We start from the raw sequence: 113100 nt of genomic DNA, 5'->3' as shown, positions 1-113100 counted from the left end.
ACTGCCAATTATGAGCTGTGTGACCTAGGGCAATTCATAAGTGTTGTGATCAGCTTCTGTGGCCTTATCAATAAAATCAGCAGTCTTGATTGGGGTCATTGTGAATGCACTTTTAAAACGTCACCTTTATTACTAGGCCTAACACATTTTTGTCCCTAATCCACTGATGGTTCTTAGGATATCGATAGTGAGCCTGATCATTCAGGGCTTTGGCCTACGCAGGACTCAGGCCCATCTCCGCTCCCAGGTGGGAAGGAGCCAGGCAGCAGCCTTGTGTGGTCCTTGGACTCACACCCGACTTCGAGTGGTTGATGTGTGTTTCTGCAATCATTATATCCTTTGGCCCCAGATCTCAGAAGGGCTCAGTTTTGGGGGAAAACCTTGTAAAATAAAAAAAAAAAAATCTTTCTGCTTGCCAAACAACACTTTGAGAGCTTCAGAGGGTGTGAACCCTGAGACTTCCTTTCTTCTGCTCCTTGTCTGAACTGCAAAGGGCAGCTCGGAATCCCAAGAGGCTGTTCCGGATCACACAGCCTGTGCCCTCCTAACAGGCTTCCTGTGTCCCTGCCAGCACACCGTCTCCTAAGCACTAAGATGCCCAGGCCCATCATTCCTGCAGGATTCTCACCTGCACAAGTAGAACTGACAAGCTGCCTAAAAGCATTTGATAAAGCACAAGAGAACATTTTTTAAAAATTACATCTTTGAAAATAGGCACTCCCAGACAGCGCTGGTGGAGACGTGCATTGGTGCAGCCTTGCTGGCAGGCCATTTGGCAAAGTGCATTAAAGGCATTAAAAATGCATATGCCATTTGAGCCAGGAATTCCATTTCTAGGAACTTACCCTCAGGAAGTAGTCTAAAATATGCCCAAAGATTGAGATGCCAGGGAATTCATTATAGCCTTGTTTAGAATGAAGAAAAAACTGGGAACTACCTAAAAGGGGAGAGCAACTTCAATAAATAAATGTGATCATACACTGGAATCCCAGGCTGCCATAACAAACTACGTTCCCAAAATATTGTAAGGAGGAAGGAAGGAAGGAAGTAAAAGAAAGAAAAAGCAAAACAAAAGACAAACAAAACAGTATGTACAAAAAAATCCTATTTTTATAAAACCATGTGAACAACATATTTCTAAAGGTAGTGGTGGGATTGTATGTGAATCTTACTGTCTTCCTTTTGCTCAGTACTTCCTAATTTTTCTGTAGGAAACATGAATTCATTCAATTTTTCAAGAAACATTTGAGTAACCACTAGGCATCCAGCCCTGTGCTAAGTAGGTACTAAGAGATAAAATTCCTGTTCACCAGAACTTTTCTGTCTATTGCTGCTTGTGCAATTTTTTAAAATTATTTTTTCTATTGGACTATTTAAGTATTTTTTTAGTCTACAGTCCAGGCGGTGATTTATATCAGAGACTTTCCAATAGTCTTAGTTCATAAACCACCTTAGTGGTGCCGAAAAAAACCTGGATTGCCGGGCTCTTTCTCTCACACCCCAGTCCTGCTTGCCATGGCAAATCAAGCAAAATCTTTGGCAGCGCAGCAGGGAAAGCCTGACCCACTTTTAGAGAGGGCTATGCTTTTGTTAAATATCAAAAGGCAATTACGGATTTATGCTGGAAGCGGAAGGATACCGGTGAGGAGTGGATGGAGCGGTTGGATGAACTGTCAAGGGTGGCTATTGCACACGCCCTGCTGACAAGTTTGGGTGGCTTTCAGAAGTTCACTAAGCTCTTGGGTGAAAAATGAGAACAGTGATGTCTGTCCTGCCTATGTGGCCACTTGTGTGCAATAAGGAAAAATACATCTGTCCTGCCTACCTGCACGGGGAGTCTGTACAGCTCACACTGACCCTCTTAAGAGCCCACCTTCTCCCCAGCTGGGCCTCGGCAGCCGTGTTGTATCGCATGGCCTTGACTCCTTGGCCACGGCTGATGGAGCAGTTGTGGACACCAGCCTCCTGCAGGGCCAACCGGATTTTCTCTCCTGGGATCTTAGAACGGGCACCAGGAGACTCAGGTTCAGTCTGAGCTGGTTTTTTGAAGCTAAGAAATGAAAAACCTCAGGTGCTGGGCTTGGCTATCTTTGGTAGAGGAGTCTGGATTACAGAAGAATAAAGCAGCTTACGGAGGGAGGCAGAAACAAACAGTCTTGATGGATTTCCACCTCCCGGAGCCGGGCCTGACCGGGGACTGGGCTGCATTCCTACCTGCACGTCTGGGAGAATGCCCGTATATTCTAATCATATAGTCCCCAGTTTTGCTCAAGCTAGCTTAAATGGTCTCTGTTTCCATAACTAAATAGTTCTAATACTCTTGCTCACAAAGCTTCTGTAAGAATCCAATGACTCTATTTTATATGAGACATTTGAAAACAGCTTTAAAAAGGAAGTTCCCTGACTTTACAGTTAGAGTAGGATCTCAGGGTCTGACTGGTTTTTTATCCCGAAATTCAAACAATTCTGTTAATTTCAACTCCACCCTCACTCCACATTCAAAAGTACATATTACATCCAATTCCCCGGGCTTTCTGGGGATCTGTGGCACAAAATAACTTGATACTTGCATTTTGTATTGATTACAATGAGTAATGCTGGCTGCTGTAACAAACCAACCCCCTGTTCTCAATGACTGGAGGGGAAAAAAAAAGTTTATGTCTAGCTCATGTCAAAGTCCAAAGGTGTTGGCAGGTGTTGGCAGGGAGGCTCTGCTCAACCCAGGCTTCTTCTACCAAGACCTCAGAGTCCTCACTGGGTCCTCTCCACACAACCTGCACATAAAGGAAGAACAATTGAGAACACAGAGATCTCCAGAGAAGTTTCTATGGGACTGGGCCTTAAAGTGGCATATCTCATTTCTGCCCGGTTCCATTATTCAGAGCTTAGTCACATGGCCCCACCTAACTGTGAGAGAGGCTGGAAACATTGTCTACCTACATGTCCAGAAGGAGAAGGGAAGGAGCTTTAGTGAACATGGAAAAGTCCTTGGCTCCATTTTCCAGCCCTAGTTCCCCCACTCTTGTCTTTAGTTGTCTCTGGCCTGCTGTCACGTAGCCAATAATACAGGAATTGACAAGCAATGGCCAAATCTAGCCCATGGCCTGTTTTTGTAAAAAAAAAAAAAAAAAAAAAAAAGTTTTAATTGCAACTCAGCCACACCTATTTGTTTACTTACTGTCTATGGCTGCTTTCATGCTATAATAAAATGGCTTGGTTGAATAGTTTTGACAGAGACCATGTAGCCTGCAAAGCCTAAACTATTCACTCTCTGGACCTTTACAGAAAAAATTTGCCAACTCCTGCAAAAATGCATCAGCTCTCCAAATTCCAAAAGTGCACGATCTCTCTTGTGTCTTTTCCTCTCCTGTTTTTCTCCCTTGTGAGTCACCTGCTGCACTGGGTAAACCTCCAGGTGAGACAGCCTCTAGGAAGGGTTCCCTGTGCTACGGAAGAACTTGCATGCTCAGTTATTCCTGAGGTTCATTGGGGTATTTTGGTCATTTTTGTAACATTGCTGAAATTTTTCATGTTTTAAAGTTTAAGTGTACTCTTTCTGACTTTAATTCTTTTCTCTTATTCAACCTCCAAATGATGGTCTCACATTCACCTGGAAGTGCTATGTATGTTTGCAACCAATGGAACAGAAAGCAAACAATGTTAGTGTGGTCAACTGAAGAATAAAAAACAGAGGAAGAGCAAAGCTCAGCAAGAGATAAGAAATGTTACACAAGTCTCACAACCTACAACCCTAACTCTACCCCTCTAATAGCTTGTTACTAAAAAAAGACTAACTGAAAAATACAATTTATTTCATAAATTGTGCTATCTTTGTAAATTCAGGGAGTATATGTAACTTAAATCCTTTTAAATTAACAATGACTATATGTTGCTTCACTGTCCTGTATTTTACATATAATGTTATAAACTTTGCTGTATGATCAAGGCTTCCTGGATTCTTTTTTAAATAAAGATTTTGAGAATTCTAAAGAACCTACATCCTCTCTCAGATGGCCTCTTCTCGCCCGGGGTTCCTATTATTCACAGCAACACCATCCAACTCCCAGCGGCTCTGCCAAGCCCTTCTGTGGTGTTTTGAAGCACATAGGTTTGGTTTCAAAGAGAACCGCTGCCTCCCCACCCCTCCCAGTGCTCAGAAAATGAGTTTCCAACCTGAGGGGTTGCTGGCTTTGGCCAGGGCCCTCACCCTGCTGGCAGAGGTGCCCGAAGGGAGCCGGAGGAGGCACTTTGCTCTGGGCCCACGGAGTCGAGATGGTGAGAGGCTGGGGATGGGGCTGGGAGATTTGCAGGCTCTTGTTCTGAGCCCCACCTGAAAGAGCAGTTCAAGTTCCCAAGCATGTAAGGACTTTTTTCTTTCGGCTTTCCAAGCCTTTTTCACTAATCTCCCTTTTCCATGGATCACTGAGCCCATCCGAGACCAGAGCCTGCAGTTGTTCCTGCTGAGATCAGTGAGCAGAGATACCACCCACTCCTCTGCCCCCCACTTTGAAAGGTCCTGCTAGAATGTAAGTTCTGTGAAGGTAGGGATCTTCCTCACTGATGGACCCTAGAACAGTCCCTGGTACTTCCCAAGTGATCGATAAATAACTGTTGAATGAATGGCTCTCAGATGATTTACCTGTAGGCACTTGGGAATGCCTCTGTGTCTGCTCACTGGTGTTCCTTTAGAATTATGGCATTTTTGTTACTCAGACAAAAAGTTTTTATTTTGGTAGAATTTACACACAGAGAAATGCATGCGTATTCCCTAGCATAATTTGATGAACTTTGACAAATGTATGACCTATGCAAGCAGTACTCCAACCAAGACGTGTAACATTTTCACCACCCTAGAAAAAACCAATGCCTTTTATCAGTCAACTTGGAGTCTTAACCTCACTTTATTTATTCCCCTTTAGAGTTCTTATTTCATTTTACTCTATTATAAGAATTCATGTCTTACCACCTTCCAAGGTATATGATCAGTGGGGTTGGGTGTCCCAGGCCCTGTCACGGCCTCTCCAGAAGCAGGCAACCAAATAAACGTTGAGGTGCACACACCTGGCTGATCTGAAGGGAAAGCCCGTGTTCAGAGTTGCACTGGGGGCACACGACCTGTTGTCGAGGGCAGTGCTGGCTATTGATGCACAAAGAGAAGCTCCTGGGTGGAGAAGTAGAAGCTTCCTAAGTGAAGAGAGACAGGGTTCAAGAAGGGCCAGACAATCACAATTGATTGTCCCTGTGAAGGACACAGAGACATCACAGTTCTGCTGGCAGGTCAGATCTACTGTTCTCTCAAACAAAAGGATTCCTTTCCCAATCATTCAATGAGTGGTTAGCATGTTTCATCTCCTCACTAAAACCCACACCCCAGGTTTATAAGTTAGCACAATGCCTTGCACCCAGTAGATGTCTGACAAATGATTCGTGAATAGAATTTATTGAACCACTATCTTATCTCACAGTAAAGCTGTACTTGAGCCAATTAACTATGACTCAAAGGACTCTGCAGGAAATGAGCTCAATTCTAGAACCAGCCAATACCATCGTGGATAAGAACACAGGCTCTGAAGCCAGGTTGAGTGGGTTCAAATTCCAGCACCACTGCTAGCTTTACAACTCTGTGCATGTTATTGAACCTCTCTATTCGTCAGTGTCCTCGTCTGTAAAGCTTCATGTGAGGATTAATCAAGATGCGGCACCCAAAGGCCTTAGCACATGTCTAGCATATACGAGTGCTCAGTGAGGTCAGGTATCATTATTAACAACTCTTAGAGTAGGATGAGCCTTACAAGGACACACTCAGCTGCAAGAGCTCAGCAAAAAGTACCTAATTCATTCTGGGTCCAAATTACAGTATTGGTAAGATGTGGCCTTGGCAGGTCATTCACAGTCCTAGCAGACTTGGAGACTCTAATAGGAGGCAGTGGAACATCCCCAGGAGCAGGGACAGAAAACTTTGGACTTCAGAGGCAGTGGAGATTGAAGGATAATGTGAGGATGGAAATTAAAACTGGATAACTTGTCTCAGAAACGAGAAGGCAGACATTCTGCCTTCAAACTTCATACATTCGATTTCTTCCCCCCCAAATGTTATTGGGCTACTACATATCAGGTATATGCTCGACACTGGGTGCACAACACATCACACGTTTGTCATGAGGAAAAGATGGTTGCAATTAATAAAGAATATTGAAAATACAAATAGAGGAAAAAGAATCTGTGATACATGTCCATGTTAGCAGGCCCTGCTTCAACATGGTTCCCGGCTCTATAAATTGGATGGATGCTGAATGAAACTGCGAGTCGGTCAGCACAGTGAGAGCTGGGGTCTGGAAATCTGGACAATCCCCATGTCCCTAGATCAGAGCAAAGCAGGGAGGGAGAAAGGCACCTCTTGGATGAGAAGCTGGTTCCAAGTTTTTTTCCTTTTTCAGGCCACTTCCTCAACATCATGATTATTAATTATCCATCTCTGCAGTCCCTATGAGAAGGACCTCCTCCAGGGGAAAAGCACTTGACCTTTAAAAAATGTAGTCTTTAAAGGTTTAGCCCTATGGCTTTTCCCTCCGTGGTGTTCTAAAAATGCTTCCCTTGGCCATTCGGCTATGACCCACATGCCACAGAGTAGCATTTCAGGGAAATTACTTTTCTCCATCTCTGAAACGAGGCCTATGCATCGTCTAGTCTCTGCCATGGTTTCTCTTGTTCAGCTGATGAGAACTGTGTCTTGCTCTCCTGTTCGACCATCTTGGTGGAGGAATCAGAGTTATATCTGCAAATCAAGCCTCTCTACTCGCTCACGTGTTTCCCTATAGTGTAGCACAAGACACCAAGGCTGGGGTTTCCCGCTTCTTGGTATGGAGGCCCAGGACACTCTCTCTGGGCCCTAAAATTTCTATCTCCTCCACTGGGATGGGCAGCCTTCCTCAATAAACAAGGGCTGTCGCAGCTCCTGTGTAAGCAGGTGGCACTGCGCCCTCCCTGGCATGCTCAGCCTTTGGTTAGCACAGAAGCAATTTGACTTGGAGAGTGAAGAAGGGATTCCTTCCCAGGGGACTTGTTTAGCTGGCAGCTAAAGTCTGGTTAGAAATTTACCTGTTGGCACAGAAAGAAAAGGACAGAGTAATTCAGTGAAAGCTGTACAATCAGCCCTCGCTGAGTGAAGGCCTGATGTTGGAGTCATCACACCCCACCAGCAAAAACAAGGGGGCCTATTACCAGATGAAAATGGTGACCTGCCTGCCAGGAGGCAGCGTGTCACAGTGGTATAAACACGCTCTGCTTGCGACCCAGTGCTGCCACTTCCCAGGTGAGTCGTCCTGAGCAAGTTGCGCCAACTGCCCAAGCCTCAGTCTTCTTATATGTAGAATAGACTAATAAAACCAGCCTCGTAGGGTTTGGGGGAATAATTATATGAGATCAAACATGCAAAGTGGTCTGCCAAATGCTTGACACACAGTAGGCCCTCACTCTTTTTTTTTTTTTTGACACAGAGTCTCACTCTGTTGCCCAGGCTAGAGTGCCGTGGCATCAGCCTAGCTCACAGCAACCTCAAACTCCTGAGCTCAAGCGATCCTCCTGTCTCAGCCTCCCGAGTAGCTGGGACTACAGGCATGCACCACCATGCCCAGCTAATTTTTTCTATGTATATTTTTAGCTGTTCATATAATTTCTTTCTATTTTTAGTAGAGGTGGGGTCTCGCTCTTGCTCAGGCTGGTCTCGAACTCCTGAGCTCAAACGACCCGCCCACCTCGGCCTCCCAGAGTGCTAGGATTACAGGCGTGAGCCACCGCACCCGGCCGGCCCTCACTCTTGACAGTTTCTTAACATACTTGCCTTCCCTGTGCCTTTTCCTTTCCTGTTGGCTCTAGTGAAAGATGGAGAACGGGAAGAAATAAAAGGTATGAAGGAAAAAAGGGTCATCCAGGCAAGGAGAAAACAAGGCTAGAAGGAACAGTCTGAGAAGGAAAGCTTAGAACATTCAGGAAACCAGAACAATGATGGTATTTTGTGTTCTAGTAGGTTCCATGGTGGATATCTGTGTGCTTTTTCTGTCTGCTCAATTTCCTTTCTCCCTGTATTAGTTTTCTGCTGCTGTATAACAAATTAGCAAAGGTTAGCAGCTTAAAGCAACACACATTTATCATCTCACAGTTTCTGTGGGTTAGGACTCACGCAGCTCAGGGTCTTGCACAAGACTGCAGTCAAAGTGTCGGCCAGAGGTGGCCTCATGACAAGGCTTGGAGGGGGAAGGATCCACTTCCAAGCTCACGCAGTGCTGGCTGGCAGTACTCCGTTCCTTGCGGGCTGTTGGATTGAGAGCCTCAGAGAACCCTCAGGTCCTTGCCATATGGGTCTTTCCAGAGGGCAACTTACAACATGGGAGCTGGCTGCATGGGGGGGGGGGGGCAGGGAGAGAGTGAGAGGGAGAGAGAGCACGAGGTGGGGGTGGAGAGAGAAAGAGAGATCGCAGACTTTTATAAAATAATCTCCAAAGTGATATCCCACCACTTTCCCCATATTCTATTCATTAGAAGTGAGTCATTAGGCTCATCCCACACTCCAAGGGAGAGTACAGGAAGGCCTGCTAACAGGAGATGGTGATATTGGTAGCCGTATGACCCAGGCTTGGCCAGTCAGAGCCTTTCCCTGGGATTTGAACACACTAAAACAAGGAGAGAGAAGGTCTCTCTTTCATCTGAAATCACTAACATGAAATGATGTGAGCCTGGGGTTTCCTGTGGCCGTATCTTCTACCAACCATATAAAGGAATTCCAAGTACACCAGGAACATTCGAGGCTATCACATTCCAGAGCAGAGACAAAAGATTTGAGATTAAAGAGAGAGCACAAATAAACGGGTGACATTTACTTGAATCCCAGAGGCTACTTCCATCCCCCAAAGTTAATATAGTTCCCTTTTTCACTTGAGATAGTTTAAATTGGGTTTTGTCACTTGCAGCAAAAAGAATCTTGATTAATTCAGCCACTTCTACATCTGTAAAATCAAGGAGCAGAACTAAATGATTTCCGTGTATTTTTTTCATATTCCAAGTTCTATGATTCTGACTTAAAATGTATGATTTTTTACTAAGAAATGAATTTTTCAAATGTGGAGAAAGAGCAGGAGGAACAGCCTGAAATAAGAGGAGTGCAGAAGAGGGAGAATCTTATCTGTAGACTAGAATAAAACCAGCCTCCTAAGGTTTTGGAGAAACATAATAATTATGTGAGATCAAATATGGAAAGTGGATTTCAAAGTGTTTGACACATAGTAAGTCCTCCTTATTGACAGTTTCTTAACACATTTTCCTTCCCTGTGCTCAGAACTATAAGAATACCCCTAAAAAGGATTCATGTCCCTAATGACAGTTGGAGCCATGATAACACAGCAGTTAAGGGCATGGGCGTTAGAGGCTGCAGCGCTGGATTCAATGCTCACCATTATAATAACAACTGATGTTTATTGAGTGTTTACTATGTACCTGGAGATATCTCAGGACGAAGCTTCTTCACTTATTAGCTGTGTGACCTTAAGGAAGTGACTTAACTTCCACAAGCCTCTGCTTCCTCATCTGTAAAACAGGGGGTAATAACCGTTTCCCTCTCACGGGGCTGTTGTGAACATGAATGAATCAAAGCACTAAAGCACCAAGCACAGTATCTGGCACAGGCTGTTCTTAAAACGTTCTTCCTTTTACACCCAGCTCAAATACCAACCATCCCACAACCTTCCCCAATTGCACTCCACCTCCTCGGTCCCCCCACAGCACGTTCCCCCTGCCTGCTGGCTTCCTAGCCCTGTGGCTCTGTAGTTCATTTACCCACTCACGTTCTTCACCTCTGGCTCACCGTACCATTTGGGTTCCTGGAGCCTAGATCAATGTCAAACACACAGTCGGATCTCAACATATTCAAGTGGATTGAGTAAAGAATAATTATCAGTCTCTCAAGAAGAGCAGTGTGATCAGTACATGCCACACCTTTCAACTTCACCGCCTCATTGAGCATGAAGGATTTTTGTCAAGCGAAACTCTGATGTGCGATCGTAAAGCTGCTCCTCAAATGAAACCACCAATTGCTCAAGCTAAAAGTAACAATTCCTCGCAACTAGCAGGCCAGCCCGTCCACAACCAGCTGTGGGGCCCGTGTTAACGGGTGCGGTGCTGCTGGTTTGGAAGCTGACCAACGAGACAGTAAACACGAAGGTTGCCTTGGTGCATAAACACAAAACCAGCTCCTCCTCGCCACATCCCGAGACACTCCAGTCACAGCATCGGGGACACCACAAGTGGCTACTTGTCGGCTCCTGTCAAGTGCAGAGGCAAGAGCCTGCCATCTCCAAAACGCAGATATATTGAGGACAAAATCATAGTCCTGGCAGTTTTTATAAGAAGCTAACTAGTATGTGCACCCAGAAAGAGATATTTTTCTAAGCTAAGACAAGGGTCTGTATAATAACAGGAACCATCCCCCACTTCTGAGACCACATTCTTTTCACCAGCTAGAGGCTGGGTAGGGCTAAAGGAGAAAATGTGTTGGAAGTACCCACCCCACTGACTCCAGAAAGGACTGCTAGGGGACAGTCTGCTGTGTTCCACAAGGCCGACCACGTGGCACCTCACGGATGTAAATCTTAGTCCAGGAAGCAGTGCAAAGCGCTTTGAAGCGTAGAAGGAGAATGGGGAAGGAAATGAGATGGATCCCTGGCGGGCAGCATGAAGTGTTCAAAGTAGATAGTGGAATAAAAGGTTAAAATACAATTTATATTCCCTTGTGTTGATTGGAATTCAATTCCGGGGCACAGTAGGACCTACAGGATCACAGTGGTGGTGCCTAGATGACTAGAATTCAAAAATACTCTCTTACTCTCAGTTCCTCTTCCCCATCTGTTTGTTTCTATTTATTGACTCATTCATTTATTCATATCCATTCATTTATTCATACCTGGCTTTGTTCCAGAAAGCAGTGCAGCCTTGTACTCTGCAGGCACTGGGGAGCTATCAATGGTTTTTAAACAGGGGAAATCTATGATCAAATATAATCTTTAGATCACCTGGAATCAGTGTTGAGGATGGAATTAGAGAAGACAGAGGCTGCCAGCCATCCAGAGGAGTCCTGACAAGACACCACAGAGGAGAGAGGGTAGAGATTATGTAAGAGGTAGAGTGATCAGGATTTCTTAGCTGGGTGAATGTGGATGGTAGAGAAAGAGTGAAAAATAACCAGAAAGGTACTCGTTTAGATGATTTTGTGAATCACGACTCTACTAAAGCAGATTGACAATATAGGAAGGGGGCTAGTTTGGAGAAGGGGTGATAAGAAGCCTGAGGATCTGTTTAGTGAAGAGTGCCATATAATGACACTAACATTGCAATTATGTGTCAAGTTATCAGTGTAGGCAATGGAAGATGTCACTATTGAGGGTTTCTCCTGTGGTTCACTGTGGGCTGATCTCCAGCTGCATCACTGGAAGTTGTCTTATTTCCTGATCATGCATCCTGGCATGCTCACTGTGGTCACCAAAGGAACTTTGATCGAGTGTGAGAACAGAACAGTACAAGTCCAGGGCCAGCCTTAAAGACCTAGCCAGAAGACCTCTCCTACCCATAGTGGGACCTGTGTGGTACCACTTACACTTCCAAATATTCGGAGGTTGGACAGAAATCTGTTGGTGGTGGAACACTGAGGATACAGCTACTGGGGAGAATGTCCTCAGCCTCTGCCTTGAGTACCTGTGTCCAAATCTGGCTTCACAGCTTGAGGGGTGAAGCCAGGAGAGGAATTCTCCTTTCCAATCAGCCTAATCTCTCTTCCCTCTCTCCCTCCCTCCCAAACACCTTCTGTCTATCTCAGAGCCCCTGCTGCTCCTTCCATACCCCTAGAATGCCTGCCTTCCTTCTCTACCCTGGGCAAGACTATTAGCCAGGCAGCCTCCATGGATGGGAGAGTTATCTTTAGGAGCAGGCTACTCTATCTGTCTTTGATTGCTTCACAAATAGAAGGCTTAATTTAGCTTGGGAATGTTTTGTGCCTTGTCTATTTATTCTCACCCTAATTTTTTAAAAGGTTTAAGGCATCTTGCAGTATAAAAGGATTTTTTTCTTTTTTTGATAAGAGGGGAAGGGCTGGGCATGACTTCCTTGGGGCTAAGAGCCCAAGGTGCAAAGGTAGAGGCTCCCCCTGCTGGCCGGCTTTTGCTCCTCCAGCCTGCGGCCCGTCTGATGCTTTAGCCTTTGTGAAGTCTTGTCGTTTCATAGGGAGAGAACGTTTTTAATAGCAAGTGTTGCTCAGCTTCACAAGATACTCTTGCTTTCAGAAACAATGGTCATGTGCCTGTCAGACTGACCATGCGTAAACTCATGCCGTCGCTCCATCACTTTCTGCTCTTCTCTTTCGCTAGCTCTCGCACAGATTATCTACTCAGGTTCTTGACTTGTTTGCTTGCAGAACATGACTGACTCTGAGCCAGGCACTTTGCTAGCACTGGGAACACCAAGGCGAAGGAGGCACCGTCGCTGCCTTTGGGAGACAAGCATAAGCGAGGCTGCCCTCTTTCAGGCGTTTCTCAACATGGGATCCCCAGAATAGCAGGCAGCATCACCTAGGAACCTGTGAGAGCAGCAGATTCTCAGAGTTGAAAACTCTGAGTGGGGCCCAGCAGCCGGTGCTTTAGCAAACCCTAGAGTCTGAGAGCCCCTGGTCCAGAGAGGGTGGGGTGGCCACCTCTGGGAGCCCTACTTGACAGCTCGGCTTGGTGAGACTTGGCTTCTCATGCCTCACATCAGCCACAAAGCCACAGCATCGCAGAGGTACCTGCTATATACCCCTTCCTTTACAAATGACAATACTGAGGTGCAAGAATACATGGTTTGTCCAGGGCAAATCTGTCAGGGAATTTTCCCCAAGCCTCCTGATTTGCAGGAGAAGAAAGGGAGGCCAGTACCAGGGACCCACCCAGGGTTCCTCAGACCTGCCTGCTCTGGTCTTCAGGGATCTGCACGGCCTCTGGTGTGGGTCTGCCTCTCCCAGGCCTATGGCTGGGTCACTGCGAAGCTCTGGGCCCATGATGCAGGCTGTCACCATCCCTGGTCTTCCTCTCCTCGGGGGTGATGTTGCATTCAGCTCTCTCCTCCTTGATCACACTGGTCCTCACTCAGACATGGAACATGAAGGGCCAGCTGTGAAAGGAGCACAACAGGGTTTGGTTTTTTAAAATCAGTCTCAAGCATCAAAAAATACTTGTCAATCACAGAATGATAGGTAGTCACTAGAAAGACAGGGAACATTCGATGATGGAAGCACATCCCCCTCAGCCCGGTCATATGGCCCAGATGTCTTTTCAGATAAGTGTCAGGGTCTTTCTAGCAGGCTGGAATTCAAGCAATGTTCTGTCTTCCATCCCCACAATATTTACAAGTGCTGACTTTTTTAGAAGGGAGGTGGGAGGAGGAAAAAAGGAGAAAAGAATAGCATCTTTATTAATATTATTATTTTTGTGACCATGATCAGGGGAATGGGTCCCAAAAGGGAGATTTCATTTTAAAGATGCAGCTTTCTCTCAAATAGCAGAAAAATGATGGACTCACAGTGGCAGCCCTGTCAGTCCCTCTAGTACCCCACACTAGAGATCAGGGCTGACTCGGCCACAGAAGGCCTTTCTGCACCTCTCCACTTTTTATGGTCTTTGCAGCTGGCCCAATGCTCCGTTGTTTGAAAATATCACTACACACACCATTCCATCCCTTACCAGGTTGCGGGGCTGGGGAGCACAAAGGAAAAACTATACTTTCTCACCAAATGTGGAGGAGTCCTATTTCCAGGAGGCTTTGATCAAATGCTGCATCTGGATGTATTGAGGACGCACTGGTGGGAACACACCATAACAGAAGGACAATCCTCTCACACTTGCCCTCTGGAGAGGTGGGTTTGGGCCAGCCTGTTCCATTCAGAGGTGTTTCAGCAGGTATCGGTAGCATGGCTGGATTTGGGGACTGGAATTAAGAGGAGAGGATCTTGCAGCTGGTTTGGGAAGGGGAGCTCGGGTACAAAAGGAGTGCTCATCTCTCTCTCTCTCTCTCTCTCTCTCACCACACACACACACACACACACACACACACTCAGAGCTACTTATGTTTTGTTTTCTGCATATCCCACCTCCTCCTTCCAAGAAAGTGACCAGCCCTTCTACTTCTTGGCCTCAAGAGGGGTGGAAAGCTATTAATAGTATTTCCAGGAGATAAATTCTTTTCCTGGTCTAAATGAAAGTTTAATCGCATTCAGGATATTATATTAGATATCCCAGAAGTAGGGGGTGTTTGGGGAAAGGATGGGGGTTGAGCTAAAGGAGGAGGAAGATTCATGGCTTCAGTGAGGATAAGGACACACACACACACACACACACACACACACACTGTGCTCTCCCAGTGCCCCAGGGGTGCTGCAGGGCCTCTGGGAGGAATGGCCATGGTGTGTGCCTGTGGGAGCCGGATCTAAGCAAGGGGGCACCCAGTTCACACCAAGATAGTGGAGTGGCGAAAAGAAATCAGATGGCCTGGGTTTGCACCAAACTCTGCTACTTGCTGGCTGTGTGACATGGGACATTTACTTCCTTTTATTGTCTCAGTTTCCTTATCTGTAAAATGAAGATTATTTATTTATTCTACAAATATTCATTGAACTATATACCAGGTACTATTCTAAGGATTAGGAGACAGAGGTAAACAAAATAAAAATTCTACCCTTAAAGAGGTCACATGCCAGTAGGGGGAGGCAGAGAGAAAGCACTATTATTAATAAGTAAATCACACAGCATAGTATGTTGGAAAATGGTAAGGGCTATGGGAACACAAGTGGGGCAGGGAAACGGGGGTTGTGGGGATGAGGCACGGACACAGGAGGTCAAGGCAGATCCCATTGGGAAGGTAATGTCTGAGCAGAAACTTGCAGGAGATGAGGAAGAACCATGAGTTATCTGGGAAAAGAATGTTCTAGATCAAAGAGTAGTTGCCTCCTACAAAACTACTATGTAAAGCACTACTAAGTCCCTGAGACTTTAGTAACATTCCATAAATATTAACTGTTGTTGCTATTTTCATACCCAAGTGTGGCCCAAGAGCTCTCACATAGACGAGAAAACCGGGAGTGTCCACGGTAACCAGCAAGCCCTACCCTGGGGGGACCCCTCCAAATGTTGGCTCTGAACAGAATCCCCAGGACCCTTGTTTGACTCTGGGGTGAGGGGAAGACTCTCTAATAGTGACTGAGATGAATTCTCTCCAGTCCTGTGAACTGGGCACTCAGAGTCACACTCTTATTATAATTTAAAGAAAATAAAGTAAGGTAGCTTTCTGAGTTGGGTTGATACAGTAAGATTCCCACCCGTGCCCAGGAAAAATGGAAGGAGGCAGAGAAGGGAAGACATGATCAGGTCCTATATTGAAAGACCTGAAAATGTCTTGATGCTGTAGATTGGTATGACTTTAGTGAGGCATGGAAAAAGAGGGGGGGAAGACAAATGGGGGATCAAAAAGGAGTTGGGGTCAAAGAGAAGAAAAATGCATCAACAAGGAGTATGTTGGAGGATATATTTGGAGTTACTAGAAGTGAAATAGACATGGCTCTGCCAACAGGGGCAGGTTCTGAGTACGTGGCAAGAACAACCACCCCATAAGGAGGTGGGAGCAGTAGACACCATAGATCAGGGGAGTTGGTGGGGTTGGGGATAGAGAGTGCCGTGTGGCTCCAAGGAACCAAGTTCATCTACAGTCAAAAATGTTTAGGTTCCATAGACCAGGGTAAATGTGTTAGAATCCCAAAGTGTTATAATCCCATACATTAATGCTCATTTAATCTGATCCCCTCCTTTTCTAAGTGAGGAAACTGAGACTCAGAAACATAAAACAGCTTGCCGAGAGTCACAATCTACTGGTCAGGACTCCTTCATTCACAGTGACAGAAACTCAACTCAAACCAACGTAATAAGCAAAAGGGAAGGTACTTTGGCTCACATAACTGTAAAGACCAATACTGGTCCACAAGTTGAGATGGAGACAAAAATTTGGGTGTGAACAAACCCAGGACTTACAGCAGAGGCAAGATGAAAAGTAGGCTGCTGTCACAGTATTCTGTGAGGACACAGGCAGGCATGAGGCTCCCTGGCATTTACAAGACTTTTCTTAAAGTCCATTGTGGTCCCTTTCCCAAAACAAAATAAGCCAAACATTGACTTTGTGGAAGGCAGGAAACTGTTTGCAATTCTAAATGGTACTTTTCTCCAAGGACTGCTCAATAAGGGTATAATTGTAAACTGACAGTCCCTGAATTGAATCAAATCTCCAGATGTGTCTGCCCCTCAGGGTGGGATGTTTTTAAAATTCACTCACTTAATAAATATTTGTTGAGCACTTACTATGTGCCAGGTACTACTTGGCATATACCAGTGAACAAAACTGGGGAGGGGGAATGCTCACTCTCATATATTTTGAGTATAATGGTAGGAAATGGGCAGGTCCATCAATAAGTTTTTTTAATCTATTATTCTAGAAGATGATAAATGGTATGGAGAAAAAGGAGAACAGGGAAGGAGGAGAGAGTACAAGGTAGGAGGGACGAGGTGTTGCAATTTTAAAGAGGGTGGTCTGGAAAGGACTGGCTGAGAGGGTGACACTTGGGAAATACCTGAAGAGAAGAAGGAGAGAGGCTTTCAGCGTCTAGGGGAAGAGCATTCCAGGCAGAAGGCACAACAAGAGCAGAAACATACCCACGGTGTTTGGGAAACAACAGGAAAGGCTGATTTTTATTTTTGTTTTGTTTTGCTAGTCAATATTAGCTGCCAACATTTAAAAATTGGGAATTTCACACCAAAAGCTAGATTTCCAGCTCTTCTTAAAAAAAAATTCAGTTAAGATCTGACAATGCTGACTACAAATTGTTTCATAAAATAATGAACTAGATCTGAGAAGCAGCTCTTCTCCCATAATGAGGCGTTCATCTCCAATTTAACACAAATTAACAATTTAATCCCCAGGATTTTCTCTTAGACTCACGCCCAGCTACATCATTTATTTCAGCTGCTGCTCGAGCCCCTGCAGGCAGTTAAGCCCTGTAGCCTACGTGGGCTAGACTAGGCTAGGCTATGGGCAGAAGTAAACCCCAGCGGCTCAGTGGCGTAATTTAACAGCAGATCTAGCTCTTGTTCACACAAACTCCGACAGGGGTGGGGCAATTCTTCCAGGCGTCTGTCCATGCAGTGACTCTATACTGTGGCTCTGACATTTCAACTTGTGGACTTCAGAGTCACCTTAGAAGAAGTGAGAACATGGAGGGGTCACACGGGCCTGTGAATAAATACTTCCCCTTGGAAGTGATACACATCACTTCTGTTTACATTTTAGTGGCTACAGCTAGTCACACGGCTTCGCGTGAGTGCAAGAGAGCTGGGAAGTATAATCTTCCCATGTGGCCAGAGAAGAACACCAGGATATAGGTAAGAAGTATTAGTCTCTTCCCTACACCTGTTTAAAACTGTGTTTAAAAACTATGTAGCTAGTCTCAGCGAGAGCCACCTGGTTTTATCTGTATGATATGATATCACTGAGAAATTTTCCAGAGAACAGCTTCCCAGCCAGGTGGCTGATGTATCTAAGCAATCTTCAGTAATTATATACATGACACAGAGGTTAAATGAGTGAGCTCTAGAGTAAGACAGCCTCTATTTAAATTATGGCTCTACCACTGCTAACAGTATGAGTTGGGCCAAGATTTTTAACCTCTCTAACCTTGTTTCCTGATCTTTAATTTGAAGATAATGAGAATCCTACCACACAGGATTAATGTGAAGATTAAAAGAGATTATACATAAAAAGTGCTTTGTAGAGTTCTTAGTAAATCCTTGATAAGTATCCATCATCTTTAATAAATATTAGAGTTTTACGTTTTTAAACTTTATGTTATGAAATACCATACTGACAAGTTGCAAATATAGTGCAAAGAATTCCCGTATACTCTTACCAAATTCCCTAAATATTAATACTTTATCACACTTGCTTTATTATTCTCTCTTTTTATACATATTATTTTTGCCTAAGATATTATTTGAGAATAAATTACAGACCCAACACCTCTTTAACTCTAAATATTTCAGTGTGTATTTTCTAAAAACAAGGACATTCTCTTATATAACCATAGTACAATTGCCAAAATCAAGAAACTGACTGAAATAATAGTATCATCTAATCTACAAACCTTATTCAGATTTTGCTAATTGCCCATTAATGTCTTTCTGTGGTCCAGGATCCCATTTAGAATAGTATGTCACATTTAGTTGTCATATTTCTTTAGTCTGCTTTAATTTAAAACAGTTCCTCTTTTTTTGTCTTTCATGACCTCGACATTTTCATGTATGAGAGTACAAGCTAGTTGTTCTGTAGAATGTTCCTTGGTTTGGGTTTGTCTAATGTTTCGTCATTCAAGTTATACATTTTTGTCAAGAATATTCCAGAAGCAGGCTGGGTGCAGTGGCTCACACCTGTGATCTTAGCACTCTGGGAGGCCGAGGCGGGAGGATTGCTTGAGCTCAGGAGTTTGAGACCAGCCTGAGCAAGATAGAGACCCTGTCTCTACTAAAAATATAAAAATCAGCCAGGCGTTATGGTGCGCACCTGTAGTCCCAGCTACTTGGGAGGCTGAGGCAGGAGGATGGCTTGAGCCCAGGAGTTGGAGGTTGCTGCGAACTAGGCTGATGCCATGGCACTCTACCTGGGACAACAGAGTTTAAAAAAAAAAAAAAGAAGAATATTCCAGAATCAATGTAGGCTTCTCAGTGCTTCATGTCAAGAGGCTCATGATGCCTCTTTCTCCCCTTAATGCTAATGTTCCTTTTGATCCCTTGGTTAAGGTAATATCTGCCAGATTTCTCCATTGAAAATTACTATTTTTACCTTTTTAATAAGTGTCTTACTGGGAGATGCTTTGAGATTGTATAAATATCCTGTTTCTGATCATACTTTTGCCCATCAATTTTAGCTTTTATTGATGATTCTTGCCTGAAGCAATTATTGCTGTGGTGGTGGCCAAATGGTAATTTTCTAATGCCATCATCCCGTCTTGTCCTCATTAGTTAGCATTACATATTAATGCATCTTGAGCCCTCAAAAGAATAGGCTGTCTGGTACGGGACTAGGAGACTTGCCCTTAAATTAAAGGTCCTGGAGGCTGAACAATGAAAGAATGTGGCAACATCACGGGACCTATGGAATGAGCACTATCGTTTCTATAGGAACTGATGATGTCATTTCTTTTCTTTTTTTTTTTTTTTTTTGAGACAGAGTCTGACTTTGTTGCCTGGGCTAGAGTGAGTGCCATGGCGTCAGCCTAGCTCACAGCAACCTCAAACTCCTGGGCTCAAGCGATCCTACTGCCTCAGCCTCCCGAGTAGCTGGGACTACAGGCACGTGCCACCATGCCCAGCTAATTTTTTCTATATATATTTTAGTTGTCCATATAATTTCTTTCTATTTTTAGTAGAGACGGGGTCTCGCTCTTGCTCAGGCTGGTCTCGAACTCCTGACCTTGAGCGATCTGCCCGCCTCGGCCTCCCAGAGTGCTAGGATTACAGGCGTGAGCCACCGCGCCCGGCCTGATGTCATTTCTAACATGCATGAATGTGGCCATTATCACCACTTACAGCTTTCTGACTTGGTGGATTAGGGTGAAGCAGTCTGATGCAGGCTTGCACACCTTTCAAAATTACCCCAAATAAACTGTGCCTCCTAGAACCTAGTAGACTCTTGGTCACGCTAAACAAGCAGGCAGCTTCACCAAGCTTTCAGAAAGCATGAAATCAAGGGTAGATTGACTGAGAGAAGAGGAATCAGTCTGAATGGGAACCTGGGGATGTTTTGACTTTTACAGCACCTGCAATACACAAGCCAGTGAGAGAAAAGGGCCGGAGAGGGAGGAACAGTGTGGTGTCACGAAAACCATGGTAAGAATCTGAAGAAAGAGAGAGCATCCAACATTACCTTCCACTCCTGGGTATAGTCTTGGATCTGGAATAACTTGAGTTCTTTAGATTAGAAAATTTGGGGTTAGCATTACCAATACGTCTAAGTCCATAAAGTAGGAGAAACCTCCCTGTGGGGTCTGGGTGTGTGTCTAACTCCTTTTCTCAAAACAAAAACCACTTGGCTATTCGTCTTCCTGGGCAGTGCTACCGCAAACCCACCAGAGTTTGTAGGACCCGCTGGCCTGGTTCTGGCAGCAGAGCTCGAGAGCCAACTCTATCCCTTTTGTTCTGTTCCACAAAAAAGAACAGAGCCCAAGGCCCTGGAGTGTTTGACTCAATTTTCCCTCTTCAGCGGCTGCTTGCAAAAACTTCTCTTCCCTTCTGGAGTCCGTTTACCTCCTTTCATTCCCTTGTCTCACTGTCCCTCTTTTCTAAGCATGACCAGAGATCAGCAGGATGAGGTCTTTGGATTCGGTGTTTAAGCAGTTCATTGATAACTTTTGAGAGGCTATCGATTTTTGTTGTTTTTGTTTTTAATTTTTTTTTTTAAGAGATGAGGTCCCACTATGTTGCCTAGGATGGAGCACAGTGGCTGTTCACAGGCATGAACATTGCTCACAGCCTCAAACTCCTGGGCTCACGTGATCCTCCCACCTCAGCCTCCTGAGCAGCTGGGACTACAGGTGTGCACCTTTGTGCTTGGATTGGGAAACCAGTTTTAATAAAAAGTATGATGGTTCCAGATTGCAAGGGGTTGAGAAGTATAAAGTAGATAAGGAAAGTGGAGAAATTGATAGTAGCCTATACTTTCCAGAAATATGTTTGTAAAGGGAAGAAGAAAGGTTAACAATCTGATAGGGAAGCAGGGTCTTGCATGGCACAGGCTTTTGCAGTCAAGATGCTAAGGTGTGTTTTCAAGGAGCTAGAGAACAATACCCTGAACATGCCAGAAAGAAGAAGGTAATCAATGGTAGATGGAGATGGAGATGGAGATTTGTTGGTAAAGTTAAGAACCCTAAATAAGGTTAGCTTTGGGAAGAAAGACAGGATGTGACTCCTCTGGAAATAGAAAAAAGGAAGGAAAAAGCAAGGATGGAGGATGATCCAGACAAAATTGAGACAGTGGAGAGGAGAGCTGAGGCCTTGACCTTCTCAGTAAATTAGGTGTGGCGTCATCCGTGGGGCCTGGACTAGGTAAGAACTTCTTCAAGAAGAATGAAAAGGGTTTGGAGCAGCCACTTTGAAGAATTCAGTAGAAAGTCAAGAGGAATAAAAGTGCTGCTCTGACAACAACAAAAAGAACCTTATAAATCTGAAAAGCAAGTATGCCTAGATAATGCATCGGGTACAGACTGATTTGCTCCAGAAGTCTTTACAGGTCTCTGCTGACTGTAATGTTTGTGAGAACATCTATCTGAATGTCTAAGTCTGATAGAAATCTCTGGAAGACCAACTAATGGCTGGGATAACTATTAGCATGCACTTTTTAATGCTTAAAGAAATGAAATTTTCCACTCACAGCAAGCTGTTAAAATCCTAATTATCCCCTTGGAGCCTGGCCCTCTCAACTGCAGAAACTAGCTCTTTATAAAGGAAGGAAATCATACATACATACAAGTACCCATCCATACAGACCATGAATAAAATAAATTGATTCTTCATTTCCCCAGACAGTAAGATACTCCTTATCAAGCCACTCCTTGATGCATTGACTTTCTGGTAATCCCATCATTGATTGTACTCAACAGAGGAAGCTTTCTGCCCATTCCAGTGATAACAGCAGCTGGTTTTGGTTGGAAGATGCATTTATGTGAACTATGTAGAACATTTACTCATAATCCCACTTTTCATACCACACTGTGGCCAATTATGAATGAAATGTCAGTTTCTTTCCTCCTGGGTTTTTGTGGAGAGACGTAGAAAATGATTTCCTGGGGAAATGAAAGCTGAAAGCCCTGACAAGGAAGGAGATGGTTCTTTAGAGAGGGGTAGGGAAAAGTTGTCAGGGGAAGAGATGTAAGGGACTGATGTCAGAAGCAAGGTACCAATGTTGCTGACACCTTCTTCTAGCTCCTAAAGGGCTGCGAAGCAGTTAGGAGAGTTGCCCTCACTTGGTCGTGAGAACAAAGACTAATGCATCCTGGGAAGCCCCAGGTCAAACAGAGGCCCCCTGGTAGGTTGCTCGAAGGGGAACCCTAGAACAGAGTGAAGGTTGGAGGAAGTTTGGGAAGCAGAGCCACGCTTTGACTGAAAGGTGAGCAGCAATAGAAGAAAGGGAATAAAAACCTTTCTTCTCAGTCATCCCTGCATAGAAGATAAAATTCATAAAATTGAGAGACTCAAATATATTTCACAAAAATTTAGAATTTGTAGCATTTTGTTATTTGGGGGCTGATGTTAGATTGCAGACAGATGTGTAGTTTAATACATACACATCAGATTACATATTACATATTGCTGTTTGCAAAATGTGCTTTGTAGGAAACAACCATCTCCAAAGAAGTGATGAAGGATTCTGTGATGAAAAGAAAGTAACCACAATGCTAAATGCTTTAGAAAAAGTTAGGCTTGAGGACCAAGTCATAATCATCTTTGGAAGTTACCCTGGATGCCACAGGTGTGCATTATGAATTCACCAATAGTAACTAGGAGGAGAAGGAACTGGCAAGGCTGTGAGGATGGGGAAGCTATGGAGACATAGTTATAGAAAGTTGAGTACAAAGGCTATAGGGCTCGATGAATAGAATGGAGCTAACCTGGGGGATAAAGGTAAACAATTAGGTTGAAGCACAACCAGACAGGTAATATGTTATGTTCTTCCTCAAGGTTGGCTTGTCTTTAATTGTGCTGTTTATCTCCTAAGAACACTTGAGTAGTTGCAAAGCAAACTTTTGAACTGAGAACAGAAGTCTTAAGCACAGTCCACTAACAGCCTCCCTATTCCTTGGTATGGAACTAAAGACCCTCCACAAATTGGTCAGCCTGCCTTCCCAAACTAAGGCATAGGAGAGCCAGTATTTAAAGCATTAGGTTTGGAAAAGATGAGTTAATATTGGGCCTCTCTGACCCCACGTTGGTAATTGAGAGATATTACCAGTTGCCTAGTAAGGAGTGGAGTGGCAGGAAGTACAAAGCATGCCTGTCCATCCAGGCACTGTCTCATCTCCTCAGCTGCCCTCTCCACTTCCTGCCTCCTTCACTCCCACCTCATTTCCAAGTAATGCAGCTGCTCTCTGAAGGTGCCCCCTGACTGGCCATAGTTATCACCACAGTCTAAATCAGGCTTGGTTACTCTTTGACATGCTCCAAACTTACTACCCTCCTTTCCTTCCACTTTCTACTCCCACTCCAGACAAATTCATGAAGAAATCATGGCATTATTTGTTATAGCAAAACACAGTAGAGATACCTTACCATTAACCAATATGGGAATTGGTTAAAAAAAAAATTATGGTCGATTGACCACATTAAGGAATGCTTTGCAGCTATTAAAAGAAAGTGAAAAGCACTGTGTGTTAATTTTGTTTTTTTTTTAAGGTAATTTGCCCAAAACTATGTCTGCAGTGAGATGATTCCATTTTTGTAAAATAAATAAAGCAAAACAAAAATTACGCAGATGTTTTGAGCCACACCCACCCTCTAAGGTATGCCTGAGGATCAACGGGTGGTCTGGCTTCGCTAAGGTCCGAGACTCTTGCCTTGCTGGGTTGGGTTGAATATACACCCTGAGCAGATCTAGAGGTGGAGGTGGAGAAGAACCAGAGCCAGTTCTGGTGCAGGGAGGCTGGAAGGAGGCAGGCTTAGGAGAAGGAAAGAGGAGGAGAAAAGAAACAGCGAGAGACACAAAGAGAGCAGATGCCACAGGGAGAGGAACTCCTTGGGGGATGTCCTACCGGCTACCCTGAAAGTCATTGCAGTGTTGTGATGTGATCATGATTTCTACAGCCAGTTTCTCCACTTGGGATATATATATTTTTTGTAGTACACTGTGGAAGAAACAAAACTTCTTTTTGAGTTGTAGGTTTATAAAGTGTCAAAAGAACTTTTATTTATTTATTTTTAAGTCACTGCTAAAGGAAGATCTCAAACACCAGAGATCATAATGTATGGTCTTAAAGAAGAAAACTCAGGGAAAGATGGGAAAGGCAAAGAAAAAATGCTTTGAATTTAATGTGTATAAATCTCCACGTGACTAATAACAGGTAGTTTGTGAACTGTTACCATCTGTTACATTTGTCTTATTACCTTGCATGACTGTCCAAGCTTTTATGTCTAGACAGATGTAGCAGGTTAACATTTCACATGGATAAGGCCCTGTAGAAAAACCATTTGACAACAGTGGTACCCTTATCCCTTTATAATTAATGACAAAAGAGAAATCTCTACCTTGATGGGTATTAGTGTACAGACAAATTTATTCTAATTTGAGACCTTTACCACCATCCCAATAGTCAACTAACAAAAGTTTTTGGTTTAGTTCATTAAGTTCTCGCTTCAGCTTCCTTATCAGCAAAAAGCAGAGCACTTACAACATAAGGTTGAATAAACAACATATTTTAGATCCAAGTGATTTGTTTCATAGATTCTATTTAATATAAACGGATTCCCTTCTTAAGGGAAAATATACTTCTGGAGTCTTTTGTTGTTGTCGTTTCTAATTGAAATACAGTCCTTTCCATATTTTCCAAAATGTTTATAATAAGTGTATTTTACTTTATAACCACAAAAATTATTTTAGAAAATAATAGAGAACAACAAAAAGAAACTGCTTTTTAAAAGCGTCGGTCCATATCCTGATTTCCCACTGCTGTGTCTTCCCAAAGAAGAATCAGGGGTCTCCTCAAGCAAGGAAGCTGGTTTTAATGGTAGGTCTCTGTCGGTGACTGGGTCTGCCTGGAGGGACCGATGACAGTGGTTGATATCCCTGGAAGAGGCCATGTCCTCTCAGTAGTTTCCACCACTTGTGGGAAAAAGTAGTCCAATCAGAGCTTTGCTGGCCTCTACCTGCCTCTAGCTCCTACACTTCTAACTGAGGCCACAGCCCAGGTCATTTCGTCACCAGGCCTCTGTTTCCACAGAAGACAGAAGGTAAAACATCCAAAAAGGCTGTTTCAGTCAGGATCCAGCGAGACCAACGGGGAGATTTACTCAAGAGAACCAGCTACCACGATGTGGGAAGAGCGGAGAGGCCAAGCAGGGCTCAGTGATGCAGCGCAGGGGTCAGTGGCTGTTGCAAGCCATCACCTCCCCTAGTCTGGAGGGACAGAAGTATTACCAGGGCCCAGAAGCCAGGGCTGCCTGGGGAGAGCTGGCTCCACAGACAGAGGGTCTTTCTCACCAGAGGGGGTGTGGAGGAAGCACAGTCCCTGTCGGAGAGGCCACGTGAAGCGGAGAAAAGGGGGTGGGGGAGAAATACCCAGGCTTCTCCCTTCCGCCCCCCACCTCTCACCTGTGCCTCCATTCACCTAAGCTATCCAGAAGCCACTTGCCAAAGGAGCCTGAGAAGTGAGCGAGAGACCATCGAGGCTCCATGAGCTGACAGTTTCACTCTGTCCCTTCTTCTGCACTCCTTGTTTAGCCCACTCACTGCTGCCTCCCACTGGAATCCTGCAGCATCCATGTGACTGGTCGCCCCGCCTGCACGCAGCGTCCACACCTGTTAAAACTCCTGGAAAGCTCTTGAGGCTCTTCAGGTGCGATCAAGCCGGCTCCATCGTCCTCTGGGTCTGACCCTGCCCCGACTCCACCACGCCTCTTCCGACAGCCGGTTCCAATCCCAGGCTCCTGCCTGCTAAACCTTCTTAATGTTGTTTTCTTTGAGAAAAATTTCAAAAATGCACAAAGGCACAGAGAGTAATATAACGAACACCCATGGACCCACCACCAAGTCTGGATATATAAAACTGTAAGCACAGCTGAAGCCTCCTTCGTAACCTTTCCAGGGTTACACTCCCCTGTTTGATCCACAGCCAATGAAAACCATCTTCCTGAATTTTTTTATCCTTTCCAGGTATGTCTTCATGCTTTTATTACATATGTAAGTATCCCTAAATGATAAACGATATTATAGGTTTTAAGACATATATATATATATATATATATATGTATCCTTTGGCTACTTTTTCACTCAACATTACATTTAAGAGATATGTACCTGTTTATACATGGAGCCCTATGTAATTCATTCATTTTAACTGTTCCATACTATATAGCTATACTATAATTTATTCCCCTGGACAATGACATAAGTTGTTTCCAAATTTTTGCTATTGCAATGTTGCATCAATGTTCATATTCTTGTCTCATTATGCTCACACACAAGGGTTGCTCTGGAATGTGCTTCTAAGGTAGAGCTGCAGCTAGTTCGTGGGTTATGTGCTATTTGATTTATTGGATACTGCCAAATTGCTCTCCAGAATGGATGTACCAATTTACATTCCCACCAGCAGGAAAACGAGAATTCCTCTTGCTCCACATTTTACCAACATTCAGTGCTATAAATTTGTTGTGTTTTATTATATCTTCAATTTGCCAAACTAAGAGGTGTTAAAATTATGTCTTACTATGCTTTTCATATTTTTTTCCTGATTACCAGTAAAGTTAGAAATTTTTTTATGTTCATTGGCCATTTGAGTCTTCTGTGAATTACCTGTTAATATTTTTCATTCATGCAATATTGGGATATTTACCTTTTTCCTATTTATTTGTAGGAATTCTTTATATCCTATTCTGGATATTAATACTATTTTATACATTGCAAATGTCTTCTTTTGGTTTTGGTATATATTTATACTTTTAAAATATGGTGTCTTTTAAATTATGGAGATCTTAAGCTTTAAATTTTAATGTAGTCAAATTTATCAATCATTTCTCTTGTGGTTTCTGCTTTTTATATTTTATTTAAGAAATACTTCCTTATCATGAGGTGACAAAATAGTCTATATTTTTCCTAAAAGTTTAAAATTTTTGCTTTTCACTTACAGGCTTTTAATCAATCTGCAATTTATCTCTCATCTATTATGAAATATGGTTCTAATTTTATATCCGAATGGAAAATTCAAATAATCATTTTTGCCAGCACCATTTATCCCACTGTTCATTCTTTCACCACTGGTCTGCAATGACAGTTCTGTTATACATCAAATTTCTGTATTTGTGCAGATCTGTTTCTAGGCTCTCTAGTCTATTCCACTGGTTCACTTGTGTATGCCTGAGATAATACATATTGTTTTTAAAATTATAGCTTTATATTAAGACTTGATATCTTATAGGGTGCATTATCTCATCTTGTTTTTCAAATTTTTACTTTTTCATGGCCCATTGCTCTTCCAAAGAAATTTTAAAATCAGCTAGTTAAATTTAATATCAAAAAATCTGTTTGAGGCCGGGCCTGAGCAAGAGCAAGACCCCGTCTCTACTAAAATTAGAAAGAAATTATCTGGCCAACTAAAAAAATATATATATAGAAAAAAAACAAAATTAGCCGGGCATGGTGGCGCATGCCTGTAGTCCCAGCTACTCGGGAGGCTGAGGCAGGAGGATCACTTGAGCCCAGGAGTTTGAGGTTGCTGTGAGCTAGGCTGACACCACGGCACTCACTCTAGACTGGGGAACAGAGAGAGACTCTGTCTCAAAAAAAAAAAAAAAAAGAAATCTGTTTGCATTGTTATTGGAAATTCATAAAATTTGTAGATTTATTCATGGAAAATTGACATCTTTACCATACTGAGTTTTCCTTCCTTCCTTTCTTTCATTTATTGAGATTGACTTTAATACATTTCAATGAAGATTTATAATATCCTTTGGCTGGGTGTGGTGGCTCACACCTGTAATCCTAGCACTCTGGGAGGCTGAGGCAGGAGAATTGCTTGAGGCCAGGAGTTCAAGACCAACCTCAGCAAGAGCAAGGCTTATCTCATAAAAATAGAAAAATTAGCTGGGCATAGTGGCACGTGCCTGTAGTCCCAGTTACTTGGGAGACTGAAGCTCGAGAATCACTCGAGCCCAGGAGTTTGAGTTGCAGCAAACTATGATGACATCACTGCACTCCAGCCTGGGAGACAGAGCAAGAATCTGTCTCAAAAAAAAAAAAGAGAGATTTATAATTTTCTTCCATGGGATCTCACCATCTTTTGTTAGATTTATTTCTACAAATATTTATATTTTTGCTATTATTTTAAATGACATACATATTTAAATTATAATCTTCTCACTGTTGCTTATGTATAATAATGCAGACTCTTGCATATTAATTGTATATCTGGACAACTTGTTGAGCTCCAATCATTTGTCTGTATTTTGAGTTTCTATATGGCCATTCACATTGCTTTTGACTATATTTTCTTTCTTTCCAATCTTTATGTGTGTTTTTTATTTATTACCTTACAATGCTATATAAGATCCCCAATGTAATGCAAAATGAATCAGTGATAGCAAACATCTTTGTCTTATTCCTGATTTTAAAGTGAATGCTTCTAAAATGTTACCAATACACTTAATATTTGCTGTAGGTTTTTGTGATACCCTAATTTCATATTCTTCTTCCTCCAAGATGGGCTCAACATTCTTATTCCTTTTCCTATGGACACCTGGGAATGACCAAGCTCCAGTAATCTGACCATGCTGACCACGCTTACGAAAGACTGACTAGAGTATCAGTTAGTTACTTTATAACAAGAAGGATAAATATCAAGTAGACCAGATACTAGTGTTTTCTGGTCAGCACATTCTGTCTATAGACAAACCTTTCTGTGAAAACCAAATTGTCATCAGAAGGTATCTTGCTGTGTGGGAAGGGTTAGCTGAAGTGTCATTAAGCTGGGAAAGTTTGATGCTTCCTTCTCCAGTATAAAAAAAAAAAAAAAAAAAGGCCAGTTCAATCACATGGTTAAGACCACATTTTTCTCCCCCACAGACAAGGAATACTGTTTCCTTCTCCTAGTCTTTTTCATTTCATTTGCTCAATCCTGAGTGGCATATCACGCAATGTGGTATATTTGTATCTTTACAACCTATTCTGACTCTTCTGAGGATAGCTTCATGTATTTCTGCTTTAATCTATAGTGTTTTGACTCTATAGTTTGACACTTAGAAGGCAATTTATATCACCGAATTTTAAGAACTTGAAGTACAGATCATCTGCAATGTTCACACCCTTTGATCTTGAAATTCCGATTTTAGGAAAAGGTGGCACAAGTCCACAAAGGTGCACGAGTAAAAATGCTGCAGTGCTATTTGTAATACCAAATATTAAAACATAGGGCAGGTGGCCTAGCACTTTGGAAAGCCAAGGCAGGAGGATCACTTGAGGCCAGAAGTTTGAGACCAGCCTGGGCAACATAGCAAGAATTTGTCTCTACAAAAATTAAATAATAATAATTTTAAAAATTAAAAGATAAATATACCTAAACAGAAGAGACTGGTTAAACTAATTAGTTATTTCTACTCAATGGAATATAAAACAGCCACTACAGTGGCTAGAATAGGTATTTTTATATGCTTACATGGAAAAAGGTACCTAACATCTTTCCAATAGGAAAAAAAAGCATCATTAAATATTTATACTTTTATCCTACTTTTATTATTAACATTGTGTATATTTGTATAGGCAAAAATATCTATAAATACACACACGCTACTAATATTGGTAGTTGCTGAGGAGGGGGAATTGTGCAGTTGGGGTAGGAGACACTTTCTCTTTTTCTGTATTGTTTTCCATTATAATATATTATCTTCATGGCCCCACCCACACAGCTCCCACCCACAGCCTGGAGGGAACCACCCCCATAGTCCAAACGCTCTGCCAAGGACCCATTAGCAGCAAGCCACCATTGTACCTGGACCTGGGTGGAGCAAACACCCACAGACCTGGCACCCATGACCACTGACTAGATAGACTTGCTCAGCTGCCATGGCTAACACCCTGGGGAGATCCTGGCAGAGCAATCTCCCATAATTCCAGCCTCTGTGGAATTCCAGGCTCACCCAGCCCCCCACGCAAGCTTCCAACAGCAGCCTAGGGAACAACCCACCATGATCCTCATGAAGATCATCCAGCACCAGCTTGGACTGTGATAATCAAGGGAACAGGACAACACAAAACAGCTTCATTACAGGCTCTCAGTGCATTGTCCCTCTCTTCCCAGGTCAATCTCTCAGAGTAGGTCACAAAAGCACCATCTTGGGACCTCTCCTTCTCACTAAGTAGGAGAATTCCCAGGAAAGGAGAACAGTTGTGCTACAAGCCTATCTGCCCTGAGCTGAGAAAAGACGTTTCAGATGAGAAGAAACCAGCAAAAGAATTCTGGCAATATGAAAACAAACTAGTTTGGCACCTCCAAAAGGATCATAGTAGATCTAGAGCAGCAAACTCCAACCAGAAGGAAATTGCTAATATGTCAGAAATGGAATTCAGAATGCGGATGGCAAATAAGGTGAATGAGATTGAAGAGAAAGTTGAAAACCAACACAAAGAAGCCAAAAAGATATTTTAGGACATTAACAAAAAAATGAAAAAGTCACTAAAGAGATAGACAACGTAAGAAAAGATGTAACAGAATTTAAAGAAATGAATCATTTACAGAATTTCAAAATGCAGCAGAAAGTTTCAACAACAGGATAGAACAAGCAGAAGAAAGAATCTCAGAGGTTGAAAACAAGGCTTTCAAACTAATCCAGTCAGTCAAAGATGCAGCAAAACACAATAAAGAAGAATGAATAATCTCTCAGAGAAATATGGGACTGTATGAAGCAAGCCTATATATGAATTATAGGTATCCCTGAGGCAGAAGAAGAAAAAGCAAAAAGCATGGAAAATCTGTTTTTGGGAATTATTGAGGAAAACTTCCCTGGTATCACCAGAGATTCAGATATCCAGATATAAATGGTCATCGAAGATCAGGAAGAGTCATAGAAAATAGGATGACATCTCCAAGACACATAGTCATCCACTTGGCCAAAATCAAAATGAAGGAGAAAATGCTGCAAGCTGCAATCTGCAAGATGAAAGCAACAACTAACCTACAGAGGAAAACTCATCGGGCTAGCAGCAGACTTCTCAGAGGAGACCATACAAGCCAGAGGGGTTGGGGCCTCATTTTTAGTGTCCTTAAACAGAACAACAGCCAGCCAAGAATTTTGCATCCTGAAAAACTAAATTTCATAAATGATGGAGATATAAAGACTTGTTCAGACAAGCAAACACTAATAATTTGTCACCACTAGACCTGCCCTACAGGAAATGCCCAAAAGTGCGTTATACATGGAACAGGAAAACAGATACCCACCAGTGTAAAAACACCCACAAGAATTTATGATGAAGACCCCAAAGGCAATTACAGTAACTTAAATAAATAAATGGGACTTAATTAAACTGAAAATTTTCTGCACAGCAAAGGAAATAATCAACAGAGTAAATCTACAGAATGAGAGAAAACATTCACAAACTATGTATCTGATAAAGGGCCAATATCCAGGATCTACAAAGAACTCAAATCAGCAAGAAAAAAACAGACAATGCCATTAAAAAGTGGGTAAAAGACATGAACAGAATTTTTTCAAAAGAAGATAGACAAATGGCCAAAAAACATCTGAAAAAATGCTCAACATCACTAATCATCAGGAGAATGCAAATTAAAACCACAGTGAGATACCACCTTACCCCTGTCAGAATGGCTACTATTAAAAAGTCAAAAAGCAATAGATGCTGATGTGGATGCAGAGAAAAAGGAACACGTATACACTGTAGATTGGACTACAAAGTAGTACAACCTCTATGGAAAACAGTACGGAGATTCCTCAAAGAGCTAAAAGTAGACTTATCGTTCAATCCAGCAATCCCACTACTGGGTATCTACCCAAAGAAATAGAAGTCATCTTATCAAAAAGACACCTGCACTCGAGTATTTATCGCAGGACAATTCACAATTGCAAAGATGTGAAATCAACCTAAGTACCCATCAATTCATGAGTAGATAAAGAAAATGTGATACACATACACACACACACACACACACACACACCCCATGGACTACTACTCAGCCACAAAAAGGAATGAAATAATGCAGCAACTTGGACGTAACTAGAGACAATTATCCTAAGCAAAGCATCTCAGGAATGGAAAAATGAACACCACATGTTCTCACTAATAATTGGGAGCTAAATCATGGACACACATGGATTATACAAGAAGATGTAAAGGACATTGGAAACCAAGAAGTGGGGAGGGTGGGAGGAGGGTTAGGGATAAAACTTACTTATCAGATTTATAATGAACACTATTATGATGACAGGCACACTAAAAGCTCCATAAGCATTGTACAAGGTATCCATGTAACAAAAACATCTATACCCCCTTATTATTTGGAACTATTCAAATTGTGTAGGATGTACACATTTATGTGGAAGGTAACACAGAGTGAAAACTGCTGATGCTTTTGAGACATGCGTGCTCATTCATTCAATAAGCATTTGAGCATCATATGTGTATAATACTGATGGAAAGATAAAAGCACCACGATAGTCTCATAAAAGCTCCCAGGGGCTAGGAAACACGAACCTCAGTACTTTAGTGTATGGATTTTACAGGTTCTCTTTTATACCCAAGCATGAGCCAAGTTTCAACCCTGCCTCGCCCATTCCAGGAACTGCTTTGTGAACCACAGAGAGGAAGGGCCTTGCAACACCTGGAACACTGATCCACTTGAACCTGTGCTTAGGAGTCCTGAGATGGACACAGTATTGGAGGTATGCCATCCTCTCTTTTCAAGATTTGCCTATCACAAATTCCATGCAGCTGATCTAGCCAAAAGAGAATGGGTCTATCTATCGTCCAGTGAGGATTCAACACCATGCAATAACCACCATCACAGCAGCAACAGGTAACATTTGCTGGTACTTATTAAGTCCCAAGCCCTGTGTTCAATGCTTTATTTGCAGTAGCTCACCTATACCTCATACAGATCCATGAAGTACAGACAATTTTTTAAAATAATTGTTTTACTGAAGTACAGAACATACAGAAAAGTGCATGAAACACACGCATGTACCTTTGCATGTACCTGACACTAGGTAGCAAACTCTTGGAGGCCAGGGAGTATCTTACTCATCTTTATATCCCACAGCACCTTGGACCGAGTCTTGACGTACCAGTTAATGTTTGTTAAGTGGTAAAATTGTAAGTTAACAGCCAAAAGAAAATAAATGGCCCCTTGTATTAATAGTTCTCAACTTTTGGTACATGTCATTATCACCTGTGGAACTCTGAATGACAAAGCTGACAATGCTTCAGTTCTGGAGATCCTGATGCAGTGAGTGAATCCTGATTCTATAACTGGATTTTTGATCAGACAAATATTTTCACTCACCTTTAACCCCATGGTCTTCTCAAATGAGAACGTTTTCCATGACTTCACTAAATCATAGGCTAAAAGCACCATTATGTGTATCTATCATCACCTTACCCCTAAAATGAGTTTTCTTATACAACTCTTCCTTCCAAAGAGTTAGACTAAAGTATTCTAGGGAATATCATCTTAATGGATTTTTAAAACCCACACTTTCAACATTTTTACATCAAAAAGAATAAAAGTAATCATTGGAATAACAGTGAAAAATTTTCTGGCAGTGCATAAAAGGGGAACAGTTACTAGGCTGAGAAGAAATTCATTAAGATTATGGATATCAGTAAAATCCAAAGAATTTACAATGGTATCTTATAAATGCAGCATTCTAAAATTTTGCTCTATTTTTATTGTCAGTAGGACCTTACTGATGTTGTATTATGACAAGAATGTAAATTGTGGAAAAAAAAAAAAAACCCTTCAAAATGATGCCTATGTAGCTGTTATAAGCATACTAAGGGCCTGGAGTGGTGGCTCACGTCTGTAATTTCAGCACATGGGGAGTCTGAGATGGGAGAATCATTTGCTTGAGTCCAGGAGTTCAAGACCAGCCTAGGAAACATAGTAAGAGCCCGTTTCTACAAAAAAAATTAGCCAGGCATGGTAGTGCATGCCTATAGTTCTAGCTACTAGGGAGGCTGAGGTGGGAGGATTGCTTGAGACCAGGAATTTGAGGTTACAGTGAGCTGTGATCACACCACAGTACTCCAGCCTGGGCAACAGAGCAAGACCCTGTCTCTAAATAAATAATAAATTTCACATCATTAATTTCATTTATTCAATTATTCATTCTTCCGGCAAACCTTAAATGAGCACTATATGAGGCAGTAGATATACGGAGATGAAAAGTACAGTTCTTTCCTTGAAAGTTATCAGTTCAGTGAGATAGGTGGTTTAGGAAATTAGAAGTTACAATGGATATGACAAGGGCAATATTAAAGATACACACAAGGCACTGCAGAGGCTTAGAAGAGGAGCAAAAACTTTGGGGGTGGCGAGTGGGGAGATGTTAGCGAAGGCCCCCAGGAAGAGTAACTCTTGAGCTTTGAATTTTACCTTAAGGAAAAAATAGGAGGCAGCTAGTTTAAGAGGGGCACCCCCATCAGAGGTCTTAGTCACAAGAAACAGAAATCAATGTTGGCTGATTAAGCAGAAAAGAAATTATTAAAATGATGTTAGGTAGCTCACAGAATTTCCTAGATCATGTAAGGACCAGTCTCAGAGTCCACACAGCTAGAAAATCTGCCAAATCATACCACATATCTGGTCTAGTGAGGATATTGCTGAAGGTGGTATTACACTTACCACTGGCCCTGGACATTAAATAGCAACCAGTTCCTGCTGTCTCAGAAGTTCAGTTTTGCTGAGACTGCTAACATCACCATCAGAGAAAAGTTCTCTGTGGTTCTTGCTTCTACATGTCATTAGCTCCTAAAGCAAATTCTAGGTCCCCCATCTCACAATGCAAAGAATGGCAAAAAAAAAAAATTGCAGCTATCCATCTGATTGGCCTAGGCTAGGTCACATGCCTACATCTAGCTACAAAGGAAACTAGGAAAGTAGGTATCTAACTGTTTTCATGATCTATTGCTACATAACAAACCACCTTAGTGGCTTAAAACATCAACAACCATTATTATATCCCAGTATTCTGTATGTTGACTGGGCTCAACTGGACAGTTCTTCTGCTCTAAGTGGTATCTACTGGATCTAAAATCCACCTGAAGGCTCAACTACCTTGGCTGTCCAAGATGGCTCACTCACATGGCAGGCTGTTGGCTGGGAGTTCAGCCAGAGCAGGTCAGTTCTCCTTCATGGGGTCTCTTCATACAGATTGGGCTTCCACAGCATGGTGCTCTGAGGGTAGTTGTACACTTTACATAGTGTCTCCCTTCCAAGAGGGAGCATTCCAAGCAACAAAGTCAAAGCTTCAGATCTCTTAATGCTCAGCCTAGGAAGTTACTCAGCACCACTTCCACCCATTCTATTGGTCAAACCAAGCCACACACTAGCACACACTCAAGAAGAAAGATAAGCTCTATCTTGCAATGCAAGAAATGGCAAAAAAATTTGCAGCTATCTTTAATTCCCCACACTGGCATTTTTAGCTTTTATACGTAGAGAAAGGCTTCTACAGTACAGTATAGTACTCATAAGTTGATGATTTTCTGAAACATAGGAAAGAGGTTTAGATACTGAGCTGTCACACACGTACAAAAATGTCCACTGTAAGAAGCAGGAAAAAGAGCATTCCAAGTAGAAGGAACAGTACTGGAAAGTCACAGAGAGAGCTTAAGCCAATACTGCCACTTAAATAGTACACTACTCATGATAATATAATTCCTGCTGTTCTCTCGCTAACACTGCATTAGAACTGCTTCTTGTTGAACAGCGTTGTAGTTCTACTGTATTTGTGCACATTAGAGGGTTTAAACTAATTACAATTGATTCAGAAGTTGTAGTACTTGCTTGTTTTCTCCTTTTTACATCTTTAAAACCGTTTTTAAGATCATTGTTTATGAGATCTGCTCCAGGATCAGAAATGTGTATTTGACAATGACTGCCTAGGGAATGCAGCAATTTGAAAATAAATAAATCCAGACCTCATCTATACACTCAGGCATTTTAAAATATTGAATGGTCTTTTATTTTTCATTATAAAAACATTCAAGGTAGCAGAAAAGTGGAAAGAATAGAACAGTAAACACCAGTATATCCATCATCTACATTTGATTTAATAATTGCTGGCATTTTGCTATATTTTCTTTATGTATATGGGTTTTTTTTTCATGAACTATTTTAAAATGTTACAGACTTCATGACATTTCAGCCATCTACAAAAACTAAGGACATTATCATACATATCCATAATTTCATTATTATATCTAAAAATTAACAATAATTCCTCAAGAGTATTTAATGCCAGTCCATATTCAGATTGCCACAATATCCCCAAAATGGCTTTTATAAATGGTTTATTCAGGCCAAACGCAGTGGCTCACGCCTGTAATCTTAGCACTCTGGGAGGCCGAAGTGGGAGGATTGCTTGAGCTCAGGAGTTTGAGACTAGCTCATGCAAGAGTGAGACCTTATCTCTACCAAAAAGAAAGAAAAAAAAGAGAAAAAAAAACCAAAACCCAGCCGGAGTTGCAGTGCCACCTGTAGTTCTAGCCACCCAGGAGGCTGAGGCAGAAGGATTGCTTAGAGCCCAGGAGTTGGAGGTTTCAGTGAGCTACAGTGACACCACTGCACTCTACCCAGGGCAACAGAGTGAGACTCTGTCTCAATGCAAAAACAAAACAAAACAAGGCAACTGAATACCCCTCCTCACAACCCCCTACCCCTTAAAAAAATTAAAAAAAAAAAATAAACAAATGGTTTATTCAAATGAGAATCCTATCAAGAACTATGCATTGCACTTGATTGCTGTTTCTCTTAAATCTCTTTTAATCTAGAATATCACTTTTGAAGAGACCAAGTTATCTGTTTTGTGAAGTAATTCAGATACTAGGTTTGTATGATTGCTTCCTCATAGTGCCATTTAACTTTTTTCCTCCAGTATTTCCTGTAAACTGAAAGCTAAATTTAAAGGCTTATTGAGATTCAGGTTCAATATATTTGGCAAGAATACTGTGTACTTCTGTGATCTGTGTACTTCGCATTGTATCACATCAGCAGGCTCATTGTGATCAATTGTCTTTGTCTTTTAGTTGGGGTGGATGAGGGTTAAGCAAAAACAATATCTACCAGGCTGGATGAGGCAAAATAGTCTTAGGGTCTCAAAGGGACTAAAGGTGTGAAGAGAAGTGATAACCAGCCCCCTGGGGCTGCTGTCTGCCTCTGAGCCCATAGCATTGGGCTGCTGTCCCTCACCCAAGAGGCATTAATACCTTGACGGTATTAATGAAGGGCAGCCACCCACTCTGATTCTGGCCAGGGTCTGAGAACAAGACTCCCCTCTACCCCAGAGAGGAGGAAACACCCAGCATAGCCCCTGCACAGGCCTCTCCTGCCCAGTTCTAGGTTCCTAAAAGGGAAAACAGTACAGTACAGCAACATTTATTTCATGGGACCTATAGAGCTATAAGAACTTAGGGTCTAGTGTACTCCATGTGGGCTCAGAGGCCAGAGCACCAGCATTACTGTCTGTGTCAGCTCTAACATACCAGTAGAGGCTGAAAATGGCAGCAGGGGGTGTGACACTGACAATCCCTGGAAAGCACTACTGACATGTTGGGCTGGATAATTCTTTGTTGTGGGTGCTGCCTGTGCATTGTAAGATGTTTAGAGGCATCTTTAGCCTCTACCACCACCCCAGTTGTGACAACCAAAAGTGTCTCCAGACATTGCCAAATGTTGCCAGGTTGGCAGGGAGGGGGTTGTATCAAAATTGCCCCCTGTTGAGAATCACTTGTCTAGGGGAAAGGTCAATTGAGTAACAATAGGGTTTTCCATTAAGAGACTAATATCCGCCTCTATGTTGGAGTCTTTTACACACATTAGCTCATCTCATCTGGATAGCCGCTCTGTGAGGTAGGAGCACTATCTTGATTTTTGCAGTTGAGACTAGTTCTTGGCAAGGTTCTATGACGTTGCTGAGGTTCACACCAGGTGGTTTATCCCACTTTAAAGCTAATCCTCTGTTCATATATTAAGCTGCCTCCTCTCTTTCTGACAACATGGTGCAGCCACCAGAATGTCAGCATCCCAGGCCTGGCTGCAGCACAAGAGAGTGAGGGACAACCTTGAAGGACCATCAGCTCAGGGCCAGGAGCAGCTTCCTGATCCACAGCATTGATCTGGTTGGAGTTTCCAGGGGGCAGCAGGAAGTTCCACTGGTGCCCTTCATGGGGCCACTGCTACATTGCCTGAATGAGTTCTTGAAGAAGAGATAGCCATGAGAGTATCTTTGGGGGGGGGGGGGGGGACATGGAACATGTTAAAGACATTGAAGAAAAAGTGGTGGGCCTCTGAGAAATAACAATGGGAAGATTATCTCTAAATTCCTTAAGTAATGTACAAGATCCTAGGCTGCAAAGAAGCCCGAGATAATTCAAGAGTTGCAAAATGAGAACAATGCCTAGACAAACCATACTTCACTGGAACAACATAGGGTTGAGGAAGGGCTGGTACTTAGAGGGGACAGCAGGGCAGGGCCTAATGCTGGGGCCCTTGAGGAGCCTGGAGAGGTAGCCCTCAGCAGAGCCAACTGGATACAATGGGGCAAACAGATATCTGAAGTGAAGCCTTTCCAAACTATTCCAGCAGATCTTCATCTTCTCTAAACTGATTACTGTTACTGTCAGTCCTGTGCAGCTTCAGCAACTAATTGTTCTCCATTTGACAGAGTCAGAAGTTTCAAGGTGGCGATTGTCTCAGGTATACTGGTCTTGTCTCCTAACTAGACTGTCAACTCCTTGGCAAGAACCAAGGCCTGTTTCTTTATAACCCCTCAGCACAGTGCTGAGTGCATAAAGGTATTCAGTAAATGGTAATTGGTTTTAAAAAAGATAGACCATAAATTGATGTTATACCTAGATAACTATAAAACTATTGAAGGACATGATAAACAGCAAAGCTTCAAGAAAGCTATTAAAAATTACATTTAAAAATTTTTTTTCTGAGACTACTCATTCCACTGAGTCAAGGGAATGTCATTTGTTGAATATATATCTATTGCTGTCAACCATGTGTCAGGTTATGTTCTTGAAGTTGGGAATATAGAAATGAATAAAACAGACAAATATCTCTGCCCTCATGCAACTGTAAAAATTACATGAAAACTACCTCTATTGTATTTCCCTGGATCCTACTACAAAGTTAAGGATAGATGTAGGTTTTTCACAAAGGTAATGCTCTAGTTCAGCATTGTACAATGGAAATATAATGTGAGCCACATATACGATTTAAAATTTTTCAGTAGCTATATTTTTTAAAAGAAAAAAGAAACAGGTGAAATTAACTTTAATGATATATTCAATTTAACATATATATTTTTTTCATGACTCACATCAAGGTTTCCACCTTTATTTTTCTTGAAATACAGGACAAAAGTAGAAATAGAGTCATCCCTTGACTGTCCGGAGGCCCGACAGTCTCCTCCATGATAAGGAGATTTTTCTCCAGGGAGACAAGTTGCTCAGAAGGTTATGTTTTCCCCATTTGATCAGGCTGAATTTCACAATGTAGCAGGTTGATAGAGGAACCATTTCTGCAATCAGGACAGCACATCAGGAACCCTTCCAGGCTTTGCACAGAGCTAGGAGAGAGGCTTGAAGACTAGAATGACGAAGAAAGTTGGGCTGCAGAGCTCTTTAAGAGGACACTCCATCTACATCTCTCCAACTGTAGTAAGCCCATGGGTTACATATCCAGTTCTGGAGCCTGGGAAGTTCAAGACCAAGGTGCTGGCAGGTTCCGTTGTTTGGTGAGGGCTGCTCTCTGCTTCCAAGATGGTACCTTGTTACTGCACCCCCAAAAGGGTGGAATGCTATGTCCTCACATGAAAGAAGAATATATCTAAATATACCTGGAAAATGTCTTTGGGGTTCTTGATTTAAATGCTGTGTATTTATGCCAATTCCTACCACCTGAACCCATCCTCCAAATTTTCAGCCTTGAAAAGGTCTATAAGGCCGGGCGCGGTGGCTCACGCCTGTAATCCTAGCACTCTGGGAGGCCGAGGTGGGCGGATAGCTCGAGGTCAGGAGTTCGAGACCAGCCTGAGCAAGAGCGAGACCCCGTCTCTACTAAAAATAGAATGAAATTATCTGGCCAACTAAAACCATATATATAAAAAATTAGCCGGGCATGGTAGTGCGTGCCTGTAGTCCCAGCTACTCGGGAGGCTGACGCAGGAGGATTGCTTAAGCCCAGGAGTTTGAGGTTGCTGTGAGCTAGGCTGATGCCACGGCACTCACTCTAGCCCGGGTAACAGAGCGAGACTCTGTCTCAAAAAAAAAAAAAAAAAGGTCTATAGAATTTGATAGACCTTTGTGTATAGAATTTGAGCCTTTGAAAACTTTGCTGGAAAAGTTCTAGCACCTTTAGAAATCATCTAGTCAAATAGCAGTCTCTTTCCTACCCCTCCCTCCAATTTTACCAATAAAATTAATCATGTCCTAAGAGATTAGTACATATTGAGTACTTAAATATTTAGTATTTGCCCTGATATATTGAATATTTATCCAGAAAGTTCTAGATATCCAGTAGTCAAGAAAGTACTACAATATCAAATTATAATTTTCATTATTTATGCAATAAACTTGATAAGCAAGTCCAAAAAGACTAGTGGGAATGATTAAGAAACAAAATTTCTGTTGCTCATCACGCTTTGGGAAACTGGTGAATGATCAATCTAATTTATATCCGATATGAATGTTTATCTTCAGTGCATCTTATATTATGGACACATCCAGCTGACCATATAGAAAACAAGTTTATTTGGGTCCCAAATAGTTTTGGGTTTTTATGTGCTTTGGTGAAAAAGATTGTAACAAACATGAAATAATGTGGGGTGAAAACAGAAGTTACTCTAGATTAGGAACATGAAAACTGGTTTCTAGTACCTACTTCTCTATAAATTGGATGACTAAGGATATCATTGTCATTTAACTTTTTAGGGCATTATTAGTTTATCTGTTAAATTGGAGGGGGAGGTGGGGAAGAGATTGCTCTTGGACTAGATGATTTCTAAAGGTGCCAAAACTTTTTCAGCAAATTATTCATTGGCTCAAATTTTATATGAATAATATTTTAGAATATAGTGAAAGTTAACTCAGTTTATTAGTCATGCTCATTGTGAGGAAAAAAAACTCCATTAGAAAATAATTCGAACATGAAGAAAATGGAGAAAGTGCATTATATGACAAAATGAGATAAATTGTCTTTAGTTATGAGGAAACAGAGAGGTTATAATGTTACGATTCTATAAAGTAGGAAGGCCAAATGGGATGGGGGAAAGAATCAGGAAACTATGTGAATTAGGAGACCATGGCTGTAATCCTCATTCCATCTCTAACTTTTTAACCTTGTACAGATCCCAAAATCTGTGATCACATGTTCTGTAAAATAGTATTAATCAGCTCTAAGGGGTCTGTATGAAAATCAGAAGAGATAATATGCTTAAAAGCACTTTGAGGCCGGGCGCGGTGGCTCACGCCTGTAATCCTAGCACTCTGGGAGGCCGAGGTGGGCGGATCGTTTGAGCTCAGGAGTTCGAGACCAGCCTGAGCAAGAGCGAGACCCCATCTCTACCAAAAATAGAAAGAAATTATATGGACAGCTAAAAATATATATAGAAAAAATTAGCCGGGCATGGTGGCACATGCCTGTAGTCTCAGCTACTCGGGAGGCTGAGACAGGAGGATCGCTTGAGCTCAGGAGTTTGAGGTTGCTGTGAGCTAGGCTGACGCCACGGCACTCACTCTAGCCTGGGCAACAGAGTGAGACTCTGTCTCAAAAAAAAAAAAAAAAAGCACTTTGAAAAGTTGTGTAAATCTGAGATATTAGCATTATAGTACATCAGGAATTATCACTAGAATGCTGTTCACAATTTCATGGTTTTAAACTAATTGTTGCGGAAGAGTTATTTTTTAATCATTTTTAAGAAAAGAATACAGAACATGTCAGAGAATTATATAACAAACACCCTCCACCTAAAATTAAATGTAAATCATTTGTTACATTTGCTTCATTTTTTTAAAGAGATGGAGTCTTGCTACATTGTCCAACCTGGACTCAAACTCCTTGCCTCAAGAGATCCTCCTTCCTCAGTCTCCCAAGTAGCTAGGAGTACAGGCACAAGCCACAGCACCCAGCTTTTATAAAGATATAAAAAATATCTTTTATATCTTTATAAAGATATCTTTTATAAAAATATAAAAAATATCTTTATTTTTTTTAAGATATAAAACATTGCAGTTATAGATGAAGTCCTCTTTAGTGCTTCTTGACCCATATCAGCCTCTAATGAATTTGGTATGTATCCTTTCCATCTATATTTTTATACTTTACTATAAAAGTGTATGTCCACAAAGTATTGGTTTATTTTTAAAATTCACATACATTGTAAAATTCACAGCAGATTTTACCCACTTTGACACTTTGTTCATTTTTCATTGCTTTTATAATCTAACCATATTACCTATAGCTCTGGTTTAAGTGCTCAATAGTATATATGCATTAGTATTCAATCTATGAATATATCACAATTTATTTATTCACTAAAAAGTACTTTTGTAGCCAGAATATGTTCACTAAGTTAAAAAATAAAGTCTTAAGTAAATGTTTAGATACAGAAAGGACCTTAGAGATCATCTGGTGCAGATTTCTTAAACTGTGGTTCATAGACCCTTTTCTATGAGTGTTAGAATGTCTGAGAAATTTGAGTGTCTGTGGGTATAAGCATTTTCTATAGAAAGGGCCAAAGCTTTGATCATGTTTTCAAAGAGATACATTGCCAAATAGTTATCTATCCTAAGAGAGTTGAGAACCTGTGATCTAGTTGTACTCTCTCATTTCACTTATAAGGAGACTAAGATCAAGAGAGGTTAAATAATTTACACAAAATCATAGTGATAATACAGACTGTTCATAGACCCTGATCTATGTATATTGCCTTTCCAGAACAGCACATTGCTGGGGTTTTGCATTTGCATGTTTGTTGATTTCTTGTATGATAAAATATGAATTAAGTTCCTTTCACTTTTTAGTCCAACCTTTTTTTTTCTCCTTTTAATTATTATCCACTGCTGGTGAGGAGGTGGTAAAATTAGTACACTCCTATATTTCTGGTGGTATTCTAAATTGGTACAGTCTTTTGGAAAATAACATGAGATGATGAAGTGCCAATTAAACATTCATAGACTTTTGTCTCAGTAATTTTTATATTGAGAAAAATTTCCAAAAATTTAACGAAGCTACATGTGCAAAATGTTCCTCAAAGTAGTATTTGTAATAGTGGAAAATGTCTATCATTAGCGTAATAGATAAATCAGAGTATGTCCATTCCACAGACTACTATGCAGGCAATACAATTAAGGTTTTATAAGATGTTAAATGATAGTAGGAAATGCTTACAACATAACATTAGTTGAAAAAAAGGATACAAAATCTATTTACATTATGTTCACAACTTTGTAAACAAAGTCTGCACAGGAGAAAAAAACTAGAAGTAAATATAAAACATGATAACTGGTAGTTGTTTTTTTTTCTTTTCTTGATGTCAAATCTTAGGTAATGCAGTTATGGTCATAATTTTTTAAAGGTAAACAAAAATAATACTATCATTGGCTCCAAATGCAATGAATTATATATTTCCCATAGATTTATCATCTTAAAAACATTCAAAGACTTTTCTTTTGTAATACAATTTTGTAAGCACAAGAATGCTGTCTTCAGAAGTACATGTGAGATTACCAATTACAGGTTGGTTGATTGCACTCAAAAAGCAGTTGGCCAAATAGCTTCTCAAATTCCATATTACAAAGTTGGAAGCTGATTTTTAAATTGTCCTTAGTGAATAGGATTGGTTTATGCGTTTACTGGACAAAAATCATCATTTTTTAATTTTATGTTTTTTATGAAATCAGAAAGATATTTTCCCAAAAGCATGGTTTTCTTTCTAATGTTTTGATGTTTAAATTCATTATTTTAGTGTAAATATTTTCCTAGTGTAGGGTCTGCTTTATGATCTTGCCGTATCTTCTTATTTTGATTTTTCTGTTTAGTAGAGTTATCAAATGAAAACAAGCATGTGGTCGTCTAAAATCAATTCATTTCCAGTTTTTCACTGCACACACACATACTCAAGCACACGAGCTAAACCAGCAGGGGGCGAAATACAATAGGAATAAATTTGACAAGCAATATAGATTTTTCTTACTTTAGTGACAGAGCAATAACAAAAAAATCCAGCGTCACCACAAAGCAGTTGGTACTCCAATTTAAAGTGATGCCGTCTCCATATATCTTATAGCGATTAAGTTGTAAAGAGAGGAATGCAGGTCTATTTTAGCACTTCAAGTTAATTTGTCTAGAACATTGCAGAGGCGGGATAAACCATGATGAACTGCTATTGTCCTTATCTTTCCTCTAATTTGTATAATTCCTCCACTCAAATGGGTGGACACTTTTCTGTGGCTGAGAGGGTGTTTTCCATCCTTCTTTCTTTGCGTAGCTGCGGAGCTTTGCTGTTGTGGACCGATTTTGAATTATTCAAATTACCGATCCAGGTTTGGCAATATGGACAGAATGAGGGACCGGCAGAGCTCATTTGCAGGGTAGGACCCTCGGCTCATCATCCCAAACAGTAATAAAATCCTGTAGCCTTGAAGTCTGATTTTTACAGTGGCCAGTGTTCTAACAGATATTCACGATAAAGGAGGGAGAAAGGTTATAAAAACACAAATGACCAACAGCTCAGGACTGATAATGGAAACAAAATCTGTTATGACCTCTGTTACAGAAATGCGTTTGAATGCAGAAATGGATTTTATTTCTTTATCTTCACTGGATATTCTCCCGAAGGATCTATGAAAAACGACCAGTCTCCATTTGAGCCAAATTCCGGATTATTTTGTTGTTGCTCTCGAAGACGACCTGTCAGTTCGGCGGTTGCTTTCCCATCTTAAATTCGATTTATCACAATTTCTTCTTTGTTATTCGTTAAATATCAGCTTCTTCCTCTATCGGCTTAAATAAAAAAAGAGGAAGGAACTTTGTGAATGAAAAAGTCGTTTATCGGGGAGAAAAGGGCAAGCTGATGAATGCTCTTTTGTAGGTTTTTGGTGAAGATATGGTTCTGTACTTCCAAACCTTTGCAATTTTATTTTGAGAGCGAGAGACTTAACTCGGTCCTGAGCTGAACGTTAACGTTAACCAGCTGATGGGAGCACCTGTCAGTCGCCGGGAGCGCCGCCTCAGCCGGCGGCGGAGTGCGGGAAGTCAGCCATCCGCCCACAGCTCGAAGACTCTTAGGGAAGTAAAAGGAAAGGGCAGCTTGCCCGCACCCAAAATGGCGGCCGGGGCTCTGCGCGACGGCGCCTGCGCAGGGGTAAGCGTTCTGTGACACTAATTCCCCTGGAGTGTCCTCCCCCACCCTCCAGCACCCACCAGCGCCCGGTCCCGACCTAGCCACCTGCGCCCGGAAGTGACGTGTCGGCGGCAGCGGTTCCCCCGCTGCATGATGGGAGAGTGTGTGGAGTGGGCGGGGGGTCTCCGCGGAGGAGGTGGAGGCGGCGGCGGCGGCGGAAGAGGGCGGAGGGTAGTGGGATGGGGGTCCCGCGGCAGCGCCGAAACTCCGGGTGGGCGTCCATGGCGCTGCTGCGCTGACAGGGCTGTGAGCAGCTGGCCTTCCGCTCTCACCAGTTCCGCGTCGGAACAGACGGTTCTTCCCCGGGGAGCCAGTTCCTCCCCGGGCCCCTGAGCCATGCCCATCGCAGCCGCCCCGAACGAGCCAGGTAAGCGCCGCCGCTCCGCTCCCCAGCCGCTCGGGGGAAAGAGGGTACGGGGACCGGGCCCGGCCCACCAGCCAGACTCTCACCCGGGCCGGGAGCACCTGCCCGCCGCGGAGCCGGGGGCTGCGAGGAAGGAGCCGGGCCTGCGGGCTCCGGGCTCAGGCTCTGCTATCTTCTGCGGCGGGTGCGGGAATACAGCTGGCGGCGCCCGAAGCGCACGGCCACCTCATTGCTATCCCGGGCACCGGCCGGGCAAGTGTGAGCCGTTCCCTCGGCGGCCATCGCCGGTTCGTCCTGTCCCTTCTTTTCCACCTGCCCAAAGCTCCACGCCGGCCGCTTTCTCCCGGGAGCTGTTAAGAAGTTTGGGGCTTTGCTCGGGCTTCCTCTTTCTCCCTCCCCCTCCCTCGTGACAGGTGTAAACACTGCCTGCTTCGCTGAGGCCCAAGGCCGGCCGCGACCGGAGTGTGCTGCTTCCAAGGGTCTCTGAAGCAAGCGGATTTTGAATCCTCCAGCAGGGAGAGGAGACGGCCCCAAAGCTTATGCACTGAGAGTGTCTTTTCTGCCGTCTTCTTGCACTCTTCAAGAAATTATCTGCGTCTCTCCAGATTGCGTTGGAAAAGTTGTACCATTATTTAAGCGCCTGGTTTGGCAGGTGCTGAGTCTTGCTTGGGGCAGGGACAGAGTATGGGTGAGCGTTGGTAGGGTCCTTGCTCTATTAGGAAAGTAGTGGGAATCGCTAGTTTTTTCTTTTTTTTCTTTTTGGTTTATGCAAGTTATACTGAGTCTTCTATTGGGACTGAGGGAAGGACTGACTGACTCATACATGTAAATATTTTCGGGGGGTTAGTGAACAAAAGCAATGGTTCTGTTTGAAAGTTCTCACTTTAGGAGAAGTAAAGTAGAACTTTATTTGTGAACTTTTCATAAGGTATAAATCTTCCTTCTACTGGCTACATTCGCCTCCGAGGATTTTTTGGGGGAGGGGGAGAGAAAGGGAACTACACAGCGTTTGTCGTTGATGTTACATTTGATTGTTGCTTTCAGTTAAACTCTTAGACATAAACATATATGCTAAACCCTAGGGGCAACAAATGTTTCAATACTCTTGTGTTAACATAATTGGCACAGTTACCTACATTTTATATGCTTTACCTGTTTAAATGTTGGCTTTTGTAGTCATTTTTAATACTTTGCGGAAGTATATTTGTTCAGATTATCTGTGGTAGTCGTCTGAGTTTTGTCCATAAAGATATTTTCACATGGATTAAAAGACAGATCCTATGTAAAACATCTAGCCCAGTAAATGACACCTAGTACATGCTCATTAGATCTAGTTCGTTTTTGTATGTATCAAACTAGATATATTAATTGATCTTCAAAGTACATACATATTTTTAAATCTTTAAAAAAACTCCTGAAAGAAATTCACTGGAAGTCACATAATATGTAAGGCATTTAAGTTTTGATGTTTTTTGATCTTTTGACTTAGAGACTGTTATAAAAATAATTCTTTACCAAAACAAAGATAATGTGTCCATAACTGCATTGATAAATTTTGCAGAATCCAGTTGTCTTTATGAAAATCATATAACCTAGGTGAATCTATTATAAGACATCATTTTAAATTTTAGTTTGTTGTGCTCGCAGTTAGTGACAAATTAGTTCAGTAAAATAGTGAAATTTGAGTACCAAATGATGTTTTGTGTGAAATCTAAAGTGTGTTCCTCAACAGGCAAAGTAGTTCCTCAACTACTCTTTAACTAGTATCTCATTGAGGGATTGCCCCTTGTCTCCCAGCTCTTCCCCCAGATCTCATGAAAGGAGGGAGCTAAGTATTTAGATATTTTTAAATCATCGTAAGTTATTTAAATAAAATGTTTATATTCTAATTTAATGTTACCTATAATTTGTAAATTTAAAAATGAAGATTTTTTCTCTCTATTCTTAGCACTTTCAATTCCTCTTTAAGTAGGCTAGTGAAACTTTCCAGCCTGAACTTCATTTTTAGTTTTTCTGCAATTTTGAAAATATCTGGCATTATATGAAATTTATATGTCATTTTGGTAATTAATCTTTCCGAATCAATATATGTATATATAGAGAGAGAGATACACAATCATGGGTCCTTTAACAGCATTATATGATTATTGCTAACACTAATATATATACTGCTTCCTATGAGCCAGATTACTTTTCTAAATGCTTTATATGCAGTATATTAACTAATTTAATCCTCACAACAACCCTATAGGGTAGTAGGTAGTATTATCCGCCATTTTTCAGAGAGGAAACTGAGGCACAAAGGTATTGAGTAACTTGCCAAAGATCAAACAGCTGGTAAGTGAGAGAACCAGAATATGATAACATTTATATAGTTTTAAAACTTGCAAAACTACATTATATATTTTCTGTGATTTATGGAATATGTAGCAAAAGTACAACATGCGTGGGAATGATAAATACCAAGTCAGAATAAAAGTTACCTCTGGAGAACTGGAGAGGAATAAAAGATCTAGAGAGAACTTTGGGTTTATAAATATTTTACTATCTTTAAAATATGAAGCAGATTTGCTAAGAGATTAAGATTTAACACAGCTAGATGGTGGGTACTTGCTCATTCCTTAGGGCTTTTTTCTAAGCTTTGTTGTATGCTTGAAATCCTTCATAATAAAAAGTTTAGGTATTTAAAACACATCGCATCATTTTGTCTTTCAGCACTGTATATTTAAAAAGAAGACAGGAAAGGATTTAGTGTTATTTTGTGTTGACTTCCTTTTAAAATACAAGGAGTTTCTAAGTTAAAAATAATTGAATTAAGAATTGTTGGGCCAGGCACAGTGGCTCACTCCTGTAATCCTAGCACTCTGGGAGTCTGAGGCTGGAGGATCGCTCAAGGTTAGGAGTTCAAGACCAGCCTGAGCAAGACGAGACCCTGTCTCTACTAAAAATAGAAAGAAATTAGCTGGACAACTAAAAATATATATAGAAAAAATTAGCCGGGCATGGTGACACATGCCTGTAGTCCCAGCTACTCAGGAGGCTGAGATAGAAGGATTGCTTGAGCCTGGGAGTTTGAGGTTGCTGTGAGTTAGGGTGATGCCATGGCACCACTCTAGCCCAGGCAACAGAGTGAGACTCTGTCTCAAAAAAAAAAAAAAAAAAAGAATTGTTGCCTTCTCCAGGTTCCTCTGAATTAACTTGCCTGGCCTGAGCTCTTCTCTATTGCTGCCAACCATCTCAACAGCCCTGTATCACACTCATAGTTTCTATTTCTGACCTTACCCTAGGGTAGCAGCTCATAGGTCTGTGGATTAAACCTATTCCCTGGGAAAGGGAAAAGGTCAGGAACTATTCCCGTCAGGGGGGAGGAAGGGAGGAAGTGGGGAATCATTGTTCATTGGTTTGGGAGAAGTGAAAAGAGGAGGAAAATAGAGATTTACAATTCCTTCCTATCATGTCACTACCACCCTTATTCCAAATAACTAACTTATAGGTAAACCTTGCAAAGATAGATTGCTCATAAATTAAAGGTTAATTTATAAGCACTACATTAGTTAGTAGTTATCAGGGGGAAATTACATAGTAAATGAGATTAAATTCACTGTAGGTTCTATTTATATAAATATTTACAGTATGCCATAAACCATTTCAATTAAATATCTACTAGCACCATGTTATCCTCTTCCTTTCATTAATACTACAAATATTGATTGAGCACCTGCTCTATGTAAGGCCCTGTTCTAGGTGCTGGGGATAAGAAAAAAATCTGCCTGCTTAGAGCTTCAGTTTGTTTGTGTGTTTGGGACAGACAAGCAAAACAACAGTAAGACTGGAGATGATGTTAAGTATCATCATCAGAAAAATAGAGTTAGTTTTGGGGCATAGGAGAGTGCTGACTTTTGTACTTTGAGCCAGGAGTAGGTGTGTTGGTAGGGCTTGCTATTTATGTAGGGTGGGGTCAGAGAAGGTTTGAACTTGGAGGGGAGGCAAATACGGGGGTGAGTGGTAGAGGCAGAAGTGTGCCTGGAATGTTCAAGGAATTGTAGCAGAGAAGTCCAGTGTGGCTGGAATAGAGTGATCAAGTAGAAGAGCAGTAGGAGATGTGATCAGAGTTAGAGGGTGAGAGGGCAGTTTTGTAGGGTTTTTATAGAAATTCTAGTGATTTAGGCTTTTTACTGTGTGAGATGGGAAGCCATCACAGAGTTTTTGAGTAAAGGTGTGAGATAAACTTATGTTTTAAAATGGTCTGTCTGGCTGCTGTATAAAAAATAGACTATAGGATTATAAGACTGGAAGCAGAAAGACACAGTTAGGAGGTGGTTACGGTGATACAGCTAAAAAGACATGGTAGTGGCTCTAACCAAGTTGGTTAGCAGCAGCTGATGAGAGGTGATAGAATAGTTTTTTGAATTGGAACTTCCACTAATTCCCCCATTGCTAAACTCAACAAATTTACAATGGCACTCGCTTCTGAAAATTCAAGGCACTCGCAAACTATGTTTCTAGCTTATTGCCTACTCCCTTCGTATATCCTACGTTCTAACCAAACTCTATTATGTGTCTTACTGTTCCTTGACAGTGGCCCCATGCTTTATCTTCAGTGCCTACCAATTCCTCTGTCAATTAAATCCTTCTTGTTTTAAATTTTCACCTTCATGAATCTTTTTCTCATTTTCACCATTTTTCCTCTTTCCATTCAAGTGTGATCTTTTTCTTAGAATCCTGGTAGCCATATTTTATTTCATATGTTGTTTATATTTTGTCTTGTATTACTTTTACTCTTATATTATTCCTCCTAATTAATTGTAAGTTTCTTTAAGGTTGTGACTCTTTTTACTTAGTTCTACCCCTTACAAAGCTGAGCACAATTTTGTATGTAGTAGATGCTCGAAAATAGTGGATGTATATATATTTTAATTTTTAAAAATAGTCTTGGCTGGGCGCGGTGGCTCACCCCTGTAATCCTAGCACTCTGGGAGGCTGAGGCTGGTGGATTGTTTGAGCTCAGGAGTTCGAGACCAGCCTGAGCAAGAGTGAGACCCCGTCTCTACTAAAAACAGAAAGAAATTATATGGACAACTAAAAATATATATAGAAAAAATTAGCCGGGCATGGTGGTACATGCCTGTAGTCCCAGCTACTCGGGAGGCTGAGGCAGGAGGATTGCTTGAGCCCAGGAATTTGAGGTTGCTGTGAGGTAGGCTGATGCCACAGCACTCACTCTAGCCTGGGCAATAGAGTGAGACTCTGTCTCAAAAAAAAAAAAAGTCTTATATTACAGGAGCATCACAGAATGTAGACAAGCAAAAAACCCCATTTTTTTCAAAAAACAGATCCCTCACTGTTAACAGTTTATATAATCATATTTCCCCACACATTTATATATGTGTGTGTGTACTTTTTACCAGAGTGAAGTGCACATACTATTTTCTAGATTTTTTATTTTGTTAAGTCTGCTAGTTTAGTCATCTACACTAATACTCAAGACCACATTCAAATTCTTCCCCAATTCACCCAGAAATTTCCCCTTGCAGTTGATTTACCCAAATCAGTATCCACTCCATATTGTGTTTTTCTGGTTATTAAAATTATGAAAAGGTAAATGCTTATATAGAAAATTTAGAAAAATGTGGAAAAGTGAGAGCAAAAGTGGCATGTCCCATGATGGCAGGGACCCATCTGTTTTAATGCCTGGCATGAATTAGCACTAAATAAATATGTGTTAAAAGGAATAACAGGAAAAAAAATCACTGGTCATCATGCTATACAAATAGAAAACATTTTGATTTCCCTTCAGTTTTGTTTTTTTAAAAAATGTGAATATATGAGTATGTGAGTACATCATACATACACATATGAATCTTATTGACAGATTTTTCTTTTACTTAACTATTGTGAGTATTTGCTCATGTTATTAACTGTTCCTTAAAACATGATTTTTAATGGCTATATAGAATGCCATCATGTGAGGTTCAAGTTATCTCTGGTGACTATTACCCACTGATTGGGTTTTTCCAGTTTTTACTATCATAGAAGAGCATCTTGGTGAACAAGTTTGTACATAAATCTTTGACCTTGTTTTTGGTTATTTCCGTAGGATCAAGTCTTAGACGTAGAGTTACTAAATCAAAGGGAAAGCCAATTGCTTTCCAAGAGATTATAATAAAATCATTCCTATCAGCTTGAGTACCCATCTCCCTGTAATTTCCTCAGGTGATCAGTAAATATGCAGTTTTTAAAATTACCTGAATTTTTATTTTGGATTTAGGCTTTTCAGCAATGTGGAATGTTTGCATTAATATAATTTAAAGTTTTTGGAGCATTAAAACCTGAGATATGTCCTTGTTTGGTAAGAGGTTAAACTTACTTAATGCCATGCTCTTTTTAAAGTAACTGATTCTGTTAGCAAGCTATTAAAGTACAAGAAATACAATTTTATCTTCAGCAGCTGTGTTGTCCAATACACTAGCCAGTAGCCACACATGAAATGAAGCTGGTCCAAATTAAGATGTGCTTTAAGCGTAAAATACTCAGCAGATTTCAAAAACTAATGTGAAATATATCAATATTTTACATTGATCACATATTTTGGATACTTTGGGTTAAGTAAAATAAATTAAATTTCATCTGTTTCTTTTTTAATGTGGCTCCTAGAAAATTTTAAATTGCATGTATGGCTTCATTTCAGTTGGACAGTACTGCCCTAGAACGTGACACTGACTTCTTTTTTGATGGGGAAGAAATACAAGATTAACTTCACTGTTTTAGAAAGTAGTAAATAGATTTTTAAAAATTACATATTACATTTAAATCTGTCAGTGTTTTTCATAGTATACACAATTTTTTACTTATAAGCATTTGATTACAAACTTATTACACTTTTTATGCTCTGAAAGAAATATGTGTAGGAGGACTTTGGGGAGGGTGTTAAATTAGGAAACTTACCTGAGGAATTGATCTCTCACCTAAAAATTGAAGGATGTGTGAGGCAATGGGACTGCAAATGCAAAGACGCTGTGGTGCAAGGGAATGTTATTGTCTGCCTTTCAAAAACTGAAAGAAGGCTTAGCCTAGAGCACTGGAAACAATGGGAGAAGGGAGAATTATGGCTAGAGAGATAGGAATGGCTTATGGGCTTTGTTAAAGTTTTTTTAATTTAAATCTTTATCGCAAGCAGGGGATTGATACGATCAGATTTGAGTTTAGAAAGATTGCTTGAGTTGGACATCACTGAAGACTAGTTAGGGAGACTAGTTTAGATAATAATGGCAGTTTAGACCAGCGTGGAGTCAGAGGAGCTGAAAAGAGGTACAGATATTCCAGAATTGAGGGGTTTGTGAAGTAAAATCATCTTTTAGAGATAGTGGAGGGTAAGGAACTTTGTCAAAGCTCCTTAAGTTTCTGGCTTAGTGACTAGGTGGATGGTGGAGCCATTCACTGAGTTAGAGAGCCCTGGAAAATGACCAGGTTTAAGGAAGAAGAGCTTGAGCTCTGTTCTTGGTAAGCTCAGTTTGAGGTCTTTGAGGAATTCAGGTAGAGAGGTCTATCTAGTAGAGTTGGCTTTGCTGGGCTGTAGAGATAAATCTAGGAGTCCTAGAATATGGTAATTATAAGCCTTAGGTGGATGAGATTGTTTAGGGAAAGTTGAATAAGGATGAAACCTGGATGCTTCTAATTTAAGTGTATTTAATACTTACGAGAAAATTTCAGTATGTTTTGAAGCCTGTTTGTGTAAAAGTGAAAGTAAGGAGTAAGATCAGGTAGGTTAAATACTTACTGTTTGACATGTATATAATCAAGTAGATAATCTCACAGATTACTTATTTGATTCTTTGGAAACATTTACTTTTTTGCTTCAGTGGAAAATAAACTGGGCTTCCTAACTGTCAAAACGGGCTGGAGACAATTATGAATAGGTATTGGTATTGTTGCTACATTAATAGATCAAAAGAAAAATTATGCAATTATCTCCATAAATATTGAAAAGGCATTTTAAAATGCATTTCTGATTGTGTTTTTTGTTTGTTTTGAGAGAGAGTCTCACTCTGTTCCCCAGGCTAGAGTGCCCTGGCGTCAGCCTAGCTCACAGCAACCTCAAACTCCTGGGCTCAAGCAATTCTTCTGCCTCAGCCTCCCATGTAGCTGGGACTACAGGCATGCACCACCATGCCCAGCTAATTTTTTCTATATATTTTTAGTTGTCCAGATAATTTCTTTCTATTTTTATTAGAGGCGGGGTCTCGCTCTTGCTCAGGCTGGTCTCGAACTCCTGAGTTCAAACGATCCACCTGCTGTGGCCTCCCAGAGTGCTAGGATTACAGATGTGAGCCACCGCGCCTGGCCTTCTGATTATTTTTAACAAAGCAACTGAAAATAAAAATACTGGATAAAAATTTTTTAATATGATAAAACATATATATCTCAACCCAAAAGTCAGTAACTTAATTAAGGGGAAATATTAGATGCCTACTGTCACCGCTACTATGAGACTTGGTATTGGAAGCATTAGGTAATAAAATCAATACAGAAGAACAGAGACATGAGAATTGGAAAGAAAAAGGTCAGTCTACCCCAATTCTCTTGTGATGTGATGTTATACAATATAAATACCAAAAACTTTCATTTATATAAGTAGTACTTGCCAGTTAGGTAAGATAGAAGTGAAGGCCCCTATTTACATGAGCAGAATAAAGATAAAATACCTAACTTAATAAATGTAAAAACTCTATATTGCTAATAGGTTCAGTTTTTATATTAAATAAATAATTGTGTGTTTCGGTATAAAGGAGATCATTCCTAAGTGATTAATAAATTATTTATCACTTGCTATTCTTTAAATCATTCTAAGTGATATGTGATACTTTTCAAAGCAAAAGTCCTAGGAGTAGGATTTTTAATACTTGTGTACTTTTTAATGAGTGAAATGAATAGTATTTCTGCCTCAACCACCCTCTCAAGTGGGTTTTTTTGTGTTTTCTTCTGAGTCATTACTTATGTTTTATAGTATTTTCTGCTTTGCTATGATCATCTTTCATCTTAATTGTTTATCATGTATGGATGTAAAAATGTTGACCTGGAATACTGGCAGATAAAATGCTTCTGCTGCAGTGACACTCAAAACCTGAAGCATTGATTTTTTTCTTAAGGCTTTTGTTTTTAGTAGCTATTTATAAAAAGTTTTATTTACTAAGAGATAATTTAACTCTTTTTACATGGAACTCTTTTTATACTTTTTACTATTTTTAATAGTATCTTCATGCCTAAAAAAAAAATCCAAGAGTTTCAGATATCAAAAATTCATATTTTCTCCTGCCTGAAGCCCAAACAGAATACTTGAATATTCATTACTTTTTACTTATATAAGTCTCCATTTTCTCTTACTCCTTTCCATATTTCAGATTTATTCTCCTATATCATAATGGGCCAGCAGATGATGGCTCTCTGTCTCATTGGGTTTCAGAAGTTTAACTGAAGCACAGTGCAAGTGTTAAACCTAAATAAAAAGTTCAGATTACCCAGTGACATTTCTTTCTGGAAGTAGAGGAAAGTTTGTTTTTGTTGCTGCCTCTGTTTGCATATTCATTTTCATCTGCCGAGTGAAACTATGATTTTTTTTTTTTTCTGGAGTCAGGGTGTCTGTTGCCCAGGTTGCTGGCTTGATCACAGCTCACTGTAGCCTCAAACCCCTGGGCTCAAGCGATCCCAGCTCAGCCTCCCAAGTAGCTGGAACTACAGGCATGGACCGTGCCTAGCTGTGATTAATTTTTTAAGCATGGTTTTTTATTTCTAAAAATTGTATAACATTTAAATTTATACATAATTATAAGTAAAGCTTCAAAAAGGAATAAACAAATTTTTTCGGAAGCTTCCTGGTTAGTAGGAAGTAGTAATTAGATATTTCTAAAATGGAATTTCCCACATCTAGAGCTGTCTGAAATACCTATTTAATGTTTCAAGGATTGTTGCAGTAAATGTTTTTGGGGGGGGGTTGTTTTTTGAGACAAGATCTTTCTCTGTTGCCCAGGCTGGAATGCAGTTGCATGATCATAGTTCATTGCACCATTGAATTCCTGGCCTCAAGCGATCCTCTTGCCTCAGCCTCCCTAGTAGCTAGGACTACAGGCACATGCCACCACACCCAGCTAATTTTTAAAAAAATTTTTTTGGTATACACGGGGTCTCACCATATTGCCCAGGCTGGTCTTAATCCTTCTCCCTTGGCCTCCCAAAGTGCTGGGATTATGGGCATGAGCCACCATACCTGACCTCAAGTTTCATTTTTTAGAAAAATACTAAAGATTTAATGTTGTGAACTCCCTGTTTTTGAAATCTTAAGAATGTTAAATTTCTTAGTGATATTCTCAGATAAATGTGTACAACACGTCTTTAATACTTACACAGTGAAATCATTATAAGTAAGAGAAAACTTTCTATGAGAAAAAGTACTATTGCAGTGATTTACCTGTATCAATGAGTTCAGCAGTTCCAAACTCAGAATATGGAGCTATTATGTTATTATGCAGTTATAAAGTCCAATGATATTCTCTGGGAGCTTGACACAGTGGTTCTCAATCTGGGTTAATCCATTGGTATCACCTTTGAAACTTTTAAAACTACAGATGTTTGGGTCAACCCATTCTATTAAAAAAAATACAAAGCTAAAATTGAGAACCATTGGTGTATAGCCTCCTATAGGAGAAAAACATGGAAACAAATGTGATTCACTTTATTAAATGTAATAGGAGGTGCATCTAAAGAAGGAAAGTTAATTCAGACAGCATGACATAATGAAAAGAACACTGGCTTTAATGGTAGAACCCCACTTTTTCATGCTTTTTCTGGGACTATGAACACATATCTCTTCATCTGTGAAATGGGTTTTGGGGATTTTTTTTTGAGACAGGGTTTCACTCTGTCACCCCTGGCTAGAGAGCAGTGGCATCATCATAGCCCATTACAACCTCAAACTGCTGGACTCAAGGGATTCTCCTGCCTCAGCCTCCTGGGTAGCTGGTACTGCAGACGTGAACCACCACTCACGGCTGATTTTTCTGTTTTTTGTAGAGATGGGATCTTGCTCTTGTTCTTGCTCAGGCTGATCTTGAACTCCTGACCTCAAACAGTCCTCCCGCCTTGGCCTCCCAAAATGCTAGGATTACAGGCGTAATCAACTGCACCCAGCTTAAAATGGATTTTTGAGATTAAACTGGATAGTGTATGAATAAGCACCATGCACAATACCTATCACATAGTAATTCAATAAACATAGGTGATTTCACTTACCCAGCCTTCACAGAAAACTGAATAGAGTTTTGAATGATTAGTAAATGGATTCTCTGGACAAATATGAACAATAAATTAAAAGAAATGGCATGTATGACAACTTGGAGGTAACATGGTGCCAGTGGAGGAACCAGAGGTGGTTTTGTCTGGCTGGAGCAAAGTGGGAGTATCTTAGCCATGTTGGCTGCAGTAATCCTGGCCAAAAAGAGGCCCTGAAATAAGGTATTGGTCATGAGGTGTTAAAACAAGTACAGTAAGAGATGTTAAAGGGTTAGAACCTTGTGGTTGATTTAATTTGTGGGAGCAGGGTGGTAAAGGGGGAGCAGTCAGCAGTAACAATCAGATTTCTGGACTTAGAATTCAGAATATTGTATAGGAACAAGTAGTTTCTGTTTGCTTTTTGAGTAAAAGTTGACTTCAGTTCTGGAATTGGAGAATATAAGATGTCTCTGAAGGCCGGGCGCGGTGGCTCACGCCTGTAATCCTAGCACTCTGGGAGGCCGAGGCGGGTGGATCGCTCGAGGTCAGGAGTTCGAGACCAGCCTGAGCAAGAGTGAGACCCCGTCTCTACTAAAAATAGAAAGAAATTATATGGACAACTAAAATATATATATACAAAAAATTAGCCGGGCATGGTGGTGCATGCCTGTAGTCCCAGCTACTCGGGAGGCTGAGGCAGTAGGATCGCTTAAGCCCAGGAGTTTGAGGTTGCTGTGAGCTAGACTGACGCCACGGCACTCACTCTAGCCCGGGCAACAGAGTGAGACTCTGTCTCAAAAAAAAAAAAAAAAAAAAAAAAAAAAGATGTCTCTGGGACATCCAGGTAGAGATGTTTTTAAAAGGCATTTGGGCAGACAGATCTGGAGGTCTTGCAGCCTGCAGATAGATAAGGTTTGGGATTATAAACATAAAAACAAAAGGGGGACGAAATTTCTCAGTGATAAGAATGTAGAAAAGCCAAGGCCTGCAGAACATTGACAGTTATGAGGCAAGCAGAGGAAGCCAATCCATTGAAGGAGAAAGGATTGGATATGATAAGTAGGAGGAGAATCAAAAGAGAATGCCTTTCCAAATGCTTTTTTGCTTAAAAATGTATTTTAGACACTTTCCCCTATGAGTTATATATGGATAGCTTTATTTTTAATGGCTGATCTTTTTATTTACCCACTTCCTTATTGATAGATATTTAAATTGTTTCAGTTTTTTTTTAATAGAACACACAATACTGGAATTAACATTTTTGTGGCAATATCTTTGCATACTTGCATGATGCATCTGTAGGATATATCCTTGCAGATAAAATTGCTTAATCGAAAAAAATGTGTATTAAAATATTTGATATATTACTAAATTGCCATAGGGTATGTGAGTTCATATATACTCCTACCAATGGGATCTTTTAGAGAACTTTTACATTGTAGACACTCCGCAAAAAAAGTTAGCAAACCTAAACAATTGGTAAAAGTGTAAGAAGTGAAAGTGAAAATCATTAGAATTTGCCAAAATATTTGTTTTGTGTAATATGTGTGTTTAAAAAAAAAAAATTTATCCTCAAAGTGGTTTGCTTCCTAAATTGAGGGTAGTATGAATTTGAAGAAAAATGAATAGTATTTTTCATGTATTACTTTTATGAAAAATTCCAAAAGAGAAAAACAACATTTCATTTTTGTCAAATTGGTTCATTGAAATAGCATCGTTTCAGAATGCGTTTTGTCCTTATAAGTACCAGATCAAGAAGGAGTTCTTTGTTTTAAAACAAGCCCTGTTCCTTCCTCTTGTATACTGGAAGCAATAATTGGATTTAAAGGAATTGGATCAGAAGGAATGAGAATAGTTTTTTATACTTTGGATTAGAACCTATTTCTGGTTTATAAAATCAATTTTGGGGGTTATGACCAGCTTTTAAGAAAAAATAAAATATAACTAAAAATTAGAATACACAGCCAGGGTAAATACTGTTTGGTGAAACTTTTTTTTTTAATGTTGTCATCATTTAAAATGTATTTCTTCTGTTGGTCACAGGAAAAGTATGAAAAATTCTACTTTATATGGCAAGCTAATTCTCAAATCATTTCTAACTAAAGGTATCTAGTATGTTGCAAATAATAAATGTTATCTATTAATATTTTTTTCCTTTTACCCTTTAGCCTTTCTACCTCTGAGGAAAAAGTAAAACTTTAAACCAAGCAAAAATAGCATTAAAAAGTCAACCAGATGGCCGGGCGTGGTGGCTCACGCCTGTAATCCTAGCATTCTGGGAGGCTGAGGCGGGAGGATTGCTCAAGGTCAGGAGTTCGAGACCAGCCTGAGCAAGAACGAGACCCTGTCTCTACTAAAAATAGAAAGAAATGATCTGGACAGCTAAAAATATATAGAAAAAATTAGCTGGGCATGGTGGCACATGCCTGTAAGTCCCAGCTATTCGGGAGGCTGAGGCAGAAGAATTGCTTGAGCCCAGGAGTTTGTGGTTGCTGTGAGCTAGGCAGACGCCCTGGCACGCTAGCCCAGGCAACAGAGTGAGACTCTGTCTCAAAAAAAAAAAAAAAAAAAAGTCAACCAGAAATCTGTTTGCCACAGAATTCTTTCCATAGTTTTCATGGAGTTGATAGAAGTAGACCTACTTTTGGCATCACCGGTATATACCTCACACATGTACATTCATGATTACTATTTTGGAATGTGTTCATATTTGATTTTTCAGATACTCAAAGTTTTTGTTTTATGATAATTTTCCCCAGAATATCATTGTGTGTTATTGCCTGTGGATCATTTATGACTATTCTTAAGCCTGGTTCATTGTCTGGTTTCCTTCTGTCACTTCACATGCCTCTAGGTCATCTTTTTCTCTTAATTGCTGGGTGATCAGAGAACAAATTAAAGTAAAACTAATAGCACTTGGCAAAGACTTAATTTGTGACGTGAATCTGCTATTATGTAGGTCATATTTTAAATCCACATTTGTGAGTTTCAGATTATGCATGACATTGCTTACTTATTAGTTCAGATAATTCTAACTGCATTTGGTTGCAGTTTTATAACCTTTCTAGAGAAAGATACTTCTTTCTCTAAAAGGTGAGTTGGCTCTCATAGTAGCCGGTTATAATACAGAAAGCAGTGCTGACAGGAAGAGCAACTACAAAAGTGTACATTTTTAGTTACAGACTAGAGAGATGTCTTTGGTTTTGAAAGTCCACACCGTAGTTTATTATTTTGGGTTTTGGAGGGTTTTTTCCTTGGAATATCGTGGACTCTTGAGGTTTAACTTATCAGTCTTGACCAAAATGCTAATTTAAAACTTTACAGCAAGAAATTTATTTTAAAGTATGTCAGCTGTTACTGTCAGCTGATTGCAAAATCATCTGTGGGAAAATTTTCATAAAGTACTGAATAAAGTTGCTGGGGAGCAGAGAATGAGAGCAAGAGAAATTTTGTTGGACTATTCAGAGTAGCATCATGCTCTGGTGACACTAGCTGACACCTCCAATTATGCTGAGAAATTGTTTCAAAGCAAATATTCATGTTAGCCAGGCACGGTGGCTCACGCCTATAATCCTGGCACTGTGGAAGGCAGAGGCGGGAAGATTGCTTAAGCTCAGGAGTTCAAGATACCAGCCTGAGCAAGAATGAGACTCCATCTCTACTAAACAGAAAAATTAGCCGGGTGTGGTGGCACGTGCCTGTAGTCCCAGCCACTCTGGAGGCTGAGGCAGGAGAATCACTTGAGCCCAGGAGCTTGAGGTTGCAACTGCACTCTACCCAGGGCAACAGAGTAAGACTCTGTCTCAAGAAAAAAAAAAAAAAAAAATCATGTTAGCAGATCTTTTAAAAACTCACTACAAATTTTTGTTGTTTAGCTGGGGGTATTTTTTTCCCAGCTTGCAGATAAAGTACTGTCCTGTCAACATATTTTTTCTTCAGACATGTTGCAGCACAAACGATTGGATTTGTTTTCTTTCACATTCATCACATTTTCGGCCAGTCTCCCTCAGATTCCACTTATTTACCTTGATTAAACTTGGATATTTCCTAACTTATTTGATGGAGCCCTAAGAGACTAGAAGTAGGGTTATAGAAATCTAATTGAAGAGAGGGTGGCATGGGGTACAATTCAAGAGTGGTTAGTAGAATAAATGCCCCAACGAGAATGTATTTCATTCACTCCCTCCCGTGAGCCAGGCCCTGAGGATGGAGTGGTAAACAACAGAGGCCTGTGCTTGCACAACATTTACAGTCTTTTCAGCTGAAGTAAAGAAACTCTTGCAGGAACAGTTTCAGTGGATTGGTAGGCTGCAAACCAGATTGTGTTGGTTTGAGGAGTGCGTGGGAGGCTACGAAGTGGAGATAATGAATAGATGTGTCCCTTTTGAGAAGCTTGGTGATGAGGAGGAGAGCTGGAAGGGCATAGAAGAGAGGGTTTTTGTTTTGTTCTGTTCTGATTTGTTTTGAGGATGGAAGAGTCTTGAGCCTTTATGGGCTGAAGAGAAAGCATCAGTAGTGATGGAGAAATTCAAAAAGCCCCTGAGCAAGCAATTGAGAAGAACAGAAGGTCCAGGGATTATCTGTAGACAAGATTGTGGATATGAGCAAGATCTTAGTGAAGGGACATGAAATCGATGTAGTTTCTGCCTTTTAGATTCTATTTTCATTGTAAAGTTTCAGGGATATGAGGATAGAAAATTAGAGTGGCTAATTTATTTTGCTACTGTACAATAGGAGCAGAAAGTACTCGGAGGAAAAAATTGTTTTCCAAGGGCTAATGCATCTATCCTCGCTGCTTCAGTTTCATTACCCTTGTTATCAATAGTTAACCAATGTTATTTATTCTTTTTTGAGTGGAAGTACCTTTTGGGAAAAATAGCTAGTAAACTCTCAAATATGGTCAGTTGATATGATAAGTTAAAAGTAAAACAATCTAATTTTTAAAATTATCTTGTTTAATTTTTACATGAAGTTATCCAAATACAAATAAAATGATATGCATTTGTGTAGAAGGGTAAAATGTTCAGTAAAAGAAAATCTTTTTATGGGAATTTTTGAAAACCACCTTCTATTAAGTAACTCTTACTGCTGGTTAACAAGATGATTAGGGCTTAAAGGGTGAAGGTATGTTGCTGCTCATGTAATTAACATTATGTATATGATATTTGTACTTTCGTGAATCAGTCTTAATGACATCAAAACCAGGAAGACAAGAAATTTTGTTGTCACTTGGCAGTCTGGCTTTTTAAGGGTGATCAACTTAGGAATAAAGATACTTTGCTGCTTATTTTCATTTTTTGCTCACATATGGTACTATGTACATTAATATTTGAAACAAGAGATTTGCTTCTTGGCATTTTTGTTGGATATATACTACTTTCTCAACGTGTAAAAAATCTTCTTTCTCTTTCCAAATTACTGTGGAAGTTTCAGAAACCTTTTTCTGAATAACTCAGAAATATTTTAGGTAGAATATTTATAATTCTACTATTTGGTGTCATTTCTGCAATATTTTAAGACACTTATCAAATATTTGATTAGCTTGTCATTAATTTACCACTTACTAGTTACGCTAACTTGAGAGATTAAACTCTTTAAGCTTTTATTTCTTTATCTGTAAAATGAAGATAATTTCTACCTCATATGAGAGTATTAGGACTAAATGAGATAATTTATGAATGCTCCTCACATAATATTGGCACATAGTAGGCACTCAATAAGTATTACTGTAATATTGACATTGGTGTAACCAAGGAGTAAAAACACATGGACGATACTATTTATTTAACAAATGTCTTAAATAATACTTCATCATATGCAGTTGACGATATACTGACATACAATGGGCATGTCCGATATCTTGTTTTTAAGTTGGCAAGTTAATCATGAGATCTTTTAAAAATATTTCAGCTCTGGGATTCCAGAAGTTTAGCCTTAAAGTTTGCAGCCTCTGTTGAAAGGAGAATGATAGTCCCAAAAAACAAAGAAACAACAAAACCCTTTTCTCAATTCTTTGCTAAAAGTATCTACATTTAGGGGCTCTCCCTGTATTTGTTAGCTTCTATTGAGCTAATATGTGAGGACAAACCACCCAAAAAGAAAAATGATCATTTTTGTAGGTTTTTGGTTTTTTAGAGCTGTGAAAACTTCTATGACATCTAGATATATTGAAAACAAAAGCGTACTTACCTTTGGCCAGGTATGGTGGCTCAGGTCTGTAATCCTAGCACTTTGGAAGGCTGAGGTGGGAGGGTTGCTTAAGGTCACGAGTTCAAGACCAGCCTGTGTAAGAGCAAGACACCCCATCTCTACAAAAAATAGAAAAATTAGTTGGGCATGGCTGAATGCGCCTGTAGTCCCAGCTACTCTGGAGGCTGAGGCAGGAGGATTGCTTGAGCCCAGGAGTTTAAGGTTGCAGGGAGCTATGATGACCCCACTACACTCTAGCCCAGGAGATAGAGCAAGACTCTGTCTCAAAAAAAAAAAAAGAAGAAAAAGGAAACTGAAAGTTAAAATCCAAATCTTCATGTGGCTCAGAGGAAGGGCTCTTTCTTCTATTTCTTTATAACTTTTAAGCAGAATTGTAGGCTGGACAGATTCCTTGACAGTACATTTTGACATTACCTTAGAATTCTCATAAGAATATTACATTAAAGATTTTGAAAAATTTGAACTACTGCAATACCAGGCAACATTTGTGATGTCAATTGATGTTGTTGATTGTTTATCGAACATTGTCATACATTTTTCTAAAGAAAAAATAGAGATTTTCTTTTTTTTCTTCACTCACCCAAGTGATTTATTTAATGAGTGACTAATTATAAACCTCAGACATATTGTAGTAAAAAGGTAGTGATTATTTTTTGTGATCCATTAAATATACCTTGCTACTGTAGTTTGTACTTTTGAAATCAATAGCATAACTTCAGATATAGTTGTTTCTCTTTCTTTTCCCTTTTCTTATCACCATCCTTCCTGCTTGTGTTCTCCTCCACCTCATATCCTAGTCCCTGTAAAAGTAAACTTGGAGTGAAAAGTCCTGGGTAAAGCTGGATTGTATAATCTGGGGGTCTATTTATCTGGCCTCGAAAAGTGATGTACATTGATACAGCTGGGCTGGTGCTCTGTAAAGAATGGGAGTTTCTCCTGGGAGAGCAGTGTGGGCTGTAAGCTTTTAACTTGTCAGAAGGAATTCTCAATGTTTGATTCTGGGGAGATTCCTAGAGGGTCTCTTACTTAGAGACACAGACACTACCACTGCCATCACCACCACCACCAAACGTGAGCCCAAAGACCTTTAGACTGTGTGGATCACGGAGGGTAGGATGGGTGGCAGGCATTAACTATCTCTTAGAGGAGTATGTAGGGAATACCCTATGTATTTCCCACATGTGAAGAATCCTTTCTATTCTAATCAGGCACCTTCTCATAAACTTTTATTCTTTTGGTCATTCCTTTAACTGGATAGGAACTACAGCCAGTTTACTTTGAGATACTGGTGAGAACTTCTGGATTTCATTTCAAACCCTCTATCTTTTAACAGACCAATAGTGGATCCCTTGAGTTGGTTTAGAGGCTGTGGTCTCAGTCCTTCAACCTTGGGCTTCAGATTTGGTTTATCAGACCCCTCCCCCCTGCCAAGCCTATGAATTTATAGTTATATAAGTTAAGTTTTATATTTTCTAGGGGTTGGTTACAAAAATAAGCAATAAAGACAACTTCATGTATCTTTAATGTGATTACAAATATTTTTCTTAAGTGACTTATTCTTTCAGTGACCTTTTAAAATATAGAGAATCATATGAATGTTTGTGCTAACTAAGCAAACATTGACTTACATTTTCTTATAGGTAGATTATGATTTGAGCCGCAGACTTGGTGAAAGTTAAAATGTGATGATAGTTGATAATTTATTGAGTGCACGGAATGTGCCAGGTGCTGAAGGTCTGGTATGGTTTTAGTAGATATTGTCAAACAGTTTTCCAAGTACATATACCAGTTTACACGCACACCAATAAAGTATGAGAACTGCAGTTGCTCCACATCCTTGCCAAAAGTGGCTGTGGATAGAATCATTTTGTTTTAATTTTAGCCATCCTAGTGGGTATATAGTGGTATCTTGTCATTTTAATGTGCATTTTTCCCTGGTGACTTTTCATATGTTTATTGGTCGTTTGAAAATCCTCTCAGAGGATTTTCTTAGAGGACCAAATAGTCTTAGATAATTTTTGGCCTCATTCCTTCTTTCTTTTCTCTGCCTTCCCAAGTCCGTCTTGCTTTTCAACCCCAGAGCTCACAACCTACAGACTCACCATCTCCTCTTTTCCATGACCATTTTAGATTTGTGGCTAGAAGTCATTAAGCAAGTGCACCTTCTCTTTTGGTGAAAGATTAATCCTGAATCACCTTCAGTGTCACCCTGACTGCTATGCCCTGGCACCCTGGCACAGTGCTCAGATTCCACTGCTTATTGCTGTTGGACTTCAGGATTTTCCCCTGATCCCTTTGTATCAGACCTCTTCTACCAGAATTCCCAAAGCCAGACCCCTTTGATTTTCCTGGTTTATAGCCCTGAAGGTCTGCTTTGGCTTAAACTTTTAATTACTGCTATTCATCTATATTCTCCTATCCTTATAAGGATGTGATTTCTCAAGGTTGTGAAATCTCCTAAGTACAGGAGGCCTGCACAAATTCTGTCTCTGTGCTCTAACTACTTCTGGGATACCCTGTTTACTACCTGATCATGAGACCCTCGTGTCAACTATTTGTGTATACTATGGCTTGAATGTTCCCTGGCTGCCAGTACGTTAGCCCCATTGTTTACTGCCCTCCAAAAGGTCTTAGAATAAGCAGACATAAAAGTGGAAAGTTGAATACAATCCTCTACACACATATTTGTTCAGGTTATAAAGAAATTAGGCAACTGTTTGGGACTCCTTATGGTGTGGATGGAGTAAGTAGTCTATTAAGAAGGATGAAGAAATATTTATTGAGTTTGCTATGTGCCAGGCATAGTATTAAAGTAGCTTATCCGTCCTTTTTTTTTTCCCCGTTAAGTAGGAGCAGCTGTTTAAACCCTGTATTTTCTGTGTTAAAAAATTAAAAAGTGGATTATCTAAGTTAAACTTAATTTGTAAATTCATTATACAAGTAATACTTCAATTAACATAAGGCTTCTTTTAAATTAAGTTGGACTGGGCATAGAGGAATTTTCTGTAAAGTTTTGAGCATCCTCCACAGTGGCTGGTTGGCTGAAACTTAGAAGCAGTGGTACTCTCTCTTAGGTTTCTGAAGGGTGAGCTGAGCCAGAGCCAAGACCTGCTGAAGAGGAACATGCAGTAGCCCAAGTACTTCTCATCAATAGGTGACTCAGTTCTGAGAAATGCTTCGTCTTTAGTCTGGAAGGCTGATAAACCTGTCTCACCTGTAAGGGAAAATAAAGTACTTTGCCAAGGTATAACAGGAAGAAAAACTACTTTGTGAGTTGTTGCTTTGGTGACAAAGTTCCTAACTCAGATCTTTGTATTTTCATTAACATCTGAGTTTGAAATAGCCCTTGAACCAATAAATGATTTCATTTTTCAATCAGTGAGAGGTTTTGAAAAAACAATAGGTTAACCATGAACAGATTCTGGTAGAAAAAAAAAAATCACACATGGCTTTTAAAAAAATAAGGTATTATGAGAATGTAAAATGGTGCAACCACTCTGGAAAATAGTTCGGCAGTTTTTTGCAAAACTAAACATGCACTTACCATGGTACCCAGCAGTTGCACTCTTGGGCATTTATCCCAGAGAAATGAAAAATTATGTTCACACAAAAACCGAATGTTCATAGCATTCTTATTATATGTACTATTATATATGTATATGATTAGTATATATTATATATATGCTTATCAGTATTATATATGCACACATACACTAGGTATATATACACAAATACACACACGCACCCATATATATATATATATATACACTATTTAAAATAGAAAATGCTAGAAACAACCAAAATGTCCTTAAGTGGGTAAATGGATAAACAACCTTGTATATATCTGTACAATGGAATACTACTCAGCAATAAAAAGGACTGACCTATTGATACATGCAGCAACCAGAATGGACCTCAGGAGCATTATACTGAATGAAAAATAGTTAACCTCCAAGGGTTATATACTTCATGATTTCATTTACATAACACTTTTAAATTGACAAAACTGGGAGAAGAGATTAGTTATTGCCAGGGGACAGGGATGGAGATGGGAGTAGTTCTGTATCTTGATAGTGGTGGTAGTTCCACAAATCTGTATAGGGGATAAAATTGAACAGAACTGTACACACAAATACAAGTTTTTTTTTAATGGTAAAAACTGAATAACGTCTGTTAATAGTAATGTACCAATACTGTCAATTTCCGATTTTGATATTAGAGCTATATAAAATGTCACCATTGTGGAAGCTGGTTTAAAGGATTTAAAGGATGCACAGGAATCTATGTTATTTTTGCAGCTTTCTTATAGTCTGTTATTTCAAAATAAGTTTTTAAAATAAGATATGTTATACTCCCATGTTCATGGCAGCATTATTCACAATAGTCAAAAGATGGAAACAACCCAAGTGTCCATCAGCAGGTGAATGGATAAACAAATTGTGTATTTACATACAATAGAATATTATTCAGCCTTAAAAATGAATGAAATTCTGATGTATGGTATAACATGGATGAATTTTGAAGACTTAAGTGAAATAAGCCAGCCAAAAAAGGACAAATGTGATTCCACTTACATGAGGTACCTAGGGTTGTCAAATTCATAGAGACAAAAAGTAGAATGATGGTTGCAGGAGCTGGAGGGAGAGGGGAATGGGTAGTTATCGTTTAATGAGTACAGAAGATATTTTGATAGTTAGGAGATAAGATAAACTTCTTGAGATAGATGTGGTAGTTACTAAACAATGTGAATGTAGTTATTGCCACTGAACTATACACTTAAAATGGTAAATTTTGTTGTGTATATTTTACCAGTTTTTTAAAAGGTGTTATTGTATAAGTAACACATTTATTCTAAAATGTGCATATTTAAATGTAAACATATAAATCTCTTGCTTTTAATTTTTTCTTTTTGACATAATCACCAACTTATAAAAAGTTGCAGGTTCAATAAAAATCTTTTTTCTAAAACAATTTGAGACTATGTTGCCAACCTGATGCCCTGTCACGAAGTATTTCAGTGTGTGTTTCCTATAATCAAGGACATTCTTACAGAAGTACGATAATACCACCAAAATCAAGAAATTAACATCAATACATACATTGCTGCTATCTAATTCTTTGTACTCTATTCAAGTGTCACAATCATCCCAATGACTTTTATAGAAAGGGGATCCAGTAGAGAACAAGTATTGCATTAACTTGTCATGTCTCTTTATTCTTCAGTCTGAAACAGTTCTTCAGTCTTTACTTTCATGACCTTGATTCTTCTCAAGATTACAAGTCAATTATTTTGTAGACTTTCTCTCAATTTGATTTTGTCTGAAGTCTTCTCATGAATTCAAGTTATATATTTTTGACAGGAATATTTGAGAACTGATCTTGTATTCTGATTGCATCTCATCAGGTGGTGCATGATTTCAATGTTCTGATGATATTCACATTGATCGCTTGATTAAGGTAGTGTCAGGCTTCACACTATAAAGTTACACTTTTACCCTTTGTAATTAAGTATATTATGGGGAGGTACTTTCAAACTATGCAAATAATCCTCTTCCTCATCTAGCTTTCATTTTATCTACTTACATGTTTATGAGGACTCAGTTTATTATTTTATTCAGTGGGTTATAATCCATTATTATCTTTATTTTGATGCTCAAATTGTTCCTGATTTGGCTACTAGCAGCACCTTCAAGCTGGCTTTAGTGTCCTTTTAACACGTCCTCATCGTTCTGAATACTTTTAAATTTTAGAAAAAGAAATCATGCAATTAATGGCTGCATAATATGCTATTGTAGAGATGTAGTATAATTTGCTTAAATAATCCCTTTAGAGCATTTTATTTTAGATTTCTTTAAAAAGGAGTTTGCATAGTATGGCCAGATTACCTTCTGGAAGCTTTGTAACAATTTACACTCCCACCAGCAGCGTGTGTGGGCAAGGGTCCCTTTCCCCACACTCTCGTTAACAATTGCAGAGTATTTTTGAATAATAGGAACTTCATAATTAGAGGGAAACTGTTAGAGGTTAAATTACCTTGTACAGTACAGTAAGCCTTAGAAGGGATCATCAGGACACTAGATGAGAAGAAAATAGGGTTTATATTTGTCTTTTAAATCAGCAGAAGAGTATCTCAGAGCTAAAGCAGTTATTTCCTTCTTTATGGTGCTGATTTCATATGAAAGATAATTTGAAGTAGATATATGGATTCTTTACCATGGATTCTTTTACTTTTTTTGCGACTTGCTCATTTCTTTCAGATGACTCTCAGTGACTAACCAGTCATTGACCTCAAAGATCCTTTTTAAAATTTTAAAGCCATTTTTTTACTAAGCATCTGTATGAACAAACTTTGGGAAAGTTACTCATCAGTGGGCTTCATTTTCCTCATCTCTAAATTAAATTATGTGGTTTCTAAGGTACCTTCATCTAAAACTGCAAGATCTTAAATTTTATTCTGAGAATTGGAAGAAAGTGACTTTTTCTAGCTTGCAAAACTGGTTGGGTTTTCTTGTAAATGTTTTCCTCGCATATCTAACTTGGCAACCGTGAGTTGTAGAAGTATCGATTCATTATTTATAGGCTGGTTTTATTCTAGGACTTTGGTTGCTAGTCTTCCCTTTGCTTTAAATGTTAAGTCTGACTTGTGGCACTTTTGACTCCTTAGCACAGAGGAACAGAATAACCCAGACAGATTCCATTTAGGGTTTAGGGAAGGATAACTATTAAGGGGTAACATGAGAACACAACTGTTCTTTGTGTTGATAGAACAGTTGTTATCTTAGTTGTAGTGATGATTAATCAATACATGTGATAAAATTTTATAAAACTACACACACACACACACACACACACACACACACGGTGAAATCCAAACAAGGTCTTTACCTGACTTAATAGTATTGTACTGACGTCAGTTTCCTGGTTTAACCATATACTATGGTTATTTACTACATTACCATTGGGAGAAGCTAGGTGGAATATACATGAGATCTCTTCTATTTTTGTAACTTCTTTTGAGTCTTAAACTATTTCAAAATTAAAAGTTATTAAAAGCTAATTTGGGTCAAATAGACATTGGAAAGCAAAATGAAGAAAATATAGCAGTTATTAATTTGTTTATTATTAATTTTCATGTCTTTTATTTATTAAAAACTCATACAAATCCATAAGGCAAACACTGAGTCCTCATTGAATTTGAAAGAGAACAGAACAAGCCAAGTGTCCTAGAGAGAATTTTATAGGTGTACTTTCATAAGTATTGAATTTTCCAGAACCTCCAAATTTCATTAATGTACTACCAACGCCCTTGGTACCATACAATAGAATAGAGATTTTTTTTTTCCCCAGTGTTATTATAGCTGTGTAAAGTAATTTCACCTAAAAGAAAAATAGTTTAAAAGATACAAACAGAGCAGTGTAAATTTGCATTGTTTAAAGTAGCTTTGAGAGAATTTTGAAAGATCTTGTTCTATGTAATCTGTCCCCTCCAAAAAAAAAAAAAAAAAAAAAAAAAATCTTTTCTTTTTTACAGGTGTAAATTAATGATTTGAAAGCAGCTGAATAATGGAGCCAGACATCATTCGAATGTATTCTTCATCCCCACCACCACTGGACAATGGAGCAGAGGATGATGATGATGATGAATTTGGGGAATTTGGTGGGTTTTCAGAAGTTAGCCCTTCTGGTGTAGGGTTTGTTGATTTTGATACACCAGATTATACTCGCCCCAAGGAAGAGTTTGTTCCTTCAAACCACTTTATGCCAATTCATGATTTCTCAGAAAATGTAGATAGCCTTACAAGCTTTAAGTCCATTAAAAATGGTAATGATAAGGACATCGCTGCTGAACTTTCAACTCCTGTGAAAGGACAGTCTGATGTTTTACTTTCTACCACCAGCAAAGAAATAATTTCATCCAAAACTTTAGATACTTCCATTGATGGCATGGAAAGTCCAGAAAATTTAAATAAAGTAGTGGAGCAGAGACAGAATGTTGGAACACCTGAAAGTTTCTCTCCAGGAGATTTTAGAACTGATATGAATGTTGTTCATCAAAACAAGCAGTTAGAGAGCTGCAATGGTGAAAAGCCTCCTTGTCTGGAGATTCTAACAAATGGGTTTGCAGTGTTGGAAACTGTAAATCCTCAGGGAACAGATGATCTGGACAATGTAGCTGATTCAAAGGGACGGAAGCCTCTTAGCACTCATAGCACTGAGTATAATTTAGACTCTCTACCTAGCCCTGCTGAGGAATTTGCAGATTTTGCCACATTTTCCAAAAAGGAAAGGATACAACTAGAAGAAATAGGACATGCAGTTTTAAATGATAGAGAAGCACTAACTATTCAGGAAAACAATAAAATTTACAGAGTCAATGAACTGAATTCTGTAAAAGAAGTGTCTTTGGGTAGAAGCTTTGACAATAAAGGAGACACTGATGGAAAGGATCAGGTTTGTGTTTCAGAAATCAGTGTAATGACTAACAGAGGTTTCAGTGTTGAAAAACAAGGCCTTCCAACACTGCAACAGGATGAATTTTTAAATTCAAGTGTTCAATCAAAGGCTAGGAGTTTGATAGACTCAGCTGATGATTCAGAAGCCATTAAGAGAGAACAATGTAAAACTGAAGAAAAACTTGATTTATTTACTTCTAAATGTGCTGACCTATGCATGGATTCTATTAAAACTTCTGATGCTGATGATGAAGTTGTTTCTTCCAAAGAAGAAAGTAGAAAGTTTACTGATTTCCAAAGCCCAAACATTGATTTCACAGAAGAAAATGTTTTGGATGATTCTGTAAGTGTAAAAAATGGTGATAGTAGTAACGACTTTGTGACTTGCAATGATACCAATGAGGATGATTTTGGTGACTTTGGCACAGCCAGTGGCACAACTCCACCTTTTGTTACTAGTACTCAAGATTCAATGAGCGATGCCACTTTTGAAGAGTCCTCAGAGCACTTTCCACATTTTAGTGAAGCAGGTGATGACTTTGGAGAATTTGGGAATATGAATGCTATTTCCTGCCAAGAGGAAATGATATTTACCGAGTCAGACCTAAAACAGACTTCTGATAGTTTATCAGAGGGATGTCAGTTGGCAAGAAAGTCTAGTGAAACAGGCACTGAACCTGTTTCAAAACTGAAAAATGGGCAAGAAGGTGAGTTTGGAGATTTTGATTCTGTGCCAAATATTCAAGATGACTGCAATGCTTTTCAAGACTCTGATGATTTTGCAGACTTCAGTTCGGCTGGTCCTAGCCAAGTTGTAGATTGGCATGCTTTTGAGGATGAACAAAAAGATAGTTGTTCTTGGGCTGCTTTTGGAGATCAGCAGGCTACTGAATCTCATCATCGAAAGGAAGCCTGGCAGTCACATAGGACAGATGAAAATATTGATACTCCAGGAACCCCCAAAATGCACAGTGTCCCTTTAACAACTTCCAAAGGAGCGGTTGCTAGTGGCCATGTGCAGGAATCAGCCACTTCAGTTCAGGTATTTACTAATTTTCTCTATTATATATGGGATATTAATTGCTGTGGAGGCTTCTAATTCAGCTTTTCAAAAAATATTTTTTCAACTGAGTACCTGTTCATCTCATTATGATATAATGCTTGCCTGATTTGTAGATTACATTTTTTCACAACCCTTTGGGAAACTACAAAGAGAGAGAGTCCTTTAGTAAAGCTTGGTAAGATTTTTCTTTATCTCAGTGAATTTCTTTAATATTTATAGAAATTCATCAACTTGGATTTTTGGTGATTATAAATAGCACTTTTGCAAAAAATGATTTTTAACTAATTAACTATTCCAGTAATTCTTCCGCTTTTACCTTTACAGTGATTGTAAAAAAGGTTAAGCTGAAATTTAGAAGTTTTTAAGCTTCAGGGAGAAAAAAAATCTGTTAATTTTGTCCATCAAAGACCTCAGAGATTGACGTACAGGAGAAAGCAAGCAGAATTTGAAACCTCATCCTGTGGTGAAGGCTATAGTAAATTGAGAAATAGAAAAAGAATTAGGAAAAAAAAGCAGATTTGAACCTCATAATTTAACAGCTACTAAAAGACTTGGGGTGAGAGTATGAGATGAATTAAGGTTTAGATCTAAGATAAGTAATGGCTGTAGGTTGACTTACTGTGGTTGTATTTATTTTCTTAAAATTTCTTGCAAATACACACATAGGTTTATTCTTCCTAGGGAGTAGGTGTATCAGGCAGAATATTTTTACTCCTTAGCTCTTGTACATTATCCTCTCTGGTTCAGATTCTTTCAGGGAAGATTCATTAAGATTTATTTTGACCTAAATTAGCCCCTAGAGTTATAGCTTAATATCCAGGTTGCTCCCCAGGCCAGAGTTATACCCTCTGCTAGATTTTACATTTCTTCAACTCCAGGGGCGTGGAAGAGGGCACTCCCTTGAAAATCACTGTTTTATACTTATAATTGATTTATATAACACCTGGTTCACTGGCTTATTTTAAAGATACAGTGAATAAAATCAACATCTACACACATCATTTTCAATTAAAAATATTTTCAAAGTCTTTGTTAGTTGAAATGATTATATATCATTGCTTTAATACCTTTGATACATTAAGATATTAGGGAAATTATGGTATTGCCATTTGGTGTGCACAGTTAATCACTTTTCAGTTGACTTTGGGTGTCTGAGTAGTTTAATATGCTAATTCAGTTATTACATGGTTTGGCTAATGTGTATTATTCTATTGAGTGATTTATTATTGAGGCAGAAACTTGCAATTTTAAACAAGAAGTGAACTAATTATAATGCTCAATGAGGACTGTTAGTTTTGACCTAACTCTCCCTTTTCCTATTAAGTTTCATCTCACGAGAGTATAGGGTGACACTGGTGTTGGGTGATCTTTAATTTGTAGTCTTAGAACTTTTAACATCATCAGATAATGAATTTTTTAAAGTATGACCACTTCAAATAGGAATTTCCTGCATCATACAAGTTGATTGAGGTATTTATGTATAATTTAATAACTGGATGTAGGAGGTAATAAAGCCCATGGGCTTTGTGGTATCTGACAGATCTGAGTTTGAGACCCAGCCATGTAAAAGTTACATAATTTTGGATAGGTTACCTCTGAACTCAATTGTATACAAAAATAAGGTAATATCTACTTCAAATACTTCTTGTGAAGATAAAATGAAAGTGAATTTTTTTTTTTTTTTTTTGAGACAGAGTCTCACTTTGTTGCCCGGGCTAGAGTGAGTGCTGTGGTGTCAGTGTAGCTCACAGCAACCTCAAACTCCTGGGCTTAAGCGATCCTACTGCCTCAGCCTCCCGAGTAGCTGGGACTACAGGCATGCGCCACCATGCCTGGCTAATTTTTTGTATATATATATATATTTTAGTTGTCCATATAATTTCTTTCTATTTTTAGTAGAAACGGGGTCTCGCTCTTGCTCAGGCTGGTCTCGAACTCCTGACCTCGAGCGATCTACCCGCCTCGGCCTCCCAGAGTGCTAGGATTACAGGCGTGAGCCACCGCACCCGGCCGAAAGTGAATTTTAAAATGAAAAATAAAAATTTTGTAGTATGATTTTATTTTTGTAAAACTAAAACACAAACTGTGGAAATGTACATTAAGACTTCCTGGGATTTGTTTGGCTCAGGCCTCAGACTTTAATTTTTGCTCAATGGGTTATGCAAAATGAGCAGAATGTGGAGGTGGATGTTGGGGAAGAGAAACTGCCCGAAGGGTCTAGAAGGAGAAGTTTGGGAAGAAAGTTGAGGTAGGGAAATGGGTAAGCCCCTGCTGAGTAAGTGACTCAGTCAGAAGTGGATAAAGATTGAACAACGACTTTCATTCTTATCCTGCTATTCTTAAAGACTTGTGGCCAGCCATTTCTTGTCCTTCAGATTCTGCTGGAAAAGTACATTAACATAGTTCTTTTGGAGAGGATTAGATTTATTAATATTTTTCTTTTTAAAACGTTTCCTCTAGTTGCTGCAATGTTCAGGACAGCACAAAACTCCTCACATATTAACAACAGTAAACATTAACTTTTTTAACAGTAAAACTTGAAATGATTTACTCCTGTTGAATCTTACCTTGATACAACTAGTGTCCTGAACAGAATGTTATCTAGTGGTTTTGTCCAAATTGTGCTTTGACAGAATGTTGTGAGAGACTTAGAATTCAGAACTCAGTTAATTCAGTTGAACATAAGGGACAATCGTTTGTTTTGTGGGGTCAAACAGATGGTGTAGTTGTCATTTCAGATTTCTTCCACTTACAACTATATTTGGTGTGTGACATTGTCCAGGTCCATTTTTTTTTTTTTTGGCACTTTTTTTTAGCCTACCAAAAAGATATCTTAAATTTTTAATAAATATGTCTTCCTTGGGTTTATTTCAATAATTTCTTACTTAGGTAGGGAAAAGTCAGCCAAGAAGAAATCTTTCAAACTTATAAAATGTTCTTAAATTAATTCTCAGCTTTGGGTTCAGCAAGCCTCAGAGGGTTCAAGCTTTGATTTAAAAGCTATACATGAACATTATTGAGAAATAGATTTCTTCTTTTAATGAATAATTTTTTTCTGAGAGCCCAGAGTTTAGTATATTTTATTCTCTTGTTAACATTCTTATAAATTACAGAAAAGGCAAGTAGTGGTATCTCCATTGTACAAATAGGAAAGAGGTTAAAATTGTCCTTCACTTTTTGGGCTAAGATCTAAAACAAAACAAAATGACAACAATCCCAAAACCCTTATTACTTTCAAAGCAGTCGATTTTTTTCAAAAGATCATTATGTATGTTATTTTAATAATTCTTTACTTTCTTAGCCTTTTAATGTTTCAGAAAGGAATCTTGATTGAAATAGCCAGGATGCCTTTTTTCTTAGATGTATGGTAAAAAGAGATAATGAATGAATGTTGTAAACAATTACATTTAACCCTGAGCTTTTGTAAAATTTTAAAATATTGTTCTGCATGTTATTTGAGAATTTAGGAAGTTGGTAAGTTAATCTGTTTATATTAATTGGCTATAGAAAAGGAGACTATGAATCATTTTTTTTCATAGTAGCCATCTAATTTATAATACTACTGGAAAATGTTATTAGCTGAAGATTTGTTTTGAAAGGTTTAAAAATTAAGAGTATCACAAAAAGGAAAATGAAGAGAATCACTAATCCTTTGACTTGTATTATTTTGAGGTTGGTACTGGTGTTTTCATCAGAAAGTCAGCATTCCCAAACTGAATATAACCAATCCTACCTTTTCACCTTCGTTTATTAAATCATCTGTCTACAATTTGTGCAGGTTTTCCCTTCTGTGGGTGAACATTTGAACTTACAACTGTTGCTTCTTTTTTTTTTTTTTTTTTTGTTGAGACAGAGTCTCACTTTGTTGCCCAGGCTAGGGTGAGTGCCGTGGCTTAGCTTAGCTCACAGCAACCTCAGACTCCTCGGCTTAAGCGATCCTACTGCCTCAGCCTCCCGAGTAGCTGGGACTACAGGCATGCGCCACTATGCCCGGCTAATTTTTTCTATATAGATTTTTAGTTGTTCATATAATGTCTTTCTATTTTTAGTAGAGACGGGGTCTCGCTCTTGCTCAGGCTGGTCTCGAACTCCTGACCTCGAGCGATCCACCCGCCTCGGCCTCCCAGAGTGCTAGGATTACAGGCGTGAGCCACCGCGCCCGGCCACAACTGTTGCTTCTATAAGCAATAAAATAAGGAAATTAAGGTTTAAGATTTTGACCTTATAGGTCCTTGCTTACTTTATTTAGGTAGCTTTATTTATTTATTTATTGCTATTTTTCTTTCAGAAAATTTGACATTCTAATGCTTAATTTCAAAATAGAAATACTTTATTAAAATTTATCCAGAAATTGTGCAAAAAGGGCAAATCATCTTTTTAGAGCATGATGAATATTACAATTGGTTACTCTTTTTTTACAGCTTAAAAATTGGGAATTGATAAGTATACGGTTGTAGATTGTACTTGATATCTTACTTAATATTTAATGGTGGTGAGGCATAAGGTATCATCTTAAATGGAAGCTTAAATTACCCAGTGGATTTTATGTTTCTTCTAAACTTCTACTTAAGTGTGAGACCTAATCCTGTCCATATTAAAACCATTGACATTAATCAACTTCTGCTTCTAAGCAAGAAAGGAAAACTAACTGGAAATATGTTGAAGGAATTTTTAAGAGTTACCTTAATACAAGATACAGTAAGTCCTCACCTAATGCTTTCGATAGGATCTTGGAAACTGCAACTTGAAACAAAACAACATATAACAAAACTTATTTTACCATAGGCTAATTGATATAAATAAGAGTTAAGTTCCTACAGCTTATTTCTGGTCACTAAAACATCACTAAACTTCTAAATAAAGACACAAAACACTTCTAATATTAGGCATTGAAATAAATGTGAGCATACATACACTTAAGAAAGATTAATTTAAAAAAAGTAAAATAAAATAATGACCCAATTTTTGGTAATCGGTGAATGGTGGCAGTTGTAGTGGTGGTGGGTTAGACCAAGGAATAATTGTTTGCAAAATGAAAATTGTAAGAAGCACCTCCTACCACCATGTAGTTCAAAAACAGTCACAAATCTAGCAGGCTCGCTGAGTGCTTTCCTACCATATTGTTTGTTATCATGCATTTGTATGATTATCATAGACCTTACAAAGTTTTATTTTATGATAATTTGTATTCATTCATTCCTTTTTTTGCAACCCACTTAATCCAGTTTAAGGTCGCAAGTGGCCAGATCCTGTCCCGGCAGCTCAGGGTGCAAGGCCAGAACCAACCCTGGATAGGACACTATCCCATTGCAGGGCACACTCACTCAGACTGGGACAATTTAGACACACCAATGAACCTAACGTGTACATCTTTGGGATGTGAGAGGAAACTAGAGTATCTGGAGAAAACCTATCCAGATATGGAGAGAATATGTAAACTTCACATAGCGGCCCCTGCCAGGAATTGTTTTTTTCCCTCATCAACATTACAACAAAACAATGTTATTTGAGGGCCTGCTGTATTTTAAAGGAGATATGCATTTGAGTGGCATAAGAACCAGAGTCTGGGATCCTAGGTGCTAGTCATGCACACCCCTCTGGTAAACTGAACAAGATTTGCAATATACTTAATCTTTTTATACCCCAATGTAGTCATTTATAAAATAGAGGTATGTTAGTTAGGGTTCTCCAGAGAAACAGAACCAATGGGGTATGTATGTAGATAGAGGGAGAGACAGAGAGATTTATTGGAGATTGAAAAGTTCCAAAATCTATTAGTAATCTGGAAATCCAAGACAGCTGATGTAGTTCCAGAGTGGGTGCAAAGGCCTGAGAACCAGGAGAGCCAATGGTATAATTCCAGTCCAAAAGCCAGCAGGCTTGAGACCCAAGCAGAGCTGATTTTTCAGAGTCCAAAGGTAGGAAGAGACTGATGTGCCAACCCAAAGTCAGGCAGAATTTCCCTCTTACTCAACTTTTTTGTTCTATTCAGGTCTTTAATTGATTGGATAAGGCCCGCCCATAATTAGAGAGGAAAGTCTGCTTTAGTCAGTCTACCAATTCAAATGTTAATCTCATCCAGAAACATCCTTACAAGCACTACCGGAATAATGTTTGACCAAATGCCTGGGCACCCTGTTGCCCAGTCAAGTTGACCCATAAAATTAACCATCACAAGAGGGAACACCATATGTCACAGAGTTTTCAAGATTTTTGGAAGACTTACAACCTGTTTATGACTAAGACATGCCAGTTGGGAATCTCTACATTAGATAACATGGCTTGTTTGCACAAATAGGTAAAATGAAATGGCTGCTTATATACCCTAGGACTTTATGCCTCTACCCCCAGATATAAAGATATGGCAAAACTGGGAATTAGAAGTTGTGAATTCATACATGATGTTTTGCCCCCATTGATGAATTAAACCATTGGGTAATAATTTTTGCTTTCCCAGAAATCTAACTTGATGAGAATAAAAATAATTATAGAGGGCGGGCACCAAGTGGCTCACGCCTATAATCTTAGCACTTTGGGAGGCTGAGGCAAGAGGATCGCTTGAGGCCAGGAGTTCAAGACCAGCCTGAGCAAGAGTGAGACCCTATCTCTATAAAAAATAGGAAAATTAGCTGGGCGTAGTGGCGTGTGCCTGTAGTCCTAGCCACTTAGGAGGCTAAGGCAGGAGGATCACTTGAGCCCAGAAGTTTGAGGTTGCAGTGAGCTGTGATGAGGCCACTGCACTCCAGCCTGGACAACAGAGCAAGACTGTGTCAAAATAATAATAAAAACAATTATAGAGACCTTCAAGGTAATGAAGGACCCTGATAGGAAATAAATATGAGAAATGAGAAAATTGGGAAAGATAGAGAAAAGCTATAAAAGCCTATGTATCTTTGGAGATGTGGTATAGCGAAGGACACATTATGACTTTCATGAGCTCTTTCTCCATAAGAGGTGCTTCAAATTCTATTTTATGACTCATAAAAATGAATATATTATCATTACATATTAAAACATTTTCATAGACCCCTAAAAGTATAGGCCCTGTCTCTATTGTGTAAGCCAGCCCTGGGTATACAATAGTGATTAAAAGCAAGGCCATAATTCTAGATTAGATCCAGGTTTCTGAACTGACCTGCATTAGCAACTTCCTTGAGCCTCAGATTTAGAGAATAATAATAGTACTTACTTCAAAACCCTCATTATGAGGATAAATGAAATTGTGGATGTGAAGGTGTTTAGCACATTGCGCTGTCACATAGTAAGTGCTCAGTAAATGTCAGCTGTTACTGGAAAACCTCAGAAACAAACTTCTTGGAAAATGGTCTTCAAGTAGTGCAGGAAATAGTGTTGCCAACTGTATTTTTCGGTTAACAGTGGAAAGTAATAGGGAGGCAAATCAGAATTTGTGTAAGAGTACCATTAGTTCTGGCTCTTGGCAGTATACTCAACCTATCAAGCTATTTTGAGAGCAAAAGCCCCTACTTTGGGCTAGTTCTCATTCTCAGAATGGCTTTGATAGGGAGGAGCTCTTCTGAGCACAAGTACACTTCTGTGCAAATAGCAGACCTCCTTTACTTGGCTTCATAGCATTGGACACTGGTAGAGAAAAAAAGGGAGTCTGGCACCTGCTTTGAGCAGCATTTGATTTTCAACCCTACATTTATCTAAGCCCTAGTTCTTAAAATGTTTAATGACCAGATGTGCTGCTGTTTGCCAGGCTCAGAATTTGGCACATGTATGAATGGAAGGACATGACTGAGTTATATAAACTAGCATTCTGCTAGTATAACCAGCCACCAGTTTCCTTATTCCATATTCAAGGAAGAACTGAGGAGTATTTTTCCTTTTTGTACTTTGGGATTGACAGCATTTAAGGTTCAAGTAATTGGCATAAATATTACGTTATTTAGTTTGCCATTTAGTACTGTAACCTCAGCTAAATATTTAGTATGCTAAGTGTGTATGTACTTGTTTCACTCATATTCATTTTTAATGTGGCACTGACTCTTTAGTAAGAATTTACAACTTTGTTGAAAACTATGAATTGTAGTGTTAGATGAAATCGTTTGCTTTTTTAAGTATAGTCATCACCTCAGAAGTTAACAGGTGAATACCTTATCTAATGGCTAGAAATGTTTGAAAGACCACAAAAAGTGGGTAAAAACTGTGATTTGGTGAAAAGAATATAGGCTTTGGAGTCAGACTTTGGATCAAATCCTTGCTGTGCATTATACCAGCAATCAGACTGTGTTTAATTACCTGAATCTCCCTGAGCTTTAGTTTCTTCATCTGTAATGCAGAGGCAATAATATTTATCTTGCAGAGTTTGTTTTAGAAGATTCATCAGGTAATACATGTAGAACATTAAGCATAGTATGGTACTTAGACGGCATTCAGCTGTTGTTGTTTTCTTATGTTATGTAAACATGGCCAGCCCATGTATAAAAATGATGTACATGGGCCGGGCACGGTGGCTCATGCCTGTAATCCTAGCACTCTGGAAGGCTGAGGCGGGAGGATCGCTGGAGGTCAGGAGTTCGAGACCAGCCTGAGCAAGAAGAGTGAGACCCCGTCGCTACTAAAAATAGAAAGAAATTATTTGGACAGCTAAAAATATATAGAGAAAAAATTAGCGGGCATGGTGGCGCATCCCTGTAGTTCCAGCTACTCGGGAGGCTGAGGCAGGAGAATTGCTTAAGCCCAGGAGTTTGAGGTTGCTGTGAGCTAGGCTGACGCCACAGCACTCTAGCCCAGGCAACAGAGCGAGACTCTGTCTCAAAAAAAAAAAAAAAAAAAAAAATGATTTACATGGCTTACAATAGGATATACTTTCATAAGTAGAACAATTATGCCCCCTGCAGTCTTAAATAAAAGTGAAGTACTTTTTTTTTTTAATACAGTGAGCATTAATTTAGTTAGCATTCATGTACCAACTATATGTAGGAACCTAGATACTAGAGATCAAGAATAAAACATAGTCCCTGCCCTCAAAGCTCTGTAATTTTTAGAAATTAAACTTAGCACTGCTTTGATGACAACATAATATTGTAGTTAGGAGCACCTACTCTGATGCTGTACTTCGTGGGTAAGAATTCTGCCTCTCCACTTAATATTCATGTGACCGTGGGCAAAATGACCTCTCTATGCTCCATTTTTCTCAGCCAGGAAATGGAGAAAATATTGTTACTTCTCTCATGTGGTTCTTACGAAACAAATGAACTAGTATTTGTAAAACATTTAAAATAATGCCTGATACATGATAAGCACTATGTAAGCATTAAACAAAAACTGTAATGCACCATATCAGGCTTTTGCACTATGAGTATGTTTCAGAGAAAATCTTTTGTTTTTGTTTTTTGGTTTTTTTTGCTGCATTTTAGGCTCCCACTTTCCTGAACTGTATTATACTGTATTGTTTGCTTTACGTATGCTGCCCTGTGTGCCTAAGGAAACTAGAGCTCAACCAGTCTAACTTTACCACTAATTCCAAATAATAAAGTATAATTTTTTTGGCATTTTACATTCAATGCAAGTCCACATGTACTATAATATGTTAATAAATGTCACTGTTTTACACAGTTTTGTTTCTGAGTTAATCAACTATAAGGAATTTTAAAGATTGGGTGTCCCCATTTAATTAAAACCAGGAGTAGACTTCCTATTGTGGCTAGATATATTCTATATAGAAACAGAAGTTTATTTAAGCAGGGTAATGTAAAGAAAGGACCTTTTGACTCATAAACACTAGGATAAATCCAAGTTTAATATTTTACTTTATTGACTCTAGTTTTTGTTTTGTTTTGTCTTGCTCTGTTGCCTGGCGAAGAGTGCAGTGGCATCATCATAGCTCACTGCAAACTGGAACTCCTGGGTGGGTGCAAATGATCCTTCAGCCTCAGCCTCCCGAGTAGCTGGGACTACAGGCATGTGCCACCATGCCAGGCTAATTTTCTTTTAAGAGATGGAGTCTCGTTGTGTTGCCCAGGTTGATCTTGAACCCCTGGCCTCAAGTAATCCTCCCACCTCAGCCTACCAAAGCGCTAGGATTACAGGTGTGAGCCACCACACCTGGCCAGTTTTGATGTGATGCTAAATTTTCCTATGGTCTTAGTTTATTTGCATATATTAAACTAGTATTGAAGTTAAAATTAAATAATTTTAAAGGTTAATTTTAATAATTTTAACTTTTAAAATTATTTAATGTATTTACCCAAGAAAAGAAACCCTGAAAAACAAAGAAACCTGAAACCTTTGCCAGTAACAGTTTTGATACACCTTTTATCTCAAGTGCTCAAATTTTATACTCAGAATAATAATGATTAAAAAAGAAAACAAGTGTCTCATTACAATCTGCTTGGAAAATCTGTTTCTTGAAAGAAACCTGTCTGGTCACAAGAGAAACTGTTCTTGTGGTAGGTTGTTTGACTTCTCTTCTTCTCAGAATTATATTAGTTATATTCTTTCTTTCTTTTTTTTTTTTTTTTGAGACAGAGTCTCACTCTGTTGCTCAGGCTACAGTGCAGTGGTGTCAGCCTAGCTCACAGCAACCTCAAACTCCTGAGCTCAGGCAATCCTCCTGCCTCAGCCTCCCTAGTAGCTGGAACTACAGGCAGGCGCCACCATGCCTGGCTAATTTTTTTTGTATATATTTTTAGTTGTCCAGCTAATTTCTTTCTATTGTTTTTAGTAGAGACAGGGTCTTGCTCTTGCTCAGGCTGGTCTCAAACTCCTGAATTCAAATGATCCACCCGCCTTGGCTTCCCAGAGTGCTAGGATTATAGGCGTCAGCCACCGCGCCCAGCCTACTGTGTCTTTATATATCATCTGTATAATAACAGTAGTAATGGTAAAAGCTGCCACCTCTGAAACACACACTGGGTGCCAAGTATTTAATCCTGCAATTCGTTATCCATCCTGTGAGGTAGACCTGATATCTCCAGTTTATAAATGCAGAGACTGAGTCTTAGCCCCTGGATCTACAGCCCTCTATTGAAGTATTATATCAGCCATTTACTTACTGGAATTAACTTGTAGTAAATGAAATTGGCATTATTTATTACCATGAACAAGATAGTAGTGAGAAACTCTTTTTATAGGATGCCGTTACCATCAAACTGGTGGTGTGGATAGCTGGAAATTGATATACTTGTAAAAGTAAAATGTCAGAGCAACATTAATTTTAATCAAAATCTTTATTCATTGTATTAGTTGCTTTCTCGCTGAATTGTTGAGGCGTTCCCTCCTTGTGGACGGCAATGCTGTTAGCAGTTCTTTTCTTTTTCTTTCTTTATTGCTCTACCTCATGGGTCAACAAACCAACCATGGCCCATGAGACAAATCTGTCCTGCGGCCCATTTTTGTAAATAAAGTTTCACTGGAGCACACTCACACTTACTTGTTTACAGATGGCCTGCAAAGCCTAAAATATTTATTGTCTGGCTCTCTATGGAAAAGATGGCTGATCCCTGCTGTACCTCATTCAACAAAGGATTTGAAGCAATCGAATTTAATATCCAATCCTAAAGATATGTGAAACTTTCTGTAGAAATTTCCATTCAATTTATATCCTTCATGGGAAAAGGTTGAGGAAGAAGTAAAAATTGAGGTGATTAGGTTAATATAATCTTTCTTTTCATCGAGTACATTCCATTCATTTGTATCTAAGACCTGGTAGTTAATATAATGTAATATAGCCCAAATGATTCAATGTGTCTTAGGGTCTCTTCCTGTGATGAACATTTTTTTATCCCATTAAAAGGATAACAAAGAGGATACGAGAAGGATTTAATTTACAGAGAAATAAAATTTGGTCATATGTGAGTTGATGTTTACCTTCCCTACCCAGGAGGAGCCCGAGCTCGTCATGTTTCCAATTAGGTGGTTATCTGATCCGTTTAAAAGTAACATCTGTCCATTCCCTCTGTTGAAGCGAGTAAGTGCCGGGTCCCCTTGGCGCACTCAGGTTTCACAAGCCTTGGGATCTTGAGTCTACCCTTTACTTTGGGGTTCATAATTGACAGTGAGAACCTTTTCCCACATCACATAGATGAATATAATGATGGTGTTAGAGTAACTGTTGTAGAGGTAGCAGAAGAGTACCCTGAGACTAATTATGCAGTTTTAAGTTTTTTGTTCTGGTACAGCTTCCAAAAGATTTTGGTTTGGAAAATGTTTGTGAAAATATTCCTCTTGTTTTCCATTTTTCTGGTTGCTGACTATACTATACAACAGAAATCAAGGGTTAACTTGTTTTTTTTTTTTTACTTGGCAGGAAGTATTGCCATGATGTGGCGTTTTTCTTATACACTCGGTATCGATTCAATGGTACATTTAATCTTCCAACAGGCTTTAACTTACTAACAATTTGTATTCCTACTTGATGTTTAAATAGTAAATTGGGCTGAGTTGAAAAGTATCTTACACGTATCTGAAATGCAGCTAGGAAAATGGAAATAAATGTTATTGTAGGTTGCACATGTATGATAAACCTAATGGTACCCAGAAAAAATGTAAGTTAATCTAAATCCAACAAGTTTTAATTAATAAAAGTACCAAGAAATGTATCTGTTTGTTCTTGGTGAAAATACTCTAGGGAATATGGAGGCTTTACTTGGAGGGAAGGTGGTGTTCTATTCAAAGACACACATACATGCTACAAAGAAAAGTAGAGAAATGGAATTTCTAGAAGATAATAGATAAGCAAAATGAGAAATGAGCTGTCAAATTTCTTATCAGTAAAAATTGAGATTTTCATTCCTACTTTGGTTTGTACTATTAGCAGCAAAAATATTTCAAAAATGCTTTCAAAATTCAAGTGTTTATGTCCAAGAGGAGGGTTCTGTTCAGCTATAATAGCATAATACTTGTCACAGGCATCCAATATCATTGTTACTAAATCTAGAGTACATGAGTGGTGGTAAGAAACATTCCAGTGTGATGGAAGAAATATGAATGCTGTCTGGTTTTTTGTTGGGTTTTGTTCTTGCTTTGGGCAGATTATTCAAACGTTGAGATTGCTTTCTCACTATACAATTGGGCAATGATATCTTCTTTGTAGAATTTTGTAATGGATTAAGTAAGATAATGCATGTAAAGTACCAGGTATGGTATTTAGTGTGTAGTTACTTGTCACCTACTGTATCATCACCATGGTTATTTAAAGTAATCATTTAGAACTATTTTTCTATGACTAGTTACGTTCCTTTCATTTAGTGTTTTTTGTACCTTAGTAGTGGTTTCTCTCCCTCTTTTACAGTAGTGGACAGGGTATGTGTTTGTGTTAGTGATAAAACTATGAGATTATTAAAATGCAATGAAAATAAACTTTTGGGGGATGTTTTGATGCAGACAGCTTTACTAAACCGCCTGGAGCGAATTTTCGAAGCATGTTTTCCTTCCGTATTTGTCCCTGATGCTGAAGAGGAAGTTACTTCCCTGAAGCACTTGCTGGAAACAAGCACCTTGCCAGTAAAAACAAGAGAGGCCTTACCTGAAAATGGGTAAGTACTAGACAGTTTTCAGATAGCAGTGTGTTTTTGTTAGTTTCACCTGTTCTATTTATAAGTTTATCTTAAAACATTAAGATTCAAAAACATCATTGTGTTAAAAGTTTAATCATTGTGCTAAAACACTTAAACTCCCTTTTGAACTATTTCTTTTGATATTTCAAATCAATATTCTAGTCAATGTTATATATATTTTTTTGACTTCCTAGAATGATAAATCAGAATTTAGATTTTACTTCTGCTATTCTCCACCCTTCATCTTCCCAATATACTTATATCAGTTTTTGGTTTTGTTATTTTTCATTTTTGTAATCATATACATATTGTTCACTTCTAAGCCACTCTTTTCTTTCTAGTACAACTTTTCCCTGGACTTAATAATTGACCTTCTTTTTCATTTACTGAGTCTTTCCCTACCTTCCAACAGCCTGCTACCACTATTTTCCTTGTGGTCAAGCCCATCAAGACTGTCCTTCCCATTTTTTTCCTGGAAACCTCCCCCGACCTTAGTCCTATTCTCGTCTAGAATGGTTTCAGTCTAGGCCTCTTACGCTTATGTTGTTTTGGGACTTCCTTTCACTTGGATCCCATTTTGTTAGAGCGTATCCTCTAATAGCCTACTGAGAAAAAAAGATACATGGGAGGTAAATTTTTTTTTATTCTACTTTCACATTAAATTTATAGTTTAAGATCTCTTTTTTGCTGATATTCTGAAACTTCACAATGAAATATCTTTTTCCATTCATTGGAAAAATCTTTTTTCATTCATTGGACTGACCACTAGGTAGGACCATTCAATCTGGAGGCGTCTGTTCTTCAGTTCTTCAGTATTGGGCATTTCTCTTGTATTATTACCTTGATAGTTACCTTCCCTCCATTGTCTCTGTTTTCTCTTTCTGGAACTCCTATTAATTAGATTAGATTTTGGGGGGTATAGATTGATTTTCTGATTTTAATTTCAAAGTTACTCATAATCTGTGGCTGTTCTTTTGCGTTTTATTAATCTCCACCTCTGAAAGCCTTCTCTCCTTGTCCAGGTCTCTTCTTCCATTTAGCTAATAAGTCAGCTACTACTTCTTCGTCCCTCTTTGTGACCTCAATATTTGTGGTACAAGGTTTTAAGTATCCCTTAATTTCATTGAAGATGGAGATTCTGGTTTTGCTTCTTGATTTTTGTTTTGGGCGATTTCTGAGATGAGAAGGGAACAAAAAGGTTTACAGTTTGCCACCTTAAAACTGTTTAGATGTGGTTTCTTTAAAAATATGGTAGTTATACAGATAGTTCATACTCTTGGATCCAGTAATCTGTCTCCACATGATCTGTTCTAAGGAAATAATAGAACTATACAACAACACAATTAAATACAGGAAGACATTCATTGCCTTACTAATAATAGGAGCCAAACAATAATAATTTATTTAGAACTGTGGGATTGTGGCTAAATAAATGATGGTGCGTGGACCTAACAGAACATTACACAACCATTGAAAGAGATACATATGTTAACTAGGCGATGCTTAAAATCTGAAAAAAGAATACAAAATAATATATATGCTGTAAGTGTGTGTGTTGATTAAGACTCAAGGAGAAAACAAATATTAAATAGCTTTATTAAGATGGTAGTTGAGTGATTTCTTCTTTTGAATTTTTTTGATTTATAAGATGAGAATAACACACAGGCTAAATTTCCGCTTGATTACTGACATTGTTTCATATGAGTTTAACTTAGTTCCTTTTCTAATGACCGTAAGTGATCTGGATTTCATTCAGATAATAATTATCTACTCATGTTAGACATAAGATTAATTGGAATATATGTCATATTATAAATAGAATTCATGGTAAGAGCTGTTAAGTAACTACTGTTGGTGGCTTCATCATGGCCTTTACAGGGAACTGCTGGATGTGTGGACCGAGCTACAGGATATCCATGATGCACATGGCTTGAGATATCAGTGGGGCGGCTCCCATAGCAACAAGAAGCTTTTGTGCTCTTTGGGAATAGACACCAGAAACATTGTGAGTTTGTTAGTACTTTGAAAAATCCTTTATTCAACCTATGGGTGTTTTTAAGTTCTGTTACAGTTCTGTTCAAGCTGTGTTAAGCTAGTTACTCAGAAAAATAAATGTTAATTGGTTTAAATATTTATTTTGAATATGCTGACTTCCCAATTGATATTTCTTGTTTTAGTGTTTTTTCTTAACTATAAAATGAAGGAAATGGACTAGGAGATTAAAAATATAATACAATATGGGCAATTAAACAATTTCTTTACCATTTATGATATATGTAATAAAGTAATGCAGATATATTTTGGAGACTATTTCATTGTATGACAGATCATTCTCTAAATATACGTTCTTTCTCTCCAACATGTGTGTAGCTCTTTACGGGCAATAAGAAGCAGCCTGTTATAGTGCCCATGTATGCAGCAGGATTGGTAAGTACAAAAATGTCTCTGCATGTATTTATCATTACTGAATTTATTCTGTAAAATCATCTTACATAGCATGACATGGAATCTTAAGGGTATAAATATAATACCTTTTTTGAGCTCATAAATCCCTTCAAGTCTTGATTTCAGGAATTTTTTTTATATTCCATTAATTACAGATACTGTTTTATTTTAGATTAAAACTTTTTATCTTAGTAATGTGTGTATAACTCTTTGTAAAATGCACCTTTGGAGGATTGTCTTTTCTAAACTTTTAGATAAAATTAATAACTGGATTAAAATAAATTATAAGTAATAGAATATTGAGGCTATGGATGTATATAAAAGCTTGGAAATACCAAATTATAGTAAATGAAAATGAGCTAGGACTCATATTGGTCCATAGTTCTTCCATTAATGTTTTAAATTTGTTGAATTTTGTTTTTTCAGATATGCCAGGTAGTCCCGGAAAACTGAGGCATTTTCAGTCTGTTCCTTATCAAGACTCAGTCACATTTTAAAGTTTGATGTTTGTGTTTTTTGGTGTGTCTTTGAGTTATTGGTGAATAAAAATGTCCTATCAAACTAAAAATATAACCAATAACTTGAAAATAAGGAAAAAATACTATGTTTACGAAGGAAAAAAAAAATAACAAAAGAATCCTTAGTATAGAATTTAAATTTTACAACCCGTTATATGCATGTGAAAGTGAATTTGCTGTGGAACTTGATCTTTTTTTTAAATCTACAAACTTTTTCCGTGAATAAGCACTAATTATTGATTTTGAATTGGAACATTTTGTGGAATTTTCTATGCTTTCTTTAAAAATCAGTTTCTGCTCCTTTTATAAATGGTTGTCTCACACTTTAAAAACACCTGGATGATTCCTATACTCTTTTTTGTTATAGGTAAATACAGTATAATCCAGAACATTTCTTTAGTAATAATTTTACTATTTCTATAAGCTTTAATATCACAGTTTATTTAGTGAATATAAATGTAACTCCCCTCCATCTTTGTGATGTCTTTCATTTAGAAACTTAATTCTTTTTAATATCAAATTGTAATTACACCTGAATTTTTCCCATGGTGCTTTATACATATGAGATGTTCAGTAATCTTTTGATCTCATCTGGAGGAATACCTGAAATGATCATTTAAGTCCCTGGCTCTCAAACTTTAATGTACGTCGGAATCACTTGGAAAACTTGTTAAAACACCGATTGCTAAGCAACATCCCCAGAGTTTCTTATTCAGTAAGTCTAGGGTAGGGCTTGAGAATTTGCACATCTGACAAGGTGATGCTGAAGCTGCTGTTTGGAGACCACAATTTTGAGAAGCACCAGTTTGACAGTTCAAATTAGAAAACTTGGCTGAGACAGTAATCGTTCACCAAATGTTTTGTCTCCTTGCATAAGGGCACACTAGTGAGCCTGTATAGTAGTAATACAACATACGGTATTGAACTTATTTTCATTTTTCTCGCTGCTAGATGAAAGCCTTTCATGTGTACTATTGTTAAGAATTTAATCCTCAAATCTTAGGGCTTGGATGTGATAAATTGTCGTGTTCCCCCGGACCCCCATCCCAAGTTGTGCTTATGCTTTCGTGTGACAGTAATAACTATGTACTTTAAAACATCTGATTGAAAATACAGGCTCTTGCTTCAGAAACTTTTGATTCTAAACGTATTATTGTGAAATGTTTCCCATTGTAGTGCTATAAGATTTTCTGTAAATAAAATTTAAGAATAGGCGGGTGGGTCCCAGCTACTCAAGAGGCTGAGTGGGGAGGAGCCCATGAGCCCAGGAGTTCAGTGCTACCTTGGGCAACATAGTGAGACCTTGTCTCTCTCTTTTTTTTTTTTTCTAAAGTAAATAAAATTAAGAATAGTTCCTTTATAAAGTTTATGGATTGATCTCTGTCCTCCCCTCGTCCCGCCCCAATTAATAGCCAATATACCTTTTTCAGGGTATGTTAGAACCCACGAAGGAACCATTGAAACCACTATCTGCTGCAGAAAAAATTGCTTCCATCGGTCAGACAGCCACCATATCACCAGAAATGAACCCATGTACATCTGATCAATTCCAGGTAAAAATATCCATCTGTATATAGATGTGATTATATGTTTGTACACATACATCCACACATACTATTTTTTTCCTGTGTATATAACTTTTAGTTTTTAAAACATTTTTAAAACTTGATTTGATGATGGACAGGATTTTGGTTGTTAATGAACATCTCTTGGAATATAATGAACAAATTAATTTTCAAAAAGAGAAAGCACAATTTGAGAACTGGGTGATTATAAAAGTAAGTTCTTAAACCTGTCCAGGCCTTACTCTCTTGACCTATAAAATGAAGAGTTCGCAGCAGTTATCTCTAAACCCCTTTGCAGTTTGAACATTGAACATTGTTTGATCATAATTATTGTCATAAATCTGGTAAGTGCTGGGTTTTCAACAAGATGGGAAACACTACGTTTATACCAACTCTTTAAGTCTGCTATTGCATGTTTTTCCTGAAATCCTGTGAAATTTTATAAAGCCATGAAAGTTAGATGTGTTTGTTGCCTTGAAAACTGTTGTTTTTGAGAGTTTGAGTAAAAAACTTATTTAATTTGAAAATGATGTGACCTTTAACAAAACAGCCTATGGATTGGGGGGGGGAAAGGCTGTCTTACCTTTCTTATCCTTTAACTCCTTGGCATATTTAAGTATAAATATGTTTTTCAGTCCAATATGTTTAATATAAAGTCTTCCCTCTCACCTTTTATCTGGAGGAAATGGGCCATTTTGGTTTGCTTACTCTTTCCACATAAAGTTAGAAACTGACTCAGTGCTAGTTAAATGTGTTTTTTTAAGAAGATTAGTATTTTTAAGTGAACATTACCATTTCTAAAACATATTCTTGCCATGTTTGTCATTTCTTAACCTTAAATATCATTTTCAGTTGTATCTAACACAAAAATGTATGTTTGAACAGCCTTTCCCAAAATATGTATTCTATTGGACACTAAAAGGTCCCAGGGTAAATTTTGAGAAATACTTCATATCATATCCCCATAACCACTGTTAGAGATTCACAACACACATTAAGGACTCTGAAGAGTCCTAAGGTAAATAACCCTATTTAATTTTAATTCATTTCCAAATTTACTTGGCCACAGGACCTTTTTCTGTGGGGACCAGAGGACCGGGGAGTTGTAACACCCGTAGAACTAGTGTTTTGAAGAACATACTTTAGAAAATAATGTGTAAAGCATCGGTCCTACCCTTTCAGGTGTGTTTCAGGAAACATCTAATATTAATTCTGTGTACCACTATGGTTTATACTTGAGCATAGCTTAAATATCACTTTGAAGCCAGCTTGTTACTGGCACTGAATTAGTGGGTAAGAAGGCCTGAGGTATACAATGCCTGGCCTTGATGGTTGGGCTGCAGACAAAGTAGCCTGGGCAAGATGTCTCAGCAGGTAGACTCTGTCCTTAGTTACCCTCCTTTCATTGCCCAGATATACACCCTCTGGCAGTCAGCTGCTTTCCCAGGCCTGCCCTATCTATGTGTACATTTTCACTTCTGCCTCAGTCTACATTCCTAATACCTAACACTGTAGGAATAAGAAAGTATTTGAGTAACTGCTTGGTACATTACTGAAAATGGAGCTGTTCTTACTGTTACCATTTGTTGCTAGTTCGGCTTGCCGCCTCCTTCTCTTCCTCCTCCATCCAACCACTTCCACATGTTACAACCCCATAAACTATTGCTTATTTTATCAGAGTTAGCTGTTGCCTGTCATTTTTGTCCCTAGCTGATTCAGTCCTATAATGTATTTCATTCTAGTCATACTGCATAGCTTATCATCTTTCTAATTTCATTATGGACTTGACTAAAAGTAGAGTAGTCCAGATGACCTAATAAAAAACATGTGTTAATTTAGAATTTTGTACTGAGATGCCTGACCTCCATCACGGAATTGTATGATCCTTGCTTAGCTCCATACCTCTGACTTAGGTTAAAATACTTAGCAAACATCTGAAATGTAAAGATTCTCCTTATATAAAATGATATTTCTTACCATTATTCTTTTTCATGCCATATATATGGCAAAGGACAATATTATGTATAATCTTATTTGTTGGCCATGCAGTAATACTGTTATATCTTCTCACTAGCCATATTTTACAGAAGAAACAGCCATATCCTTTAGTGCTAGAAGCTTAGCAAATTGTGTCAGGAAAGACCTTGTTCAATACCTTGTTGTTTTTTCCAAAAAACATCCAAACCTTCTTCTTAGGTTTGTTTTTGACATCATTAAACAATAGTTATCAAACTTAGCACAGTTGTGTAATTCCCATTATGAATGTATGCTTTTGGATCTATCTGTTCTATCCCAGTTTGGGTACCCATTGAGTTTGTTTTGTTTTTCTTCCAAATTGGTTTATACTCATTAATATTACAACCATTGCATCTCTTATTTAGAAATTTAATAACATAATGATCTTTTTTCTAAGATACTTTTACCTGAAACGTCATCTTAAGGGTAAAAGAACAGTAATGATACCATTTGTGTGTTCTTCTTGTTTTACTTTTATCCATTGAATTTCAGTCACACCATTCATGGTGCTATTACTGACTCCACCTTAATAAGATCAGTACTTTAACCACACTTTATTCAGTGCTGAGTAGAGTCAACTCTCTGACTAGCAGTTATCTACCTAGTCACCACTAGCAACTTCTTTTCTTTATGTGACTATTTTAGTTGTGAATCAGAATTTTAGAGCTTGAAGAAAAAATGATTATTTAATACCATGCTCCCTTTTTGTAAGATGACATATTTGGAAGGGCTAAGTGACTTACCCAAAATCAGTGGTACAGCTAGGACTAGAATTGGAGTCTGTTGTCTCCAGTCTCCATGTTTTTGTTCTTTTTGTTTTGATCTTGTCCCCTTAGTGCTTTTGTTTCTGCAGTAATCATTGATACCACATTGCTTCAAGTTGCTTCATTCTAGTGCTTTCTCTTTGAGTTACCATACTTGTGAATTTCATTGGTTAGCCTTTTTTTGCTGCTTTTCTTCTTCATTTCCACTAAATGTTGACTCATTCATGCTTAACACCTCATTATAATTTTGGCTGTGTCTTCAAAATACCATGCACCTATACAAGAAGCCAAAATTTCAGCACATCACTGAAATATTTCTAAGCACCCAGCTACTTGACATCATTGAAATAGACATGTTAATGAAAAAACTTGCTCCATTTATCCAGAAATTTTGTTATTGCATAAACCTAGATTTTGTCCATCCATTCAGGTGTCAGTGATCTAGAAGCAGAGTAAGTTCAATCTGTTGGACTGCTTAGAGCTTTTTGTTTGTTTCTGAGATCAGCTAAAGAAGATCTTTTCTAAATGTTTATTAGTCATGCAGGTGGGTTGTAACTAGGTTTTCACTAGCATTTTTTTAACTTTCATCTGCAATATTATATGTTCAGAGGAAATTGCAGAGCTAGTACAGAGACGTTTCCCCTATGGTTACATCTTACATATTGGAGTACAATATAAAAACCAGCAGTATGACATTGGTATAATATGTGTATACAGTTCTATATCATTTTATCACATGGGTAGATTCATGTAACCACCACAATCAAGACACAGAACTCTTCCATCACCACAAAGAACACCCCTAATAGTCACCACCCAGCCATCCCTTACCCCTGGCTCCTGCTAACTAATAGTAGCATTTTATTTGGTTTATACCTACCCTGTCACAACCTCTGTGCTGGGCCGGGCCTGATTTCTAGAGACTAAATACTTACATTAATTTGCCTATCATTGGTATCCCAATTATCCAGAGTGTTATAAAATCATGGGACTAGACTTTCAAAAATAACCAATCCATGCTCCCATCCTATAGGGAATAATTACTCTGCCTACCCAGAAAAAAAAAGTTTCAATAGTGCCTACCTTACAATAAAGCACAATGGTGAGCAATACCAAAGAAGGACAATAACATGTTGATATTAAAAGTCTCATCAAACACAATTATTTCAATACCACCCCCAAAACAAGAGGGAAAAAACCCAACACTTTTTCTTGTAAGAATATTCTTAAAATGAAGTGTGAATTCTCATTTTTAAAATGTTTTTGTGTGCTTTCCATGTTATATTTATTTTATCTTTATATGATTGGCACTGTGAAATTTAAAAATCTAGAATAGTCGAATCAGTTCTGAGTATCCTTTTTTGTGTATTATTTTACAAAATAGATCTTGCGCTTGCTTTGGCAGCACATGTACTAAAATCGGCACAACAGAGAAGATTAGCATGGGGCCTCCTGTATAAGACTGACATGCAAAAATTAAATTCTGATATCTGATAAGTAATTTCTAAATTAGAGAAGTTGATTAAAATATTTGCAATCAACACTTTAAAAAAGTAGGTCCCATTTATTGGCCCAATATTTCCTCCAAAATTTGAAAAATTATAAAGAACCAGAAACCTTGGATTTGAACTTTTGCATTTTATTTGTAAGGAGTCCAGCTAAATTAACTAAACTGTAAAAGGTTATATTACTAGTTACTTAGTGGTTATTCTGTCTTGAATAACCCAGATCTCCCCACTTTCGGTATGGTACCTTCTCTGTTACATTATATTATCTGTTAAGAAATTTTAAGTGGCTAGTGATTTAAAATAAATTTAGTCACTTCAGTGGAAAAAGTCAGTAAAGTTTTTAAGTATTTTAATTGTGATCAAGCCAACAGTTTAAATCTTGATTTGAGAATAGATTGAAATCTTGACATGGAATCAGTTCATAAATTTGTTTGAAAATGTAAAGATAATTCCATTTCTTAGGTAGAACTTTTCTAATGTCAATAAGCTGTACTATTTGTAAATTTTGCAATTTCAGTTTGTGTTAATATTTGCATGTAACCTTCTGAAATTGTAAAGTATCCCAGTTTTGTCTTTAGGTACTTTGTTGCCTAATGGTCTTGCTATAATAGTTTTTCTTTTTCTTTTCTTTTTTTTTTTATAAAGGATTCTTTAAGTTGCTACAACCTGTACTGATTAATTTTGATTTTTTGGTTTTCAACTCTAGGAGTCTCTACCACCCGTCCAGTTTGACTGGAGTAGCAGTGGCCTTACTAACCCTTTAGATGGTACGTCTCTCCGTAGAGCCTCTAGCACCAGAGCTAGAGTTAAGAAAGCTACAAAGTTCAGACAAACTTCTCTCTGCTGATTTCCTTTTTTTGTTTGAACATAACTTCTTATTCTTATCTTTGGAAATTCAGGCTTTCTTTCTGAATAGTAATTGCTCAAGAAACCAGCTGTTACTATAATGTCCAAATATAGGTAGTAGTAGCTAGGTAAAATTTTAGTTTCTTTATCTTAAGTCAAAAATAAGCTTGTTTATTTTTTACAAATATCTAGGTAGTTTAAATGATATTTTAGCTAGGACCAATTTTTTCCTGGAAGTTTTAATTTATGGGATTTTCTTGGATGCAAAGTCTTGTGATTAGAGGCTGCTTCGAAGCACAAAGCACAACTATTTAACCAAAAACAATGTGCAGATAGATTCATATTTATTGACTCAGTAGTTTTTAGATTTAATAATATTTTATAGAGCACTTATATGCAAACAGAAAATGAATGACTTTCGTGATCCTTTTCTAAAACTTATCTCCAAATGCTGATAGGCAGTTCCAGAAATAACTGGTTTAACTTAAGGCTTTAAAAGAAAATCCTGAAACAGGAATAGCTTATTCCAGTAATGTGGAGTCTTTAAAATAAATAATACGCAATGCTAGTTTCTCATGTTGACACCACAAGTTTTAAGTGGATCCTAAGATATAATTGCTCTTACTCCTCATGCTTAAGTTGTTTGAGCCATTGTCTAAAACACCTGTCATCATCTAAATGGCAATTGTCATTGCTATTGTCTAAAACACTCTTAGCTTTTCCTTATAGTGGGGGTCCTGGGATATCTGGAAAGCATCCAATTGAATAACATAGTGCTGAAGGAAAGCCTGGATGCACCTTTTGCTGTTGTCTGGTGTCTTCAGTCAAATCATCGTGCTTTTTATTAACAAACAACTTCTTTAAAAATGTATACTATTTCTGATTACTGTTTCAGAGTTAAAGGGGAACAGTACAGCTTTGAGGTTGCACATCAGGGTAGGGCAGCTATGACATTCTTTATTATGTTATTTTATTTTAAACAAAGTTAACGTATTGGTGCGTGTCCCCAAACTGACAACTTACTTTTTTTTTTTTTTTTTTTAAATCATTAATGAGAAACCAACATTACTAATGTGAAGAATTGGTTTGGGCATGTACAGTGATTTAATGTTGGGTTGAGATTAAAGTATTGTTTCCCTTTAACGGGTACACTTTCCTTTTGGTCTTTCTGGTATGGCTTCCAGTTTTGATTGAAGAAACTGAACTCCTAACTAAAACCTTACTAAGTGTTACATTCTTTACATTGTACATGAGGAAATGTACATTGAACTAAATTGTTACTTTAGAAATGTCCTTAGTAATGAAAAACTAATACTGTACACATTGTTTTAATGTTGATTTTTAAAATGTGCAATGATTACTAATTATAACCTGCATGTTCAAGTGTGTGTCTTACCCCTTTTTACACATAACCCCTCCTCCCTTGGCTTACCTTCTGTGTGGCTGCCTACCAACACGGTCACTGAATTTCAAGCTAGTGGAGGTTCCACTCTTCTGAACCTTGATTTCTTTGGGCCCGTGGATGACAGTAGCTCTAGCAGCAGCACCACAATCCCAGGTCAGCAGAGTGTTAAAACCACAATTCTAGTTTATTTACTAAAAGCATGACCACATTGCTTGACTTTCCTATAAACAAGGAAACAGATTGTATTCTCTATAATGTCTTTTTAATATTTTTCTTTCATCTATCTGTTGTTATTTTCTAGTATCTAACTACAAAAAATGACTTATGTGAAATGTATTTCAAGGAAATTTTCTCAGAGTGTAATATTTAAAGCAGAAAGTAGTTTCTAAGAATAAAATATCCCTAATGTCCTTAGACAAAGGCAGGGTTTGGTTTTTTTCCCTCTAAGTGGAAAGTGTGATTTTTATATGCTTATTTTTTAAAGCATACTCTATAAAGCCATTTGAAAACAAAGTTTAGAGATATAAGAATATTTTAGTACACAAAGATGACTTTACATTATAGTGCCTGTAATGATATATAACCTTTACAAATTCTAGCATTCAATTAGTTGTTTATTAGTGCTGCTAAATATATAATTAGGTTCCAAAATGTTGGAGTCTAGCACTTAGCTATATAGTCCCACATAGAACTATTACTGTTTTTATGTAGCTCTTAAATAAAAAGTATACTGTTAGTTTTCCATGGAAAAAAATGTTACAAAAGTTAATGATAGAAAATAATTGCTGTGAGATACTAAAAGCTAGACATTAAAAGTTACTGGAGTGCCTGTTAATTAACGTTCAGTCCTGCGAAAGTTCAGTTCACTGACCAAAGGACTAATGTGCTTTGTCATTTTCTAACTAAATAAAAGATTAAAATTATAATGACATTTTTATGTTTACATTTTATTTAATATGATTTTAATGAGTCCCTGTCATCCTAACTTGTGATCTGGTAATCATCCCCATTGGTCACCAGACAGCTGTTGGGGTGCTATATAGATGCTAATGCCCAGAATGCATAGTGAGGATCCCTTTCTGTCCCCACCAATGGCGAGTTTCACAACCAGCCCGATTCCTTAGAATTTGCTGGTTTTGTTCTATTCTAGTAGATAACGCTGCCACCCACTTCCAACAATTTAGGAGCTGGGATGGGATATGGATGGGGGAGACTAACAGAGTCAGCTAAGGCTAAGCCTGGGACCCAGGATGCCTTTCTTGAGATCTGATTCTGCTGCAAGGAAGTTCCAAGGTCATTTGGTATAGAATGACTAGATTACTCAAATCTAAGCCCCTGGTTACCATTTTCATTGTTTTCAAGATTTTGCAAGCGTATGAAAGGCCAACCTGTGTCTGGTTTTGATGTCAAAATATTTTACTATTTATTAATACTTAAATTACTTCTAAATACATTTGCTCTATGGAATGACCTAGGTGAGCTAATTAGGTGTCTGACATTTTATAATACTTAATTGGGTGTGGGGACAGATAACCAAATACATATATATCACTTTTCCTTACTACTGTATTCCCGAGAATTAATTATCAAGCTCTCATTTTAAGTTTGTGCTCAGCTTTGTTTTGTCATAAACTGTATTATAATTTAAATGAGGTCACTGTTTTTCTTTTGGATGCCTAAAAATATGGTTTAAATTTAATTTTTGGTTACATTTCAAACTCATTTAAAAACCATCCATAGGAGCACAAATAACCTGGCTATATAAAGAAGTACAGAAATGACCTGATAATCAGGCTCAGTGTACACAGCTGCAAGAAGAGCAAGCGGTTTCAGAAGCTTAGAGCTGTAATGGAAGTGAAATCAGCATGGTCAAATGCAGTTCTCATTACTTTGGAACCTTTTAAATATTTTTGTTCAATATTTTCATTAATATGCTCTAGCTGCTATATAAATTTGATTACTATATATTTGCTTTGGCTTCTTTTTATTGCTATTGGGTTTTGTTAAAACTTACCATCAAGCTACAGGTATCAACACCTTCCTTAGTATTCCATTTCACCACTTGCTTGCACTTTTTCTGACTTGTTTCTGGGAAAGTCATTTTGTCTTAGCTTGCGGTTATTTAATTATTTTGTGTGTGAGACTTAGGAGGTTGGCATAGAACTTGGTTGGCTAGCTTTAATTATGTAACTAACCTATGCCTCATTAAGGTCCTATAAAAAAAAAACACAAATCTTCCATTAAAAAAATTACTCTTCAATTATTAGTGTATAGTAAGTAGTAGTCTTGTTTTTGAAAAATTTAACCATAGTTTTGGGGTTTTTTGGTGTAGTGGTAGTTGTTTGGGGCTAGGGGAATATGATTTTTTTGTTGTTGTTTTTTTTTAATCTGCCACTTTACTGTTTGACAGCCAAGTGGCCAGAATTTTATAAACCTAACTAAGTTTTTACTAGCACTTTCCTGTTGCCAGTCAGAATACAGTTGTTTATTCTGCCTTATACATTAGACATCCACTTAAATGTTGTGGTTGCTTGGAATCTAATCTTTAACAGTGGAGGAGGGAAGTACCTTGGGCTTGTTTGGTCCCTTTACAAACATCTACAATTTTTTACATTTTAATTGTAACTCATATTTTTGTTATAGAACTACAAAGAAAAGTCCTTTTTAAGTATATTTTAAAACTGTACCTTAATGAAATACTAAGAACTTGGGAGAGTCAACATACATTTTCTATAGCCTTCCTCCCTTGTTGGACTTCGTAACTATGGAAGCCGCTTTTGCTTGTTTGATTTCTGTAAACATCTGAGATCTATGGTTACATATGCAAAATTGGCAATGCAAGTCAGTTTCTGATTTTTCTTATTAACCTTGAAATACCCTAAAAGGAGGAAACTTGTTAATGTAAATATACTCATTTATATATAAACTATCTGCTGATTTTGCAGAGCTTTTTTTTTTTAAAGAAATAAATAAAAAGTAAAGAAGCTATAAGATATTCTTCCTTATAGTCCTTTGCTATTATATCCTAAAGCTCATGAACTTTTTTCTAGTAATTTTCTCAAGGCGAATATAGGATTAGAAACTTTTAAAAAATCTTAGTATCTTACTCTAACAAGATATTTGAACTATTGGCTACCAGATTATTCAGATGCGGGACTATAGAAATATAATTAACCCTGGAGACAAGAATTTTCACTTTGTCTGAAAGTAGTGTTTTTATTTACTTTTTCTGAAAATATTTTACCCTCCCCACCTCTTACCTGAAGAAAAGAACAACGTGGTATATGTTTACGACTAGTAATAATTTTTTTTTTTTTTTTTTTGAGACAGAGTCTCGCTTTGTTGCCCGGGCTAGAGTGAGTGCCGTGGTGTCAGCCTAGCTCACAGCAACCTCAAACTCCTGGGCTTAAACGATCCTACTGCCTCAGCCTCCCAAGTAGCTGGGACTACAGGCATGCGCCACCATGCCTGGCTAATTTTTTCTATATATATTTTTTAGTTGGCCAGATAATTTCTTTCTATTTTTAGTAGAGATGGGGTCTTGCTCTTGCTCAGGCTAGTCTCGAACTCCTGACCTTGAGCGATCCACCCACGTCGGCCTCCCAGAGTGCTAGGATTACAGGCGTGAGCCACTGCGCCCTGCCAATTAGTAATAATTTGATGCTTTGAGTAATAGTTCATGTCCTTAGATAGTCATAATGTGTTTAAACTAACCAAATCATATACCACATTTGAGACTTTATATTAGCTTCCACATCTTTTGCTGTGGAAGAAAATAATGGAAAAAAATGGTCAGGGAGGTGGGGGAAGAGGGAAAGTTCAAAAAATGAGATTAATCAGTTTAAAAATTAGGGATATTATATGTAAATTATGTTCATTCTAATTATAAAACATTGATAACTTTTCTATCACAAATTAATCCAAAATTGGAGTTTTCTATAGCAGATATAAATTTTAGAAGTATTTGGTTAGCATCTGCTACATAAATGTTAGATTAATTAAGGATATATTTATTCCAAAGTAGAATTTTAAAAGCATTTTCCTGTTTTATAAAAACTCTAAGAAGTAGAGCTTATAATTAAAAAATAAATGCAATATTTACAGTGTTCTAAGGCTATATTGTGCTTGTAAAAGACTCAGATGTTGGCTGGTCCGAAGCTAGTGAGTTACCTCAGTTGATTGTTCACAGTCAGTTACAGATTGAACTCCTTGTTCTACTACTTTCCCCCCTTCTCACTACTGCACTTGACTAGTCTAAAAAAAAAAAAAAAAAGACTCAGATGTTTATAGAACATTGCCTTTTGCATCTTGGATTGTGGCTAATTGGGTAGCCCATTTTTGTAGCTTGCCATCACTGACTATTGTTTTATACTATAAGGTGTGGATCCAGAGTTGTATGAGTTAACAACTTCTAAGCTGGAAATCTCCACCTCAAGCCTCAAAGTGACTGATGCATTTGCGAGACTCATGTCCACAGTAGAGAAGACAAGCACATCTACCAGGTAAACAGCTAGTGTTAATTGTACTGTAATTTTGAATTCCAAGTTAAAACAGCCCAAAGGGAAAAAGCACATAAGTTGGCAGTATTTCAATATATTGTATTAAAATTCACTTTGTATTTATTTATAAAAGCCAGATAGATGCCTAAGCCCAGAAAATAGTGCCAAATTATGTTTAATTATGAACTTTATTAGAGCAGAGCTATTTCATAAGAGACTGGAAAGGGCTGACAGATGCGGTTTTCTTTTTTTTTTTTCCCCGACTTTGTAGAGAATAATTCTGATTAAATATTGTGATCTGTGATCATAAAGCCATTGCAGAAATACTCCCCCTTTCTCTTCATAATTACTGAGATCATCTTTGGGAACCCAGTTTCATACTCTTAGAGTTACCCAGGCTAATCTTTGTGCTTCCAGGCTACGACTGAGTAGGAAATAGGCATCACTTTGGGAATTTTTGCTGATGTGGACCTCTGATTTGGGACGTGAAGCCTTGCTTTACCAAGCTTTCTAGGACCCCTTTCAGAGGAATGGCTTAAAGAAAAGCAGTTATTATCTCCCAGTGTTGGAACCAGAGAGGAGGAAGCCACTTGGGCAGGAAAACATTTAGATTTACATAATTAAGCACCGGTATAATCCATTGCTTTGACATGTTAACCATAAGACTCATCCAGTTCCTAACAGAAAGGTAATCGTTATAAACCAGGAAGTCACTAGTGCAAGAGCAAATACTGGCTGATTGGCATGCCAACTCTGCTGTCCCAAAGCCGTGATTCATCAGCATTTTAAAGTGGTAATATTACCTATTAGTTACCCACTTTGAGAGAAATATTATAGCTCTTTCTCCTCAATAAGTAACCAGTTAATCATGTTAATTTCAGATTTATCTTTAAAATCAATTCTTCTATAGAAAAATATCCATTTAAAGAAATACTTTTCTCCTATAAATAATTTATTTTAAATCAATTATTTTAAGGGGTGGGGGGTTGTGAAGGAGGGTGTTCAGTTGCCTTGTTCATTTTTGTTGAGACAGAGGCTCACTCTGCTGCCCTGGGTAGAGTGCAGTGGCACCACTGTAGCTCACTGCAACCTCCAACTCCTGGGCTCTAAGGGATCCTTCTGCCTCAGCTTCCTGGGTAGCTGGGACTACAGGCGCATGCTGCAACACCCAGCTGGGTGTTTTTTTTTGTTTGTTTGTTTTTTTTTCCTCTCTTTTCTTTTTGGTAGAGATGGGGTTTCTCTTTTGCGCAGGCTAGTCTCGAACTCCAGGGCTCAAGCAATCCTCCTGCCTCTGCCTCCCAGAGTGCTAGGATTATAGGCATGAGCCATCATGCTCGGCCTTTTAATGAATTTTTATCTGTCTTAAAACTTTAGCTTGAATAATCACATTGTGTTTTAAACTTTGTGTGCTTATATCATTCAACAGGTATTATCAATATTTATAATTATGAAAATCTATTCATTTTATAATTGTTAACTTTTCCCTAGAATGGATTTGTAGTGTGCACATCCTTATTGGTCCACAGATTCTGCCCATTGTTTTCATTGTCCCGTGCCATTGTAGTATGCTACCTGCCACTGCCAAAGCTGCCTATTAAATGAACCTACTTGTAAATGTAGCTGTTGTGGATTTTTTCTTGCTTTCTATTTTCTTTCCAAATAAATTGAAACTCTTCTCATACATATTTGTCATCTATTTTTTTCTACATATGTTAACTAAAAGCTAATGCATATTTGACTTTTAAAAAAAGAAAACTGATGCTTTTATTGTTTGGGCTTTCCCCTGCTATTTTTAGGACAATCCTTTCTGGGACAACCATACTGTTTCCTCACCTTTTCTCCCCTACAGTTTCACTGACCTAACCGAAGAACTGTAGTGGAGGCTTAAAGTCCCAATGTTGAGAATTCACTTTGTGCCATTAGGAGGAGCTCTAAACCACATTGTTAATTTGCCTGCTGTCCTAATTTTTTAACTCATCCTTGAAACATGCTGTGCACTAGGGAACTCTTCCAACCTCTATTGCTTTAAGAAGTTATTTTCATTTTTTCCCTTGTTCTATACTATTAGGGAATGAATTAAAACTATAATGTCTATCCTGGAGCCAATGTCATAGCTATATTAAGTTACTCTCTTGTATCTGTCCATCATCATATTTAAAACAAAATAAATGGAAAGGAGAACAAGTTGCCAACTTTGTACTTTGTTTTGGGAAATGAGTGTTATTTGAAAATGGTAAAAAGTGCAAATATCCACGAGTCTTACAATTAGTATTTAAAGTCTTAAAATACTGTGAAATGTCACAATGAGTGATTCTCAACTGTACAGAGAAAAGACAAATGGGCGCCATGTACAACTTCAGAAAGCATTTCTAATGTTTTGGTTGTTTTTAGGTTTTGTTTCATTTTTTTGTTTTGAGCAAACTGCAGAAAGTAAAGCTAAGCAAAATGTTCTTGGCTGTTAACAATATGCAAACGATAGAGTGAAATAGCCTAGCATTGTGATGGACTGTAGGGTAAGAAGGGGTTAAGAAACAGTGGTCAAGGTAGAGGAAATTTGAGGTGGAACAAACAACAATCAGTACTGTTTTCTAAATGCCTTTGAATATGTAAGGGAACTTACAGGATTCTCTTCCAATACACAGGTTGTGAAAGTGACTTCTCACTTTGAGTTTTTTAAAGAAATGCAAGTTCTTAGTTTTAAAATAGTTTCATCTTCTTGCTTACCTTTACTAATATGGAGAAAAAGTAACTTCCCAATGTAAATCAGTGGGTGGGCAGCTTGTAGTAGCCTCAGACCTCTAACTGAAGTTTATTAAAGGCCAAAGAACTAGTGCCAAAAGGAATAGAGGGTTTTTTTGGCCTTTCTATTGAGATAATTCCTGTGTCATAAAATTCACCCTTCAAGTGTACAATTCACTGGTTTTAGTATATTTACAAGATTGTACAACCATCATCACTAATTCCAGAACATTTTTATCACCACAGAGAGAAACCCTGTACCCCATTAGTAGTCACCTCCTATCCCTTCCTTTCCCTGGCAACCACTAATCTGTTTTCTGTCTCCATGCATTTGCCTATTTGGGTTATTCCATATGAATGGAATCCTACAATCCTGCAGCCTTTTGTGTCTGGCGTCTTTCACTTAGTGTTATGTTTTCAAGTTCGTCCATGTTGTAGCATGTACCAGTATTTAATTCCTTTTTTTGGCTACATAATACTTCATTTTGTGGAAATAACACATTTTGCTTATCCATTAATCGTTGCATAATTTGGGTCATTTTGACTTTTGATTAATGTTGCTATGAACATTTGTGTACAAAGTTTTTATGTGGATAAATGTTCTCAATTCTCTTGGGAGTGGAATTGCTGGGTCGTATGGTAACTCTATGTTTAACTTCTTGAGGAACTGCCAAACTTTTCCAAAGCAATGGCACCATTTTACATTCCCATCAATGATGTATGAGCATTCCAATTTTTCCATATTCTTACCAACACTTGTTATTGTCTTTTTGGTTAATAGCCATCCCAGTGGGTAGGGAAATGCAAATCAAAATGACAGTGAATTTTCCTGATAGCTAATAATCTTGAGCATCTTTTCATGTGCTTAGTGACCATTTGTATATCTTCTTTGGAGAAATGTCTATTCATATCTTTTGCCTATTGTTTAATTAGATAATTTGTCTTTTATTGCTGAGTTGTAAGATTTCTTTATTCTAGATACTAGACCTTTATCAAATATATAATTTGCAAATATTTTCTCCTATTCTGTGATTTGTCTTTTCACTTTCTTGATAGTATCCTTTGAAGCACAAAAGCTTTTAATTTTGATGAAATCTAATTTATATAGATCTATTTTTTCTTTTGTTACATGTAATTTAGGTGTCATATCTAAGAAACCATTGCCTACTTCAGGGTCACAAAGATTTATACCTAGATTTTCTTCTAAGAGTTGGATAGTTTAAACTCTTACATTAAGGTTTTGATCCATTTTGAATTAATTTTCTACATGGTATGAGGTAGGGGTCCACACTCATTCTTTTGCAGGTAGATATCCAGTTGTCCCAGCACTGTTTGTTGAAAAGACTGTTCTTTCTCCCATTGAAAGGTCTTGGCATGCTCATCAGAAACAAAAACTAACAAACAAATGTTAATTTCTGGACTCTCCATTGTATTGCATTGACAAAAAGGAAAAATCTTTCTTAGAATGTAGATCAAAATTAGGTCACTGCCTTTGTCTTTGAGAAAAGATCATGATATAACTTTTTACTTTAAATTCTCAAGTGCTTACTTATATTCTAAGAAGACTAGCTCACATCAAAGCACAATGAATACAGATAAATGCACAAACTGTAAACTATGTAAACTCATTTTTATTTTAAAATACAACTTCATATTGACCCTAGGTAGTGCCTCCGAAATAAGGCAGTTGGTAAAAACCCTAGAATAATCTTCACTGTTTTTTGGATAAAAACTCCTTCCTTGCTCTCTTTTCCCATACCTAAACTGCACTCCAAGGCAGAGGAAGTCCATTTAGGTGCAATTTTGTTATTGTTTTAAATAACCTTTTATCATTGCAGAAGCAGTAAGGTATATTGTAGAGAATTAGAAAATACAAGATTTTAAATGGAAGTATCACATTCTTACCATTCAGATCACTATAATTCATTAGCACATATTCTTTCAGATCTTTTCCTATGCAAATATACATGTATGGTTTTTTTAAAACCAAAAATGAGATTTTATAGTCCATACTGAATTGAGCCTACTCTTTTAGTCAGTGATCTCCATCCGTCAATTTCAGGAAGTTTTCATTTCATCTACTACCCAGGCTGTATTCAGATTTCTCCAACAATGTCCTTTCTCTTGGCTTTGTACAAACCAATATTCAGTCCAAGACTATATTATATGTAGCTATTAAGGCTCCTAAATACCTTTTAACCTAGCATATCTCCACCAAACCTTTTGTTTTCTGGGTTTAATAAACACTAGCTTTTTAAAACAAAGACCAGTCTAGTTGTCCTGTAGAATGTCCTAAAATGTTATAGATTTGTTTGCCTCCTTCAAGTAGTATCTACAATGTTCTCTATTTCTCTAATTTCCTGTAAACTGGAAATTATATCTAAAGGCTTGCTGAAATCAGAGTAAACATTTTAGCTAAAATATATCATAGATGTTAATATCGCATCAGAAGATCCATAACATCTGGTTGATTCCGTTAGTGAAGGTAAGACTGGCCATAGGTGAGAAGTCAGCTTTTTCCATTATACAGTTCCAGTTTTTCACTTCAAGACTAGAAAGTCATTTATCTGGTTTTACTTTGGAATGATGTAGATATCCAATTTCCCATCAAACATCCACCTAATAGTTTTGCCACCATTTAAGTGCAATTAAAAATGTAGGTTTTAATCAGAAAAAAAGTTTGGATTTCTATTTCATTCTTCTGATAAATCTTTTCTTTTTTTTTTTTTGAGACAGGGTCTCACTCTGTTGCCCGGGCTAGAGTGAGTGCCGTGGCGTCAGTCTAGCTCACAGCAACCTCAAACTCCTGGGCTTAAGCGATCCTACTGCCTCAGCCTTCCGAGTAGCTGGGACTACAGGCATGCACCACCATGCCCGGGCTAATTTTTTGTATATATATATTTTAGTTGTCCATATAATTTCTTTCTATTTTTAGTAGAGACGGGGTCTCACTCTTGCTCAGGCTGGTCTCGAACTCCTGACCTCGAGCAATCCACCCGCCTCGGCCTCCCAGAGTGCTAGGATTACAGGCGTGAGCCACCGCGCCCGGCCATCTTCTGATAAATCTTAGAACTGAATTCAGTGTTGGCTGATCTGCTGATAGGTCTAAAGCTGTTTTCCTGTTGAAGAACTTTGGTTCTAAAAGTCTGTTGGATTTTTATTCATTCTATAAAATCTTTTGATTTCAGCTTGGATTCAAAAGTGTTAACAACGGAGAAGTCTAGGCGTAATATAAAAGCCTGCATCTATCCCTCCTTTCTTGCTGCTGAGTTCCTGCTCCTCATCCCAAGGGCAAAGGAAACATTTAGGTGGAAGAATAACTTGTGTGACATCTAACAGAGTACCAACTATTCTGTACTATAAAAGAGAATTGGCTTTTTTATAGTGAACAATTTTAAATGATCTTTGGTCTAAAATTAATAATCTATATGACTGTAACTATTCCTTCAATATATTTTACACCCTGGAAAAAAATTCAGTTTGGATTGCAGTCCTGTGCTCAATTTGAGCCACATTTGAGGCTCATTTGGCATTTTCTCCAGCTCACCTGCTGAGAAAACCTGGGTCACTAGGAATTTTTCATATCTGTGCTAGGCACCAAACTACTTATTTCTCATATCAGGAGCCAATGTAATAAAATACATTTCATCTGCAATACCCATAGAATTTAGAGATTTCCTTCTCCAGAGTTCCTTCCTGCCCAACACCAGCAACCAGCCCTAGTGCTGCTGCTTTTGGACCTGTTGTCTGCATCCCAGTGGGGCTGAGAGGGGTGTTTTTGCTCTTTCTCTCCTGGAATTCCCCATTGGGGATAAAGAAAGCCTGAGGTTAAAATGACTTATAAAGCCTCCCCCCCCCAGACATATTTTGTTTTATGTTGAGGTAATTTTGGTAGTTTCACAAGGGGAAGGGGGGAAATCCAGTTGGGCGGAGTGTTATTAGGGCTTTGGCATTATATTTCTGCTTGGTAACATTTTAAAATTAAGCCTGGGTAGATGCCTCTAGCCTTAAGGCTAGGGAAGTGCATAAGGTACACAGGTGTACCTGTGAATATCTGTATTTACACTCCTAGCTTTAATAAACATACATAAATAGGCCATGTGTTGCTCTTCGTAAGAGATTTGGCATCTGGCATAGAAAGCATACTACACAGAAGTATTACAAGATTCAGGAACTAGCAAAGGAAAAAATACACAAGTCCCCACAGATTGCTGCCTACCTTGAGAGTGGCTTTTCTCCTATTTGATCTACCTCAAAGTCACATTAACACACTCCTCTTTTTTGTCAATAGGAAACCGAAAAGAGAAGAGCACTTGAGTGAAGAAGCCATCAAGGTGATCGCTAGCCTTCCTGACTTAACGTTCATGCATGCCAAGGTGTTGATGTTCCCAGCCACGTTAACACCTTCCACAAGCTCCCAAGAAAAAGCAGACTGATGACTGATGTGAATTGGACAGTTTCAATTGCTTTTCCTTTCCTCCATCCCTTCCGTACCATCAAAAGCATACCTGCTCTAATTAAAAAAAAAAAAAATCAAATTCAGCTGATGTGTTGGTAAGCCGCACTAGAAAGGTATACATAGTAATGTATATTTATTTACATACTGAAGTCCTAAATTTATATTAGAAAAATGTAAATAATCGGGGGTGAACATTTTTGAAGATTTATTCTTTTTGTGTTGCTGGGGTGTATACATTTATGTCTTTGTGAAATACACTGGTGGTGTCCTTCTTACAAAACTTTTGAAATAAAAAAAGAAAAAAACTCAAATCTCCACTGTCTGTGAAATCCCCTTCAGTCTTTTCAGATTGCATTGAATGTCCTCTTAATTTTTCATACCATATGTTGAATTACTTTTGCTATCATAAATAAGTTCCAGCACCCTTGTTTAAGTTTTTTAAATTTTGTGTGTGATGGGTTTGTTTCAGATCTGGCTTTTGTTAACATTTTTGGGCTCTTTTTTAATCTTTTCAATCTGGCATAGTGCTGTTTGACCTTTAGCAAGGTACTTCATCGATTGCTCTTTTGTTATAGGGTATGGATCATTGTCAGAACTTGATTGGAGGGGTTCAAAGAGATTGTGTCTGTTTTAAATCAGTTTGATTTGGAGAAGGACCAAATTATATGAATGTCTTACAATGAAATTTACTTGTTACTGATTTTTTTGTTTTATTGTACCACTATTTTTTGAGGATTTTGCACAGTGTAAAATGACATAATCATAGATTGCTATGGTTTAGGCTGTATATACAGTGAAAACTATGGGTTTTAAATGTTTGGGGAAATTCCTATGGAAAAAAGAGAGACATGTAGAAGAACCTCTAACAAGGTTAATGTGCATGCCCAAGGTCTTTTGAGATTTCAGTGTGTAAATTTCCTTTTAGCTTACACAAAAATAAAATAATTTAAAAGAAATTTAGCCTGGTGTCTTTGTATCTAAGGAAAAATGTAATGAGTTCGGATGTGAAGTTTTATTCAGTATTAGGAAATCATTTGGTAGGGCTTCTATTATTTTGTTGAAACCAGGAAGAATTAGAATCTGATCCAGAAGAGTTGGATCAGTACCTTTTAGTGGCTGAGCTGTCTTTATATAGAACGTGAGATCATAAAAGAAATTCCCATGATTCATTATAACGTATCTTCATCAGAATATCAGCAAGGTTAAATAGGGATTTGTAGGGAATTTCTTTCTTTCCAAGGAAATATAAGCATTAGATGAAGGTGAGCAGAAAATTTCTAAAAAGTAATTTTAAATATTAGATACCGCTTCAACAAAAATCATGACATACTTCCTAAGGAATAGGCAGGCAGCCTGACGATAGTCCACCTCCTCTACTAGGGGCTGTTCCATGGAACTCGTTTGCACCTCCATCAACAGAGGTGGGCTACTAGAACGCTTGCCTGAGTGCAATAGAAGTATGGCCCGGAGTGACCAGATGCTTATCCAGTCAATCCCCTGCCATTTTCCTAAATTTTTTTTTTTTTTTGGTCTTTTTCAGGGGAGTCTTTCCTTCAAAATAGTCACAAATTCCCAGGGCCCAGTGAACCTTTTGAACAGAAGAAGATAACTCAAAATATTCCTCAGGAGAACTTTGCATGTTTCAGTAATTGCTTAAAGGGCTGCTTCTGTAGAAAGAACATTACAACTAAATGTACCAACACTAGTTCGGAGCCTGCTTATTAGCTGTGTTGTTATGAGAAAGTTAATCAACTTCTGAGCCTGAATTATCTATAAAAATGGGAATGATCCTACCTCTGGGGGTTGATATAATATTGGATATAAGACACTGTCACATGAAGGGTCAGTAAGTGGCAGTCAGAGCATGGCATTGGTGAGCACTCCGAAGGCTCCTTGGGGCCCAGCAGATTCGGGCAGCAGTCATAGAAGAAGGGATCACTTTAAATAATAATGCAGAAATTTTATTTTAAAATGATCAAGTGGGCCCTCTTCGTGGGAGTGGCCTTGTTTTAATGACTCAGAATGGATGTTTCATCTTATAACCACTTTTAGGTAAACCAGACTTCCCTTTTGTTTGTCATATTGGTCTTTGATGTTTTAATCACAACAGGTACAGTAATATTGTATTGTCATAGGTTAAAGGCAGTGCTCCAGTACTGAGGACCAAATATTGTCAGCTTTGCACCTGACCATGTTCGAATTATTACCAGAAAGCAATAGCTGTGGCTGGTGGGAAGAACCCTGAGAATCTCCCTGGGATCTTAGCTAAGGGCAAGCCTGTCACCTGCAAGCTGGTCTTGGTTATCAACTGCTCTGGCAGCAGCTTCCCACCCACCTTTCTCAAAGTTAACCAGGAAGACCGTGCAGAGTTGGGAGGGGAAGAAACTAAAGAGTAGGAGCCCCAGTGGGCCAAATCATACACTGGTTTAACAATCAGCTTTGTGTCCTTTACACCTTAAAACCAGCTCACTCATCCCCAGAGTGTCATGCCACATGGTGGCCAAGTCCCAACAGCCATACACAACTCCCCAGTTAATCCAAGCCAGACTGGGAAGTATAGGAGAAAACTTTCCTAAGTTGAGTCACATCACTACTATTTTTATGAGTCATTTTTTTATAGAGAAACTGTTCTTCCTTCTGTGTTCTTTATTTAGAATTCATCATCTTTTCATTCCTTCATGTTTCTTGAATCAGGATTAGGCATGGCTGTGAGTAACAAAAACCCAAAATACTGCATTTCATGTAATAAGACTCATCCTTTTGTCACATTTTAACTTCACTGAAATTGGAATGTGTCATACAATTGGATGGGTTGTCTGTTTAATTGGCAGTGGTTTCTTTTTCTTAGCAATGTGTTAAATAATGCTGTCTTACAACCAATGACAGAGTTGATGAAAATGGTAATGGTGGCTTAAACAATAGAAATTTATTTCTCTCCTGTAAAACTGGTAGAAACCAGTCTAGGGCTAGGAAGAGGCCTTCATAAGGTCAGAGACAGACGTTCTTAACTGTCTTGTCATTCCAGTTTTCAACACATGTTTTCTACCTCATGGTCCAAGGTAGCTGTTAGGTTATGGCCATCAAGCCTACATTCCAGCCATTGTGGTAAGAAAGGTAAGGAAGGGATTCTCCCTCCCATTAAGGACACTTTCTAAAAGGCATATACAGTATTTCCAATTACAGTCCATTAGCCAGAACTTAGTTGCAGCGTCCTGTCTAGCTGCAAAAGACTGGGAAATACCTTTATTCTGAGTGGCCATCTAAAAGTAAGGGTTTCTAGTTTTAAGGAAGAGAGAGAGAATAGACAATGTAAAGCAACCAGAAGTCTGGGCCACACCTATTTTTCACTTCTCAGCCCATAGAAACATTTTTCATTGAGATAAAGTAATACATAGAGAAATGACTCCAGGATCATTGTCTCAGTCTGCAGTGCCTCAGACTAGATCTGTTGCCTTCCTGGTGCTTTTCCAAGAGGGAAAAGAATCTACAGAGAGCAGTGTAGGATTTACTGGGACCTTGGGGGAACAAATGCTAAGACAAATCATGGGTAGAAGCAGAGAGCAGCACCAAATTAGACTAGGAGTTGTGTTACCACAGCTCTGCCAATAACCAGCTGTAAGATCTTGGATGAATCCCTTTTCTAAGTCTCAGGTTCTTCATCCACAAAATGGGGGTGTTGGGATCTATAGAATCAAAACCTAAGGTAAGGGCTGGGCGCGGTGGCTGACGCCTGTAATCCTAGCACTCTGGGAGGCCGAGGTGGGTGGATCGTTTGAGCTCAGGAGTTCGAGACCAGCCTGAGCAAGAGCGAGACCCCATCTCTACTAAAAATAGAAAGAAATTATATGGACAGCTAAAAATATATATAGAAAAAATTAGCCGGGCATGGTGGTGCATGCCTGTAGTCCCAGCTACTTGGGAGGCTGAGACAGGAGGATCGCTTGAGCCCAGGAGT

General features: G+C 38.5%; 1 protein-coding gene across 3 annotated transcripts; it reads left to right on the top strand.

The window, feature by feature from the left end:
• Positions 1-45591: 45591 nt before the first annotated feature.
• AFTPH (aftiphilin) lies at positions 45592-110101 on the top strand. Of its 3 annotated transcripts, XM_069495153.1 has the most exons (10): positions 45631-45873; positions 70874-72837; positions 86209-86360; positions 88260-88386; positions 88752-88808; positions 90775-90897; positions 95904-95964; positions 97428-97601; positions 101827-101950; positions 108978-110055. In XM_069495153.1, exons 2-10 carry the CDS (start codon positions 70906-70908, stop codon positions 109120-109122), a joined length of 2895 nt encoding a protein of 964 aa, XP_069351254.1. In that variant the 5' UTR covers positions 45631-45873; positions 70874-70905; the 3' UTR covers positions 109123-110055. The 3 variants fall into 3 exon arrangements, 2 of the variants coding, with proteins under 2 accessions (XP_069351254.1, XP_069351255.1); XM_069495154.1 differs by lacking the exon at positions 97428-97601; XR_011236222.1 differs by lacking the exons at positions 95904-95964; positions 97428-97601 and having other exon boundaries at positions 45592-45873; positions 108978-110101.
• Positions 110102-113100: the final 2999 nt, after the last annotated feature.

Source organism: Eulemur rufifrons, chromosome 19, assembly GCF_041146395.1.
Source record: "Eulemur rufifrons isolate Redbay chromosome 19, OSU_ERuf_1, whole genome shotgun sequence".
NCBI classification, from domain to species: Eukaryota; Metazoa; Chordata; class Mammalia; order Primates; family Lemuridae; genus Eulemur; species Eulemur rufifrons.
Note: the sequence above shows the minus strand (reverse complement) of the source record. Positions and strands in the feature narration are given on the sequence as shown.

Excerpts from the sequence above, each read along its gene's own strand:
- AFTPH (XM_069495153.1), top strand. The coding sequence starts at position 70,906 with ATGGAGCCAGACATCATTCGAATGTATTCTTCATCCCCACCACCACTG. Across the intron at positions 90,898-95,903 it reads GTACATCTGATCAATTCCAG|GAGTCTCTACCACCCGTCCA; the intron begins GTAAAAATATCC and ends TTTCAACTCTAG. Across the intron at positions 95,965-97,427 it reads CCTTACTAACCCTTTAGATG|TGTGTGTCTTACCCCTTTTT; the intron begins GTACGTCTCTCC and ends TGCATGTTCAAG.